We start from the raw sequence: 144,179 nt of genomic DNA, 5'->3' as shown, positions 1-144,179 counted from the left end.
CAGAAAAATAGAAAAAAATAATAATAACCAGGTGTGGTAGTGCATGCCTATAGTCTCAGCTACTCAGGAGTCTGAGGTGGGAGGATTGCTTGAGCCCAGGAAGACAAAGCTGTGTGAGCTGTTATCATGCCACTGCACTCCAGGCTGGATGATAGAGCAACAGCCTTAAGAAAGAAAAAAAGGAAAGAAGAAAGAAAAGGAAAGAAAAAAAGGGAGGGAGGGAGGGTAGGAAGGGAGGGAGGAAGAAAGGAAGGAAAGAAGGGAGGGAGGGAGGGAGGGAGAAGAAAACAAAAGTCAAATTAGAGAAAATAAAGAAAAAGGATAGTGCCTAGATATTTGATTGGGCAATTTAGGGAATGGATAGGCCAAGAGGAATCCATATTAAGAGAAGATTTGAGAAGAAAAAACTAATTTTGGTTTTAACATGTTATGCTTCTGAGATATGCAAATGAATGTATCTACTAGGCAGTTGGATATTTAAACCTAGAGCTTAGGGGAAATGATGGAGGGGGATGATCAGCAGCATGAAGATGCTATGTGAGGCCATGTGCCTGTATGAAATGGTCTAGGGAGTGAGTACAGGGAGTGAAGAAGGCAGGACCATGCAAGAACATCAAGCTGGAGCACTCTAATACTGAGAAAGGTAGAGTGTGCAGAGAAACCAGAACACAACAGCTGTGCGATGGAACAACAACTAGGAGAAAGTAATATCCAGAAGAGCTCAAGAAGAAAGTGCTTCAGGGTGGATGATGATTGTGCCAGATCTGCTGGCAGGCTGCATGACATGAAGATTGAAAATTGACTGCTGCTCTTAGCAACATGGAGATTGCTGGTGATTTTGACAGAGCAATTTCAGGAGTGTGATGAGGACTAAATCCCAACTGAGGTAGGCTAAGTGAGAAATTGAGAGTGAGTACAAAAAATTCTCAAGAAACTTGCTATGAAGAAGAGGTGAGGAATGCAACTGGAGCTAGGGTGCAACCAGAAGTCTAGGAAAGGCTCAGGTTTGTTTCATTGAGATGGAGGGGTCTATTTGTATGCTGATGGGAATGATCTACAGTAAGAGTGAAGAGTCATGTTCAGGAGAAGAAAAGATGATTAGAGGAGTAAAGCCCTGGCTCAGGTGGAAGAGGGTGAGGAGCCAGGCTGCAGGAGCTGTTTATTGTCCATGACCAAAGAGAAGATGGAGCACCTGGGTGTGGAGCAAGGGGGTTGGTAGATTTGGTAAAGGGAAAAGAAAATGGTTCTCTTCTTACTTCTATTTTCTTATGAAATAAAAATCCAGGTTATCTGCTAAGAGTGAAGACAAGAAGGGAATGTTGGAGGTTTAAAAGAGGAGGAGCTATCAAACAGTTATCTGGACAAAGAATTGACCAGATAATTCTATTATAAAAAATTTCCTGCAGTGCTGAGGACCCACCAGAGATTTGTGAACATAATGTAAAGTAAATGTGTGTTGTTCTCTCATCCTATTTAGCTGCCTGAATGCAGAAATAGATTAAGCAGAGTTAAATATAACCAAGGTTTGGGTTTTGCTAGGCAAGTATAATGGAGAGAGAGAAGGACAAAAGAGTTGAGGGTACATGCAGGAGAGTTATGGTGACAAACCATGAAATCTAAGATGAGTAGGGATAGAATTAAAGACAGGAGGAGACGATTAGGACAAAGGTTGGGAGTGAGTGCATGGATTACTGGAATAATGTACTTCAGTAAGGAGGCAGAAGGAGATGCTATGAATATCAGAAAGTGGAATGATGAAAAACTAGATTTTGGAGGCTACTGATAATGACAAACTCTAGGATATGACTAGAGTGAACATGATGGAGTCGGGGAAAGAAAGAGAGGTTGGAGTCGGAAGGTCAAAAAACTGAGAAGGCATACTGTGGAACTGATCTAAGTAAGTGGTGCTGAATCCTGCTGCATATTCAGATCATAGGAGGTTTTCTTTTTCTTTTTCTTTTTTTTACTTTTTTTGTTTGTTTGTTTTTTTGAGACCGAGTCTTATTCTGTTGCCAGGCTGGAGTGCAGTGGTGTGATCTCAGCTCACTGCAACCTCTACCTCCTGGTTCAAATGATTCCCCTGCCTTAGCCTCCCAAGTAGCTGGGACTACAGGCATGCGCCACCATGCCAGGCTTTTTGTAAAATGTTCGCCAGATGATCTCAGTCTCCTGACTTTGTGATCCGCCCGCCTCAGCCTCCCAAAGTGCTGGAATTACAGGCATGAACCACTATGCCTGGCCGTTTTTGTTGTTTTTCTGTTTTATTTTTTTAAGCAAAACAAAATCTAGTGTCTAAATCCTACCTTGACTAAATTAAATCAATACATCTTTGGCTTGGGGGAGGAACTGAACACAGGTAGGATTTTTTAAACATCATGAGGTAATACAAATGTGCAGCCAAATTTGAAAAACAATGACATACATAAACATTGAAGTCATTAAATATGATGACAGGAGTTGTGGTTAGAAGGAAATGCAATGAGCCAGCTGCTAAAATATTCCATCATGAAGTGTAATGGCTGGGAAAATAGGAGATGAGGGGTTTCTAAAAGAGGAAAAAATGTGAGAAGTAAGGAGTATTCCTATCCCCACCTTCAGGACCTGGAAGCATAGGCTGTGGGAGTAAAAACAACCAACCCCTGAAAAGGCTGAAGGTAAACAGGATATGGGTTGGGTTGGGTGTTGAGCCAGGGCTTAGACAAGAAGGTGAAGGTGTTGTTCAGAGAAGAACTGGAAAATAAAAGAGATTGTGCTTCCCAAGCCCTGAATTCCAGCAGCCGCATTGGAAGGGATTGCAGTTTTGGAAGGAATGGGAGATTGAGTCAGATCAAGGGATAGACAGAAATATGTGGAGGAGAGTTGTTGTGATGACCTGGAAGGCCTGGACTTCTGTGGTGACTGAGGCCAAAAGGAGTATGAAACAGATGATTAGTTCCATGCCTCTGAAGGAAAGGTGGAAAAGTAATTTTAAGTATATCTTCCTTCTTGGGATAGGATCCTTGGGTAGCATGTGGTGATGAAGCAGGTTGAGGAGCTAGGTGCTTGGGGTGGTGGGAAGGAAGTCTTGGAGGTTCTGAAGCCCTTTTAAGTCAAGCTGGGGGCAGTGTCAAAAGGGAGAGAGGATAATAGCCCTGCTACTGTTAACTGTAAACTGTGAGTCTCCTTTAAAATCTTTGACACAAACAGTTAAATGGTCTGGTTCTTAAGAGTAACCAAATTATGTTGCAATCAATTTTCTGTATCTGTCTGCACTAGGCTTTAAATTGCCCCAGCAGAAACCTTTTCTTATCTATCTTTTCATTTTCAGCACCTAGATAAGAAATGTTTGCTGTACTGAAATTAACTGCCTAAAGAGCCAAAGACAAGGCTTTTTTGTGCTAAAGTGAAGTAACCAAATAAGGCAAATTTTTTGTTAGCATTTCTGGATTGTAATTTTACCAGTCTGGAAGTGTTACTAAGTGCACTCTATTTCTAACCACAAACAGGACTTCCCTTTTTTGCTAGTTAAAAGAATTAAAATAGTTTCTGCTAGGAATTGATGCAATAATACATGTGTTTAAGTGTTACATTAAGAAATCAATATTTCTAGCTTGCACTAAGCACATTAAGCATCCCTTAATTTAAAAGTGTGAACAGTGTATTTGCTTGAGATTAATTTCCTGAAAAGAAAAGATAAATCAGATCAGCTAACCTAAGGAGACAATGAGATGTCAGCATTGTCTTTAGTTCTAAACTCTGCTCTATTTAGGGCATAGATATTTTCCCTTCCTTAGAGCTTGTTATTTGGATCAGGGAAATATAACTCAATGAGGAAAGTAAAGAGACTCTCTCCAAAAAAAACCTGCCTTCTGCTCTCAGCTTCTTCTTATACAGTAAGTAGAATCCTGTCATTTTCTCCTCCCTTACTTGTAATTATTTTCTCATAAAACCAAATACCAGATGTTCAAAGTGACAGTTTGCAATACTTTTTTTTCAATTATTCTTATATGGCATACCAAAATAAACCCCAAAGTTAAGAATTTATTTATAAGAAAAAATAGAAGAACAAGATAATTTTATCTGGATAAAACCAAATGTAATAAAAAGGATTCAAAGAAAAATTTTCAAATATGTAAAAATTTTAAAAAATCACAATTATGTAAATAACAAAACTACAATGGAAGGAAAAAATTATTTTCATCAGATGATAAAAGGTTCATATCTAAATTTGAGTGTATACAAAAATAATTCTGCCCAAGCAAGGTGGCTCACACCTTAATCTCCACACTTTGGGAAGCCACCCTGGGAGGATTGCCTGGGCCCACGAGTTCAAGACCAGCCTTGGCAATGTATGGACATCCTGTCTCTACAGAAAATTTTAAAATTAGCTAGGTGTGGGTGCACACGCCTGCAGTCTCAGGTGGGTGGATCACCTGAACCCAGGAGGTCAAGGCTTCAGTGATTCATTATTGCACCACTGCATTTCAGCCTGGACAACAGAGTGAGACTCTGTCTCAATAAAAAAAGAAAAGAAAATAATTTCATTAGTTTAGTGGTCAAATGATATGAATAAGACTTCATACAAGATGAGATATAAACATAAACATTTGTTTATATCAAATAATAATACAAATTCTAGTGAGGACATGTTGTAAAATAGTCACATAATACTTACAATATTGTAACTTAGAGCAACCATTTTAGAAAGTTTTATTGAAGTGTCATTCTTTTAAAAGTTCACATTTTATCTTTAGCAATTCTATTCCTTAAGCAAAGACTCAAGAGTTAATATAAAGTTTCCAACATGTTCATTGTGATATTACTTTACAGTTATAAAATATAATTATATTTTGCCTTCACTCAAAACAAGGGTAAATCTCAGCATATATAATAAAATAATAATAGGAACAACCTGTACATATTACAGCACAGGTATCATTATGAAAGGTATGTGGCATTCTTGCACAATTGCAGGAAATAATCATGCAACAAATTCATAGAGCTATTAAAAGTAACACTTGTAAAGTCTATATAGCCACATCAAAAAGATGTTTATGCAGATAAAAGAAAAAATAAGTTTAAAATTGTAGGCATATTGAGATTATACCCCATAAACACAAATAGAATTTGGATTAAGATTAAAAGGAGCTACATTCTTAATATATTCATTTCAAAATTGGTAATAGTAGTAGCTAATATTTACTAAGCACTTACCATGTGTCAAGCGCTGTTCTAAGTGTTTTGTATATTTAATCTAATGTAATCCTGAAACCTCATCCAGTAGCTACTATTAATATCTCCATTTTATAGGTGAGGAAATTAAAGTGCAAAGAAGCTTAATAAGTTTTTTTAAGTTCACTCTGCTACAAAAGAGAATAGGTGGAATTCACACCTATGCAATCTAACCTCATGATCATAGAACTATAATCATTTTTCTTTTTCATGCTGTCCTATTATGATTGAAATATTGCTCACATTATTTTAAAAAGAAGGAAATTCCTGTAATCCTTTCCACTCCAAAAAAGCTAAATGTGTAGAAAACAGCTCTGTAGTGCTTTACCAAAGTCTATGGTGATTTCTGTAACTCTTTGAAAATTACTAAGTTTAAAAAGCACCTGGGAAAACAAGGATCGGCACTCTACATTGTAGGATCATTTTTAATAAACCAGTTTCAGCTATAACTTGATTAAAGAGAGTTAATGCCTCCAGCTCCCAGGAATAATCAGCTCTACCGTGCCTGCTGGGACAAAGATTATTATCATATGTTCTCATTTACCTGGTGAACACACTGCACTCCACTGCAGGTGAACACTCCCATGCTAAAGAAACAACTACAATCAAATTACAGAAAATCATGCTTTCCTTGATTGCAGAGGCACAGCTTAGAAAAAAATGTGTAATAATTTTTTTTTACCTTTTCATAAATAAAATCCTGTAGGGAATTTTCTACCTTGAGCATTGTTAACAGATGACATACCAAAGTCTTTTGCTTTCACTCAAGAACAAAGGTAAATCCGGGTGTTATCATGTATATACACTCAGTTTAGATTCCTTTTAGAGAAATAATATACTGGTTTGTCTTGCATAGCTTGGGGCCACTGGATTGTGATGACATTTTCAGTAAACCCCAAATACTGATTCATCTCTCCAAATTAGTCCTCTTATCTAGCTCATTCCTAAGGATCAATATTCTTTTAAAAAAATTTTCCAATTTAAGGGCTTTTCATATAAGTCCTCAGCAATAATGAAAGAGACCTGAGACGGAAGAAGGAAACAACAAATACACAAAAGCTAATTTCCACCTATGACAACTCCGTTGATTTATCTTTGGAATAGAAACTGCTTTCATTCTCTTTGGAATGTGCTTTTTTTTTTTTTCCCTTAGATTGTATCTCAGTGACCTGGGTCGTGTACAAGATGTTCAGCAAGTGGTTCAGTAGGTAGAAGGCAGTCACTAATTTATCCCCTCTACCTATTGACAAGCAAATTCACTTATGGGTGACGCTCCAGAAATGCTTTCTTCATGACTGACCAGCAGTTAGATGATATGGCCTCTGGGATAGAATGATGGTGTTAGCAGCCAGAGTCAGGGCTAAACTTTGTTAGTGCTTCTCATCTTTGCAACGTCATTTCAGCCAACAGTCTTGCTTTCACTCACTGACCAGATAAAGAGACGGCAATGATTAAAACCTACCCTATGGCATAGTTGTAAAACATTTTGAATTTCTCCTAATGATATTTTTTTCTACTAAGTGCAAAATACTAGATTACATTAACCATCTCTAATGCTATGCTGAGGAAAATTATATTTTATAAAGGAATACATTTAATATATGTAAAGAGGCATCGTTGTGTTGAAGAAGAAAACTTACGTATTATATACATGACATGATATGTTATTTGATTGTATATAATATACATCTGGTAGTTGAGATTTCTCTCCTAAAAAAACAGAGTTACAAATTTATTTTTAAGAAAGTAGGTCTACTTGGAAATGACATAAAGAAAGATTTCATTGAGACACAGGATGAAAAGGTAAAAACAATTGTTGTTTTATTTATGAAAGGTAAAAATTGTTGTTACACACATTTTGTGAATGTATGATTCAGCGTAAAATTTATAACATTTAAACAAAAATTTAGGAAAGATTTCACAGACCGCAGTTTTAACAGCTGAAAGTGCTTTTTTTTTTTTTCCAGTCAGTGTTTTTGTTTTTCCTTAAAGTGATCATGATGTGAAATGACTAGGAAGTACCTGCTGCCTTGCATGGGAATAGAAATTTATTTCCTGAAACCTATAGAGAGTTTGCTAGGATTTAATTTCTATGTAAGGCAGAGGTTAGAGTATATTGATCTCTAATCATTCCTTTTCAGCTGTAAAATCCCTTTTCAGAAATAATTTTTAGGACACACACACAGAAAGTTGTTGGGGAAAACTACACTCTCATTTATTTCTTCCCAACTCTGGTTGTTTAAACCCCACTCACAAATCAGAATTAAGTGTTTCTTCTCTGGGCCATAAACTTCCCACTTTGCCTCTTAAGTACACTCTCATGTCACTCTGCTTTGAATTAAAATTATTTGTTTGCAGGTTGATTTCCTCCACTAGACTATAAGCTCTTTAGAGGCCAAAAATCTGTGTCTCATTCATTCAATTGTACCCTACAGCTAGGGTGTCACATAATTTACATCAAATCCTGGACAATAGCTACAAGTGTACCTCTGGCCTCACACAGACTTGATCCAGACTTGATTCTGATCTCATCTGTACAATGGGCACATCTCATATTACTTTGAGAATTAAATAAGAGAATTCATAAAATACACTTAGCTCTGTATCATGCCATTATATGTAGCAAGAATTTGGGGAGGAAAAGTTTGTTGAATCCTTCAATTGAATCAAACCTCTTGCTTTTTTTCCAATTTTTAAACTTTTCTTTCAACTCTTATTTCCCCTCCTATCTGATCTTTAGGTACCTTCTTTCTCTTTCTGTTTTTCTCTTGAATTGCTTTAAGGGCCTTGTGAGTTTTGTCTTTCTGTTTTCTTTTATTTTGGCAGGAGGAGAGGGATACCTTTCAATTCATTCATTCAATGAGCATTTTCAGAGGATTTCTTATATGCTCAAGGTGGTAATGAAAATGTGCCAAAAAGCCTCTTTTTTTAAACTTTATTTCTTATTGTACCTCTATCTTTATCTCTCCCTGGTTTTTCCAATTCCTTCTCTAAGTACCTTGTTTTAAAGTCTGTATTTCCCATGTATGATAGCCTGGCATTTATACAACTCTGATTCCCTTGAGTTGAATTCTTATGTTTGTGTTTGGAAATAGCCCCCAGATTGGCACAGCACCAGTAAGAGTAGGATGCCAGTTTGATCAGCTACACATTCATCTGTGATGCACCCACAGTTATGAACAGCTGAACCAACCAAATGTATATAATGTCATCCCTTCACAATTATAAAGAGGGGAAAAGTACACCAGGTCTCTAATCATGACCTGGTCCTCTCCAATCTCACCACCTTGGTGTCTCTAAGAATAAGTAAAGATCTACTTGGGGTTAGAATTTGGTTTGGCCCACTTGCCCAAGACTCTAACAAAGTTACAGAGATACCAGTATTAGCTTTCCCACTGTTATCTACCGCTAGTGATAGTATGTGCAGGTACTATTAACTAGCAACTGATGACCAAGTTAAAATAATAATGTCCACCTCAATGAAATCACTGAGTGAAGCAACAAATTCACCTTTCAAGGACTACAATAACATATGTGATTCCATTACCATCCCTTTTCCCATCTTATACAGACTAGAAAACCTGTTGTGCACGTATTTAATAAGGCATTGAAAACCATAAACTTTTCTTTTTCTTTTCACCGGACATCTGTGGACCTAATAAAGGTATTCTGTAGAACACACACATGCCAGAGAATGCAGTGAGAGAAAAGTAATATGATGTTAGTGCAACCCACGAATTGGTGTGGGAGCCTATGGAAAAAGTATAGCCTGTCACTTTCAACAAGCAAACTAAGAGACCATAGCAAACATTTGAGCAGCTTTGAGTTTTCTGGTTTTGAACAAGAAATTTCAGAGAGGTTGTGCAAAGTATATACTAAAATGTATGTATTTTAACTTGTCTAACATAATCTGGTGACTATTTTGGTACAAAACACACAGACTACTTGGGATTTTCTAAGAGTTGAACTTTGGAATTTTTAGAACGTGACTTAAAATTACTCAAAACTATAAATGGAGATTGTGGCATAAGGGATTGAAAAGAGTGAGAATAATTCTGAAATGTTCTAGTCATACCATCATGATTCTAGATTCCAGGAATAGCATCTCATTTTTACCAAATCATAGACAAATGTGGAGGCTCACCTGTACCACAAACCTGCCTCATATAGTCAGCTGGCCAGCTGATTATGGGGTACCCCTGACTAAAGTTTCAAATTTTCTGCCTCCAGGCTACCTTCATACTCAAGACTGCAATATCATGCCTGGTGCTTCTCATATCATAGTTTCTCACATTCCATTTTACTTAGCAATGTGATAGAGAAAGAAGGCAAAGAACAATTGTTGGTGACTTGTAATATATCAGAAATTGTTACCTGTTTTATCCCATTAAATCCTGGGGTGATGATGATGATGATGATGATGATGATGTTGGTTTTATAAATATAAGGCTTAGACAGTTTTCAGATCTTGATAAAATGGAATTACCAATGAGTGTTGAAGGGTAAAAACTTGCACAAAGTCACACAGCCAAAACCGGTACTCTTGTCTCTACAACCCAGCACCCTTTCCACCATGCTAAGTGGCTTCCCAGGGTGTCTGTCTGCATCTGTACTCTTCTTCCAATTTACAACAGCAAAAGACCCCCTAAAAGCAGAGAATAATTGCCCAAGAACTTTGCACATAGCAGGTGTTCCACGTTTGTTCCATGAATATCAGACATAACTTGCAAGATGACATGTGGTTTCTCAGAGATGGGCATAGCTCAGTAGCAGGGTCTTCCTCTCCTCTCCAGCCTACATCATGCAGACCAGACTAAGCTATGGAACCCAGTACTTTGGTCAAACACCAGTCTAGATGTTGTTGCAAAGGTACTTTTTAGATGTGATTAACATTTACATCTGTAGATTGAATAAAGCAGATTACCATCTATTATATGAGTGGGCCTCATCCAATCAATTGAAGGCTTAAGAAAAAAGACTAAGGTCTCCTAAGAAAGCAGGAATTCTGCCACCAGACTGTCTTCAGACTCAAGACTGCAGCATCAGCTCTTCCCAGAATCTCCAGATTGTCAACCTGCCCCACAGATTTCAGACTTAGCCCCTACAACTATATAGACATAGATATATACATGTATATGTATATATATGTATGTGACATATGTATGTGACATACACTTACACACATACATACGTGTGTATATGTGACACAAACATGCACACACACATCCTACTGGTTCTGTTTTTCTGGAGAATCCTGACTAATATATTGGCATAACTTTCCTGCTAAAAACCATCAAATGTTTTTACAGAAAACCAGAGAATGAGTATAGGGTTAGTTCATCCCCCTTCTCATAATTAACTTGCTGTCCCCCTACTCCATGGATGAAAGGAAGTGGATGTGAGATGCTTCCTGAGGATGGGCATCGTTCTGTACTCTGATGCAAGCACACCTGCTTCTGCCTCTGCTAACTTCACAAGGGGCCTGACCCACAAGCCAAAAAGGCCCTGGGTTTATTTTATCTGTCACTTCATTTTAAGTTACATGCCTTTCTTCCGGAAAGTCACAGAGTATCTGGAGATGATATGTTGTCTCCATTAGAAAAAGCAGGCTTTAGATAGCAAAGCCTACTCTGCCAGAAATTCTTTGTTGCCTCTTAGTAACTGTTGTTTTGTACCAGTTCCTCCCCTATTGAAATGTATGCATTCCCTTTAGCCCTTTTCCGGGTCTGTTAAGATTGGATTGTATTTCATTATCAGTTCCAAGAGGACTATCTGTTGATCCTTAAAGGAGCTGCCAAAGAAGGATGGGCTCTCATCTTAAAATTTTAGGCCTTTTGCTGACGCTTAAAAATAAAAATAATACAGGGTTGACTAGAAGATTGGTCACTCTTTCATAATAAGATAAAGATTCCAATTTTCAAAGAATAGACTCTATTTTCTGATGAAATTTTACTAGTAAAATCCAATGATACTCAATTATCCTCGTATGTGTGTAGTCATTGCTTATGATAGAAATTTTGTTAAAAGTTGAAAGCAATTTAGCATCTTGTCCTTCAATCCTTCCTCCACACAAAAATGTAAATCGGATTACAGTAGAACCTTCTGCTTAAAACATTTCAATGCTCTGCATGCCCTATAGAATAAAATCAGAAGTTTTTAGGGTGCTATGTAAAGATCAGAGACACCAATGCTCATGGAATTAGACACAAGGCTGGGACTGAATGTGAGAGGAAAAGGTCAGGGACAAACTGGGTAGTGCACATGTCATCTGCTGATACTGTGTTAGAATTTGAGAATGATATCGCGAGACACTCCAAATTTTCTAGAAAGCTTGGAAATCCCTTTTTTTTCATGTAAAAGTTTCTAAGTTGTAAATTTGACACCATATTTTAAAAAAATACTAGCCAGGCATGATGGCATAAGTCTGTAGTTTCAGCTTCCTGAGAGTTTGACGTAGGAAGATCCCCTGAGCTGAGGAGTTTGAGGTCAGCCTGGTTAATACTGTTAGACCTTGTCTCTAGTAAACAAATAAATACTGAATGAGACAAACAAAACTCATCTAATTTCCAAATTAACCCCTGGATCCCTGTTTCCAATGCTGGACTCTAACCTATATACACCCGAAGGGCTTCATCTCTCACTCTGCCCCCTTATAGACATATCCTATGCTCTAATCATATTCTAAGAAGGGCAGCTCTTTGAATATACCACACTGGTTCCTACTTTGCTGCCCTTCAACATGTATTGTCCAGCCCTGCCTTCAGCCACATGTCCAAAAACTCTTCCTTGTTCATTTTTCTTGCCTGCAAATACATATTGCACAATTCAGCTCAAGGGCCCTTCTTCAAGGCATCCCTCACCCCTACCCAGGCCAAACTCACAATACCATCCCTTGTCACCCCCATCCCAAAACTCTATATAACCTCCTTATTGTATCTATAACAATTTGCTCTTATTTATTTTCTTGACCCCTCCTAAAAGACTCTAAGTTCCCCAAAGGCTGAGACAGTATCTTTTCAATCTCTGTATTCTCAGCACCTCATGCAATAGCTAGTACACCATCATCATCATCATAATTAAGTACATTCAGTACTTACCATGTTCCAAGTGTTTTACAAGTATTAACTTGAACTCTCACACAAACCCTGGATAATCACCCTAATTTTACAGATGAAGAAACTGAAGCAGAGTGTCACAAGCTTCAACACCAAATAGTGTAGAGTCAGAGGGTACGGGTCTAGACCTTGCTTCTCTACCAGGTTTTCTCACATATGGCACAGTGTTATTTTTTGGAAATAAAGTTAAACCTAAGGATCATTTCCTAGTAGTCGATGACTTCAGTATTTTCAATCTCTTTCTTATGTATCATTTAGTTGCATCAAATAGAAGGGCTCAGAGATAGTTTTGCCAAGAAGGATTTTATTAAAATACTGGTGCTCAAAGACTGTAATCTCACCCAGCCCTCCTGAATTCATCTGGTCTTGATTCACCCTTGGTGAAAACAGAGTGCAGTCTGACCCAGTGATAACCCCATTAGGCAGGTTTTTTTGATGCAAACAGCAATTTAAGCAAATATGCCCTTTTGTTTTTTCTAGTGCTCTTTGTTATTGTAGTAATATCCAAGTTGGGCTTCATGTGGGACATCAAAGAGCCAAAGACGGGGACTTTTCATTATACACAGAAACCCAACTGAATGCTTTTTATTCCCATTCAAGCAGTTACTACTTACCTGCATGACTAAGGAATGGAAGATCTAGAAAGAAACTAAGTGCTAGTCTGGCCTCTGCTCCTTCACCCAGATGGAAGTTTCACAAGCATGTTTGAAGTTTCGGGTCAAGTGCTGTCACTCTGAAAAACCAGTGGGTCTGCATTTTCCTTTGCACTACAAGTACTCTAACTACAGACATTGTTGCAGTTTTTATCTGATTATAAGTATCCAACTTAAGTAGTTAAATGTTTAGTAAAGGTAAATAACTGATAAAACATAAGAGAACCTGAAGTACTCTGTTGAATCTTAAATTATATAGCCAAGGACAATGGAGGAAATCATTTAGTGCTATTAATCAGTAATCTGAAAGTATCATGTCTGTGTGCCACTGTCTTTCTTTTGGCTAATACCTGTGAATTAATTGGTCATTGAAAAATCTGACAAAGGGCTAATCTAAAAGTACACAGTGAAATCCAAATTATTTCTATCAATTGCAGTTCACTTTTTGTGAGGCTTAAACTTGACATTTAAAAACATTTTAGTTATTACTTTGTTTCATAATGAACAATATACCTGTGGTTAAAATTCTCCCTTTTTAAAAATTAAGATATTTGAGACCTAGAGGGTTTAATCCTCTGCTTAATATTTATTTTACTTTAGTAGTTTCTGTACAGAAAGTTTGTGAAAGATTTCATCCCCTACGTATAGTTTCTTTTTCCTCCAAAATCCGGTCCTAGATTGTATTCCTTGACCCACGAGAAGTGCTGCCATCTGCTGGTCATTGATATATAATTATATGAGAAAAACCACATGCACTGTTCTAGAAGCAACTTAAGTAAACTACAGTAGAGTACACTTACCACTTTAGAATTAACTTTTAAGTTACAACTTTTCTCTTCCTCTTCCCCCTTTCTCTCTCGTTCTTTCTCTTATGAAGCCAATATGACTCAAGCTTTAAACAATTTTAAACGGCAGGTTTGAGGAAAAAAAAGCAAACCTTTGATGCCCCCTGGTGTTCAGGTTCTGTAGTATTTCTGAACTTCCTCTTGCTAAAACTAAAACCATAATAACGTATTCATTCATTCATTCATTTAGCCATTCACTTATTCATTCATCTAATGAATATAACTATACCATGAAACTATGAATTACGCTCTGTTTGAGATAACGGGATACCAAATTATGACCAATGTGACAAGGAAAGAAAAATGAAGAATCCCAAGACAAAATTAAATTGAAATTTGTTTTGAAGTGTGTCCTTCAAGTGTTTCAGTTTAGTTGTACCAAATCTGTGATGACTGGCCTTAAAAGTAAGCGGATGCTGGAGAGGATGTGGAGAAATAGGAACACTTTTACACTGTTGGTGGGAGTGTAAATTAGTTCAACCACTGTGGAAAACAGTGTGGCAATTCCTCAAGGACCTAGAAATAGAAATTCCATTTGACCCAGCAATCCCATTACTGGGCATATATCCAAAGGATTATAAATCGTTCTACTATAAGGACACATGCACACGAATGTTCATTGCAGCACAGTTTACAATAGCAAAGACCTGGAACCAACCCAAATGCCCATCGATGATAGACTGGACAGGAAAAATGTGGCACATATACACCATGGAATATTATGCAGCCATTAAAAACGAGGAGTTCACATCCTTCGTAGGGACATGGATGAACCTGGAAAACATCATTCTCAGCAAACTGACACAAGAACACAAAATCAAACACCACATGTTCTCACTCATAGGCAGGTGTTGAACAAGGAGAACACATGGACACAGGGAGGGGAGCACTATACACGGGAGTCTGTTGGCGGGGAGGGGGGATAGCGGGGGGGTGGGGAGTTGGGGAGGGATAGCATGGGGAGAAATGCCAGATATAGGTGAAGGGGAGGGAGGCAGCAAATCATACTGCCACGTATGCACCTATGCAACAACCTTGCATGTTTTTCACATGTACCCCAAAACCTAAAATGCAATAAAAAAAAAAAAAGTAAGCGGAGAAAGAGAGGAAAAGAGAGCAGAAGGTGAAGGGGAGAGAGGGGAGGAAGGAGAGGGTGGGCTGGCTCAGTGAATAGGACATAATACAGTCAGGACACACAGAACAATTTGTTCCTTTCTTTGTAAGTACATTATAAACATAATACTTTTAAATAAAGAGATAAATGAGGTTAATGGAAATATATTACTTTAGGAGCAAGATTTGTGTCTAATGCTTTAACTTCATTGTGGCAATTATTGTCAGATGGTCTAGGATAAAATTTTGTATCTGGTACATGACCTTTGGGGAGCTCTGGGAAGCTCTCAGCAACATCATATTTCCCTTTTCACAGCTCTACTCCATTGGCCAGCAAGAGATATTTTCACAGTTGCACAAGAAGCTTCTTAGATGATCACCAATATTCCATGCCTACTCGTCAATCTAGCCACTTGAAACAATCACCAGTACCACAGGATTGCCATATCTCCAGGAAATGCTTTTCCTTGGCTTGAAATTTGGCACTTATTTCTCCCGGCTCTCCCCACAACTGTATAAGGAACTATTCTTCAGGATCCCCATCATGTATCACCTCTGGAAACTTTTCCCTGATTCTTACCAAGATATTGATGTCCTTAACACTCCTTGCTTCTGTTAATATGGGGAATCGCATTTATTGATTTACATGTGTTGAACCATTCTTGCATCCTAAGAATAAATCCCACTTGATTATGGTAAGTGATCCTTTCAATGGGCTGTTGAATTCAGTTTGCTAGCAGGTGGTTCACCACATTAACAGGATGAAGGACAAGACCATGTCGTCACCATAAAAAATGGAGAAAAAGCATCTAACAAAATATAACATCCTCTTATGATAAAAAAATTATCGACAAATTAGGTAAAGAAGAAATAGTCCTCAAAACAGTAAAGGCCACATACATATAGAAAGCCCATAGCTAACATCATACTCAATGTAGAAAAGTTGAAAGCTTTCCCTCTAAGATCAGGAACAAGACAAGGATGTCCACTCTTATCACTTGCATTCCACTGGAAGTCCTAGCCAGAGCAATTAGAAATGAAAAGTAATAAAATGCATCCAAATGGGAAATGAAAAAGTGAAATTGTTGATATTTGTTCATGACATGGTGTATATACAGAAAACCTAAAATTATACCCCCCCAAAAAAAAACTGTTAGAACTAATAAATTCAGTAAAGTTTCGGGATACAAAATCAACATACAACAATCAGTAGTATATTTATACTGACTAACACCAAACTATCTGAAAAAGCAATTAAGAAAATAATTCTATTTACAATTGCATAAAAAATACTTGAGTAAATTTAATCAAGGAGATAAAATATATGTATACTGAAAATTATCAAACAAATGAAGATGACACAAATAAATGGAAAGATAACCTGTGTTTATGGATTGAAAGACTAAATATTGTTAAAATGTCTGGCTGGACATGGTGGCTCACGCCTGTAATCCCAGCACTTTGGGAGGCCGAGGCAGGTGGATTGCCTGAGCTCAGGAGTTCGTGACCAGCCAGGGCAACACAGTGAAATCCCGTCTCTACTAAAATACAAAAAATTAGCCAGGCATGGTGGTCTGCACCTGTAGTCCCAGCTCCTTTGGAGGCTGAGGCAGGAGAATTGCTTGAACCTGGGAGGCAGAGGTTGCAGTGAGCTGAGATTGTGCCACTGCACTCTAGCCTGGGCCACAAAGTGAGACTGTCAAAAAAAAAAAAAAAAAAATTCCATACTATCCAAGGCAATGTACAAATTCAATCTAATCCCTACCAAAATTTCAATATCACTCTTCACAGAAATAGAAAAAACAATCTTAAGATTCATATAGAGCCACAAAAGACCCTAACTAGCCCTAACAATCTTAAGCGAGAAGAACAAAACCAGAGGCATTATGCTACCTGATTTCAAAAAACACTACAAAGCTATAGTAATTAGAACAGCATGAGAAATGTTTGAGGTGATAAATATGCTAATCACCATGATTTTATCTTAACACATTCTGCCAGAAAAAATTATACACCCTTGCAGATTGTAGCATTTCTAATTCATGATCCCTGATCTGACATGGTCAAATCTTTGTCATGTTTTCTCAAACTCATTATGCAACCCTTATCTCTTACTTTGTTGAGAAAAGCACACCATCAGGAGTGGTTTTTCTTAGCTTCACATCACCTACTCTTAAATTATCTAGAGGCCCCATTCTTACCTCCTCTCTTCCAGGCCCATGTCTCCATTCTAATAGAGGACTATGATTTCTGTCAGAGTTTCTGATCCCATTCCTCTGGGATCTTGCACCATTAGTCATAACTCTCTATTAGTGTCTTCCATTTTTTCCTTTTTGTGAACTTCTTTTCACCTGCTTACAAACATGCTCAAAACTCTCTCATTAGTAAAAGAAAAAAAATCCATTGACTACATAACCTCTGCTGTTCATCTCCCAATATCTCCTCCCTTTTCATCCAGACTTTCTGAAGGACATATTTGGCCTTTTTTGTTTCCTCACCCACAGTCTGTTCACATCCTCTCCAATTTGCCAGAGTTTCTGTTCTTGAGGAAATAGTCCATGTAAGTTTTGTATTGGGTATTAAAAAATATATATTCCAGGGTAAAATAAGAGTGAGAGTTCTGTGTGTGTGAAGTATTTAAAAGCTATTTGGGTTTTAAATTGTATTAAAAGTCACAAAATTTAAAAACAAGTCTTCCTTAAGCATTTCTGTTCAATTTACAAATCTTGTCATTCTGTTTAAAGTTGAGTATAATGAGAAGTATCACCTTCACTTTTTTATTGATTACTGTATTAGCTACTTTTGGATTAACATTTCTATATTGAACAGAATAATTTTCCTCAGCACTTTAATTATATTCCATTAAATATTTTAAACAGCTTTTCAAAATTTGATTCTAATTTTTAGCATTTCAAATACCTGACAGAACGTATTTACAATTCCTATAAACAAGATATTTCCAAGGACTCAGATAATGCTTGAAATAAAATTATTTATACTCAAGAAATATAACAAATCAAAATATCTTATATAATCTGATAATATACAGAAACTTGGTCAAATTATTTTGGTCTTTTAGCATAAAATCAAACTCAAAATCCATGTACAATTAAATTGGAATTATCAGGATAACCTCTGAAATTCTATCTATTTTATCTACTGTACAAAGTTTTAAATAAGAAACACAGTTTTTCTTTAAATTTAAGACAAAGATATTAACGCTATGTTTGCTTTATTTCAGCATTTCTATACTTAATTCAAAACCATCCCATGGGGGAAAGGCACTTACCTAGAGTGAGCATAAAATTTATTTTCTAACTGGGACACATTTGAGAGAGAAAGGGGGAACACTAAAAATAATTAAAATGTGTTAATTGATCTACAATAGGTATAAACCAGGACTATCCAAGCCAAACCAGCTGATGGTCACTCCTTCCTGATCCAAGTATAGAGAATCATTTACAATTTGGATAAGCAAAGCTTTGTGGGTCAAGTGTTTATGCTCACAATATGGCTTACATAGGTCAGAGATGTGAGTGAGACCACACATAGGTCCTGAGAGTGACCTGCTTCCTCAGTGATTCCATCTGTGTTGTAGGTGGACCTCTGAGGTTTTTTTATAACTGTTGCATCAACCAGGGACTTCAAGTTTCCATCTTCATAGTGATTTTGTGATTAATTCTTTCTCACTTTCTTTATTGCCTGATTTGGGTAGATAGAAGTCACCATCACCATCATCCTGGTTTTCTTTTAACGTTTCCAGGTCACAACTCTAAAATCATTTTAATGGCATCTCATTGGTTTTGGCATTTCCTTCATACTTTTTTCTAGCTCTGAAACAAATTTTTAGTTTTGCTCAAGATAAAGGTCACTAACAACTTCCTAATAATCAAATCTAATCAAATTATTTTTTCTTAATATTAATGAACCACATGATTAATTATCTAAATGACTGTCTCCTGCACTTCAATTTCCTTCATACCCATCTTCCCCACTAACAACACACACCCACCCCTCACCTCTCTAATCTCTTAGCTCATCCCTTAAGACTCACTTTCTCCAGGAAAACTTCAAAAGGTTCCTAGCTCTGTGTGTTCATGATATCTAACCTTACCCTAATCACATTGTTTTATAATATTTGACTTCTGTTTCTCACTCCTTTCACCAGGTCAGGTGATTCTTAAGGGCTCAGAGAGTATACACATCATACATCTTTCTCTCTTAGCACTAAGTTTAGGGACCAGCACATGGTGGTGTAGGGGAACTTTCCTGTTGGAGAAAAGGCATACAAATTTATTTCACATGAACACACGGGAGACTTGAGAATGAAGACCCAAAGATCCAGGGGAAATTTTCCATTTTTATTATTAGGTTTGTTAACCCAAAATATCTGAGACAGATCTCAGTCAATTTTGAAAGTTTATTTTGCCAAGGTTAAGGATGCACCAGTGACACAGCCTCAGGTCCCTGATCAGCCTTCCACTGCATACACAATTTAGTGTGGTTCAGTGAATCTGCATTTTTACATAAAAAATAGGGCAGAGGAAAAAATCAGAAATGCATTTGTCTCAGGTGAGCCTCAGAGGGACAACTTTGAGTTCTTTCTGTCCTTTGTGCACAAGAAATTTCCTTGGGCAAATTGTGAGGGAGGTATGTAGCTCCTTATCTTTACAGCGATCTTATTTAGAAATAAAATGGGAAGCAGTTTTGTTTAACATAGTTCCCGGCTTGACTTTTCCCTTGGCCTAGCAATTTTTTCCCTTGGCTTAGTGACTTGTTTTCCTTTCACAGGTTCAACAAAGTATGGACAGCCATGTAGAACTATGATTGGACAGCCATGGTGTGGTGGCTCATTCCTGTAATCCCAGCACTTTGGGAGGCCGAGGCAGGTGGATCACCTGAAGTCAGGAGTTCAAGACCAGCCTGATCAACATGGTGAAACCCTGTCTCTACTAAAAATACAAAAATTAGCTGGGCGTGGTAGTGGGTGCCTGTAATCCCACCTACTTGGGAGGCTAAGGCAGGAGAACAGCTTGAACCCAGGAGGTGGAGGTTACAGTGAGCTGAGATCATGCCATTGCACTCCAGCCTGGGCAACAAACAGCCAAACTCTGTCAAAGAGAGAAAGAGATAGGAAGGAAGGAAGGGAGGGAGGGAGGGAAGAAGGAAGGAAGGAAGGAAGGAAGGAAGGAAGGAAGGAAGGAAGGAAGGAAGGAAGGAAGGAAGGAAGGAAAAAAGAAAAAAGGAATATGATTGGACCAAAAGGGCATGACCTACTGCCAACAGACTGAGTGGGAAACCCCAGCAACTGTCTGTCTAGATTCTTCTTGGCCTCTCTGTGTAGCATTCCTTCCTTATGGGCATGGGGCAGGTCTCTCTCTGGAATGGGGGTCTTAAAACCTACAGTCCAACAAGATAGGTCAGATAATTTCTTCATGGCCACATTTGCATATCTTTTGCTTCTTATCTTTCACACAGAAAGGCAGAGGGAAGGTTAGAGAAATATGTTTAGGTTTTATGGCTGGCTTTAGGGAAAAGGTCTGCAGTTTCTATTATCCATCTTGGAGAAAAGGGATTCTAGTTTCCATGGTAGCATCAGAGGGAGAATGAGAGTGAAAGACAGGCAGGAGAAGGTCAGAGAAAAACTTTTGCTTTTGAGGCTGCTTCTGAGGCCTTCTTTTTGGGAGTATTGTTTTCTGAATCTCAACAGTGGGAAAAATAATAATCAAGAGTTCAGACTTTGCAATTAGGACAGATTTAGGATTGGATCTCAATTACCTTAGTTATATAAATTCAAGAAGACTTCTTAAATGCTCTGAGCCTCATGTTCCTCATGCAGTGACAGTGATAATAACACCTACACTTGTCATTTCTCAAACATCATATCCTACCTAGACTTTTAGTTTAAGGTTTAATCTCTGTAAAATTCTTAAACCCCTGGGTGAGGTAACATTTTAAGCTGATTTTGGGAACTTAACAGGTCTGTTAGGTTTGATTGACATTTTGATGGGGTAGAGAGAAGGAAGTCCTAAAGATCCCAAACAGACAAGGAAGATTTGGGGAAAGGCAAATAAGCAGAAAAGATGAAGTTACAGCAATTCAACTTCTTTCTGTCTCTTCCTCTGTAAAATGGGAATTATAATAGCAACCACAATAATAGCTGTGAGGATTAAATGAAGAACATGTGGCTCTTAATAAATATTAGCTGTTTTGTTGTTGCTCTTGAAGATGCTCAGAAGACAAACATGACTTCGTTCCCAATTTCATTTTAGGATTGTATGTACAGACAGCACATGGATTTGGCAGAGAAGAAAAGCAATAATCTTAGACTTATTTCCTACATTTTAATGTTTTTCACTGCATACAGGTGTGCCTTAAGTTTTTAAAGAATAAAGAGCAATGGGTCACACAAGAGCTCATTATCTGGGTCTCTCATCATAGCTTAGATCCTGACACGCTAAGGAGAGATTATGTTACATCCGTGATATTAAAATACATCTGGGTATCTATAACTTTTCTATACAAAGCACAGAAACTAAGAGTCATGTCTCTTTAGAGCAAGATTGAACACACCCTCTTACTGAGGGAGGAATAGGGTTTAGGGCTTTATCTTGTACTTTGCTTATCCTATAATAGAAATAATAATACCTACCTTATAGGATGTGAAGATCCTGAGATTCCAGGGTAGATGGCCATTCTGTTACCTGAATATGTTTTTAATGTGCAGCATTAATCTAAGGAAAGTGAAAAACTGATGATATTTTACTTCCAAAAATCCAAATTATATGAAACTTAAGTCATCTTCAGTAGAGTTTCAGAAATGATAGGGGAGATACAATTTGAAGTGAATTTTGAAGAATAGACAAGGCAATTTGCAATGAAGCCTATTTCTAGCTATTTCTAGGGTCAAATGGATTTCCAATAGAAGAAATGAATGAAGAAAACTAAGAAGTAAAACTTGATTCGATTGCAACAAGAAACATTTGAGAAATTCCAACTATCTAGAGCATACCAACTTTAAAGCAGACTGTAAGAACTGACCCTGCTTATTTCATTTTAAAGCTTGAGGTTCTTTCCTCAACCCAAAACACAGATGCAAACTTACGGTTTATAATTGGACTCTCCACTTTCATTAAAGGTCATTATAAGGAATTGCCACCTAAAATGTGATATATTTTTGAGAAAGCTGGTATATCTCTTGTAATTGCCTCTATAAAGTACCTGCAATAAATGCATTTTTAAAATTAGATTTCAGTAATATTTTCTTCACCTGTGACATACTACTTATTTTGTTTTGTCACTATGATAATGTGAGAATGGAACATTTTTCTTTGTTTTTTGTTCTTATTTCCTTAAAATTTTAGAATAATAGTCACTAATCAATAAATATAGAAATTTTGAAAGATTCAGTTAATTAGGCTTTCTATGACAGAAAAAAAACTAAGTCTCTAGTTACTAAAATGTTAATGTTTATGTGGTGTCATCATGGTCTATACTGTTTAGTCAGAGTAAAGAAACATAGCTGGTTTGTTTTTGTTTTAGTTTTAGACAGAGTCTCCCTCTGTCAAGTGCAGTGGTGCAATCACGGCTCACTGCAACCTCTGCCTCCTGGGTTTAAACAATTCTGCTGCCTCAGCCCCCTGAGAAGCTGGGATTACAGGCACGCGTCACCACACCTGGCTAATTTTTGTATTTTTAGTAGAGATGGGGTTTCACCATGTTGGTCAGGCTTGTCTCGAACTCCTGATCTCGTGATCCACCTGCCTCAGCCTCCCAAAGTGCTGAGATTACAGGCGTGAGCCACTGCATCTGGCCAGCTGTATTTTTTAGATCAATAATTTGTCCAGTTATTTACAATTAAGAGTGTTAAGAGCATATGTATTGCAGACAATTCTCTTATACACTTACCCAATTATATTCAATTTTTTTTCAGAATGTTACCTTAGAACTAGCCTGATACCTATTCGCATATCTTTTGCTTCTTATCGTAATAAATACTAGCCACTGTTTTCTTTTCATACCATTTTTTTTCCTTCTTGGGCAGGGTAAAGAGAAGTTCATTATTCTGACAATTCCCTGTGGAAAAGTTTCTCTGAACACAATTTTATTATGGGCATTGAGTCTCTTTGGGGTTAATTTTTTTCTTTCCAATGACCACACTCTGCACAATGATGATGTTGTGGAGTTTGAACCTGAAGTTATACCAGTTCAGACATCTTTGGGTTCCTCATGCTGGCATAGGCATGCCTGGCTGAGAAAGATGCAATAATTTTAAAAACATATTATTGTTATTATTAGAATTAGCTTACTTATTGTTCCTACAGATATTTTTTTAACCATGTTCTGCTAAATCTAGAGTGGCTGCTTGCTATTAAAAGTTTAGCTTTTTTCACTAAGCTTCCAATGTGGGACTCTAATCCATTGTCATAAGTAGTGGCCAAAATGTCCCCCCCAAAAAAAAAAAATGTCCCTACTCATTGTAGCTGTGATACAAGTGTATTGTAAAAAGATCTGATTCACATAGAATTGGGGATCTCTAAGTACACTTCCACATTATTTAGAATTTTTATTTTGGCCCAAATATCTACAAGGTAGTGGGGAGTTAGGTGAGTTTCTTAAGCCATGACAACTTGCCGGCTTTACTACCTCCAGGTGAAAATGGGTTACCAGCCAGCTTGGGCCCATTTTGCAGTACCCATCCAGCACAGACACACTGGTCAGGGGCAGAAATGAAACAATTCAGTGAGAAAACTGATATGGTTGGCTGAGGTAATACATTCCATGCATTTGTGTGAATACTTCCTCTTGAATATTTGATGATTCTAGAATGGTTTGGAGAAGACTTCAAAAATAACATGTTTAATAAGAGGGAACTGTAGGATACTGAAGAACCATTGCTCAAGGCCCAATATACTCAGCTATTGGTGAAACCATTTCAGTACTTTGTTAGCTAGGACCTAGAAGCTGGGAAGACATTTATGAGAGATTATCAAAAAGGAGGCATGCTGCTGAAATCTTTATATTGTTTCATAATCAGTGTTGTTGTCAGGTGACCTAGTTCTTTACAAATATCTTCAGAAAGGCAAGGGTACAGGTTAACAGAGGGGGATTTGTAGGATACGAACAGAAGGGCAGGGCAAAATCTATGTTCATAGATAGACCCTTGAGACTCTCCTTGTCTTGTTGACATAGTAATCAAAAAAGGAGACCACTGATTATTGAAAAAAATGATCTTCCTTTTTTTTTGGTGCTTGTTAAGAAAAAACATTACCCAAAACTTGGAAATAAGGCAAAAATAGTACTGCCTACCTTTTCAAAGATACCGCACTAAAGAAAGCACTGTCCTACAAGCCTGCGCAAGGGTCATCCAATGGCCTTTGGGTAGCAAGGGGTCATTTGATTCAGGCACTACCTTGAGTAGAAAACAATGGTCCAAGATTTCAGCCAAACCCAGCTCTCCACCTGTTTTTGAACAACTTTGAACTGAGAATGCTTTTTTAAAATATTAAGTAGTTGGAAAAATATCAAAAGTAGAATAATATTTTGTCACATGTGAAGTTTATATGAAATTCAAACTTTAGAAGAATTTCCTCTTCACAGACATCACATTTTCAAGAGCAAATGTTTGAGCCGTTATCTTTAAGTTATGGCAGAAAATTTTGTCCAAAAGTCCAGCCTGGTCCTCCCCCAAGTTTCCAACTCCTATGCCTAGGGATATTTTGTGCTTACGGGATCTAACTTAGTTACAGTGTCTAACTTTTAGCAGAGACGCAGTGCTGAGTAGAAACTGGACTTGCTAGTCATATCAAGGCACTTAAGTTGGCTAGGATCCCCTACTTAGGTAGCGGCCATAAAGCCCAGGGCATCCCTGTGCACTCAATGGTTCACTTCTGAGTGGTGGGCTTCCTGCTCCTCAACCGAGCAACAGAAAGGCCTCTAGAAAGCTACATTCTCTTCATCCAGGGGCTCCCAGTCTCCTATTCCTCAAAGGAGCACTCTGATTCTACTTTTATTCCTCTTTTGCCCTTTCATTTTATAACGTAAAAGAAATAGATGGTTGTAACAGAAGAAAGAAAATTTTACATTGTGAGAAAATTTAGACCTAAAGCATATAGTATTGAGAGGACAAGAGTCTATACTGTTTAAGTAAACATGTTCTATGAGCAATTTCCAGGCTAACATCACACTGGTATTTTGAATTAAACTGTACTTGTGTTTTGTTTCTGTGTTTTGTTGCTGTAAGGAAAGAGGAAAGCATCTCCTTTCTTGGCCCTCCTCCCACCTCCAAGCTAATTTGCAGTAGTTCTATATCTCAGAGTCCACCCTTAAGATCCTTGCCACCCATTATTTTGTCTCACAGCGCTTAATCCATCCAGGAAGGTTAAATTGGATTATCTCAGTAGGAAAGGGATGGGGGCTTTGAGAATGAGGGATTATCCCTCTAAAGGGCTGATGGTGTGTGTGTGTGTGTGTGTGTGTGAGAGAGAGAGAGAGAGAGAGAGAGAGAGAGATTATCCCTCAAGGGCTAGTGTGTGTGAGAGAGATTATCCTTCTAAAGGGCGTGTGTGTGTGTGTGTGTGTGTGTGTGTGTGTGTGTGTCCTACTAGTGTTGAATGATGGAGACCCGAATCTGGATCCTGAATCCAGGTGTATTGGATGCCGCTGCGGTGTAGAAAGGATTAAAGATGCCCCCTGCCGGGTAGAGCAGGAGTTGCGCAGGTTCTCAACCCCTTAAGAGACGGCCCTCAAACTGAAAATTAGTAAATCGTAGTTGGTAAATCAGAAAGATTATCCAGTAGCAAGTTGTTCTGTGTATTTCCTTTTCGTCATCCCTGCGCCTTGGGTCAAGTCCATCCCAGCTCTGTCCTCTAGGAATGAAGGAAATGCGCACACCCGCGGTGGGTTCGCAGCCGAAGGAAGGGCAAACCACGTCCCCGCCGCGGCCGCCGCCCCGCGTTAACTGCCCCAGAAAATCTCAGGGGCCCGCCGGTTCCCTCCTGATGAGGATTCTCCCTCCCGCGAGAACTTCTGGAACGCCGCGGGGCCTGATTTTGCAGCCAAGGCTTCAGACGCCGCTAATAATGGGCCAAGCAGGGAGTGCTGCTCTTCCTTATAGGGTTTTTGTAAAAGTTAAGTGGGCCAATTAAAGTGCAAAACACACAGTCTGGAACAATACAGAGCTCCATAAACGGTCTCCATTATGATCATTATCCGTTAGTTGTAACTGCGGATAAAAAAAAAACGACAAAAATCTGAGGAACCGGAAAGGTCTGCAAAAGGGGCGGAACGCGGGAACTTCGATTTGGGGAAGGGGTGGCGGCAGAGATCCCACACAAGCAGCCAATCCAGCTGTCCCGGGGAGGAAGAGGAGGAGCCAGGGCCCGCCCCCGGTCTCCGCACCGCTGACTCCCGCGCTGTGAGGTTGGCGTAGCTGCCGCTCTTTGGCTTGCTTGGTTCCCTTAGTCCTGAGTGCTCTCCCACTGCAGCTTCCTTTCCCGTGCAGACATGGCTTCAAGCACCACCACCACCGTCGTGAAGGTGAGATGAGCCCTCCCAGCTGCAGCGGTCCGCCCTGCCCGGTGCCTTCTCGCTTCCGCCCCGGGGGACCGCGCCTCGGGGGGCCGTGCGCCCTGCCCTTGCGCCCCTGCAGTGTCTGGGAGTGACTGGGACGCGGCACTCGGGACTCACTTGCCGCGCGAGGAGAGGGTATGCTTGCAAACGACCCCTTACACACACACACCTTTTGACTCATCTGCACCCGCACCCCACAGAGGGTCGCCACCCCTTTTGAGGGAGGGGTCGTGGGTGTGAGAAGCTGCGCCCATGCCGCCACCATACCCGAGCACCACTCTTCTTCCAAGAAAGGCACCCGGCTGGAGCCAGCAGGTGGCCCAGGTGTCTGGGCGCCTGCAGCTTCTGTGACCGTCTCTTAGTGCCTTGCGGGACTTCAGCTTCCGCTCTCTGACTCCGCTCGCTGCCTGAGGCCCACGTGGGAGAACTGCTTACTTGCTCTTTTGCTTGCTTCCGGCTTCTTTTTTCTCTAAACGTGGGCCTTCTCCGTGCTGAAGTTTTTCCCAGCAGCATAATGCTGTAGGGATTCCGAGACTTTTTTTAAAGCATCGAAAAGAAGTACAGGCGTCCCATTTTAGGGCTTCACCATTTGAAGGCCTCTGGGTTGAAACTGCTTTGTTTTGCAGCCTTACAAGTTAGAGTTCAATTTCCTTATGCCCTAGGCCCTCCGGGGCCTTGATACAAGGGATCATTGTGCGGTGGGAGGCTTTGTGCAGAGGAGGGCACGAGTTCTCAGAGTAGCAGCTGGCTTCCCTGGGGTTTTAAATACTTCTCTCCTGGTTAGTGTCCGGAGAGAGAATTACAGCACATAAAGAAAAATTGTAAAACTTAAGAACTCTTGCAGGCAGTTTATTACTGGCTAAGAAGGCAGTTAACTTATTTGATTTTTAGAAATTTTTGGCCTATGGGATAGGAAGGTTGCGATCTTCTCCAAAGCATCTCAGTTCCCTATGCTCGACTGCAGTTTTCCAGGGAGAAGGCGGATCTCTGCGGTCAATGTGTAATCAGCCAGATTAGTTTATTAAGCCCTTGAAGGTTTAAATGAGCCCCTTAAAATGAGAGGAATGGTAAAGGGTGTTGCAGCCAGACTTATGTATGAAAGTTATTTTGTCATTTTGAAAAGAATCTTACATCCAGCAAATATATATAGAAGGCCTCGCCCCTGCCTTCATGGCATGGCAGAAATGGTTTTCATGAAACTCGTGTGAAGTATGTTACTTCCCTTAGGTACCCACGGATAAACTGAGAACTTTACTGCAGAATTTGCCAGGAGGGCTAGAATTATATTGTCTGTATTGCACATGGTTGAAGCTTATTAAGTGGTAGTGCTTATAAGGGGGAACTGAGATTAATTTTGAATGATCTTTTCCCCAACAGTTACTAAGTTATTGTGTTAGATGTCATTAGGCCACAACTTTTCACCGTCTCCTTATAGGAATACACTTAAAATGCCACTAAAAACAGAGAGATGGTGATTAATCTGGTTAGCATTCCCCCTGCCACACCGTTTCCTTTCAAATTAATGCAGTGCATTTAAGTGCAGAATGGGCAATGTGATTCTCAGAGGCCTGATGTAAATATTGAATAATGTGTATTTTTGGTCTTGGCAAGCTTCTGGTTATAAAATTAAGAGGTACATATGGTGCTAGGACTGCCTGTTGATTTTTCTTTTAGTTTAGAACAGATGACAGCTTTGCTGTTGAGATTCCATGATGCCAACACCATATTCCCCAGACTTCTAAGGCAACATTCTATATAGAAAATGTGAGGTGCCAGTGTCCAGAGCAAAACAGGTTAATAAAAACCACGTCCTATTCCCAAATTATAGAATGATGGAGCTGGAGTGTTTCTTCAAGACCATCGTATAGCCACACAAACCCCTTCTGTGAGTGTAAAGTTAAGGCCCAGAAAGGTCAGCTAAGGGGTCCAGAATTACACAGCTGGACCTAGAGAATGACAGAATTGGGCCTAGAGCCTGGCACTCCACCAACTAGATGTGTGGCATTTCTGAAATCTGGTGTGTGGTCTCTGCCCTATTTTCTTGTGACTGAATGCACAGTAAAAGGTGAGCACTTTATAGAATGTCCATCTTGAAGAAGGAGGCAGAGTGCATGCATGAAGCAGGCCACCTCCTGGTACCCACTAGATCCCACCCAAGTATAGGTGTAGGAGGCACGTGTGTGTCTGAGCCCCACTGGTGTCACTGGCAGGTGGTGTGTGTGGTTTGATTGACTGCTATCATTTCATCTGGTCAAATATGAAACAACAGTTAAGAGGAGGGGCTGCAGCTCAGCTCAAGGTGGTGAGGGGAAGAAAAAGCTGTAAACAGACCCAGGTTCATATCCCAGTGCCATCACTTCCTCGCCAAAACAAATAAACCCCTCAGCCTTAGGGTCCTCAGCTGTGAGGCTAGAGTTAGTAATAACTACTTTGAGAGGTTGCTGGATTTAAATACAGTAACATGTAACACACTCAGTCCAGTTCTAGGTACTCCTTTAATGTCAGCCCAAGTACTTCTCTTTCTAGAATAGAGATATGAACAGGGGATGGATCTTAAATTTATTCTCAATTTAAGAGGTGCAGTTAGCTCACGCAAGTGAAAGATTCCACTGAGTTTTGGATTGGCAGTATAATATTTGGCATATCGTTCAAATGTAGCCGTCTACTGGTGGAATCCAATTCAAAAATATTTATTGAATACCTGCCAGATGCTGAGGATGCATCTTTGAATAAGCGAGGCCTCTATTTTCTTCAAGTTTATATTGTAGTCAGGGTGCAAAACCAACTGACATGAAAGCAAAACAGCAGTAAGAGTCAGTTGGGTAAGGGGTGTCAGAAAAGACTCCTAGGGAGGTAGATTTTAAGCTCTGCAGTGGTCTGCCTCCAAAATCTGTATGTTGAAACCTAATCGCCAATGTGATTCTATTAGGAGATGGGGCCTTTGGGGGTGATTAGGTTACAAAGGTAGAGCCCTCATGAATGGAATAAGTACCCTTACAAAAGAGGCCCTAGAGAGCTGTTTTGTTCCTCCCATTAAGTGAGAGGACGCCATCTATGAGCCAAACATGGGCCTTCACCAGACACAATCTGCTATGACCTTGGACTTGCCAAGCCTCCAGACTGTGAGAAATTTCTGCTGTTTATAAGCCACCCAGTCCTAAGATATTTTGTTATAGCAGCTTGAATGAACTTAAACAGGCTGATAGTGTAAATAAGGATAAAGATCCAAGTGAAGACCTGAGGATAGAGATGGGAGTCAGGACAGCGAAAACCAAGGTTTCATAAAAGTGAGCTCAATATGGTAGGAATGGAAATTACAGATGCACAGTGAGGATTGGGTGGATGCAGCTCATAAGGCCATTCTTATAGACCACGATCAAGAAATTTCATTTTATTTTAAATGTTTTGGAAGCTGTTGAAGGGTTAAAAGCAGGAAGCAGCATTTGATTTACATTTTAAAATGATTACCCTGGCTGCCAGTACAGAATAGCCTGTGGGTGGCAGGGGGAGGGAGAGCTAAGAGGTCAGGCCAGAAGTCTTGGTGCTGGTGCTGAAGTCCAGAGTGGGAGCCATGGAGTTGTTGAGGAATAATCAGACTGGGGATAGAATTTGCAGGTAGAGCAGAGAGATGGGTAAGATGTGGGGAGTGCAGGAAGAAGAACAGGATGATTCTGGTTTTGACCTGGAAAACCAAAAAGATGGTGGTACTGGTGGATCATTTCAGAGTAGTAGGTAAAGGGCCACAAGTGACTCCTTGGAGCCAAGGAGGGTGAGTGTATGATTCCTTCCTCCCAGATACTGCTGGTTAGGGGGCCAGAGGCTGAGATGCTGAGGAGCATCTTTGCCATAGGAGCAGAGTGGATGGCAGGTGGAGGGAGGGAGGGAGGGAGCCACCTGGAGTTAGAGTAATTGAAACAGTCTTTTTTTGTGGCTCACTCCAGTGAGAGGTGGTCCAGGCAGAAAGTGAGGATACTACCTGGTGGGTAGCCATGGAGAGAGGCAGCAGGAGCCAGAGGCCATGGGATTAACACAGCCCCTGTCTGAGAGGACCTCAGGGAGACATTGTCCTCTAGCATTAGCCAATATTCCTATTAGGAATACCAATATGGTATTCCTGACTATACAGAGGGCCAAACCAGTCTTTGGCACCCAGATAGAGGACATTCTGGAGGGCTCCTGCAATGGCTCCCCTGAGCAGCTTCCCAGCTTTCATTCCAGGAGATTAATAATAAAACTTGGCCGGACGCGGTGCCTCATGGCTGTAATCCTAGCACTTTAGGGAGCTGAGCTTGGTAGATCACTTGAACTCAGAAGTTCGAGACCAGCCTGGGCAACATGGTGAAACCCCATCTCTGCAAAAAAATCCACAAAAAATTAGCCAGGTATGGTGATGTGCACTTGTAGTCCCAGCTCCTTGGGGGCTGAGGCAGGAGATCACTTGATCCCAGGAGGTTGAGGCTACAGTGAGTGGAGATTTCACCATTGCACTCCAGCCTAGGTGACAAAGTGAGACCCTGTTTCAAAAAAAAAAAACCACATACAATGTATTCTTTTACAGTTCTGGAGTCCACAAATCCAAAATGAGTTTTACAAGGCTAAAATTAGCACGTCTATAGGGCTGGTTCCTCTTGGAAAATCCATTTCCTTGCCTTTTTCAGTTTTCTCAACCTATAGAACCATGAGCTAAATAAACCTCTTTTCTTTATAAATTACCCTGTCCCAGTATTCTGTTATAGCAGCAGAAAAACAGACTACGAAAACTGTTACGCTTTAAGAGATTGGGACACAGACACATACATGGAGAACGCTGCCATCTACAAGCGAAGTAGAATGACCTTAGAAGAAATCAATCCCAAGATGTTGGACTTCTAGCCTCCAGAACTGTGAGGAGATAAGTTTCTGCTGCTTATGGGCAAAATCCATTTCCTTGCCTTTTTCAGCTTCTGGAGGCGCCAGCACTTTTTGGCCCATGGCCCCACATCATGTCCCCTTTTCTCTCCCTCTGTTTCTATTGTTATATCACTTTCTTCCTCATTTGACCTTCTTGCCTCCTTGTGAGTTCATTTAGGTCTCACACAGATAATCTGGGATAATCTCCCCATATCAAGATCCTGGATTTAATCATATTTGAGGTAATATTCCCTGGTTCTGGGAATTAGGATGTAGCTAGCACGTCTTTGGCGCAGGGGCATTATTCAGCTTACCACACTCAGCCCACATTTTAGAAATTTGTGGTCTAGGCCCTAGAGCAGGTTGCTCAGTTCTAAGTGCACTTTAGAATCAACTGAGGAGCTTCGAAAACAAACTACTCCTTGCCTAACTAATCAGAATCCCTGGGACCTGGGCTTTGGTATTGAAAGCTGAAGAGGGGGAATGTCCTAGTATCCAGCAGCTGGCTCAGGAGGGTGGGTGGGGCCTGCTGCTCTTCTACAAGCATAGGAGAGCTCTAAGAAACACAGTACGCGTGGGCTGGGTGCGGTGGCTCACGCCTGTAATCCCAGCACTTTGGAAGGCCGAGGTGGGTGGATCACGAGTTCAAGAGATTGAGACCATCCTGGTCAACGCGGTGAAACCCTGTCTCTACTAAAAATGCAAAAAAGTAACTGGGCATGGTGGCGCGTGCCTGTAATCCCAGCTACTCAGGAGGCTGAGGCAGGAGAATTGCCTGAACCCAGGAGGCGGAGGTTGCAGTGAGCCAAGATCGCGCCATTGCACTCCAGCCTGGGTAACAAGAGTGAAACTCCGTCTCAAAAAAAAAAAAAGAAAAGAAAAGAAAAGAAACACAGTACGCGTTAGGGAAAATGCTCCTCTAAAAATACCTGGGCATTTCAGCAGGTGAAGTGTGTCTTCAGGTGTGTCTGACCTTTAGACTATCTCTTTACTGTGCAAGGGGAGTTTGGTTAAATAAAAACCATAAATGTTCTGAGCCCGTGGGTCACCCAAGCTTCTCTAACTAAAATGTAGAGTCACTGTATTAGTTCGCTAGGACTGCTATAACAAAGCAATACAGGCTAGGGTCTTAGACGACAGAAATGTTATCTCCTCACCGTTCTGGAGGTTAGAAGTCCAAGATCCAGGTGAGATTGAGGTGGATTTCTTGTAAGGTCGGTCTCCTTGGCTTGTAGATGGCAACATTCTCCATTTCTCTTCATGTGGTCCTCCCTCTGTATGTGTTTGTATCCCAGTCTCTTATAAGGACAACAGTTTTCTTAGTCTGTTTTCTGTTGCTATGACAAAATACCTGAGACAGGGTAATTTATTAAGAAAAGAGGTTTATTTAAAAGAAATGAAAGGGGAACCAGGGTGATAAGAAAAGGAAACAAAAAAGAGAGAGACAAACCTTGCTTTATAACAACTCACTCTTGCTGGAATTAATCCAACCCATTGACAGCAAGAACACCCTCCCCTGGGACTGCATTAATCCCTTAATGTGGGAGTAGATCATTACCACAGCTCATGGCTCAAACTCCTCTTAAAGGTACTACCTCCCAGCATCACTACATTTGGGGTCCAAGCCTCAACATGAGTTTCGAAGTTGACCACATTCAAACCATAGCATGAGCTATACTGTATTAGGACCCATCCCAGTGACCTCATTTGATCTTAATTACCTCTTTAAAAACTGTCTGCAAATGCAGTCACGTTCGGAGGTACTGAGAGTTGGAACTTCAACACATGAACTTAGGGGAGACACAGTTTCACCCATAACCATTACCTACAAGGGTGGCTTACAGAGGCGGGTATCTTGTCAGACATGGAGCCCCCAGCTATCCCTGTGGACCCTATTGCAGGTTTTTAATAGTCCTCCCAGTCTGAGACAGTTGACTGCTGTCTCCCATACAGCTAGGCTTCTGGGATTTTGCAAGGCCCTTACAGGCCTCAAAGCCACGTCAGCCCAACAATGAGGGCTTCTGTCTGCTGTGCTTGCCAAAATTGTTATGGCAACCGGAGCTAAAAGACTGCAATGCTCAGATCGGGCAGTGCCAGCTCCAGCTCTGGCTCACATACCTCATCATGAACTTGCAGCATTCAGAGGCAGCCTGTCTCCCTGGCATGAGCTGGTCTCCACTGCTTGGGGTCATGGTGTTTTCATAATGCCATTATAGAGTGCTGGATTCCTTACAGCAGTGTGCCCAGACCTCAAAGTGATGATGAATGGTTTCTGAGACTAAGAAGGGTTAGTAAAATCTCTTGCAGCCAGGTATTAGCGGAAATAGACAGAGTAGGGGCTAGTATGCACCCTTTCTGCATTGCTAGAAGTAACCATTCTGACCAGATGAGCTGGTATTTGGATAAATGCTTTCACAGTCTCAGAGAAGTCAGACCCTTGGGTTGATTTGCTCTTAAACAAAATTTTTTTTTCACTATGAAAATGCTTTCATTGGGGTGTCTTTAGAACATATGATGTCTAGACACAAAGAACAGCAAGTGCACATACAGTAAGACATGGCTGTCATAGAACAGATTGTTCCTGAATAGAGAGCTCACACCACTTCCACCCTTTACACAGTAACAGAAGGCTCTAGGCCACCTCCTCCTTGGCTCACTCCTCAAACTCTTTCTTCTCCTCAGCCATGGCCTCCTGGTACTGCTGGTACACAGATACCAGGTTATTCATGTTGCTCTCAGCCTCAGTGAATGCCACCTCATCCATGCCCTCGCCCGTGTACCAGTACAGGAAAGCCTTGCACCAGAACACACCTGTGAACTGCTCCGAGATGCACGTGATCAATCCTACATAGCTGTGTAATTGCCAGTGAAGGTGGCAGACATCTTTAGCCCTCAGTGTGGGAATTCACAGACAGCTGTTTTTACATTGTGGGGGATCCAACCAACAACGAAAAACAGCTGTCTGTGACCTTCCACACTGAAGCAATAGCTGCTGTTCATATTTTGGGCATTAAGCATTTGCCTGTCCACCTCCTTCATGGACAAGTGGCCCCTGAACATGGCAGCCGCTGTTAGGTAGCAGGCAGCCATCATGTTCTTGGTGTCAACCATCTGCCAGGTAGGCTTAGGTACCATCAGGGTCCAGTGCTGCTGGCTGTCCTGGCTGGTCAGCAGGGCAAAGCCAGACATGAAGTGCAGGTGGGGGAATGGGACCATGTTCACAGCCAGCTTCTGCAAGTAGGCATTGAATTGGCCAGGGAAGCACAGGCAGATGGTGACCCCCCTCATGGTTGCAGACACCAGGTAGTTCAGGTCACTGTAAGTAGGTGTGGGCAGCTTTAGGTTTCTGAAGCAGATGTCATAGCTTTATTATTACTGCAGAAGTTCTAGTTTTGAGAAGTTTGGTTTGGTGGTTAGCCAGTGGAAAAGTGTGGCATGAGCCACTAGCTTTTAAAGTCTGTCAAGGACCTTGATTGACTCTCTATTTCAGAACTTGTCTTGTGTAATAAAGAAGTCCTGAGTGGGCAGAAATTCTATCTCAGATCTTGAACACATTTCCTACACAGTCTAGAGTTAACTGGACTGAGAACTGATGCTTCTGGGCTAGGAGAGCTGGCAAGGTCTTGTCATTGTTTCCTAAGGATGGATGAGATCATTGAGAGTCTTCCTCCCTTCTGAGATGATTCACTTATATACCCGGAGTCACTGTTTCTGTGCTTGTTCTGTGACCTTGGTCATGAACTTGACCTCTCTGACCATGTTTTCTCATAACATGGAGACAAAAAACTTTTCCAATAGGGTGTGATGTTATGAAGGACTCCAGGGTATATTGGGAGATGGCACATCATAGTGGTTAGGTCGAAAGACCTAGATTTCTATCCCAGGTTTTGCTCCTTATGATTTGCCTTTGGGCAAGATTTTTCATTTTTGTGTTTCTCTTTCCTCATTCGTAAAACGGGTAACATTCTATAGGGCTCATTTTATGGTCGTGATGATGAAATAAGGTAAGGCTGCTGAAGTACTTAGCACAGTGCCTGTAACGTGTCAGTGCTCAGACACAGTTACTTTGTTACTAAGGCAGGTACTGACTTGACTCAAACTTAGAGACTTTAGGGAGTATGACAGAATTGGGCCATCAGTGCTTGGATACTTCATCCCAGTTGTATTTTGCTGTGGGACCAGCAGGTGGCGACATTGGCCACATCTTGGCCCTGCTGGCCTCCATCTTAGAGGTCCAGTTCCATGGGATGGCGGGACTCCGTTGCTACACTTGTCCCTGTATCCCTTGCACAATGTGGGTTTCCGTAAACAGCTGGAGCTAGTTAAGTGACTGGATAGACTTGCCTGCAGATTATTTCAGAACAGTAGCCACTCTTGCTTTCATGTCCAAGGCTACTACATGTTCCTTGTGGAGGGCTGAGTTGCCAGCTACCTAGTGCAGTCATCATGCAGCCAGGTGGTGCAGACTGAAACTTGTGGCTGCTGAGAGTGAGCTCAGGGGCTCTGAATTTCAGCGGGAAACCTGATTAGCATTTCTCAACAACTGATACAATGCTGGGAAAGTTCACCTAAACTGAGAGGGTGGCTCCAAACAAAGCCCAGCTTGATTTGTGTATTTGAGCCTGAGCATCCAGTGTTGAATCCAGAATCTGAGATGCCATGGCTCAGGGAACACCCAGAAAGAGCCAAGTCAAAGTGGTGATAATTTAAAAAGCTAGTAGCTGAATCCCCAGAGAGTCGACTGAGAGTAATTTCAGAGTCAGCAGTTCATATCTGTGTCACAGGTGAGAACATAGGCTTGATGGTTTCTTAGCCTTCTCATGACCTGTGGTGCTTCAGAGGTCCATGGAATGAAGGATAAGGTGGAGAAGCCAGGCTCAGGAAGGATTGGAATTTCCTAAAACTGTATGAGTTTTTGTTGTTTTCTATTGAACTGGAATTATTTAAATGTATTGAGTTAAGTGAACACTTACGTGATTTGAAAACTGTAATACTGGTTACCCTTTAACAATAATGTTAGTTCGGTGACATAAAATATGTTAACCTGCTGTGGTTTTAATAATTACCTCCACAAGATGGCGCCAACATCAAAACCTGGCTTTGCCACTTAAGAAATTCGTGGCGGACAGTCCCAAATTACGTAATCATGTCATGCGTAACAGGCACAGTTCTTCAGTAAAAACCTCACTAAATTGTCCTTATTTTCTTGTTTGTTTGTTTTCGGGAAACTGAGCCAGAAAGGTAACCATTTTTTGTGTGTTGATAGGACTCAACTTGTGTAACCTGACCTGAAAATTATTTAATTCAGATGTTCACTGAATTCTTAAATCTGGAATTTTTTCTTGAAGCCTACTTTATTTTATTTAGTTACTCAAGTGACAATAGATTTAAAGCTTTTCATTGAAGAATAACAATGCTTGGGTGACTTTGCATTAATTAGGTTTCTAGAAGAGTGTCATGTCTTTAGCTTTGCAGTATTTACTTTCTCCTTTAGGAAGTACCAGCCCAAGGAAATTACCCTAATGATTTGTTACTTAATTTTTAGTTTTAACAGTTTAGTTAATATTTATTTTTGTAATTGTTGTTTCTATTTTTTAATCATCAAATTAAATCAACTTTTAGAGGGTAATGCTAGGTTTCTTTAACTCAGACAAAGATTTTCAAGATAATCTCTGAAAAATGCAACACAATGCATGAACTTAAAAAAAACTTATAACTACCTTTTGAACTACTTATTTTTATTTACATAAATATATTTACTGAGTAATATATGGGTATGCTATATATGTAGTTACAGTATATAAATATGAATTTGCATACATATATGAATGATTGATTTCATGAATATATATGAGGATAACTTTTCATGCTATTTCAGTCTCCTCTATCTACATTTTTTCCTAGTTTTGTGATTCTAATGGCGTAGGAAAGATAACCTCTCATTTCTTTATCAAATAGAATAGTGAGGAGAAATCGTTACCAAATGTTCAGCAGTCTTCTGAACATTCTTTACTCCATAGTCCATTTGGCAGAGAAATAAAATTGATCAAAAAGTACTTTCTACTACCGTATTTGACTACTTTTAGGTTTGATTTTCTAACCCGAGTTGGTTAAAGTACCTCTCTATGCTGACTTGTAATTCAATCAGAAGTAAATGTGATGCAGTCCAAAAAGGTGGCCTTTTGGCTCTTTTTAGGATATAGAAGGACTTCAAATATTTTTTGATTTTTATAGAAGACTTTCAAATATTTGTTGATTGTTCAGTAATTTTCAGATTTTAAAAATGTAACTAGGGCTTGGCAGGAATGGAGAAGAACATATGAATAAATGAGTTTGCTTAACATTTTTTTTCTAATAAAAAATTACCAAATACAATAATCTTCTCTTTTTCTCTCTTAGATTGGAATAATTGGTGGAACAGGCCTGGATGATCCAGAAATTTTAGAAGGAAGAACTGAAAAATATGTGGATACTCCATTTGGCAAGGTTAATATCCAACTAGAGGAGACATGTTAGCTTTTTCCTTTCTCCTTGCTGGCTTGATTTTTAAATTAAAGAAAAAAATATTGCTTCTGTTTTGGCGGCCCAGGGTTGTCTGCTCCCAGCAGAGAGGGCCAGAAGTTCTGCCGTTAGGTTCCTTTAGCTGAGAAGGTGTGTGACGGATGCCCCAGACTTTGATGTTTTGAGAAGATGGGTACTGAATATGTAAATCACTTCTCAAAATCTGTTGCTAGAAGTCCGATGCTCATTTCAGACACAGCAACTGCACTTTTCCTGCATTCAAATCACCGCCTAATTTGGGGCCAATAGGTCACACCACACTAATTTAGGGGGCAGGTTGATGACTAATAGGGTGAATTATTATAACCAAGTGGTATTTTCTGAGTGGGGAGAATTGTCCTGGGGAATGAGAACATACCTGATGTTAGTTGAATGCATAACTGATCTAAAAATAAAGCACTCTTCCTTTTGTAGGAGAGGTTGCTTCTTCTCCAAGCCCATGTCACTCAGCCTAGGCCAGGGTGAGGGTGTCTGCATTCTCCTAATTCCATATTGCTGTGTCCTCTGGTCCTTCTGTAAGATCTCTGTATCTGGCTGTCCCAATCAAACCCTCCTTTTCAGCAAAATTCTTACATTGACCTTGTGTCCTCGCAGTCCTGCTGTCATCTTGGTTCATTGTCTTAAACCCCTTGGTTGCAAAGGTCTTTCTAGCCTTCCTTACCTCAAGTCATTCCATACTATCTTAGACCTGGTTAACACAAGCAGACATTTCCAGTGCTAAGTTCTTAATGTCATGACAGTGGCTTCTTACCCTTTCTGCCTTTGACCCTCACACCTGTTCTTGAACCTGCCCAATAACTTTGACATATCTAAATTTGACCAGTCTACCGTCAGATCCCCTGGGGTAGTCATTACAAATAGATCTGACTAAATGGTACCCACACAGACACCCATGGTAACCTTCTGTGAATCTGTACGTGCAGAGGGGTCAGTAAGTAATTGATTAAATGATTATATTGATAATCAGATCTTGCCTCTTCTCTAAGTTGTATCCTCAGACTCTTCAGATTCCATGAGTCCTATTATGGTTGAACAATTTTAATTTACATACCTGTTTTTAAATCACTGAGTTAATTATCATTTTCCATTGCATGCAGCCATCTGATGCCTTAATTTTGGGGAAGATAAAAAATGTTGATTGCGTCCTCCTTGCAAGGTATGGTTATTTTAAGCTTTTTGGATGTTACTTCTAAAAGATAATTTAAATTTAACTTAAATTCTGGAAAGAGTAAAGATGCAAGTGTGAGTTTTTATATGTTGGCAGAATCAGAACATCTTAGCAACCTTTATTTACAGTATATTATTTTGGGTTAAGTTATACTGACTTAGGAGATCAAAGATCTCATGCCCTTGCCCCTTAGATTGGGAAAGTAGATGAGACAACTAAGATCAAAGCTCTGGTTTTAGTTCTAACTGCAAGAAGAAATGTTTTTTTCATTTTCCCCCCTTCTTATAAGATAAAGAAAAACAATGCATCATTAATGACCTCTTGATAGTAGAAGCTATATGTCTGTGGGGAGTGGGCTTAGGGCTCCTGAAGTGGGTTACTTTTGTCTACGTTGTTGTTTCCTTAAGGAGGCTGGTGCTGCTCTTTATCAGAGGAGGCAAAGTCATTTTTATCCCATAGTTAGAAATTATTCAGGATATATGTGCACGTTCTCTACTGTTATATCACAAATTACCACAAATTTAGCAGCTTAAAAGAGCACACGTCGTCTCCCAGTTCCTGTTGGTCAAGAGTCTGGCACAGCTTAGCAGGTTGTCTGCTTGGGGTTGCACAAGGCCCTGCAAGGCGTATTCAAGGACTGGGTCCCCATCTGCAGCTTGAGGTCCTTGTTTAAGCTCATGTGGTTATAGGAGAATTCAGTTCCTAGAAGTTGCAGGGCGGAGGCCTTTGGCTTCTCCAGGTGGTTCACATTCCCTGCTGTGTGGCCTGCTCCACAGGATGTTCACTTGACAGCAGCTTGCTTCTTGCCATTAGAATATGGTGGAGGTGCTAGAAGTCACCTCCATGGTTAGGCTGTACCTTGAAAGCATGCAGGAGGCTGGCAGGAGAATCTCTTGTGCATGCTTGCAAGGTAGAGCCTAATCATGGAAGCGGCTTACAGCATGTTCGCCATTTTCTAATGGCTAGATGCAAGTCTCAGGTTCACCAACACTTTATACAGCGCATGACAGTGGGGACCACACTACGGTCTATCTGCCACTCTACATTTTTGAGACAGAAGTGGCTTTTCAGAATCCAGTGAACCTAAATGTTAGTTTTAGTTGGTCACTGGAGTGGGTTCTAGGAGACCCCCTGTGTTAGTCTATGGTCATTGCTAGAGAATCACTTTTTTTCTAGACTCTAGGAGAAAACAGGTGGTGGTGTGCTCATCACAGGTTGATGATTTTTTTCTCTCCTTCCTTAGGCATGGGAGGCAGCACACCATCATGCCTTCAAAGGTCAACTACCAAGCAAACATCTGGGCCTTGAAGGAAGAGGGCTGTACACATGTCATAGTGACCACAGCTTGTGGCTCCTTGAGGGAGGAGATTCAGCCCGGCGATATTGTCATTATTGATCAGTTCATTGACAGGTAAGCAGTCATACAAAATGCTTTAGGCTGTTGTAGCTGGTCATTTCCGGCTCAAATGGATACTGTGTGGGAACCGGCAGGGAGACTGGGAGGGCAGGGCCACAGACTTGCTCACTGTTTTTGTTTGTTTGTTTGTTTGTTTGAGATGGTGTCACACTCTATTGCCCAGGCTGGAAAGCAGTGGCACGATCTTGGCTACTGCAACCTCTACCTCCTGGGTTCAAGCAATTCTTCTGTTTCAACCTTCTGTAGCTGGGACTACAGGTGCACGCCACCAAGCCCAGTGAATTTTTGTATTTTTAGTAGAGACAAGGGTTTTACCATATTGATCAGGCTGGTCTCGAACTCCTGACCTCAGGAGATCCACCCGTTTCGGCCTCCCAGAGTGCAAAGTGCTGGGATTACAGGTGTGAGCCACCACGCCCCGCCTGCTTTAAGCTTTTCATCGTGTTTTTTTGTTTTTTAATTTTAATTGTTGAATGATAAATGTATATATGAGGTACGTCATTATATTTTGATATATGTATACATTGTACAATGATTAGCAAAGCTAATTAACTTAACCCCACATATTATCTTTGGAGAACCTTTGATTTTTACTTTAACAATTTTGAAATACATAATACATGGCATTAGCTATAATCACCATGCAGTATAATCTCAAAAACTTATTACTCCTGTCTAACTGAAATTTTGTCCTTTGATCAACATCTTCCTGAACCCCAGCCCCTGGTAACCTTTCTACTCTTTACTTCTATGCATTGGACTTACTTAGATTCCACATATGGGTGAGATCATGCAGTATTTGTCTTTCTGTGGCTGGCTTATTTCACTTAACATAATATCCTCCAGGTTCACCCATGTTGTGGCAATTGACAGAATTGCCTTCTCTTTTAAGGCTAAATGGTATTCTGTTGTGTATATATACCACATTTTCTTTATCAATTCTTCTGTTTATGGACATTTATGTTGCTTCCATATCTCGGCTATTGTGAATAATGCTGCAGGGAGCATAGAAGTGCTGGTATCTTTCTTGACATAAAATTTCATTTCCTGGCCAGGCGCGGTGGCTAACGCCTGTAATCCCAGCACTTTGGGAGGCCAAGGCGGGGCGGATCATGAGGTCAAGAGATTGAGACCATCCTGGCCAACACAGTGAAACCCCGTCTCTACTAAGGCTAAATACAAAAAAATTAGCTGGGTGTGGTGGCACGTGCCTGCGATCCCAGCTACTCGGGAGGCTGAGGCGGAAGAATCGCTTGAACCCAGGAGGCGGAGGTTGCAGTGAGCTGAGATTGCGCCACTGCACTCCAGCCTGGTGACAGAGCAAGACTCCGTCTCAAAAAAAAAAAAAAGTTTTCATTTCCTTATACACTCTGAGATGGATCTGTGGTAGCTGATATTTCTAGTTTTTTGAGGAATTTTAGTAATGGCTATATTAATTTATATTCCTACCAACAGTATACAAAGTTCCTGTTTTTTTCACATCCTCATCAACACTTGCTATGTTTTGTCATTGTGGCCTGCCACAGTGGTCCATGCCTGTAATCCTAGCATTTCAAGAGGTTGAAGCAGGAAGATTGCTTGAGCCCAGGAGTTTGAGACCAGCTTGGGCAACATAGTGGGACCTATAAAAAAAGATTGCTTGAGCCCAGGAGTTTGAGACCAGCTTGGGCAACATGGTGGGACCTATTAAAAAAAAAAAAAAAAAAAAAATTAGCCGGGTATGTTGGTATATACCTGTAGTCCCAGCTACTTAGGAGACTGAGGTTGGAGGATCACTTGAGCATGGGAGGTCAAGGCTGGAGTGATTCATGAATGCACCACTGCACCCCAGCCTGGGTGACAGAGCAAAAAGCCCATTCAAACAGGTGTGAGGTGATATCTTATTTTGGTTTTCATTTGCATTTTCCTGATGATTAGTGATGTTGAACATTTTTCATACAGCTGTTGTCCATTTGTATGTCTTCTTTTAAGAAATGTCTATTCAAGTCCTTTGCCTGTTTTTTAATCGGGTTGTGTTTTTGGAACTTTCTTTTGGTTAAGTTCCTTATGTATTTTGGATATTAACCCCTTGTTGGAGGTATGGTTTGTAAACATTTTTTCCAGTCTGTAGACTGTCTCTATATTATGGGAGTTTTTAAACATATACACAAAAGTATAATAATAATCATGGATTCTTTAAGTTCCTAATTCTAGCTTCAAAGGGACATTTTTTTAAAGAGCCTAAATTAATATTTTCTTACCATTAGATATCTAGGAAGTTCTCTCCACTCTATTGTCTCATGAACTTTTTTTAAATAGTTGATTTATTCAAATGAGGGTCCATTTATTACACATGTGGGTTTAATAAGCCTTCTAGTCTGGAGGATTCCACCTTCTTTTTCCCTATTCCTTTTTGTCTTTTAGTGCTCATCCACATTCTGGATTTTACTAATAGTATCCTTAAGTGTCATTTAGTGACTTTTCGTGTCCCCTGTGTTTGCTGTAAACTAGATTTAGCTCTGGTGGCCTGATCATAACCAGGTTTGAATTCTTGGCAAGGATCTTTCTTTCTGCATCCTGTCAGGAGGCATGTGATGTGTCCAGTTGTCTCTTCATAATACTATCAATCAGGTGCCAGAAGTGCTAGGGTTTTTTTTTTTTTAATTGCACAAAGTAATATATATAGTTCCTTTACGCCGCCACCCCCACAAAAAGAAAAAACAACAACAATAATAGACCACCAAGTTCTTGGACCTTTTCTGGGTTTAGAAGTAGTTGAATTCGCAGGGGAAAGTGGTGGTCTCTAGGTTAGGGGTCTCCAACCCCTGTGGCTTGTTGAGAACCGGCCTGCATGGCAGAAGGTGAGCCGCAGAGCAAGGGTGAGCATGACTGCCTGAGCTCCCTGTCCTGTCAGATCAGCAGCAGCCTTAGATTCTCATAGGAGCAGGAACCCTACTGTGAACTTTATATGCAAGGGATCTAGGTTTTGCACTCCTTATGAAAATCTAATGCCTGATGCCCTGAGGTGGAAGAGTTTTATCCTGAAACCATCCCCCTATCCCTCTCTGTGGAAAAATTGTCTTCTGTAAAATTGGTCCCTGGTGCCAAAAAGGTTGCGGGCTACTATACTAGGGCCACCCCTTCCCCCATTCCCGGTAGAAATATTTGCCTCTCAGAATGCTCTGGATGAAGACAGAGCCCCCAGGGCTGGATGGAGATGGGAGTGTAGCGCAGAGTTAAATTATCTGGGGCTCCTTCCAGGATCCCCCATCCAATCACCCTGCCTACCACCTCAGTCCATGCTCCTCCTCCTGTCAGTTCTCTCTGAGCTTTCTGCATTCACAGCCTTTTCCTAGAGCTTCTGCTATGGGAGAGAGAGTTGTCCAGTCCAGGCCACTGTGTCTTCTTGCCTTTCAGGGATTCATTATAATTTCTGGTCCATCAGAAGCATTCTTAGTTGTTTCCTGACGGAATGAAAATTACAAAATTGCCCATTCTGTAGGTCAGAAATGGTTGAATATCAGCAGTTTCATGTGGTTCAACTTAATAAATAATAGGGTTAGACTAAAATGATTACATGTCTCTCACCCTGCGTTATGTTCTTTTCATTTATTTGTACCTGATACTATATATTTATGATCTGTTTCCCTCTAGAATATAAGCCATGTGAGGTCAAGGCCCTATCTGTCCTGTTTGCACCATATCACCGACACCCACAACAGTTCCTGGCCTGTCTTTGCTCTGTCAGTATTTTTTGAGGGATTGAACATAGTCATTTGAATAGGGGGCAGGATGGTGTCTGTTTTGGAGACATCTTGATCAAAATCTCAGTAGCTGTCAACATCCATGTGTTTGGAGGTAATAGCTTCAGAAAATGATTATAATATGATTGCTAAAGAGAGCAGAATACAAAACTCCATATTCAGGGTGATCCAGATTTATAAAGTATGATACTGTAAAGTCTGAATTGGGCACTGAGTCTTGGGTTAGTTTGTAACTTAAATGGTATGACTATACACTTGCATTTCCCAGATCTTGTACTCACATGTCTTAAATGTAGATGTTTCACATACTAGCTCTTTCAAGAAAGGAGTTAGGTCAGAAGATGGAGACTAGAAAGAGAACAGGTATTTCCATCAGATCTGGTTTCATTCTATCGTAGCACATCTTAGCCAGGTAACCTTAAGATCTTCTAGTATTTGTCTGTTTATGAGCCATATGGATAACCTGCCATCTTAATGTTTCCTTAGAAGTTCAAAGTCTCTAACAAGTGCCTTTTGTGGGATCTTGCATGTGTTAGTTAGTTAACCTGCTCAATAACTGAGTGCCATTATTGAGAGTGTGGGCATACTGGCTGGAGGGTGCACTAGTTGACGCTTCTTTACAACAACAGGAGAAAAGAACCTGTTAAAAGGAGGATGCCCAGCCAAGGATCCTTCTTTTAACATGTTCTTTTCTCCTGTAATCCCAACACTTTTGGGGGCTGAGGCAGGCAGATCACCTGAGATCTGGAGTTTGAGACCAGCCTGGCCAACATGGTGAAACTCCGTCTCTACTAAAAACACAAAAACATTAGCTGAGCATGGTGGCAGGCGCCTGTAATCCCAGCTACTCGGGAGACTGAGGCCAGAGAATCACTTGAACCCAGGAGGCAAAGGTTACAGTGAGCTAAGATCGCTCCATTGCACTCCAGCCTGGGCAAAAAGAGTGAAACTCCATCTCAAAAAAAAAAAAAAAAGAAAGAAAGAATGATCCTAAAAGAATATAATTTAGCATGAAATCTCAGTTTTTACATTGATTGCATATTTGCAGTGATAACATTTTGAATATATTAGGTTAGACAAGATTTTAAAGTTAATTTTACCTGTTTTACTTTTACCTTTTTGGTGACCACTAGAAATTTTAAAATTACATAGGTAAGTGGCTCACATCATATTACTTTATCTTTTGATTGAGCTGAATGCCTTCCAATTAACCAGGCTTGGGCACGTATATGATTCATTATAGGTTTGAACATCTCATAGTAGAAGAAAATCAAAACTTTTTGCCTTGTGGGTAATGCCCTGTATATGTTTTCCTGATAGCACATTTCTTAGCAAAGTGAATCTTGGTGTGTTGAAACAGGCACCTCCTACCTTCACTTGTTGATGACATCAGACAAAAATAGTGAGTTACAGGCTGTGCCATTTTTAGCTTGGGGTTTCCCAGAGTCATACCTACAGCCTCAACTTGTTTAACAGAATTGTAACGTTCTATAAAGCCACCCTCCAGGGCAGTTGGGGCAGGGGCATTGAATCAGTTGGAGGTTTCATCTTGACTCTTGGCCCTGGGCAATCCCTTTACCCACAGCATGTTGGTTCCTTCTTCCAGATGGAGGGCTGAATTGCACCATCCCCCCGGCCTTTATTTTTTTTCTGAGACAGTCTCGCTCTGTTGTCCGGGCTAGAGTGCAGTGGTGCAGTCTCTGCTCAGTGCAACCTCACCTCCCGGGTTTTAGCAATTCTTGTGCCTCAGCCTCCTGAGTAGCTGGGATTACAGGCATGCACCACTATGCCTGGCTAATTTTTGTATTTTTAGTAGAGACTGGGTTTCACCATGTTGGCGAGGCTGGTCTCGCACTCTGGGACTCAAATGATCCACTCACCTTGGCTTCCCAAAGTGCTGGGATTACAGGTGTGAGCCACTGTGCCTGGCCCAGGTTCCTTTTCCCTACACTGCCCGTATATTCTCTCCAGAGACTTATCTAGAACCATGCACATTGGCCTATTGCCATAACTTTGTCAGCACATTGTCTCAGAAAAAAGAAAAAATCCTCATCCCAAAGTGTTTTTCAAAGGGTAGTGAAATTGTTTCATAATACGGCTATTCTTATTTTATTGATGGCCAAGCTAAAGCACATCACTTTCTTTTCCTTCATGCCAGCATGAGCAGGGCAGGGGACCAACATCAGATTTAAGAAAGACATGTGGCTCTCATTTTTAGGGTTGTTTTTAGAAACATTAGATTTCTCTTGAAGGACTTTGACTATGCTGGAAGCTTTTTTACAAAAAAAGTTCTTTTCTGAAAATCTTTTTTGTCTCCTTTATCTCATGCTGCATTACAGCTGATGAAGTTTAAAAGCCTGGGCATGAGAAAAGGGGAGTCCCAGATGTGACTGTCCTGGAAAAAGAGGTAGAGAGTACAGTGGGCCCAAGTATGTTTGGGTATGTGCAGTTAGTCTTTATGTCTTTCTCAAACATTCAAGGAAATTCCATAGCAATTGAAGTGAAAATAATCATCTTTCATTTGTGAGTAGAGCATCCATAGAAAGCAACATATATCTTGGTCTAGAACTTAAGTCCCAAAAGAATGTGTTATATTTTTCATTTTCTCCTGTTTGTTGCACAGAGATGGAATTCCTGTTTCTTCTTTGCCATAGGCCGTGGGCTCTGTGTGCAGTGTTCTTCACAAACCAGAAATTAAAAATAGGAAAATAGAAATCTATACCAAGAACTTTTAGGAGGCTTGACTGCAGTAGGTTTCTTCAATGTCTGTGCCTCCTGCTGGATTCTGCTTGATTAATCCACTTCTTTTAACTTGTATGAAGTCCCCATTATTAGAGCCACAAGTCATTTGTCCACTGAGGATAAAAGATGGTTAGGAGTGGGATTTGTTCCACCTCTGCAGTGATTACACAGTCCATTTGAACTGGGGAAAGTATTTGACCCTTGGTCTGTCCTAAAAGAAAGTCATCAGGCTATTTATACATTAAAAAGCTCTCATAAGATGTGTACTCCAAGATTCATAATTTTGGAACTTCTCTCCTGTGGTACACACTCTTGTATGTAAGCACACCTGGCTCTCACTGAGTCACTTATGGGAAACTGAAGCAAGATGTTCTGTTAATGGGGTAAAAATAACCTCATAAAAGAGCCAAAGTAAATGAGACTTAGAGAAGTTTAGAGGCGTGACTACGCATCGCTGAGGCTTTATTTAGTTTTTACTCATCAGCCTTGCAGAAGAAAGGCATGACCCTTTCCTGCCTCCCACATCCAATCTACTTTTAAAACTCGACTTCAATGATGCATTATAAAGTGGTGCACAGGATTGGTTTCTAATAAGATTTTTGCCATTGGAGCAAAGCAAGACTGTTTCCCCACCAGCTGCTTTATTCAAAGTGTGAGATATTTTGTTGTCTCCTCCTGTACTTGGGGTGCATGGGCCCTCCATTTTCCTGCCAAGTTCTTTTTAGATACCTCTATACATTGATTTGTAAGTATGGGAGAACTGATGATATGGCCTTTCTTTCACCCCCAGCTACTAACTGTCCATGCCGTTAAAGGTACATGGACAGGGGATTCTAGCAATTACTACACTTGCTCTTCTTCCCCTTTACCATCAATCCTGATGATTGTAGGAAATCAGTACACCATTTTATTATGAAATCTAAGAAAAACAACTAGGTGTATAAACTGTTTGAAAAGATGCCCACATAGTATTTTTTTTTCATGTTTGACCCAGAATATTTGTTTAATGTACTTGTTGAATAAATCAACGCATTTGTAAGAATGGTATAATTAAACCAAATTCTTCCCAGATAAGCTAAAAACTTTTATATACAAATGAATCTCATCTTTCTTTGAATGTATATTACATACAATGTTCATTCAAAAATATAAATATTATAAGTACATTGACATTTACATACATATATATTACAAATACATATCTATAAGTTGAATATAGATACAATTTCCCTTTGCACCTGAAGAAACAATTGCAACAAAGGTGTTATTCAGGAATTCAGTTGGTATTTGTGCTCTACAATTCTGTTTCACGTTATTTTTTTTTTTTAACTGAACTTTCAGTTCTGGGGTACATATGCAGATCATGCAGGATTGTTGCATAGGTACACACATGGCAATGTAGTTTGCTGCCTCCATCCCCTCGTCACCTACATCTGGCATTTCTCCCCGTGTTATTCCTCCCTGACCTCCCCACCCCACCGCTATCCCTCCCTCGCCCCCCCACAAAAGACCTGAGTGTGTGATGATTCCCTCCCTGTGTCCACGTGTTCTCATTTTCAACACCCACCTATGAGTGAGAACATGCACTGTTTGATTCTCTGTTCTTGTGTCATTTTGCTGAGAATTATGGTTTCCAGATTCATCCATGTCCCTACAAGGACAAAACTCATCCTTTTTTATGGCTGCATAGTATTCCATGGTGTTTATGTGCCACGTTTTCTTTATACAGTCTATCATTGATGGGCATTTGGGTTGGTTCCAGGTCTTTGGGATTGTAAACAGTGCCGCTATGAACATACATGTGCATGTGTCTTTATAATAGAATGATTTATAATCCTTTGGGTATATACCCAGTAATGGGATTGCTGGGTCAAATGGAATTTCTATTTCTAGGTCCTTGAGGAAGCTCCACACTGTATTCCACAATGGTTGAACTAGTTTACATTCCCACCAACTGTGTAAAAGTGTTCCTATTTCTCCACATCCTCTCTAGCATCTGTTGTCTCCACATTTTTTAATGATCACCATTCTAACTGGCGTGAGGGGGTATCTCAATGAGGTTTTGATTTGCATTTCTCTAATAATCAGTGATGATGAGCATTTTTTTATATTTGTTGGCCTCTTATATGTCTTATTTGAAAAATGTCTCTTCATATCCTTCTCCCACATTGGATGTGTTTTTTTCTTGTAAATTTGTTTTAGTTCTTTGTGTATTCTGGATATTAGCCCTTTGTCAGATGGGTAGATTGCAAAAATTTTTTCCTGTTCTGTTGGTTACCGGTTCACTCTAATCATTATTTCCTTTGCCGTACAGAAGCTCTGGAATTTAATTAGGTCCCATTTGTCTATTTTAGCTTTTGTTGCCAATGCTTTTGATGTTTTGGTCATGAAGTCCTTGCCTATGCCTATGTCCTGAATGGTTTTGCCTAGGTTTTCTTCTAGGGTTTTTATGGTGTTAGGTCTTATGTTTAAGTCTTTAATCCATCTGGAGTTAATTTTAGTGTAAGGTGTCAGGAAGATGTCCAGTTTCCACTTTCTGCACACTGCTAGCCAGTTTTCCCAACACCGTTTATTAAACAGGGAATCCTTTCCCCATTGCTTGTTTTTGTTAGGTTTATCAAAGATCAGATGGTTGTAGATGTGTGGCGTTGTCTCCTGGGCCTCTGTTCTGTTCCATTGGTCTGTATTTCTGTTTTGGTACCAGTAACATGCTGTTTTGATGATTGTAGACTTGTAGTATAGTTTGAAATCAGGTAGCGTGATGCCCCCAGCTTTGTTCTTTTTGCTTAGGATTGTCTTGGGTATGTGGGCTCACTTTTGGTTCTATATGAAGTTTAGGGTATTTTTTTCCAGTGGTGTGAAGAAGGTCATTGGTAGCTTGATGGGGATTGCATTGAATCCATAAATTACTTTGGGCAGTATGGCCATTTTGATGATCTTGATTCTTCCTAACCATGAGCATGGAATGTTTATCCTCCTGTTTGTGTCCTCTTGTTTCCTTGAGCTGTGGTTTGTAGTTCTCCTTGAAGAGGTCCTTTACATTCTTTGTTTGTTGTATTCCTAGGTATTTTATTCTCTTTGTAGCAGTTGTGAATGGATTTTGCTTGTGATTTGACTTTCTGTCTGTTATTGGTGTATAGAAATACTTGTGGTTTCTGCACATTGATTTTGTATCCTGAGACTTTGTTGAAGTTGCTTATCAGTTTCAGGAGATTTTGGGCCGAGATGATAGGGTCTCCTACATATACAATCAGGTCATCTGCAAATAGAGACAATTTGACTTCCTCCTTTCCTAATTGAATACCCTTTATTTTTTTTTTTCTTGCCTAATTGGTCTGGCTAGAACTCCCAATACTATATTGAATAGGTGTGGTGAGGGAGGGCATCCTTGTCTAGTGCCGAATTTCAAAGGGAATGCTTCCAGTTTTTGCCCATTCAGTATGATATTGGCTATAGGTTTGTCGAAAGTAGCTTTTATTGTTTTGAGATATGTTCCTTTGATACCTAGTTTATTGAGGGTGTTTAGTATAAAGGGCTGTCGAATTTTTAAAGGCCTTCTCTGCATCTCTTGAGATAATCATGTGGTTTTTGTCTTTGGTTTTGTTTATGTGGTGGATTACGTTTAGACTTGCGTATGTTGAACCATCCTTGCATCCCTGGCATGAAGCCTACTTGATCGTGATGGATAAGCTTTTTGATGTGTAGTTGCAATCGGTTTGCCAGTATTTTATTGAAGATTTTTGCATCTATGTTCATCATGGATATTGGCCTGAAGTTTTCTTTTTTTGTTGATTCTCTGCCAGGTTTTGGTATCAGGATGATGCTGGTCTCATAAAATGATTTGGGAAGGATTCCCACTTTTTGGATTGTTTGGAATAGTTTCAGAAGGAATGGTACCAACAACTCTTTGTACATGTGGTAGAATTTATCTGTGAACTCGTCTGGACCTGGACTTTTTTTGGTTGGTAGGCTATTAATTACTGCTTCAACTTCAGCCCTTGTTATTGGTCTATTTGAGGTTTCAACTTCTTCCTGGTTTAGGCTTGGGAGGGTGCAAGTGTCCAGGAATTTATCCATTTCTTCCAGGTTTTCTGGTTTATATGCATAGAGTTGTTTGTCTCTGAATGTAGTTTGTATTTCTCTGGAATCAGTGGTGATATCCCCTTTATCGTTTTTTATTGCATCTATTTGATTCTTCTCTCTTTTCTTTTTTATTAATCTGGCTAGTGGTCTGTCTGTTTTGTTAATCTTTTTAAAAAACCAGCTCCTGGATTTATTGATTTTTTTGAAGGGTTTTTTGTGTCTTTGTCTCCTTCAGTTCTGCTCTGTTCTTAGTTATTTCTTGTCTTCTGCTAGGTTTTGAGTTTTTTTGATCTTGCTCCTCTAGCTCTTTCAATTTTGATGATAGGGTGTCAATTTTAGATCTTTCCTCGCTTCTCATGTGGGCATTTTTTGCTATAAATTTCTCTCTAGACACTGCTTCAAATGTGTCCCAGAGATTCTGGTATGTTGTGTCTTCGTTCTCTTTGGTTTCAAAGAACATCATCATTTCTGCCTTCATTTCGTTGTTTATCCAGTCGACATTCAGGAGGCAGTTGTTCAGTTTCCATGAAGTTGTGTGGTTCTGAGTTAGTTTCTTAATTCTGAGTTCTAATTTGATTGCCCTGTAGTCTGAGAGACTGTTTGTTATGATTTCCGTTCTTTTGCATTTGTAGAGGAGTGATTTACTTCCAATTATGTGGTCAATTTTATAGTAGGTGCAATGCGATGCTGAGAAGAATGTATATTCTGGGGATTTGGGGTGGAGATTTCTGTAGATGTCTATTAGGTCCACTGGGTCCAGATCTGAGTTCAAGTCCTGGATATCCTTGTTAATTTTCTGTCTCATTGATCTGTCTAATATGGACAGTGGAGTGTTAAAGTCTCCCACTATGATTGTGTGGGACTCTAAGTCCCTTTGTAGGTCGTTAAGAACTTGCTTTATGTATCTGGGTGCTCCTGTATTGGGTGCGTATATATTTAGGATTGTTAGCTCTTCTTGATGCAATGATCCTTTTACCAATATGTAATGCCCTTCTTGGTCTCTTGTGATCTTTGTTGGTTTAAAGTCCATTTTATCAGAGACTAGGACTGCAGCTCCTGCCTTTTTTTTTGCTCTTTATTTGCTTGATGAATCTTCCTCCATCCCTTTATTTTGAGCCTATGTGTGTCCTTGCATGGGAGATGGGTTTACTGAATACAGCACACCGATGAGTCTTGACTTTTTATCCAATTTGCCAGTTTGTGTCTTTCGAATTGGGGCATTTAGCCCATTTACTTTTAAGGTAAATATTGTTATGTGTGAATTTGATCCTACCATTTTGATGCTAGCTGGATGTTTTGCCCGTTAGTTGACGCATTTTTTTCATTGTTTCGATGGTCTTTACCATTTGGTACATTTTTGGAGTGAGTGGTACTGGTTGTTCCTTTCCTTATTTAGTGCTTCTTTCAGGAGCTCTTGTAAGGCAGGACTGGTGGTGACGAAATCTCTCAGCAATTGCTTGTCCATAAAGGATTTTCTTTCTCTTTCGTGTATGAAGCTTAGTTTGGCTGGATATAAAATTCTAGGTTGAAAGTTCTTTTCTTTAAGGATGTTGAATATTGGCCCCCACTCTCTCCTGGCTTGTAGCATTTCTGTTGAGAGATCCACTGTGAGTCTGATGGGCTTCCCTTTGTGGGTAACCAACCTTTCTGGCTGCCCTTAGCATTTTTTCCTTCATTTCAACCCTGGTGAATCTGACGATTATGTGCCTTGGGGTTGCTCTTGTTGAGGAATATCTTTGTGGTGTTCCCTGTATTTCCCGGACTTGAATGGTGGCCTGGCTTGCTACGTTGGGGGAGTTCTCCTGGATAATATCCTGAAGAGTGTTTTCCAGCTTGGATTCTTTCTCTCTGTCACATTCAGGTACGCCTATCAAACGTAGATTAGGTCTTTTCACATAATCCTATATTTTTTGGAGGCTTTGTTCATTTCTTTTCACTCTTTTTTCTCTATTCTTGCCTTCTTGTTTTATTTCATTGAGTTGATCTTCAATCTCTGATATCCTTTCTTCTGCTTGGTCGATTCGGCTATTGAAACTTGTGTATGCTTCGCGAAGTTCTCGTGCTGTGTTTTCCAGCTCCATCAAGTCATTTATATTCTTTTCTAAACTGTTTATTCTAGTTGGCATCTCATCTAACCTTTTGTCTGAGTTCTTAGTTTCTTTGCATTGGGTTAGCTTATGTTCTTTTAGCTCTGAGAAGTTTGTTATTACCCACCTTCTGAAGCCTGTTTCTGTCAATTCATCAGACTCATTCTCCATCCAGCTTTGTTCCTTTGCTGGTGAGGAGTTGTGATCCTTTGGAGGAAGAGAGGCTTTCTGGTTTTTGGTGTTTTCATCCTTTTTGCGCTGGTTTCTTTCCATCTTAGTGGCTTTATCTACCTATGGTTTTTGTAGTTGGTGACTTTCGGATGGGGCCTCTGAGTTGACGTCCTTTTTGTTAATGATGAAGTTATTTCTTTCTGTTTCTTAGTTTTCCTTCTAATAGGCCCCTCTGCTGCAGTACTTCTGGAGGTCCACTGCAGACCCTGCTTGCCTAGAGATCATCCACGGGGGCTGCAGAACAGTAAGGGTTGCTGCCGGTTTCTTCTGTTATCTTCGTCCCAGAAGGGTACCTGTCAGATGTCGGCCTGAGCTCTCTTTTATGATGTGTCTCTTTGGGTATACAGGGGTCGGGGAGCTACTTGAGAAGATAGTCTGTCCCTTATCGGAGCTCAAGTGCTGTCCTGGGAGCTCTGTTGTTTCATGCAGAGCTTCTGGGCAGGTATTTTTAAGTCTGCTGCAGTGGAACTCATAACCACCTCTTTTCCCAGGTGCTCTGTCCTAGGAAGGTTGGCTTTATTTATAAGTTCCTGTCATGCTGCTGCCTTTATTCATAGATGCCCTGCTCCACACAGAGTAGCCTAGTCACAGTCTGCCAGCAGAGGTGTTGCTGAGCTGCCACAGGCTCTGCCTAGTTGCTGTGTGAACTGTCTCAGTAGTGGCAGACGGCCTCGGTAGTGGTGGTCACCCTTCCTCCCACTGAGCTGGACTGTCCTGGGTCCAGCTGCGCTTGCTGCAAAATTCTCAATCCAGAGTGTTTCAGATTACTTGTTTTGTGGGGGTGGTTCCCGTTGAGCCAGATCGCCTGGCTCCCTGTCTCTGCCTCCTCCCTTTCAGTTGAATGAGGGGCACTGTCTCCCAGGCATTCCAGGTGCCAGTTGAAACTGCTGCCCAGATTTGTGTGAGTTTCTGTGCGCCAACCCTGCACCGGCTGAAACTGCCATGCTGAACACTCCTGGTGCTTTTCGGCCCGGGGATCTCCTGGTCTGTGTGCAGTGAAAATTTGTTTGGAAATGCGGTCGGCACTCACCTCTGTGTTGTTCTTGCTGGGAACTGCACTCTGGAGCTATTCCTTTTTGACCATCTTGGATCCTCCTTCCTGTTGTTGTTTTTTTTTTCAGTTGCTTTGTTGCCTAGGGTAGAGTGCAGTGGCCTGATCACAGCTCACTGCAAACTCAGCCTCCTGGGCTTAAGCAGTCCTCACACCTCAGCCCCTCTAGTAGCTGGGATTACAGGAATATGCCACTATGCTTGGCTACTTTTTTTTTCTTTTTTTTTTTAGAGATAGGGGTCTCACTGTGTTGCCCAGGCTGGTCTCATACTCCTGTCCTCAAACAGTCTTCCTGCTTTGGCCTCCCCAAAGTGCTGGGATTATAGGCATGAGCCACTGCACCCAGCTGCATTAAAAAAAAAAAAAGGATCAGTTGAGTAGGACTTGCTCAACTGCTATCACTGTCAAAAATAGCTCAAGGTGAAACTTGCAAGCATACTAGTAAGGAGGATGAGATATCTTTTTTAATAGCGTTGTTTATCAGGAATGTTTTGCAGATAGTAATTTTGTTTTCAATGAGAAAAATATGACCAAAAACTGAATATTAAAGTAAACATAGTGTGATTCCTGGGGCTAAGTAGTTTCTATAAAATGTGGTTAACATGTTGGCCTGTAGTTTCTAAGGCCCATGTTTGGGTTCTCTCCTTCTCGAAGAATGCAGTGAAAGAATCCCAGCTTAGAAGTGAGAACATCCAAAATTCTTTCCTGGCTGTGCTGTGAAATTCCTTTGTCACATACTGTCCTCACCTGCTAAATGAGTGTGTTGAATTGATTCCTGAAAGCTGTGGTATCCTCCCTTCCCCAGATTATTTCTTCAACTTATTTTCTTATTAGAAGTGGGAGAGGTTCAACTGTGCTTTTGTCATGCATTCTTACTCATCAGGAAAGTCCCACTGTAAACACAGTGCTGAGGGATCAGTTATGTCAGTCTGTTTCCTTCTCCCAGAGACAGCCCTGCCTTGGGCTTCCCCTAGCACTTTATTTCATAGCATAAAGCTCTGGGCCCAGAGGTTGGGAGTTTCTATCTCTTGATGACTAGAAAGTATTTTAAGACCAATAGTTACACAAGGAGCCTTTGTTTAGCTCTTTCTCTGATTCTTGTCAGCAGCTATTTTTAACCCTTGCTGTTCTTACCTCTTCTTGCTCATTTCCCTCACTCTTGAGCTGAGAATGTCACCTCCACCTTTATAGAGAAGACAGAAACTTGGGCATAAACTCACCACCTTCCTTCACCTTCCCTTTCACCAATTACGTGAGTCCCCATTTTTTGTCATCCTCTTGTCTGTATCTGTCCTTGAAGTGGTGTCCACTGCTCCCCTGGATGAGGTTCATTCTTAGGTTCTGTTTCATAACCTTGTTGTGTATTAACTTCTCATCATACATCCTGTTATTAAAAATCCTATACTACCAGTTTTTGAGTTTTTATTAGGTGTTACAATCAGTTAATCCCACTATTTGCATACAGCAGTCATATTTACAGTTTATAGTTGAGGAAACTGAGGCCCTTACTATGTTTCTGACACTGCTCATTATTACGGTTCTAGCAGACATCTTCTATCAACCTTATCCTTCCCTTTTACAAAAGGTGAGAAAACTGAAGCCCAAAGAGAGTATTGTCACCACCTATGTAGAGCTAGAATTTTTATTCTTGTGCAGTGTTTAGCATGATCTCATTAAATATAATAGAAAATAAGAGAAAACAATGGTACCTGTTTATTAAGCAGCATTACGTGGCTGGGACGTAAACATTCACTGGTTTTTCTCCTTTTTTATGCCACCATGAGCACTTAGGAGCACTCTTGATATCAGAGCAGTAGGAGGATCTTAATGATGTTGATCCAAATTCATAACTTTTCACTTTCTTCTTTTTTTTTTTTTTGAGACGAGATCTCACTATGTTACCCAAACTGGAATACAGTGGCACTACAGCTCACTGCAGCCTCGACCTCCCAGGCTCCGGTGATCTTGACACCTAAGCCTCCCAAGTAGCTGGGACTACAAACGTGTGACACTACACTCAACTAATTTTTCATATGTTTTTGTAGAGACAGGATTTCGCTATGTTACCCAGGCTGGTCTTGAATGTCTAAACTCAAAGGATCCACCCACGTTGGCCTCCTAAAGTGCTGGAATTACCTGTGTGAGCCTGACTTCCTTTTGGTTATTAAGACAGACTTGTTCTACTTCTTAGTCTGATGTTGTTTCTGTCAGAATTTTTTCTGACAGAACTGCCCATTCACGCTGCTGTTTGATTCTTGGGATATATTCTAAATGATGGGTAGATTCACGTCTCCTAACCATCTTCCTTATGAGTAGCCATTATTCTGCTCTGCCAGTAAATTAATTGACTCACCATTCTGCATGTTGGGTCTTGTTGTGGATACAGACCATATTCTGAAAGCTCCTCAGAAGTCGATGATTATGTTTGCTTCTGCTGGGGGACGGGTGTTTGTCCTCAGCTGTTTGCAACACCACATTTCCTCAAAGGAAATATATTAACTAATGGCTGTCTTTAAGCCAATGTAAGAATCTTGATTTAAGAAACAACCTATTAGTCAATCTATTTCTAGGCTTTTCTCCCTTTCTTTGTCTGAAGGTGCCACTGTTCTCTCTTTGACTGTCTTGAATTCATTTCTCTTGCCAACACACATTATTTTGTCTACTTTACTCTTCTATAGGCATTTTTTTTTTGGTCTACTAACTTTTCTTATCACATATCCCTGCTTGACAGCCTCAAGCAATTTGTTGGATACCCTTGACTTGAGGCCCATCAAAATGTCATTCTTTTGGGTTGGCAGAAGAAATATCCAGAAGCATATTTTCCATAAATGATAGTGACTAGTGCAGAGTACTTGCTTCATGTTGTCTTACTCAGTTCTCAACGGGGACTTTATAAGGTAAGTGGGATTACTCCCATTTAAGGAAACTGATATAACTGAGGTGCAGAGAGATGAGAGTGACTTTCCCAGAGGCACACAGCTAATGAGTGGTAAAACCAGTAAATCAGTCAGTTCCTGAAATCTGTGTTTTCCAGTAGGATCCCAAGCTAATGAGGAGATAAAAATTAGTCCCCTTGCCTTTACTGGTTAAAGCAAGAGTAAGAGGCAGACCTTATCTTTTATTTCTTAGGTTAAGAGTGCATTGTGGGTCTCACTGAATTTTAAAAAGTTGTCAGCAAGGCTGCATTCCTTTCTGGAGACTTAGGGGAGAATCAATTTCCCTGCCGTTTGCCACTCACATTCCTTGGCTTATCGCTCTCATTAATCTACAAAGCCAGCAGTGGCAATGGAGTCCTCACCTCTCATCATGATGACATTGACTCTTCTGCCTCCCTCTTGCACATGTGAGGACCCATGTGAAGACATGCCACCTACCTAGTTAATCCAGAATAACCTTTTCATTTTAAGATCAGCTTGTTAGCAACCTGAATTCCATTTGCTATGTTAGTTCCCCTTTGCTATCTAAAGTAATATTCATAGGTTCTAAGGGTTAGCATATGGACATCTTTGGAGGGGGCATATTTGAAATCTAAAATGGACATGTTATTGTATCATAGTCTATTGGGAGGCAGCCACTGGAGGTTTTTGCAGCCTTGTTTTTATATTTAAGCAAGGGTGTACATGTGTGTCTTAGTCTGTTCTGGTTGATATAATGGAATACCATAGACTGAGTAGCTTCTAAGCAACAGAAATTTCTCAGTTCTGGAAGCTGTTCAAAAAAAGTTGCCAGCAGATTTGGTGTCTGGTGAGGACCCACTTTCTCACAGATGGCACCTTCACATGGTGATAGAAGGGTGACCTAGCTCTCTTGGGTCTCTTTTATAAGGGTTCTGATCCCAATCATGAAGAATCTGCTTAATCACCTCCAAAAGGCTCCATCTCCTAATACCATCACCCCTTGGGAGTTTGGATTTCAACATAGGAATTTTGGGAGGACACAAACCTTCAGACCATAGCAGTAGGGATGTTGCTAATAACCTCATGAAGAAAGAACTTGAAGAAGCTGAGTAATTTGCCCAAGACCACCCAAAAAGTCATTCAAATCCAGGGGCAAAACTACATTTCCTGTGTTTTCTCCTTGTCACTCAGAAAACTGAGCATGAGGGAGAAATATGATTTTGAATATAGAAGAGCTGTTTTGGCTGGAACTTGGAAGGCAACAGGCAGGCTCAGTTGGGCAACAGTCCCCACTTTGTGGGGTGTGATCAGCAGGCTTAGTGCAGGCTTCTTGCTAAGTTGTAAAACTTCTGATTTCTCTAATAGATACCTTCAGAAAGAGGACTGGTGGGGTGCTATTAAAATTATACACATTTCATTCTAGAGTTTCTTTTGAGAGCATAATCCACTGTCCTCAACTGTGATTATAAACCCCATTGCTCTTGGTCAGAATTTCATTCAGCATTAACAGTGCCTCATCATGTTATGCTGTGCAGGTATGTTGCTATTTGTAGGAATTTAAGTTTAGATCATTAAACATTTCAATACTGAATATATTGACACTTAAGTTGACGCAGAAGACCACAAACAGGTGGGCAAACTGTAAGAGGTATTTCTCATCTGTACCTTCCCTTCTAGTACCTTGATAGTATAGCCCAAAAACGATTTTAAGGCCTTGCTTCTTCCCCAGGGCTACCCTCTTTGCTTGCCTCTTACAAGGTTGAGTGTTGTGAGGCCCCATCTGGTGCTGACTCCAATTCTGTCTCTATCCCGGACTCACAATTGTGAGCTGCAATGGGATATCTGTACGTCTTGGTTGATATAATCTTCCTAACACCCTTGTAAAATAGACAGGTGAATACTATGTTTAATGATTGGAAAGTGAAGAGTCAAAAAGGGCAACCTGGTATAAGTCACATAGCTAGTAGTTGGGGAGCTTTGTTGAGAAAGAAAAATGCAAAATGTTCCACCCGTGAGAGGAAATTAAGACTGTAGTTAATAAGTATCATGTGCATGTTAACATTGCATGAAGCTTAACGTAAGTACATGTTATTCTTAAGGTTAAAAAGTTCAAAGCAAAGGTGCCGGGGTGGGGGGGTTCCAAGGCAAATGGGTGGGGATAGACAGGAGATAGACAGAGGTAGATGAGATGCAGGCATTATGGTGTGGAAGTTAGTTGGAGTATAGCCACTGGAGGCTTTTGTGGCCCTGTTTTGATTTTTATATCACAGTTATAAGTAGGGTTGTTGCTAATGCTTGACTCATCAAAGGCTGAAACAAAGCCAGAGCTGAAGTTGAGTACGTGGCATTGTTTTATTGGTTAATCTTTCAAAAAGAGAAAAGCCTCTGTTTATACAGGCTCAAACAGTCATTTGACCTGTTCTTCAACTCCATCTGGAATTGCTTTGGGGTTAACTTAGCATTTCCCCTAAAGCACATATGACAAGGTTGGGAGAAGCTTGGATGGGCTTTTCATTCCTCTAGAACGCTGAAGCCTTATCTCAGAGTGAGGTGACTTCAGTGCCACTGTTTAGTGTGGGGTGAACTGGAAGTAAAAGGTTAATTTTGGCGAGTGGACATGCCAGCTGTGTAAACGGAGCCAGTGAAACTATTTCTTGGTGCTGTCTCCCACCCCTGGGAGAGGACATCATGTTATCTACCTGCCCCTGTTGGCTTGACCCTTATCTCCCATGCTGTCCCCTCTTCCCTGTGTTACTCATCAGTTCAAATTTGGAATAATTGAATGCATAGAGAAAGTGGCTTGTTCTGAAAACTTCTAGCAAGAAATTTCTAGGTGACTTGGTGCTAGATTAATTTTAGCCTCTCTTATGGATTCAAAACTGTTTTGTCATAAAACTTGAACTAAGATACTTTAGACTTAATTACAGCTAGGAGAGAAAAAATCTAAGACAGCAAACAGAAAGATTCCTAAATATGGAGCAGGACAAGTGGCTATTTCAGTGGGTCACTGGCATTAAGAAATATAGTTGGGGATACAGGCAAGAATTACTCTTAGAAACATGATAATTAAATGCAAGGTAAGTACCTTGTTTGGACTGTGAAACTAACAAAACAACTGTTTTAAAAAATAGTTTTAAGACATTGGGGAAATTTGCATCTGCTCTGAGTCAAAGCCTGGGGTTTGTGTCTGTGAAAAAGCTAACAGAGGAAGCAAGTTCAACAAAATTTCAGAAACTGTTGAAATCTGGGTGAATATGGAGATATATATATGTTCACTATATGGTTTTCCACATCCGTGATGATGAAACATTTTCGTTTTGACTTATTAAGTGTTTTACCTGCCTTTCTGAGCCCAGAGTTGAGTTGTACCTGCAGTCCAACGTGGTTACTGCATCACGGCTGCCAGACCACAGACACTAATTATTGTTGTGTGGTGTGTTGCTGCCAGCTCAGGGCCAAAAAAGCTGAATATCACCCTGAAGCTTTTAAAACAAATTGTCTTCAGCTTATCCAGAGCAATTGAGTCTGGAGTAAAGACCAAAAGATTGACTTGGATAAAGTTGACTCACCAGCCCTTGGAAGATTGGAAAGATGGCCTTAAAATAAAACAAACAAAAACCTTTTTTGCTTAATTTTCTAGGACCACTATGAGACCACAATCCTTCTATGATGGAAGTCATTCTTGTGCCAGAGGAGTGTGCCATATTCCAATGGCCGAGCCGTTTTGCCCCAAAACAAGAGAGGTATGTAGTCTTTCTAGAAAGTGTACCAGAATAAATCATGGACTTGGGGTTGCATCTGGCATTTGGTTAACTGGCAGAGCAGGTTGCCCCATACCCTCACTCAAGTTTGCTTCATATTATACAAACTCTTATGAAGAGTTATTTCCTCTTGCTGATAATGCTCTGTTACTCTCATTCATTTTAAGCTGAACCACTCAAAGTTACAACCTTCCTTTTTAATAAGCTTTGATTTTGCTGTCTGGATACCTTTTAAATGATTTAACATAGACTAACACATTACTCAAGAGTATACAGTCTGGAGACAGATTACTTGGGATCAAATCTCTGGTCTTCAACAAAGTAGCTGTGTCCAAGAGGACAAATTATTTGACATCCGTGCATTTCAATTATCTTATTGTAAAATGAAGATAATGATAGCATGTACCTTATAAGACTGTGTGAGGGATGAGAAAGTTAATACTTAATGAAGTCTCTGAACCATGCCTTTCAGTTATGGAACATCCAATGGCTGGTAACTGCTTTGATGAATTAAATTACTATTACTGATCATCTAAAAATGGTCAGATTGGCAACTGTTGCCTTCGTGCTTAGTTTGGCCATTACTACCCAGCCTTCTGTCTACTGTTATAGCCAAATCACAGAACTGTGGGGATAGCCCCACAAAGGCCAGTGGTGGTATAAAGTGTGGAACCACAGCGTTAGTTCCCAAGGGACAAAAATGGCTACCATGACTAAGAAGTCTGTGGCTTGGTCCACATGTGCTAATTCTCTTACAATCCCAGGTTTGAAAGTCATATGCAACTCGAAAGATCAGAAGTATTGTTAGAGATGAACTGCCTCATAAAATCTGCCTTATAAGTTGACTTAGAGAATATAAATACCTAAACATGTTAATCATTCAGATAATGTTAACACCTGCATATAGAGAGTAGATGATTTCTTTTAGCATTTATGTTTCACCCTACATAATCACAGAAAACCCATTTCCTTATAGTTAACAGCAAGGACACCTAAATTGAGAACACAGGGATGGGATAAATATTTCTAGTCTCAAACGATAATTTGGAATCTAAAACTGAGTACTGGGGGAAGCTTCACATTTACCACTGCACATTGATTCTCTCTGACTTTGGGAAAGTACATTTTTTACTTTTTTTTTTTCAGTGCCAGGTGAAGTTTGTATATGTATGTATAGCATGTTTCTGGATAGTTATCCACAGAATGTATCAGAAAGCTACTAGTCTTACCTCTGAAACACAGATCTGCCCACATAATTTGCTATCCTGGGGAAATAAAGTATGGATAAAATTCTTGTCCACTTCAAAATGGGGACACCTTGGGAAGAAATAGTCTAAGGAGAGAATATGCATGCTGGTATGAATCTGAGGTCAGTTATCAGGCAAAATACAGTGACTTAGGGAACTAGTATTAGAAGTAGGTGGGGGAAGCACAAAGCAGCTATATAGAGTACATGCAAATGTGGGTCTGGGGTGATAATTTTCAGTAATACAAGTGAGCCTTCCTTGAAGCCAAATTAATTCAGCTAAAGGACCCTACATAAAGACTGAGAGAATGCTGGGGAAGGCAATTTAAGAAAAAGGCAAAAATAAGCCTTCAGAAAGAGATTTTTAAATATTATCTGAAATCCTAAAGAGTAAATGGTGCTGCCACTTGTTAATTTTCACTTTTAACATCCACATGATCTTTCATGTACTGATGGAATAGGACCATCATGATGAATTGTCAAGTGGCAAGCAAGGTACTCAGTGGTTGTACCATATTCTACCATTTATGTTAAAAATGTATATATACAAAGAAGTAAATATGTAAATATATGCAAATAAAATATCTTTGGAAAGTTGAAAAGCATATAGAGACACTGTGATCTTTTGCTCCAAGAACCACTGTAGGAACTTACCAGGAAAACCAAAAGAATTCAAAGATCCTTTGAAAGAAGTGGCACACCACTGCAAATTCAGCAAAATAGGCAAAAAACTGAGTTCCCAAAGTGTGAGTTGGGGAGAACCTACCTCCAAACATACATCCCCACTGAGGAAATCTGAAAATCCAGATCATGGGAGAAGGATTTAACCTTACCTAGAGATGAAACGGATTTAGGGAGTTATGTGAAATATGAAAGTAGAAGTAGCAGCAGGAAGTGCCTTGGATATACTCCCAGTCTCCACCTTGAGTCCAGGAAAGCCAGTCCTGACTATATCTCACAGTGGCTCTCAGGAAAGGCAGCCATTGGAATTGGAGAGGGATCGCAGAGGGAAGAAATGAAATTTTAGTGGTTTCAGCTGGACACAAATTTTCTTGGGTGGACTAGCGGGAGCTTCTGCCAGTGGAGTGGGCAAACGGGAAAGGGTGAGGTCCAAAAGCCATGCTTGCTTTCTCAGTGGGGTAGCTCACAGCCTGGGGCAAGGTCTGAACAGTGCACTCTGGGAGTGAGACTAGCCTCACCAACTGCATGGTAGCTGGGTGAGGCCTCTTGCTGCTGGATATCCCCCACTACCCTGGAGAAATATATGATAAAGCAGAAGCAGCCAAGATCCCCTCTGGAACATAAACCCATTGGCCTGACAAACCACCCCCACCCCCCAGTTCCCACAGTGGATGCAGCAAGACCTGCCCAAGAAGAGTCTGAGCCCAGACCCACCTAACCCTGCCACCATCTGATGGTAACTCCCTACCCGCCCTGGTAGCTGAACTCAAAACGCAGAAACTTTAGAGCTTTATGGCCCTGCCTATTGCCCAAGAAACCAAAATAGTTACCTTGGGCATCTTAGGTCAAGCTTAGAGCCCCTTGCTACTGCTGCAGCTGGTGCTCTTGTGAAAGTACGACCTCCTGGCTGGAGGCCAGTCAACTCAGGCCATTACAGCAACTCATGAAAGAATAACCCTGATCCCAGGAAGGAGAAGACAAGACCTAATTGCACTGCCTGCAACATCCTGGGTAACCAGAGGTCCTGAGTGTGTCCACATGACAGCTTCACTGCTAGCATAAGCAGCATTCAAGAGAACCAGCACACTAAACATATCTATAACCAATGACTCTTACAGAGTTTACTTCACTTCCCTGCCATCTCTACCAGAGCAGGTGCTGGTAGCTACAGCTTGGAGACCCGAAGATGGATCACGTTGCAGGACTCATTGCAGATATCCCTTAGCACCAGCCCAGAGCCTGGTACCCCCAATGGGTGGCTAGACCCAGAACAGCAATAACAATCACTGCAGTCCGGCTCTCAGGAAGCCCCATCCCTAGGGGAAAGGGGAGAGCACCACAAGGGATCACCCTATGGGACAAAAGAATCTGAACAGCAGACCTTGAGTTTCAGACGTCTCCAGTGAAATAGTCTACCAAAATGACAACCAGAGAATCATTTCTGGTAATACGACAAAATAGGGTTCTATAAAACCCCCAAAAGATCATACTAGCTCCTTAGTAATGTATCCAAACCAAGAAGAAATCTCTGAATTGCCAGATAAATAATTCAGAAGCCTGATTATTAAGCTATTCGAGGTGAAAACCAACATAAAGAAATTTTAAAAAACGATACAGGATATGGATGAAAACTTCTCCAGAGAAATACATATAAAGAAAAAACAATCACAGCTTCTGGAAATGAAAGACACACTTAGAGACATACAAAATGCAATGGAAAACATCAGCAGTAGACTAGAACAAGTAGAAGAAAGAACTTCAGACTTTGAAGACAAGGCTCTTGAATTAACTGAATCAGACAAAAATAATTTTTAAAAAATGAATTAAGCCTTGAAGAAATTTGGGATTATGTTAAAGGGCCAAACCTAAGAATAATTGCTGTTCCTATGAAAGAAGAGAAATCTAAAAGTTTGGAAAACTTACTTGAGGGCATAATTGAGAAAAACTTCGCTGGCTTTGCTAAAGATCTAGACATCCAAATACAAGAAGCTCAAAGAACACCTGGGAAATTTATTGCAAAAAGATCATCACCTAGGCACATATTTGTCAGGCTATCTAAAGTCAAGATGAAATAAAGAATCTTGTGAGACAAAAACATCAGATAACCTATAAAAGGAAAACCTATCAGATTAACAGCAGACTTCTCAGCAAGCCAGAAGCCAGAAGGGATTGGATTCCCATTTTTAGCCTCTTGACACAAAATGATTCTCAGCCAATAATTTTGTATCCAGTAAAACTGAGATTCATAAATGAAAGAGAGAGAATCTTATTTTGACAAATGTTGAATTTGCCACTACTGAGCCAGCACTACAAGAAATGCTTAAAAGAGTCCTAAATCTTGAAACAAAACCTCAAAATACGCCAAAATAGAACCTCGTTAAAGCATAAATTGCACCAGACCTATAAAACAATAATACAATGGCAAAATAACAAGGTCTTTAGGCAAAAACTAGCATGATGAATAGAACAGAACCTCACATTTCAATACTGATGTTGGATGTAAATGACCTAAATGCTCCACTTAAAAAAAAATGCACAATGGCAGAATGGATAAAAAGGTACCAACCAAGTATCTGTGGTCTTCAAGAGAGTCACCTAGCACACATGGACTCACATAAACTTAAGGTAAGGGAGTGGAAAATGCTATTCCATGTAAATGGAAACCAAAAGCAAGTAGGAGTAGGTATTTTTATATCAGAAAAAAACAGACTTTAAAGCAACAACAGTTAAAGCAAAGACAGACATTACGTAATGATAAAAGGAGTAGTCCCAACAGGAAAGTATCACAGTTCTAAATATATATGCATTTAACACTTGAGCTCCCAAATATATAAAATAATTACTAATAGACCTAAGAAATGAGATAGATAGCAACACAATAATAGTGGGGGATTCGGTACTCCTCTGATGGCACTAGACAGGTCATCAAGATAGAAAGTCAACAAAGAAACAATGGATTTAAACTATAACCTAGAATAAATTGACTTAACAGATATTTACAGAACAATCTACCCAACAACTGCAGAATGTATATATTTTTTTTATCAGCACATGGAACATTCTCCACAATAGAACATATGATATGCCACAAAACAAGTCTCCACAAATTTAAGAAAATCAAAATTATATCGAGTACTATCTCAGATCACAATGGAATAAAATTGGAAATTAACTCCAAAAGGAGCCCTCAAAACTACAAATACGTAGAAATTAAATCTCCTGAATGATCTTTGGGTCAACAATAAAATCAGATGGAAATTAAAATATTCTTTGAGCTAATGATTATAGTGACAACTTATCAAAACTTCTGGGATACAGAAAAAGTGGTTCTAATGGGAGAGTTCATAGCATTAAATGCCTACATCAAAACATCTAGGAGAGGATAAATGGACAATCTAAGGTCACACCTCAAGGAACTAGAAAAACAAGAATAAACCAAACCCAAACCTAGCAGAAGAAAAGAAACAACGGAGATCAGAGCAGAACTAAATGAAATTGAAACCAGAAAATACAAAAAATAAATGAAACAAAAAGCTGATTATTTGAAAAGATAAAATTGATAAACCATCAGTGAAATTAACCAAGAAAATAAGAGACAAGATCCAAATAAGCTCAATGAGAAATGAAATGAGATATTACAACCAATACCACAGAATACAAAAGACTATTCAAGGATACTATGAACGCCTTTATGCACACAAACTAGAAAATCTAGAGGAGATGGGTAAATTCTTGGAAATACATGACTGTCCCTGATTAAATCAGGAAGAAATGGAAACCCCAAACAGACCACTAACAAGTAGCAAGATTAAAACAGTAATTTTTAAAAATTGCCAACAACAACAACAAAATCCAAGACCAGATGGATTCACAGCTGAATTCTATCAGACATTCAAAGAAGAACTGGTACCAATCTTACTGAAACTTCCAAAAGAGAGAGAAAGCAGGAATTCTTCCTAAATCTTTCTATGAAGCCAGTATCCCCCTAATTCCAAAACCAGAAAGGAACATAACAAAAAAAGAAAACCACAGGCCAATATCCCTGATATACGTAGCTGCAGAAACACTCAACAAATTACTAGTTAACCAAATTCAACAGCCTATCAAGCTAATACACCATGATCAAGTGGGTTTTATACCAAAGATGAAGGGATGGTTTAACGTAGGCAAGTCAATAAATGTGATACATCATATAAACAGAATTTGAAACAAAAATTATATGGTCATCTCAGTAGATAGAGAAAAAGCTTTTGAATTTGACACAATCCTGCATCTAGTTACAATTAAAACCCTCAGCAAAATTGGCATAGAACAGACATACCTCAAGGTTATAAAAGTCATCTATGACAAACCCACAGCCAAAGCAGTGGGGAAAGGACACCCTATTTAACAAATGACGCATGATAATTGGCAAGCCAGATGTAGATGAAAAATGAAACGAGATCTTCATCTCTTACATTATACAAAAATAAGCAAGATACCACCTTAGTCCTGCAGAATGGCCGTAAGCAAAAAATAAAAATAGATGTTAGTGTAGATGTGGTGAAAAGGGAACACTTTTACACTACTGGTGTGTGAATGTAAAGTAGTACAATGGAAAACTGTATAGTGATTCTTTACAGAACTGTCATGTGATCCAGCAATCCCACTCCTGGGGGTCTACCCAGAGGAAAAGAAGTCATATGGAAGTCATGAAAAAGACACTTACACATGCATGTTTGTAGCAGGACAACTTAAAATTGTAAAAACTATGGAACCAACCTAAATGCCCATCGACCAATGAGTGGATTAAAAAAATGTGGTGTATATATACATCATGGTGCGATGGTTAATACTGAGTGTCAGCTTGATTTGATTGAAGGATGCAAAGTATCAATTCTGGGTGTGTCTGTGAGGATGTCGTCAAAGGAGATTAACATTTGAGTGAGTGGGCTGGGAAAGGCAGACCCATCTTAATCTGGGTGGGCACAGTCTAATCAATTGCCAGCATGGCTGGAATATAAGCAGGCAGAAAAATGTGAAAAGAGAGACTGGTCTAGGCTCCCAGCCTACATATTTCTCCCATGCTGGATGCTTTCTGCCCTCGAACACTGGACTCCACATTCTTCACTTTTGGAACTCAGACTGGTTCTTTTTGCTCCTCAGCCTGCAGATGGTGTATTGTGGGACCTTGTGATCATGTGAGTTAATATTTAATAAATTCCCCTTTATATATCTATTCCACTAGTTCTGTCCCTCTACAGAACTCTAATACAGATTTTGGTACCAGGAGTGGTTCTAAAGGAACAGAATATTAAGGATGGAGTTCTTTTGTTGGTTTGTGGGGATTCTGGTGTTGGCTGCTTAATCTGATTAGACCCAAAGATGCTAAGGCCTCTACTTCTAATAGTATGGAGAACACTGATAGTGCTTGGCATGAACTGTTTAGAGAGTTATGCAAAATAAATGCATTTGATACTCCTGATTCATCATTCGTGAGAGGCAAGGACTCTACATAATACCTTTGACCATATGTGGAGAACCAAGGAACACAATGAAGCTGGTTGGTTGCTCCTAAGTTCAGTGGACAAAGTGATGAAAGAAAATAATGAACTCAGGGATTCTGTCTCCCAGTTTCAGAAGCAGATACTGAACCTCAAATATGCTAAGATTGCACTGAATGGGAGTCTTATCTCCTCTAGAAAAAGAGCTGAAATTGTGGAAAAACAGACGCAAGCTCTTATCAAGTGAGTGGCTGACCTGCAATGAAAGGTACATGCACAGCCTCGCCACGTGTATACTGTTAAACTGAGAGTTGATTGAAAACAAATGAGACCCTGCAACTTGGAACTGGGATGTGTGGGAGGACCCTGATGAAGCTGGGGTCACTGAGTTTGTAAACTCTGATGAACCTTTTTTGCCAGAAGAAACAGCTTTCTCATCCCCAGAAGTGGCAACATCCTCTCACTGACCTATGCTGCTATCAGCCTTTTCACCTTTGTCTGAGGAGATACACCCTGCACTGCTTGAGGCAACAGTGATGGCCTCCCTTGAGGCAGTTGCCAGGCAAGATAATGTTGATTCTTCCCAGGAGCTACCCCCAAGACCCCCATTTGCTTCTAGACCTATAACTAAAGTCCCCATAGGCCCCTAGAGGTGAAGTTGAGATTGTGACCCAAAAGGAGGTGTGCTACACTCAGAACCACTTGGGTTTTCCAATTTATATAAACAGAAATCTGGAGAACAGGCATGGGAATGGATACTACAGGTGTGGGATAATGGTGGAAGGAACATGAAGTTGGATCAGGCTGAATTTATTGATTTGAGCCCACTAAGTACAGACTCTGCATTTAATGTTGCAGCTCTGGGAGTTGGAAAAAATAGTTTACTTGCTTGGTTAGCTGAAATATGGATTAAAAGATGGCCCACTGTGAACAAACTGGAAATGTCTGTTCTACCTTGGCTTAATTTAGAGGAAGGTATCCAAAGGCTTATAGAAATTCGGATGGTGGAATGGATTTGTCACTTTAGACCTACTCACCCCTGCTGGGAGGGTCCAGAAGATATACCCTTGACCAATGCCTTGTGAAATAGATTTGTGAGGATAGCATCTGCATCTTTGAAGAGCCTTGTAATTGCTGTTCTCTGCATGTCAGATCTAACTTTGGTAACCACAGTCACTCAACTACAAAATTGAAATGCAGTGGGAATAAGTGGATTCCAAGGTGGCAGGGGCCATGTGGCAGCACTCAACCATCAAAGGTAAGGTGGGCATAGCTACTGTAATGGGCAGCAGAGGGAGAATGGCAATCAGAATAGTCTGACTCATGTAAAGCTCTGACATTGGCTAATTAATCACAGCATTCCTAGAAGTAAAATTGATAGGAAGCCTACTACATTCCCACTTAATTTATACAAGCAGAAAACTTCTAGGTCATATGGACAAAAGACTAATTTGAATTATAAAAACAGAGAATCACAGCCCCTCAACCAATTTCTAGACTTGAGCCAGTTTACAGATCCAGAACCCCTTGAATGAAGTGGGGGTTGGGTTCCCTTGAGGAAGGACCCCACTATATTACTGACAGTTTATGCTGTATTTCTCCCATCCTTCCCCAAGGAGACCTCCAGCGTTTTACCAGAGTAACTGTGCATTGGGGAAAGGGAAATAATCAGACATTTCAGGGACTACTGGACACTGGCTCTGAGCTGACGTTGATTCCAAGGAACACAAAACATGATTATGGTCCTCCAATTAAAGTAGGGGCTTATAGAGATCAGGTAATTAATTAATGGAGTTGTAACTCAGGTCTGACTTACAGTAGGTCCTGTGGGTACCCGGACTCATCCTGTGGTCATTTCCCCAATGTCAGAATGCATAACTGGCATAGACATACTTAGCAGCTGGCAGAACCCCCACATTGGCTCCCTGACTGGTAGAGTGAGCACTGTTATGGTGGGAAAGGCCAAATAGAAGTCAATAGAGCTGCCTCTACCTAGAAAAGTAGTAAATCAAAAACAATATTGCATCTCTGGAGGGATTGCAGTGATTAGTGCTACTATCAAGGACTTGAAATACACAAGGATGGTGATTCCCACCACATCCCCATTTAGCTCTCCCATTTGGGTCATACAGAAGACAGATGGATCATGGAAAATGACCATGGATTATCATAAGCCTAACCAGGTGGTGACTCCAGTTGCACTGTTTTACCAGATGTGGGTTCATTGCTTGAGCAAATTAACACATCTCCTGATACCTGGTATGCAGCCATTGACTTGGCAAATCTTTTTTTCTCCATTTGTGTCCATAAGGCTCACCAGAAGCAATTTGCTTTCAGCTGGCAGGGCCAGCAATATACCTTTACTGTCCTACCTCAAGGGTATATCAACTCTCCAGCTTTGTGTCATAATCTTACTCAGAGAGACCTTGATCCCTTTTTGCTTCTGCAAGATATTATACTGGTCCATTACATTGATGACAGTGTGCTGATTGGATCCAGTGAGCAAGAAGTAGCAAACACAATGGACTTATTGGCGAGAAATTTGTGTGCCAGAGGATGGGAAATAAATCTGACTAAAATTCAGGGACCTTCTACATTTTTAGGGGATCCAGTGGTATGGGGCCTGTCGAGATATTCCTTCTAAGGTGAAGAATAAATTGCTGCATTTGGCCCCTCCTGCAACCAAGAAAGAGGCACAATGCCTGTTGGTCCAGTTTGGATTTCAGAGGCAACACATTTCTCATTTGGGTGTGTTACTTTAGCCCATCTATCAAGTGACCCAATAGGCTGCCAGTTTTCAATGGAGTCCAGAACAGGAGAAGGCTCTGCAGTATTTCCAGGCTGCTGTGCAAACTGCTGTGCCATTTGGGCCATATGACCCAGCAGATCCAATGGTGCTTGACTAATATAATGGAATACTCAGCCATAAAAAGGGAAAAAAATAATGGCATTACAGACATCTAGATGGAGTTGGAGACCATTATTCTCAGTGAAGTAGCTCAGGAATGAAAAACCAAATGTTCCCATTTGTATGTGGGAGCTAAGCCATGGAGATGCAAAGGCATAAGAATGGACAATATACAAAGGCAATATAATGGACTTTGGGGCCTCAGGGGGAAGTAAGAGAGGAGGGTCAGGGATAAAAGACTACACATTGGGTGCAATGTATACTTCCTGGGTGACAACTGCATCAAAATATCAGAAATCACACCAAAGAGCTTACACATATCACAGTAAACACCTGCTCCCCAAAAACTATTGAAATGAAAAAAAGCTATTGAAATGAAACCACTAGTAATAGTGGTTTCTCTTGGGAAGGGACAGTGGTTTTATTACTTAAGTTTTGTACCATGTACAAACATGTGTTCCAAAAGCAGTGTTACTTCTATTCATTTTAGGAGTTAATCTGAAACTCATGAAAGTCCTGACATTAAATCTATTTAGTCTGGTGATCTAATATTGCTAGTTCCTTGGTGAGGGTTGTGGTAGTTTTAATATCACATCTGTCTGGTAGTTCACAGTACTTATATGAAATAAGAAAATGAAATCATTTTAACCCCAGACCTGGACCTTGACCCTGTATTTGATATTTTTTGCTACCTTAAGAGAATGTTAGCTGTTCTTGAGGGAATGCAACATGCTAGTTCAAGTGGCCAACACATATTCATAGCCTCCATTGCTTCCTCCTCCTCACAGGCATGGTTCCTATCTCCCAAAGTGCCAGAGTGATGGTGAGGATTTAATTGTCAAGGGCCATTCATCTCTAGAAGCACTCTGAACTTTAGCCAAGGCATGCAGCTCAGTTATTCAAGATCTTTAAAGACATTATTGAACCAGCAGGAGTGGGCTTGGTATGTCTTAACTTTGGGGAAAAAAGAGGAGGTAGAGATTTAGGCTTTTGCCTTTATAACATACATTTTTCAGGAAAAAGTGTTAGTTAAGCATAATTGTAGCATCAACTGTTCATTGTCCATAGCTTGCTAAATTTTGAGTTGCAAGGGTCTTGTTAAAATTCTGTTTCCCATTGCAGTGGCACAGTGTAAGTTATTTTTTAAGGAAATAGGTTAATTCGTTTATGTGATGAACACATGTGCAGGTAAGACTTTGCCTAGATTGGAGACTTTTACTTTGAGTCACTCCACTTTATTTATATAGTGTCCCTGTAACCTTAGCCAACTATGTGTAGAAGCTGCCAGTATTAATAATTGTTAGAAGACCAGCTTAGCATTTGTGCATACAGTGTTTACGGCATACTTGGCATGCTTCTATGCTGATATATACCTTAGTTCATTTGCTGTTCCTCATAAGTTTCAGTTATGCATTACCACTATTCTCAGTTTACACTTGAGAAAACTAAGGCATACAAAGATTAGATTATTTTTTAACAGTGCTTCAGTAAGTTAACAGTTAAGTTGAAAAGACTGTTTTTTAAATTAAAAGGATACATCGAAGCATAAGCTAAGAAAAAGTGAAGTCAACTTGAAGATTAGATGTACAATATTAAATAAAACACTGGAGAAAATGATCAAACTTTTTAATGATGTTTCTTAAAAATCCATGCCTAGCCTTGTCACTAAAGGAATTCCAAGATGTTTATCCCTGAACAGAAAAATATTAGAACAAATCTGTGGAAAGGCAATAGGCAAAAGAGAAATCACTTTCTAACCAGAAAAAGCTTTTTCAAAAGTCTTCAGATTCTGTAGTTTTAAAAGTAATGAAAATTAACTTATCAGAAGCCTGGAAATACAACTCAACACACCTGCTTGAGAAGATGAGTGACAACAGACACCTTAGCTTAGCCTGCAAGGCTAAGGCTAAGACTCAAGTCTGTATTCTTAAACCAGCTTAGTCTCTTAAAGTTGTTAAGAAGCAAATGAGATTAAAGCTTATAGACAAATGCCTGGTGAGTAGAAAGAGCTCAGTGCTTGCTTGTGTAGCTATTAGTTTCTATGTACAAAGGGCTGGGGGAACAGAGGATTATGTAAATGAGAAAGAGTCCAGAAAACACCCTTCTGTGGTCTTCTAGGTTTTTTTCTGAGAAGCTGTCAGATACTAGGCATTTATTATAGTGATAGATCATCTTTAAGAAATAAACTTGTTAAACATTGAAGGAAAATGCAGGCTTAAGTTGTACATGTACTTGTATGTTTTGAAGTTTCTGGTTTTTCTTTTCTAGGTTCTTATAGAGACTGCTAAGAAGCTAGGACTCCGGTGCCACTCAAAGGGGACAATGGTCACAATTGAGGGACCTCGTTTTAGCTCCCGGGCAGAAAGCTACATGCTCCGCACCTGGGGGGCAGATGTTATCAACATGACTACAGTTCCAGAGGTGGTTCTTGCTAAGGAGGCTGGAATTTGTTATGCAAGTATCGCCATGGCAACAGATTATGACTGCTGGAAGGAGCATGAGGAAGCAGTAAGTAGAATTCTCTTCTGAGCACATATGGTGTGGTTTTCTGGGTGCCAATAAGAGGGTGTCTTAACTATTTATTTCTTTTACACTAGTTTCTGAAAGTGCCTTTCTACAAGGTTTGGAAGTTGTCAATATTTTCTGTAGGTCCCATTGGAAGGTAAGAACAAAGATCATAGGAAAGAAAGAGATGCTTTTACCTAAGGATCAACAGTGAGTAGTACATTGTAGGCATGTAGATGTGTTGGGAATCATACTGAGACTTGGGCCTTATCTTAAGGATAAAGGTATATTTTGATTGCCAATTTCTTCTGCTATGCCACTGGTTTTTGTTTTCAAGAACCCTTTCCTGGTGAGACAGCTGTATGTTCACACCCATCTATTTAACCTACCATGGCTGGATACTATGTTCAGCATAGAAATGTAACAGCAAACAGACAAGTCCTTAAGGAGCCAACGTTCTGTTATGGGAGACAGAAGTCAAGTAAACCAATATAAGAAAGCTAATGGTTATAAAGAAATAGAATGGTGAGGTACAAGGGTACCTATTGAGTTGACCAGACCAAATATTTGAAGTATGAGAAGGCTTCCTGTTTTAAGTGTGATGGGCAAAAAGGGCATATTGAGTAGAGTGGAAAGGAAGGAGATGGGAGAAGGGAGAGAGAGGAGGGATGCAATATGGCAGAGCCAGGCCATATAGACTGTGTTAAGGGTTTCAAATGGAAGGTCAGTTACGGGTTCAGGCAGCGAAGGCAGCAGGATCCAGATGGAATTTGAGGACACTGGAAAAATGAGGTCAGCTTCCAAAACAAATGCTTTCCTTGTGGAAATGTTTAAACATCTACATAAGTACAGGGTGGAGTATAATGAATTCCAGGTACCCATCACCCAGGTTCCACAATTAGCCATGGCCAGTCTTGTGTCATATGTATGTCCCTACCTATTTCTGTCTCCCCGGCCCTCATCTTGAAGTTAATATTTTCCTAAAGGGTCTTTTTAAAAATTAAATTATAACCATACCATCATTATACAAAAATAGTGATACTAATCTCTTAATATAATCAAATATTTAGACTATCGATTTTTCCTTCAGTCTCATAATTTTTAACAATTGGATCAAATCAGAATCCCTTACAATCCATACATTGTATTTTAATGATATGCCTTTTATCACAATCTAATTTTCACCTCCTTCTCTTTTTATTCCTTGTGTTACTTGAAGAAACTAGATCGTTTGTCCTGTCATTTATCTCATTTTAAGATAAAAAAAGGACAAAACTGCAGTCACTTTTGAAGTAAGGAAAAATATTAGGGGTGACCTTTCTAAGCACATTTAGGGAAGTGACATCTCCAAAGAGGCCTTTACCACCATTTTAGAGAGTTGTTTTACATCTAATTTTACATAAAACTGGGTTAGATCTTCCTGCCACCTGTCCATCCATGTGCACAGTGTTTTGGGTCGTAGATGAACGAACACATGTTCTTTGTTTTTCATGAGTTCCTCATGATGACTCCTCAGTGTAATAAACTGTTTGCTTAGTACTAGGATGCCTTTTCTGTAAGAGATTTGCCAGTTCTTATATTAAGTCACAACATAATATCTTATTTGGCAGCTTTTGTAACCTAAGGAACAACTCAGCCTTATGATGTCAAGAAGCTGCTTCCAATTAGTAGGAAATTCCAGCACCTGCCACACCCTGAGAGCGGTTTGCTTCCTGCCTGTGACTTTCTGCCCAGTCTAATAACATATGTCCCCTCCTTTGTAGAACCAGCAGTGATTTCCTTTAGTAGCCAAATGTGGTTGGGGAAATAGTCAGATGGAGATACTTTGTTGAAAAGCAGAGAAACTAAGCTCTGTAAATGGTAAGGCTTGAAGATAGTGTTAAATACCACAAGGAAGGCACAGATAAAGATGGCATTATTTCAGCCAATCGTGTGTGTCATTGTGCTTTGTGTGGATGTGCAGCCTGGCATGGCAAGAAGGATTTGGGTTCTATAAAGCCGTCTTCAGATTCCAGTTGCTCCATTTACTTGTCACACTGGGCGAGTTATTTCAGTTGTTTACTCTTCTGTAGAATGAAGCCAGGGTTCTGGGTGAGAAGTGAAAGTTGTTTAGTCATTATTCTGACCTTGAAGGATTACTGGAAGACTTAAACCAAATGATATATGTGAAACAACAAGTATAGTGCTGGCTCATAGGAGGGTGATTAACAGATGGTGGCTCTGATGGAGTGGGGGCCTGAGAGGTAGCATTTGAGCTGCACCTTGAAAAGAGGGTTTATTATGGGAAGGTCAGTAGGAAGGACATTTTGGGTGGAGCCCAACAGCTGGAACAAAGAGAAGGGACGTCAGTGTCTATACAGAAATAATCAGTCACAGGAAAAACATATAAGGAAATGAGAAAATACAAGGCAAATTTCTTGGATGCTTCATGTCTCTGCATTCAAACACTCAGCTTAAAACATATCATTTACATGTACCTGGCAGATACCCAGCCTGTCACTGCTTTGTGTTCCCATAGTAGTGTGAACTCCCCTCTGCTACAGTGTTCATCATTTTTTCCTAAACACATCTTGGTGTTTATGGGCGGGATCTGGACTATATTAAGGAAACAGAAAGGTGTAATCATTATGGCCCTGAATGTTGGATTTCTTGAAAGCATAGTAAGGCATGTCAAGTACTCTATCTCTGATGGTAATTTTATATTCACTTTCTTCAACTTTTTCTTATGAAGCTATTTTAGTCATATAAAAAAGTAGCCAATAGTACATGAATTCAGCATCTAACTTCAACCATTGTATTAACTTACAACCAATATAATTATTACTTCCATCAGTCATTTTATCCATAAACACTTCAGGAGGTATCTAACATGACCACATTATCATTTTCATTCTCCAGTAATAATTCTTTAATATACCCAGCCAAAATTTAAATTTCTAGTTAAATGCCTTAAAGTATTTTATTGGTTGCAAGGCTTTTGTGAAGGAGCCATGTCCTGTTGAGTTTCCCACAGTCTGAATTGCTGAAATCATCTCCTTAGAGTAGTTTAATAGGTTCTCTGTCCTCTGTATTGTCTATAAATTGGTAGCTAGATTTAGAGATTCAATCAGATTTAGGTGTCTTAAAGTAGCATTTTATTTTTCCATCAGGAAGCACATAATGAGTGGTTTATTTGTTTGAGATTTTGTTTGTTTAGTTTGGTTTGTGATGTTAGCAGCCAATCCATTAACTCACTGGGAGCCATAAAAATGGTGGTATTTTAATTCTATGTTTTTCTTTTGCTGGAATAATTTTCTAAGGAGAGACAGTTCTGTTTGGTTATCCAGTGTAGCAATAGTTTTAACACTATAATCCATTTGACTGTGGACATGAAGAGAACAGCCACATCTTTCTAGACCATACTAACCTATTATACATCTGAGATATTTTCTCAGATAACCATATTGAAATCTGTATTAGTCTGTTATCACATTGCTATGGAGAAATACCTGAAACTCGGTAATTTATAACGAAAAGAGGTTTAATTGGCTTATGGTTCTACGTGCTGCATAAGAAGTGTGATGCTGACATCTGCTCAGCTTCAGGGGAGGCCTCAGGAAACTTCCAATCATGGTGGAAGGCAAAAGGAGAGTGAGGCGTCTCACATGGTGGGAGCAGGAGTAAGAGAATGTGAGGAGAGGTGCTATACACTTTTAAACAATCAGATCTCACAAGAACTCACTATCAGTACAACAGCACCTGAGGATGCTGTTAAACTATTCTATGAGAAATCCAACCTGGTGATCCAGCCACCTCCCACCAGTCCCCACCTCCAACAGTTCAACCTGAGATTTGGTGAGGACACAGATCCAAACCATATACAAATTAATCAGTGCTTTTCAGACATGTCACTGAGTTTCTCTAGGACCTCCCTGCTAGGACTAAGACCATCTTGATAAATGCAGAGCTTGAACTCAGAGGATTAAACGTAGAATAAACAGACTTCACAAGTCAGGTTTTTCTTAGTCTGTCTGGACTGTTGTAACAAAACACCATAACATTGGTGGCTTCTGAATAACAGAAGTTTATTTTTCACATTTCTGGATGTTGGAAAGTCCAAGATAAAGGGACAGGCACATTTGGTGTCCAGTGAGAGCCCACTTGCTCACAGACAACCGTCTTCTCACTGGAACCTCACAAGATGGAAGGGCCCCTGGAAGAATGGCACTGGGGCCTCTTTTGTAAGGTCACTAATCCTATTCACAAGGACTCTGCCTTCATAACCTAATTGCCTCCCAAGTACCCAACTTCCAAATATTCTACATTGAGGATTAGATTTCCACAGATGAATTTGAGGGGGACACAAACATTTAGACCATAGCCAGGCTGGAACTCAGGAATATGTTTTATGACAAGCAGTGGAATTTTAAGTTCAAGTAACCTCCAGTGCTGTTATTTCTCTAGGTTTCGGTGGACCGGGTCTTAAAGACCCTGAAGGAAAATGCTAATAAAGCCAAAAGTTTACTGCTCACTACCATACCTCAGATAGGGTCCATGGAATGGTCAGAAACCCTCCATAGCCTGAAGGTAAGTATCAGCCATGTGCAAGCGGGCGTGTCCATAGACCCTCCATTGCCTTCTTTTCTTATTTGCATTTCACCTTTGGTCCTCATGTATTTTCTGCCAGCTTAGATGTTTTCAAAAAGTTTTTGCGACATTTGCTACCATACCAACCTCTTGTGATATTGAGTACTCATATTTTCTGGCTAGTAATGCAAGACTATTGAAAGCTGGGGTTGAGAGAGTTTTATTATCTAGTGTACCAGGTTCTTCACATTGTCCTGCTCTGTAATATATCCCAAAGTCTTCAGAAGATTGATAGTGCTTTTTCTGCATATCACTTATATTGTTGACAAAGCTATTTTCTCTTTGGCAGATCCATTCAAATTTGTGGCAATCCTTTAGAGCCAAAACTCTGACAGTAGTACCAAAATGGTGCCAGAAAATATCTGCTTAAGGTTAAACTTGCATCACACTAAAACAGTACTTAATGATAAGCATGGGATGGTTGCAGATGGATAGCTTTCCAACATCTAGTATTAATTCCCAGAATATAATTTAAACTGACTGAAAAACAGTCAGTTTAAATTATATTCTGGGAATTAATACTAGATGTTGGAAACTATTATAGAAAGAATTAATACAAATCCCTCGGTGTTGCAGGATTTGTCTTTGGGCACTTTGTGACTCTTAACCACATAGGTAAAGACTTGCCTCATACTGATCAGATACTGCATTCTCCTGCTATCCAAAGAGACTTCATACCTTGAAGTCTCCTAGAATACACCTGTACCTTTGGGTCTTCTGGCAGTGGTGGAGAGAGGATTTGAAAGGTTGATCTAAGCCCTCCCTACCTGAATTACCGCCTAGGAGCTCTGGAATGAGAGAGCCACAATTTTAGCATAATGAGGACATTGTATGGTGGTAAGTGACTGACAATCACTGGGCATGGCAGAGTGTTGATTTGTAGTGTTTGCTGATTTACGTGGTACAAGTGCTCCAGTATGGCCAATTTCACACTACTAATGTGAAGCCACTGATGTGTTGAGAATTGATACACACAGTCAGCTCTTGTAAGCTGATGTGAACAGGATCCAGCACACCACTGTAAATAAGGTGTCTCTCAGCAGTTAGGACTAATAGGAATGTTGGAATTTGTATCTTCTCTACTAAGAAACAAATCTATTGGTTTCAACACTGTATACTTAGGAGCTAAATGTTATTTAATGAATAAATGATATCCCATTTTCCCCATGAAGTGTTTTATCATAATAGGATACAGGAAACCCTTATTATTAGAATGAAAAGGGAAAAAATAAAGTCTGAGTGCAGTCAGATGGCACAACTGGAGCTTGCATAAAAAGCGCATGTTGGTTTGCTAGAAATGTGACTTACATTTGTACTGTTACTAGCAAAATGATACAGAAGTTTATTTTTTTTAAGTCTCCCAACTGACCCCACTTTGACCATGGTCTTTCAAGCTTGAAGTTAATTTCTCAAGTAATAAATTTACTGTTTAAGCTTCATTTTTAAATAAAAATGCTTAAAGGTTAGAAATCAGTGTTCTCCTTTCTTGGAACTTCTGAAATTGTGTGTAAAATTGTGTGGTTTTATTTGTATGCATTTTTAAAGAGGGTTAGTTTATGTAGTTTTCATCAGATTCTCAAAGGGGGATATGATACATATATATGACATAAAGAGAGAAAACGAAGAATTCCTGCTCTAGTGAAAACTGAGAATGTTGGCCTTCATTCTGTAGCATTAAGGAACACCATACTAATAATCCCTTATTTGGGGGTAGTATTTTTAGTCCTCTGAGCACTGAAATGTTTATCGTTCATTCACTCACTAACTCATTTCAGAAACACTTAGCACTCACTATATGTCAAGGTCTGGTTTGCAAAGATACTTGAAGACTTGTGATGATGCTCCTATGATGTTTGGAGATACAAACACATAAAAATTTCAATGATTTCTTGCAGTGGGATAAGGATAAGGGATGGAGGTTGCATAAACAATAATCCAGGCTAGGGGCTGATATGGGAATAAGTGATTATCAGAACAATGCTCTGAGATAAGCATTATTGACCCCACTTTACAGGAAAGGGAGGTGAGAAACCAAGAGTTTAGAGTACCTAACATCTCACATCTGGTTAGTGAACTTGAAAATTATCTGGAGAGTTTATTTAAAGTGTATTTTTCCTGAGTCCTCACTTTGATCTATAAAATCAAAATCCATTTTTTTAACAAACATCTCAGTAATTACACCCACATGTGAATATCACTGCCTCCTTTCTTCCTTTCAGAATATGGCCCAGTTTTCTGTTTTATTACCAAGACATTAAAGTAACATGACTGCCCAGGAGAAAAGAAGACATTCTAACTCCAGTCATTTTGGGAATTCCTGCTTAACTTGAAAAAAATATGGGAAAGACAAGACATTATGTGTATTAGAGACTCCTAAATGACTTGGACAACTTCAAAATACAGAAGAAAACCAAATGACCAGTAAACATGGGAAAAAAATTTTACATTTTAGGAAAAACAAAACAAAAAAACGCACCATTTTCTTCTCCCCCTATTAAATTCGCAACAATAAAGGGTAGAGGGTAATCTCTACTTTCCTATGCTGCCAAAGAATATGAGGAAGAAATGGGACTCTTTGGTTATATAGTGATGCAGCTGTAAATTCGTACATTATTTCTAGAAGGCAATTTGGTAAAATGCATCAAAAGGCTTAAAAATACTGGCATACTTTGTGCTGGGAACTCCACATCTAGGAATTTCTCTTTAAAACCGTATCAGAGATACATACAAACAATTATGTATAAAGAAGGGTGTTTAATAATGATAGTGATAATAGCAAATAATTAAAACAATCTGAATACCCAGCAATTGGAGATAAATTATGTCTTAGTTATAATTACATTGTGAATCAGCCAACTGAAAATCCTTTTTGAATATTTTAATATCCTAAAAAGACATGGTTGCTCTATATATGAAATGAAAAAATGGATATGGTAGCATTTTATAGTACTAGTTTTGCTTTAAAATGCTATATATATATATATATATATATATACATATATATATATATATATATATACAAAAAAACTCAAAAGAAATATATATATATAACCTTGTTATTGTATTTGGGGGAGGGATACTGGGATAGTTTTTATTTTCTTTGAATCTTTCTGTGTCTTCACATTTTTCTACAATGAATATAGTCAAATAGTAAAGTTGTTGTAAAAATAAAAATGGATTTAGAAAAATCCAGTTCTTGAAAACACTGTTTTTGGTAATGAAGCAGAATTTAAGATGGTAATATTAAGATGAATGTCATTTAAGGAAGTTACATCTTTATTCTGTTCAAGAAAAGAATCATTGATTTCTATAGTCAGAACAGTACTTGGGTTTGCAGCAGCTTTCTGAGAAAAACTAAGTGTTTAATAGTAAAGTAGTCTAAAAGTTAAACTATTTAAAAGACTTAATGCACATATTATGGTTCTGATATTTTTTAAAGTAATGTTTTATTATACTTTTTATGAGTTAAAGTATTTTACATGAGTTGATTTTTGCTTTTTAATAAAAAAGAGTGGAAGCTTGCTTTTTAAACTCTTTTTTATTGTTACTTTTATAGAAATGCTTTTTGTTTTCTTCAGTTTATCATGGGGAGATCTTTTTCCTCAGAATTATTTTCTTTTCACTGTAGACTATTACAGCATACTTTAGGATCAGGATACAGAACCTTTTATTTAAAGAGTTTGTAAAGTCAATGTGTTTGTGTTTGTAAGACTGACTTCAAGATAATAAGCTGCTAATTGTAAACAAAACAGTTACCCTCCAGTATTAATCTGAGTCATTAGTGTGAGCCATTTGGGTCAAGTATAATTATTACCCTTGGATTCCCTGATGTAGTATTAAATTTCAATTCTGATTGTCCATTAGTGATCCATAGAGAACTTAATGAACCTGAACCCAGGCTTCAATAGTGCTGTAACCTGTGATTGTTTTCACTACAGTATGATATATATGTAGACGGTACCTTACTTTCCCTCATTCTTAGTGGGTGTCTAAGAATGTCACGGCAAAAATATGGGCATTTTTCTTGTGTTCAGAAAGTATAGTTTTCTCCAACTTGCAGAGGTACTTTTATTGATTAAATAGCCTTCCCTAGCAACATTATTTTCAGACTAATATGAATGCAGTATGTTCTTTTCTTTGTTCCCAATCATGCATTCCTTATACAAAGCCAATATAATTTTCCTCATACCTATGCTTGAGGATATTGTTGAAGAACACTTCCTAGAACACTTCTCACTTGTGATGCTGTGCTACTTTTTTTTTTAAGCTAGTAAATTGAGTGAACACCATGGTTGTGAGCATTTTGGTTTCCCCAAAGGATGGATGGTGAGCATCATGGGAAAGCTGTAGTTTAGTGACTTAGCCACTTATTGATTAATAGGTTTGCATGTACATAGAAGTGTTTGTGGGCATTATAATTTGCTGTTGTGTTTGCCATTGAATTTCATGGTTTTGAGAATGACAGCCTGGCCCTGTGGTCCCCAAGGGTCACAATCCTTGTGACCTGGCCCCTGTTCACTGCCCCCTTTGCTGGCACAAGTCACTGTGCAGCGCTGGAAGTAGCTACCATGGCTTGTATCAAGGAGGAAAGCTCCGGGACAGCGGCGCCCTCATGAGCAGAAGATGGTGAACTTCCCTGAAGAGGGAGTGACTGGGGTGACCTCCAAACTGCCCCCAGCCAGCCACCCTGCAGGTGTCATGTGAGCCTGCTCTGGCATCTTCAGGATGCTCCTGGAGCCTCTCCTCTGGCTGTTCCCTCAGAGGCATGGTTGTGGCCACACCAACACCTGTTTTCCACATAAATCATTGTTCATTCTTGTGACAGTAGCCTGAACATGTTTTGAATTTTCTCAACAAGCATTTAGCCAGCACTTATCCAGTGAAACAACCTGATAAGGTTTCGAGGAGCATCTGCTAGGTTAGGGAGTCATAGACTGAGGAGTTTGTTCCACATTTGCAGAGTCCCTCTTTGATATGGTTTGGCTGAGCCCCCACTCAAATATCATCTTGAATTGTAGTTCCTATAATCCCCATGTGTTATGAGAGGGACCCAATGGGAGTTAATTAAATCATAGGAGTGGTTACCTCCATGCTGCTCTTCTTGTGATAGTTCTCACAAGACTTGATGGTTTCATAAGGGACTTTTCCCTCTTTTGGCACTTCTTCCTGCCATCATATGAAGAAGGACGTGTTTGTTTCCCCTTCGGCCATGATTGTAAGTTTCCTGAGGTATTCCCAGCCATGTGGAACTGTGAGTCAATTAAACCTCTTTCCTTTAGAAATTACCCAGTCTTGGGCAGTCCTTTAGAGCAGCATGAGAATGGAGTAATACACTCCTCAAATGTTTTGAAGATTGTTGCACCTTAGAACTACCAGTGTGCACAGAATCCTGCTCAGGGAATGTGTTGGCCTAGCCAGGCAAAGAACTGAAGTTTCAAGATGGAAGAACCTATGTTGTCCTCATAATAATATAAAATAATTGAAGACAGGCAAGAAGAACAGCAATGAATGAAGACCATGGAAGAAAAGAAGGAATGCCAAAGATTGAGGAAATCTACCAAGACTAGGAGGGTAGTTCAGAGGAAGCTGTTTCAGGGTCCGTTTGCCAGCTATGCCTTTGAGAACCTGGGGGTCTCAAAGAATTAGGGGAATTTCTTCAGAAAGGCAATCTCAGCATGCATTATTTCTTTGTTTTGGAGATTCACTCATGTTGTTTCATGCATCTGTAGCTTGTGCCTTTTTATTGCCTAGTAGTATTCTGTCGTATGCCTATCTTACAGTTTGATTATTCACCTGTTGATGAATGTTTGAATTGTTTCCATTTGAGGAATTTTATGAATAAAGCTGCTATAAGCATGAAATTACAAGTCTTTTTGTGAACCTATTTCTACTTGTGCAAATGCCTACACTACTACCAGTAATTTATACGAATTCCAGTTGTACAGTATTCTTGCCAAAGCTTGGTATTGTCAGTGTTTTTAATTTTAGCCATTCTATTGGGTGTATTTTGATATCTCATTGTGGTTTTGATTTGCATTTTTCTTATCAAAGACGTTGAACTTCTTTTAATACGCTTATTGGCCATTCACATATTTTGTGAACTATCTGTACAAATATTTTTGTTCATTAAAAAAATTAGGTTTTATTATTGAATTGTAAGAACTGTTTATATATTCTGGATGCAGACTCTTTCAGATATATGTATTACGACTATGCTTAGTTTTTAGCTTGCCTTGTTATTTTCTTAATGGTGTCTTTCAAATAACAAGTTTTTCATTTTCATGAAGCCTAGTTTATCAATTTTTTTTATGGCTGGTGCTTTTTGTGTGTTCCAAGCAATCTTTGCCTACTCATTGAAATACCTTTGTGCCTTTGTCAAAATCAATTTACCAGGTATCTGTGGATCTGGATGATCTATTTATATCGTTGATCTACATGTCTCTTATGCCAATACCCCACTGTCTTTATTATTGTGGCTTTATAGTGTCTTGAAATTAAGTATTGTTAAGCTCTGTGGTCTTTTTCAAGATTGTTTTGGCTATCAGGTCCTTTCCTTATAAAGTTTATATTAAGCTTGTCAATTTTTCTTTAAGAAAATTTCTGGAATTGCTGTTGGGATTGCACTGAATTTTTCGGTCAATTTGGAAAGAATTGACAATATTGAATCTTTCAATCCATGGACGTGGTATGTTTCTTCATTTATTTGGGTCTTTTAAAATTTATCTCAGCAGTGTTTTATAGTTTTAGAGAATAAGTCTTGTATATCTTTTGTTAAATGCATTCCTAAATATTTTGTGGTAATGTTATTGTAAATGGTATTTTAATTTCATTTTTAAGTGTATTGCTGGTATACAGAAATACATTTTATTTTTGTATATTGACTTTGTATTCTGTAATCTTATTAAATTCACTTAGTTCAGTAGTTGTTCTTACTTATATTTTATTGCTAGTGCCTTAGGGATACCTTGTGTACACAATCATGTCATATATGAATAAGAACAGTTTACTTCTTCTTTCCAGTCTTTACGTTTTGTTTCTTCTTGCCTTGTTATATCGGCTAGGACCTTCAACCTAATGTTGAATAGAAGTGGTATGATGAGCCTTTATTCTTGTCTTATTCTCAACACCAGGAGACAGCATCTAGTTTTTCACTATTAAATTATGTTATCTATAGTTTTTTTCCATTTCATGTTTTTATCAGATTGAAGATCCCTTTTATTCCTATTTTGCCAAGAGTGTCATGAATGATGTTGAATTTTACCAAATACTTTTTCCTGGATCTATTGAGAGAATCTTGATTTTTCTCTTTTATTTTGTTAATGTAGATTCTTTACTGATCTTGCATTTCTGGTATAAACCCTACTTAGTAATGATATGTTATCCTTTTTATATGATGCTGGATTTGGTTTGCAAATATTTTGTTTGATTTTTACATCTATGCTCATGAGAAAGATTGGTCTGTGATTTTCCTTGTAAATCTTGTCAGGTCTCGGGGCTTGTTTAATTTCGACACATTTATAAATATATACATTTTTAAAATAAAAATAAACATCTTATTTTTTTTAAGACAATGACGGCCTGAATTGTTTATATACAGAATGTTAACCAAAAAAGATTGAAAAAGGCTGAAACAGCAGGTTACATTTGATACCTAAAAATATTTTGCAGATATAAGCGCATCTTGGAACTGTTTGTTACTTGGGAATGGCTAAAATTCTTAGTCTCGTAGGATGTTCTAAATAAACCAAGGTACATCAATTCAAGTAAGTAATGTGCAGTTGTCAAAAATAATATCGTTTATACACCAGTATGGAACAATGTTCATGATAAAAGTAGAAATCAAAAATACATACAGTAAAATGAGTATAAATTTGTGTTGATGTATAGATAATCGGATGTTTATGTTTCCAGAAAGTTTCTGGAAAGAAACTTATTGATAGCTTCTGAGGGATGCATCAAGAGACTTAAACTGTCTACTTCATACCTGTCTATAGTTGAACTTTTCACCATAGGCAACTGTTTCTTTAATTAATGTAGCTTAAGGAGTGGATACTAGATAAGACCTAACTTCATAGCAGTTCATGTAACATGATATAAAATATCTGATTCTTGGCATTAACTTTTGATAGGTTATGCTTAGGGCACTGTATCCAGTTCTGGGCACAATGCTTTCAGGAGGATGACTATCTAAAAAGCACCAAGAAAAGGATGAGGGGACTGGGAAAACCGTGCCACATATGTAATAGTTAAGTTGATTGAGTATATCTAACTATTTAAGAGAAAACTTAGAATAAGAACTTTATTTAAGGGTTGTCATTCTCTTACAGACATGTGCCTCCCTCACTATTCTGTAAGCTTTTGTAAAGACAGGAAGTTGTGGGTTTTTTTAACTCATCTGTTTAGGAGCCTCTTTTCCTTGTATTTAGCACAAACTCAACAAATATTTATATAAATAAAAATCTGATTACATTTCTTTCCTACTTAAAACCCTTCATCAGCTCTCTCAAACATCTCCCCATTTTCACTTTGAGCAGGTGACTTTAATTCCCTCTTCGTGGACAGAACTGAAGCACTTTTAAGACCTCCCTCTGTTGCTCTCTCCCAGACTGTTTTCCCTCCTGTTACTATCTGTGACAGTGCTTCTCAAACGTGAGCATGCATCATCACCTGGAGGGCTTATTAAAACAGATTGCATGGTGCCACCCCCAAAGTTTCTGATTCAGGACATCTGGGGTGGGGCCTCATAATATGCATTTCTAACAAGTTCCAGATGATGCTGATCTAATTTGAGAATGACTGTCCCAGGTGTTTCCCCTAATCATTATCTTATGCAGCAGACTCCATACCTCTCACCTAGTAAGGACATCACTCTAATAACTACCCCTTTCATTTTTCTTCTCATTGTTGAATCACTTATTTCAGCGTACAAATATGCTTTATTTCTCCCATTAAAATTTTTGACCCCAGTTCTATGTGCTGTCTCATTTTTAAGCTTTTCCTTGGCATAAAATCCCTTGAAGAGTTACTGATTCTCACGCCTCTAATTCCTCTTCTCCAGTCTTTCCTTAGTCCTCTTCATTTCAGATTTTGCCAATGCCCCACCTTCAGCACCACTAAGATTATTTTCAAGATCACCAATTTACTAAATCTGTCAGTTTTCAGACTTCCCATTTCGTTTTCTAGCAGCCACATTTGATACACTTGACCCCTTCCTCCTCTTTGAGAACCTTTCTTTACTTGGCTTCCAAGGACACCACACTCTTGATTTTCTTCCTTCATCAATGGTTGCTGCTTCTTAGTCTCCTTTGCTGGTTTCTTGTCTTCTCCCTGATCTTTTAATGTTGCCTGTCCCAGGGCTCAATCTTTGGACTTCACTATCTTCACTTGTTCCTTGGCAGTCACTCCTCAGTTTCCCCTATATCTGCTTTTCCATCTCAGTCTTTGGCAGTTCCATCCTTCTAGTTCCTGAGACTAAAAACTTGAAGTCCTCCTTGACCCTTCTCTTCAAAACCCATGTTCAAACCAAGAAAAATATATTTACCATCCAAATATGTCAAGAAACTGACTATTCCTCACTACAGCTACTGCTTCCAACCTAGTCTGAGCCACTCTCATCTCATCTGGATACTGCAATAACCTCCTAACAGGTCCTGCTACTTTTGCTCCCTAAAGCAAGCAACCCAGGAAGCAGAATGAGTTGCTCAAAATGCTACTTCACTCATATTAAAATCCCACATCTTTATGATAGCCTATGAATCCCCATGTGTTTTGCACTTGCCCTCCGATCTCTCTGACATCCTCTTGCTACTGTCCTCTTGCTCACTCTGCTCCAGCCCTTTCCCCAGAACATACCAGGCCCCTCCTGCCTTTAACATTAGAGTATTTGGTTTGTGTTCCTTCTACTTGGAAAACTCTCCCCCCAGATGCTGGTCTCATGACAGCATCTCCTTTAAATCTTTGCTCCAAAATCACCTTAGTGGGTCAACCCCAAACATCCTGTTTTAACAGATGATAATTCCCCTCACTCCATGCCCAAAGTACTCCTAAGTACTCTTAGCAACACAACTTTTTTTCCCTTCCATAGCTCTTCTCCCTACATACTCTAGTATTTGTATATATTTGTTTATTGTTTTGTGACCTCCCAACACACACAGTTCCTCCAAAACGTAGAACCTCTGTGAGAGCAGGAAACTTGTCATTCACTGAGATCCCAAATGACCAGACTAGCACTTGGCATTTAGTAGGCTTCCAGCCAATACTATCTTGAATCTACAACTTTCCAATACACATGGCTTGCAAAGCCCTGCATGTTCTGGCTTGCTCCAGCCTCTTTCTCACTTCCCACACCTCATGGCACTCTAGATCAGCACTGTCTGATAGAAATATGTGAGCCAATATGTAATTTTAAATTTTCCAGCAGCCACATTTACAAAGTAAAAAACTGTTGAAATTAATTGTAATATATTTTACTTAATGTAATATATCCAAAATATGGAGTTATGTAATATTTAAAAATTATGAAATTTTATATTCTACTTTAAATACTAAACCTTTAGAATTGGATATTTTATACTAACAGTACATCTCAATTCAGAGGTTAATTTTTTCTTTCTTTCTTTTTTGGGATAGAATCTCACTCTGTCTCCCAAGCTGGAGTACAGTGGTATGATCTCAGCTCACTGCAACCGCCACTCCCCAGGTTCAAGCAATTCTCCTGCCTCAGCCTCCCAAGTAGCTGGGATTACAGGTGCCTCCCACCATACCCAGCTAATTTTTGTATTTTTAGTAGGATGGGGTTTCACCATGTTGGCCAGGCTGGTCTCAAACTTCTGACCTCAAGTGATCCACCAGTCTCAGCTTCCAAAGTGCTAGGATTACAGGCATCACCCACCGCAACTCGCTGTGAGGCTAAGTTTTTATAAGAAATGTTCTGTGTTTAAACTGCATAAAATTTACTTTAAAAAAGTAGACTAACATACCTGAGTTGTTCTAGTTATATTCAAGTGGCTATCAACTTTTAAATTTAACTTCATTAAAACTAAATAAAATTAATTTCATTTGCTCAGTTGCAGTAGCTACATTTTAAGTGTTCAACAGCCACACTTGGCTAGTGATGTATTAGCACAACTCTTTGACTCCAGCTCCAAGCAGGCCAGGCTCCTCCTTGCCTCTGGTCTTTTGTAACTGTTGCCCCTCCACTTGGAAGACTGTCTTCTTTGCTCTACCATCATCCCTTTTTATCTGACTCATTGTCTGAATTAGCCCTTTCTCTGTACTTTCCAAACACACTGTTACATTAATAGTCACACTGTATTAAACAGTCTGATTCATTGTCTGATGGTTCAGGGATTATATAATATATCTACCTTGTTTACTTTGTGTCCCCAGACTCTTTGGACAGTAGCTGTCATTTAAGAGATACTATGTGTATCTATATATACACATATGTAGTTGTTAAATTTATAAATCTATGAAACTTCTGCCTATAGAAGTTTTAGCCATCCTTCTGTTTCCAACTCAAATTGCTTCTTCCCAGGATTCTTGTCAGAGCAGTCCACAGCAAATATTTTCTCTTTTTTATTTCTATACCACCTGGAGCTCATATTACTCATAGGTCATTTGTAATACATGATTTTACTATAAAATTCTACCTTCCCAGATAGTAAAAACTGGAAGAGTAGGAATTCTGGAAAAGAAAATGACTTGCATATTAGATGTTCAATAAAACCTTGATGACTTACTAATTATATTGTCTGAGTTCAGCCTTAACCTCTGGTGATTGTTTTTCCTGAGGTAATTCAGTGAAGCCAGCAAGAATTTTTTGTGTATTTTAACCATGATGTTAAAAACTGTCTGCTCTCTGCCGGACGCATTGGCTTACACCTGTAATCCCAGCACTTTGGGATGCCAAAGCCAGATCACTTGAGGTTAGGAGTTGAAGACCAGCCTGGCCAACATGGTGAAACCTCATCACTACTAAAAATAGAAAAATTAACCAGGCATGATGGTAGGCACCCCATAAGCCCAGCTACTCAGGAGGGTGAGCTCAGCAGGAGAATAGCTTGAACCCAAGAGATGGGAGGGGAGATTGTAGTGAGCCGAGATTGTGGCACTGTACTCCAGCCTGGGCAACAGAGCAAAACTTCGTCTCAAAAAAATAACAACCAAAAATTATCTGCTGTCAATCTTTTGATTGAATTGTAAAACCAATATTTTTATTTTTTTTTATTGCATTTTAGGTTTTGGGGTACATGTGAAAAACATGCAAGATTGTTGTATAGGTGCATACGTGGCAGTGTGATTTGCTGCCTTCCTCCCCTTCACCTATATATGGCATTTCTCCCTATGCTATCTCTCCCCAACTCCCCACCCCCAACTGTCCCCCCTGACTCCCCCGCAACAGACCCCAGTGTATAGTGCTCCCCTCCCTGTGTACATGTGTTCCGATTGTTCAACACCCATCTATGAGTGAGAACATGCGGTGTTTGATTTTCTGTTCTTGTGTCAGTTTGCTGAGAATGATGGTTTCGAGGTTCATCCATGTCCCTACAAAGAATGCGAACTCATCGTTTTTGATGGCTGCATAATATTCCATGGTGTATATGTGCCACATTTTCCCTGTCCAGTCTATCATCGATGGGCATTTGGGTTGGTTCCGGGTCTTTGCTATTGTAAACTGTGCTGCAGTGAACATTCGTGTGCATGTGTCCTTATAGTAGAACGATTTATAATCCTTTGGATATATACCCAGTAATGGGATTGCTGGGTCAAATGGAATTTCTATTTCTAGGTCCTTGAGGAGTCGCCACACTGTCTTCCACAATGGTTGAACTAATTTACACTCCCACCAACAGTGTAAAAGTGTTCCTATTTCTCCACATCCTCTCCAGCATCTGTTGTCTCCATATTTTTTAATGATCGCCCTTCTAACTGGCGTGAGATGGTATCTCAATGTAGTTTTGATTTGCATTTCTCTAATGACCAGTGATGATGAACATTTTTTCATATGCTTGTTGGCCTCATGTATGTCTTCTTTTGTAAAGTATCTGTTCATATCCTTTGCCCACTTTTGAATGGGCTTGTTTGTTTTTTTCTTGTAAATCTGTTTTAATTTGTTGTAAATTCTGGATATCAGCCCTTTGTCAGATGGGTAGGCTGCAAAAATTTTTTCCCATTCTGTTGGTTGCCGATTCACTCTAATGACTGTGTCTTTTGCCGTGCAGAAGCTGTGGAGTTTGATTAGGTCCCATTTGTCTATTTTGGCTTTTGTTGCCAATGCTTTTGGTGTTTTGGTCATGAAGTCCTTGCCTACGCCTATGTCCTGAATGGTTTTGCCTAGGTTTTCTTCTAGGGTTTTTATGGTGTTAGGTCTTATGTTTAAGTCTTTAATCCATCTGGAGTTGATATTAGTGTAAGGTGTCAGGAAGGGGTCCAGTTTCTGCTTTCTGCATATGGCTAGCCAGTTTTCCCAACGCCACTTATTAAACAGGGAATCCTTTCCCCATTGCTTGTTTTTATCAGGTTTGTCAAAAATCAGATGGTTGTAGATATGTTGTGTTGCCTCCAAGGCCTCTGTTCTGTTCCATTGGTCTATATCTCTGTTTTGGTACCAGTACCATGCTGTTTTGATTACTGTAGCCTTGTAGTAGAGTTTGATGTCCGGTAGTGTGATGCCTCCCGCTTTGTTCTTTTTGCTTAGAATTGACTTGGCTATGTGAGCTCTCTTTTGTTTCCATATGAAATTTAAGGTGTTTTTTTCCAGTTCTGTGAAGAAGGTCATTGGTAGCTTGATGGGGATAGTGTTGAATCTGTAAATTACTTTGGGCGGTACGGCCATTTTCACGATATTGATTCTTCCTAACCATGAACATGGAATGTTTCTCCATCTGTTTGTGTCCGCTCTTATTTCGTTGAGCAGTGGTTTGTAGTTCTCCTTGAAGAGGTCCTTTACGTTCCTTGTTAGTTGTATTCCTAGGTATTTTATTCTCTTTGTAGCAATTGTGAATGGCAGTTCGTTCTTGATTTGGCTCTCTTTAAGTCTGTTATTGGTGTATAGGAATGCTTGTGATTTTTGCACATTGATTTTGTATCCTGAGACTTTGCTGAAGTTTCTTATCAGTTTCAGGAGCTTTTGGGCTGAGATGATGGGGTCTTGTAGATATACAATCATGTCATCTGCAAATAGAGACAATTTGACTTCCTCCTTTCCTAATTGAATACCCTTTATTTCTTTTTCTTGCCTGATTGCTCTGGCTAGAACTTCCAGTACTATATTGAATAGGAGTGGTGAGAGAGGGCATCCTTGTCTAGTGCCAGATTTCAAAGGGAATGCTTCCAGTTTTTGCCCATTCAGTATGATATTGGCTGTTGGTTTGTCATAAATAGGTTTTATTATTTTGAGATACGTTCCGTCGATACCTAGTTTATTGAGGGTTTTTAGCATAAAGGGCTGTTGAATTTTGTCAAAGGCCTTCTCTGCATCAGTTGAGATAATCATGTGGTTTTTGTCTTTGGTTCTGTTTATGTGGTGAATTATATTTATAGACTTGCATATGTTGAACCAGCCTTGCATCCCCGGGATGAATCCTACTTCAGTCTCTAGAGGAAAATATATAGCAATAAGTGCCCACGTGAGAAGAAAGGAGAGATCTAAAATTGACACTCTGTCGTCAAAATTGAAAGAGCTAGAGGAGCAAGATCAAAAAAACTCAAAACCTAGCAGAAGACAAGAAATAACTAAGATCAAAGCAGAATTGAAGGAGATAGAGACACGAAAAACCCTTCAAAAAATCAATAAATCCAGGAGCTGGTGTTTTGAAAAGATCAACAAAATAGACCACTAGCCAGATTAATAAAAAAGAAAAGAGAGAATAACCAGATAGATGCAATAAAAAATGATAAAGGGGATATCACCACAGATGCCACAGAAATTCAAACCATCATCAGAGATTATTACAAACAACTCTATGCACATAAACTAGAAAACCTGGAAGAAATGGATAAATTCCTGGACAGTTGCCTCCTCCCAAGCCTAAACTAGGAAGAAGTCAAAACCCTGAATAGACCAATAACAAGGTCTGAAGTCGAGGCAGCAATTAAGAGCCTACCACCCAAAAAAAGCCCAGGTCCAGATGGGTTCACAGCCGAATTCTACCAGACATACAAAGAGGAACTGGTACCATTCCTTCTGAAACTATTCCAAATAATCCAAAAAGAGGGAATCCTTCCCAAATCATTTTATGAGACCAACATCATCCTGATACCAAAACCTGGCAGAGACTCAACAAGAAAAGAAAACTACAGGCCAATATCCATGATGAACATAGATGCAAAAATCTTCAATAAAATACTGGCAAGCCGATTGCAACAGCACATCAAAAAGCTTATCCACCATGATCAAGTAGGATATTTTTTTTTTTTAAAGGAAAGCTACCTCCTGAACGACCTTATCTACCTATGTGTCTGTGTAGTTGGCATTCATCAGATGTCGTTTATATCCCAAGCGTCTTTGTCATTCATTGTCTATTTGGTTGGTACCCATGTGCATCTGTCTACACATATACACTCTCACTTATCAGAGTTATATACAAACCTTACTCATTTTATTAACACTAATGGGCTCAATCCTAAGTAAAAACAAAGCTTATTTTTTCCTTTTGCATAGTATCTTCCAATAGTCAAGCTAAAAAAGAAAAAAGCAAACTGCATTATGAAAATGTGACACTATATAATCTGTTCTGTGTAGTGTAGAGCAAGCATTAATTACCCTTTTTTTCTGTGACAGATTGAAAGAGAAAAGAGGGATAAGTGTAAACAATTACTATAGACAAATCGGATCTTCTTAACCTTTAATGCTTTATGACTAGTCCTAGTGATAAACTCCCTTGGTGGTGAATGCGAGTCTGGTGTCTGGCCCTCTCTAACAGTTCATGCGTAGTAAGGATCATGGTGTCCTGGCATGAGACAACAAAAGGACATATTTTCCAAGGGAATGAATGTTTACAGATAAATTGGTTTCTTAGTGTTACTAGAGCCCTCTTCCTATTCTCTCCTCTGTTCCTAATTCATGCCCCCTTATTACCTTAACAGATGTGGGCATTAATCTCGATGTAATATAGTTGAAAAAGTACCTAGGATGGAAGGAATTTGGAATTCTGAATATTGTGTTTTAAGTTGGAAAAAAATTACATAAAGTGTATTCTGTTGAATACATTGCTGGTATGAAACCCACTTGATCATGGTGTATTATCTTTTTGATAGGCTGTTGGATTTGTTTTGGATTTTTGCATCTATGTACATCAGTGATGTTGGTCTGTTGTTACTTTGTTATATTCTTTTCTGGGTTTTGGAATTCTGTTGTCTTGACAGTTATTTACTTTGTTTCTTTTCTTATTGTATGTCTTCTTGAGACTGTAGGCCTCTATAAATTGTGGACTAATTTAGATGCCACTTTTGAGGACCTGGCACATGATTTGCACTTAATGAGCAGCTGCTATGGTCTAAATTTCTGTGTCCTCTTAAATCCATATATTGAAATCTAATCTCCAGTTCAGTAATTTCAAGAGGTGGAGACTTTGGAAGTGATTAGGTCATGATAGATTTTCCTTCATGAATGAGATTAGTTTCTCTATAAATAAGGCCTTTTTCCCCCTCTGCCATGTGAGAACTTGCCTAGAAGGTGCCATGTATGAAGTAGAGTGGGCCCTCTTTAGATACTGAATCCTCTGGTGCCTTGACCTTGGACTTCCACCCTCCAGAACTGTGAGAAACAACTTTCTAGTATTTATTTTATAAGTTACTCAGTCTAAGATATTTTGTTATTGCCACCCAAATTGACTAAGACATCAGCCACTAAAAAGTGTTCATTTTTACCTCAATCAGCAATTTAAAAGGAACAGCCATGGAAGTTTAACACCAGTCATACTAACTGGATCCTAAGGAAGTTATTTTTGAAAAAGTACAAATATCAACATGAAAATATTTCAGAATTCAGCATATAACTGAAAAAGAGACCTGTTCTCGGTTTAATAAGCATTTTGCTGCAGAGCATTTTTTTTCAGAATAAAAAATAACATTTGATGATTTCATTTAGGGAAGATTAACAGGAAATAGTGTTGTCAACTATGCCCTCAGTTTTATAGATGATTCAGTCTTAAAAACTTGACACATCGGAATGTGATGATGTGTTCATTAGCTGCTCTCTTTGACCTTCACTTTAGTTTACAAATTCCCACCCTTTAGGAATCAAGATTACAAGGCTAAGGCAGTAAATAATAGGAAAGTCAACTTCAAATATATACAGAAATACAAAGAGCAATATAACGAGCCCCTGTCTGCCACTGGACTTCAAGAATTACCTCATAGACAATCTGTTTATTCTATAATCCCACCGACTATTCACCTCTGATGTTACTTTGAAGCATTTCTTGTGTATGATTTCATCTATGAATATTTCTATGATACTTCTAAAGGATAAATTTTTTTTTTTTTTTTTTTTGAGACGGAGTTTCGCTCTTGTTACCCAGGCTGGAGTGCAATGGCACGATCTCGGCTCACCGCAACCTCCGCCTCCTGGGTTCAGGCAATTCTCCTGTCTCAGCCTTCTGAGGAGCTGGGATTACAGGCACGCACCACCATGCCCAGCTAATTTTTTGTATTTTTAGTAGAGACAGAGTTTCACCATGTTGACCAGGATGGTCTCGATCTCTTGACCTCGTGATCCACCCGCCTCGGCCTCCCAAAGTGCTGGGATTCCAGGCGTGAGCCACCGCGCCTGGCCGGGATAAATATTTTTAAGATAACCACAATACCACTAGCACACATAAAAATATGAATAAAAATTCCTTAATGTCAGAAAATATTTAGTGAATATTCAAAATTAAAATATAAATGCTATTTTTAGATGTTGTTTATTTAATTTAGGATCCAAGTAAAGTCCATACAATGCAGTAGGTTAATGCATATTTTGTGTTTCTTTTATTCTAGGCCATCTCTTTTCTCACACCCTCTAACTCCCCTCCCCCTCCCAGCCACTCTAGTTCACTTATTGAAGAAACCCGGTTTTTTTGTCCTGGAGAGCATCCTAAAGTCCAGATTCTCTTAACAGCATCCCAAAGTACAAGTGTAATTCAAAATCTCCTGTATTTCCTCTAAGTTTATACATTGAATCTAGTCAAATTATTTTTCTTCTTCTTCAAGGCTGCTTTAGAGGATGTAATGTGTTTTCCATCAGTAGGCAAATAATGTCTCCTCTCTTTGATGTTAGCAGCCATTAACTTTCAATGCCTCTGTCCATTTTAATGTAAGTTGCAAAAAAATAGTATTCTAAGTCAAAGTTAACTCCATTTAAACACATTTTATGTAAGATGACAGCCTTCATGTTTTAAGATTTAAAACATCTAAATATACACAGATCGTAAAATTTAACACATTCAGTGAAAAGTTTAGTAAACAAAAAATCAAAATTCATGAGTATTTAAGAACAGATCACATATATGTCATATCATAGACATATCACAGCCATGAAATATGCAGGTCATAATTAGGAACAAAGCCATAGGAAGGGAAAACATAAGACTATCTTAAATACTAGACAAATTTTTAAAAACTAAATAGCACTGAAAAATGTAAAATATCAATAAAATGAGAAAGAAGTTTAATCTGAACATTGAAGTTGAAAAAATTGGAGAGCTCGATAACAAACTAAAGAAATAACCTGGGATGGACAGAGGAAAAGATGGTAAATATAAGGAGCTGAACACATAAAAAGTGTAGCAGAAGTTCTGACATAAATCTTATTAAAGATAATACATGTCCCAAAAAGAGGAAATGAAACATATGTGTTTCTGAATTTCAGCGTGATAATGTGAGGAACGCTGGATTCAGTTCCCAGCAAGACTAGTGAAAATTATTTTAAAACAACCATTCAAAGTCTCTGGAAATGGTCCATGGACATAAGCAAGTTAAGAAACATTCAAGAACATTTACTAAAATTTGGTAAGAACAATGAGAATCTGCACTATTTTGAACTATCTGCATCCTCCTTTCTCACTCCCAACTCAGCAAGATGGAATCTTTCAGACTGATGCAGCCAAGAACACAAGCTCCACCTCCCTCAGCTCCAGTTGAGGGGCCATCCCTCCTCCACCTGTCGCTGAGACTACATTGCAGGCAAGTGCAAGTGAAATCACGGCTCTTTTCTTAATGCCCAGGTACCATTTATGTGGAGAGAGGGATCTACTTTGGATATGCTGCCACTGAAAGCACTGGGCCCCAGTCACCTTTGGTTTCAGCTTGTAAGGCATTAATTCCATGCTAGGATAAGCGAGCCAAAAACAACAACAACAACAACAAAAATTCTGAACTTACTCTTCCCTCCCCCGACACCCCACTGAGCACTCAGTTCCAAGACAAGACTGGGAGTGTCACTTAGAGTGAAGCATGTCATTGTTCCCGCTCCCAGTTTCAAAACCACAGCAGAGATCTCGCCTGGAAGGAGATGAAGGCCACAAATCAGAGAGCTCTTCATCTTTTCCAAATTGAACTGACTCCATTTGCAACACAGTATGTACTCTCAATGAGGTAGTTTTATTGTTGGAAGTGACAAAGCAATCATCTAGCAATTAGAGGAGCTTAACAACTAGATATGGATAGGGGAAAAGATAGCCAAAAAGAACCCTGCCAAAACCACTGTTAAAAGCTGACTTCTCAGCAGAAACACTGTGGCCCAGGAAGCAGTGTGAATCTATTCGAAATGCTAAAAGGAAGAAACTTAACCAATCCAATATTTAGCAAACGTATGTTTCAAAAGTAAAAGAAAATTGGAAGTATTCCCAGATAAACAGATAATTTGTTACTAACAGACAGACCCTCCTTACAAGAAATTCTAAAAGAAGTTCTTTAGATTGAAAGTAAGTCACCCAGATGGCAATTCAATTCCACACACAAAAAAACAAAGTGCACTGGTAATAGTAGTTACGTTAAAAGACAGTTTAAATGAATATTTTTTCTCCTTAGCCAAGTTAGAAGGCACCTATATAAAAGAAGATGTATATAATGTATTGCTGGGCCTTTAACATACATAAGTGAAATACATTTTGCTGATAACAGCACAAAGGAGGTAGATGGGAGCAAGGTTGTATTGAGCTAAGAAAATTACTCTAGGCTAACACATATTGACAAGAACAATTGAAGAGAAACAGAAATAGTAAATGAATTTAATATAACAAAATCTATAAATACACACTTGTTCTCTCAGCAACCTTAATGATATTAAATTATATAAAGTAATAATTATAGCAGTGTATTTTGGGTTTGTAACATTTAAAATTGAATATGTATAACAACACAAAACAAGAGAAAAGAAATAGAGCTACACAAGAGTAGTGTTTCTAAATCTCACAAGAATTAATATAAATCTGAAGCTGATTCTGGTAAGTTATAATGTATATAGTAAGCCCTAGAGCAACCATTAAGGAAACTTACACACACACAGATATATATTTAAAGAAATTGAAATGCTACTTAGATAATATCGATTACTGCAAAACAAAGCAGTAAAGGAGGAAAAAAAGAGCAAAAACACAAGATACATAGAAAACAAAGTAAAAATTAAATATAAGTAATAACATTAAATATGACCAGATTAAACAATCAAAAGGCATTGTGTGTCAGACTGGATTTTAAAAAAAAGATCCAACTATATGTGGTATACAGGAGGCATACCTTATTTAGATTCTAAATATTAAAAAGATTTAGAGTAAAGGAATCAAGTGCAGTGGCTCACACCTGTAATCTCAGCACTTTGGTAGGCTGAGGTGGGAGGATCATTTGAAACCAAGAGTTTGAGGCCAATCTGATCAACACAGCGGGACCCCCATCTCTACAAAACGATTTTAAAAATTAGCCAGGTGTGGTGGCACACGCCTGTAGTCCTAGCTACTTGGTAGAGTGAGATAGGAGAATTGCTTGAGTTCATGAGTTTGAACTTTCAGTGGGCTAGGATCACACTAATGCATTTCAGCCTGGGTGACAGAATGAGACCCTGTATCTTTTTTAAAAAAACAGAGAAGAAAAAAAGGAAAGATATCATGCAACCAGTAACCACAAGAAAGAGAGTGATGATACTAGTGTCAGGAAAAATGAAAAATCTTAAAATGTTGCTGGATACAAAGAGGGACACTGTATAATGATCAAAGGGTCAATCCATGAGGAAGATATAACAGTTATAAACATATATACACATAATTGCAAGCCATTACAATACATGAAGCAAAACTGGGATAAATGAAAGGAGAAATATGTAAGTCAACAATAATAGTTACAGATTTTTTTTTAACTTTTAGGTTCTGGGTACACAGGTTTGTTATATAGGTAAACCCATGTCACACAGTTTCATCACCCAGGTACTAAGCCTAGTACCCAATGGTTATTTTCTCTGCTCCTCACCCACTCCCACCCTCCACCCTCAAGTAAGCCCCAGTGTCTGTTGTGTCTTCTTTGTGTCTGTTCTTATCATCTAGCTCCCACTTATAAGTGAGAACATGTGGTATTTGGCTGTTTCTGTGTTACTTTACTAAGGATAATGGCATCTAGCTCCATCTATGTTCCCACAAAAGACATGGTCTCATTCTTTTTAATGGCTGCATAGTATTCCGTGGTACATATGTACCACATTTTCTTTGGCCATTCTATCATTAGTGGACATTTCGGTTGATTCCATGTCTTTGCTGTTGTGAATAGCGCTGCATGTGTCTTTATGGTAGATTGATGTATGTTCCACTGAGTATATACCTAGTAATGAGATTGCTCAGTCAAATGGTAATTCAGATTTTAGCTCTTTAAGGAATCACCACACTGCTTCCCACAATGGTTAAATTAATGTATACTCCCACCAGTGTATCAATGTTACCTTTTCTCCATACCTCGCTAGCATCTGTTTTTTTTTTTTTAACTTTTTAGTAATAGCTATTCTGACTGCTGTGAGATGGTATCTCATTGTGGTTTTGATTTGCATTTCTCTAATGATCAGTGATATCAAGCTTTTTAAAAATATGATTGTTGACTACATGTATGTCTTCTTTAGAAAAGTATCTGTTCATGTCTTTGCCCACTTTTAAATGGGGTTTTGTTTTTTTATTGTAAATTTGTTTAAGTTCCTTACAGACGCTGGTTAGTAGACATTTATCAAATGCATAGTTTGCAAATATTTTCTCCCATTCTATAGGTTGTCTGTTTACTCTGTTGATAGTTTGTTTTGCTGTGCAGAAGCTCTTAAGTTTAATTAGATCACACTTGTCAATTTTTGCTTTTGTTGCAATAGCTTTTGCTTATCTTTGTCATGAAATATTTGCTCATTCCTGTGTCCAGGATGGTATTGCCTAGGTTGTCTTCCAGGGTTTTTATAGTTTGGAATTGTACATTTAAGTCTGTAATCGATCTTGAGTTGATTTTTGTGTATGATATAAGGAAGGGGTCCAGCTTCAATCCTATGCATATGACTACCAGTTATCCCAACACCATTTATTGTATAGGGAATCTTTTCCCCATTGCTTGTTTTTGTCATCTTTGTCAAAGATCAGATGGTCATAGATATGCAGCCTTATTTCTGGGCTCTCTATTCTGTTCCATTGGTCTATGTGTCCGTTTTTATACCAGTACTATGCTGTTTTGATTACTGTAGTTTGGAGTATAGTTTGAAGTTGGGTAACATGATGCCTCCAGCTTTTTTCTCTTTGCATAGGATTGCCTTGGCCATTTGGGCTCTTTTTTGATTTCATGTGAATTTTATTTTTGTTGTTGTTGTTGTTCTGTGAAGAATGGCATTGGTAGTTTGATAGGAATAGCGTTCGATCTATAAATTGCTTTGGCCAGTGTGGTCATTTTAATGATACTCATACTTCCTATTCATGAGCATGGAATGCTTTTCCATTTGTTTGTATCATCTCTGATTTCCTTGAGCAGTGTTTTGTAATTCTTGTGGAGATCTGTCACTTTCCGGTTACCTGTATTTCTAGGTATTTTATTCTTCTTGTTGCAGTTGTGAATGGGATTGCATTCCTGATTTGGCTCTCTGCTTGACTGTTGTTGGTGTATAGAAATGCTAGTAATTTTTGTACATTGATTTTGTATCCTGAAATTTTGCTGAAGTTGTTTATTTGGTGAAGGAGCTTTTGGACGGAGACTTTGGGTATAGAGAGTCATGTCATGTGCAAACAGGGATAGTTTTACTTCCTCTCTTCCTATTTAGATGCCCTATATTTCCTGCTTTTGCTTGATTGCTGCAGCCAGGACATCCAGTACTATGTTGAATAGGAGTGGTAAGATAGGGCATCTTTGTCTTGTGCCACTTTTCAAGGGGAGTGTTTCCAGCTTATCCCCATCCAGTATGATATTAGCTGTGGGTCTGTCAGAGATGGCTCTTATTATTTTGAGGTATGTTCCTTCAATACCTAGTTTATTGGGAGTTTTTAAAATGAAGGGATGTTGAATTTTATCCAAAGCCTTTTTCTGCATCTCTTGAAGTAATCATGTGGGTTTTCTCTTTACTTCTGTTAATGTGCTGAATCACATTTATTGATTTACATGTGTTGAACCAACCTTTCATCCCAATAATAAAACCAACTTGATTATGGTGGCTACGCTTTTTGATGTGCTGCTGGATTCAGTTTGCTACTATTTTGTTGAGGATTTTTGCATCAATGTCCATCAATATTTGCCTGAAGTTTTCTTATTTTGTTGTGTCTCTGCCAGGCTTTGGTATTAGGATGATACTGGCCTCATAGAATGAGTTGGGGAGGAGTTCCTCCTCCTCAGCTTTTAGAATAGTTTCATTAGAACTGGTGCCAGCTTTACTTACCCATCAGGTATGATTTGGCTGTGAATCTATCTGGTCCTGGGTTTTTTTATGGTTGGAAGGCCTTTTAATACTGATTCAATTTCAGAACTCTTTATTGTTCTGTTCAGGGATTTAATTTATTCCTGGTTCAGTCTTGGGAAGGTGTATGTTTCCAGGAAATTATCGATTTCTTCTAGATTTCCTAGTTGTGCCACAGGGGCATTTGTAGAATCTTTGAAGTTTTCTTTTTCTATTTCTGTGGGGTCATTGGTAATGTTCCCTTTGTCATTTCTGATTGTATTTATGTGGATATTCTGTTTTTCTTTATTGGTTTAACTAGTAGATTATTAATCTTAGTTATTCTTTCAAAGAACAAATATCTGGATTTGCTGATGGTTTGTATGTTTGTTCATGTCTCAAATTTGTTCAGTTTAGCTCTGATTTTCGTAATTTCTGTTTTCTTCTAGCTTTGGGGTTGGTTGGCTTTTGTTTTTCTAGTTTCTCTAGTTGTAATTTTAGGTTGTTAATTTGAGATTTTTCTTTTAAAATTTTTATTCTATGTATTTATTTATTTAGAGTTCAAGTTGTGAGACTGGCTAATTTTTGTATTTTTGGTAGAGTTGAGGATTCACCATGTTGCCTAGGCTCGTCTCCAACTCCTGGGCTCAAGCAGTCCACCTGCCTTGGCCTCCCAAAGTGCTGGGATTACAGGCATGAGCCACTGCACCTGGCTAAGATCTTTTTAATTTTTTAATGTGGGTGTTTAATGCTATAAACTGTTCTCTTAATGCTGTTTTATGTGTTCCAGAAATTTTAGCAAGTTGTATCTTTATTCTCATTAGTTTCAAAGAACTTCTTGATTTCTCCCTTAATTTCATTATTTACCCAAAAGTCATTCAGGAGCAGGTTGTTTAATTTATTTAATTGCATGGGTTTTGAGCAATTTGAAAAATCCTGACTTCTATTTTTATTGTGCTATAGTCCTAGAGTATGTTTTATATGATTTTGGTTCTTTTGCATTTGCTGAGGATTGTTTTATGTCCAATTATGTGGTCAACTTTAGAGTACTTGTCATGTGGCAATGAGAAGAACGCACATTCTGTTGGGTTTGGGTGGAGAGTTGTGTAGAGGTCTATCAGATCCATTTAGTTTAATGTTGAGTTTAGGTCCTGAATATGTTGGTTAATTTTCTGCCTTAATCTTTCTAATACTGTTAGTACAGTGTTGAAGTCTCTCATTAGTATTATGTGGGAGCCTAAGTCTCTTTGTAGGTCTCTTAAGAACTTGCTTTATGAATCTGGGTGCTCCTGTGTTGGGTGCATATATATTTAGGATATTTAGGCTTCTTGTTGAGTTGAACGCTCTACCATTATATAATGCCCTTCTTTATCTTTTTCTATCTTTGTTGGTTTAAAGTCTCTTTTGTCTGAAATTACGATTGTAATCCCTGCTTTTTTCTGATTTCCGTTTGCTTGGTAGATTTTCTTCCATCCCTTTATTTTGAGCTTATGACATTACATGTGAGATGGATCTCTTGAAGACAGCATACCACTGGGTCTTGTTTTTTTTTTTTATCCAGCTTGCCACTCTGTGCATTTTAAGTGGGGCATTTAGCCTGTTTACATTCAAGATTCGTATTGATATGTGTGGATTCGATCCTGTCATTGTGTTGTTAACTGGTTACTATGCCGGCTTGTGTGACTGCTTTAGTGTCATTGGTCTGTGTACTGAAGTGTGTTTTTGTATGGGCTGGTAATGGTCTTTCTTTTCTATATTTAGTGCTTCTTTCAAGATCTCTTGTAAGGCAGGTCTGTTGGTAACAAACTTCCTCAACGTTTGCTTATCTGTAACATATCTTATTTCTCCTTTGTTTAGGAAGCTTAGTTTCATTGGATATGAAATTCTTAGTTGAAGATTTTTTCTTTGAATGTTGAATATAGGCCCCCAATCTCTTCTGGCTTCTAGGGTTTCAGCTGCGATGTCTGCTCTTAACCTGATGAGGCTCCATTTGTAGTTACCTTCCTTTTCTCTCTAGCTTCCTTTAACATTCTTTCTTTTGTTTCAGTCATGGAAAATCTGAGGATTATGTGTCTTCAAGATGATATTCTCGTGTAAAATCTTGCAGGGGTTCTATGTATTTCCTGAATTTGACTATTGTCCTGTCTAGCAAAGTTGGGGAAGTTTTCATGGATGATATCCTGAAATATGTTTTCCAAGTTGTTTGCTTTCTCCTAATCTCTTTCAGGGATGCCAGTGATTCATAGATTTGGCCTCTTTATATAATCCCACTTTTCTCAGAAGTTTTCTTCATTCCTTTTCATTATTTTTCTTTATTTTTGTCTGTCTTATTTCAGAGAGCCAGTCTTCAATTTCGTGATTCTTTCCTCAATTTGTTCTGTTCCACTGTTAATACTTGCAGTTGCATTGTGAAATTCTTATAGTGTGTTTTTCAGCTCTGTCAGATCTGGTAGGTTCTTTTTTTTACTGGCATTTTTCCTTTCAGCTCCTGTATCATTTTATTATAATTCTAGTTTCCTTGGATTGTGTTTTACCATTTTCCTGAATCTTGATGATCTTTTTTCCTATCCATATTCTTAATTCTATTTCTGTCATTTCAGCCAGCTCAGCCTGGTTAGGAATCCTTGCTGGAGAATTGATGCCATCACTTGGAGGACATAACATTCTGGCCATTTGAGTTACTGGAGTTCTCGCATTGGTTCTGTCTCATCTCTGCATGGGGGTGTTCCTGTAACTGCAATATAGATTGAATGCTGTCGATAGACTTTTCTGGATGTTTTCACAGGGCCAATGCTTTGTGTGGGGTCATTGTTTGTAGTTGACTTCTTGTCTTTGGTTTCACAAGGAGATGTATTAGTGAGGTGTTTTTGGTGTTGAGGTCCTGGGGTCTGATCCAGTAGGTGGTGCATTGGTGTCCTGGTGAGTTGGTAGAATCTTGCTCATTTGTGTGGCTCCCCTATATTTCCTCAAAGCTGCAGTCATGATCCCTCTCAAGGATCTGAAAGTGTGGGCTCCTTTCCCTCTTGAGTACTGGCTGTAGATAGTGGCTTGGCGCTCCTGAGCTTCATAACACAGCTCTGGGGTGATCTCAAGGTTTACATTCCCTCCCCAACTTGAAGGCAGCAGAGGAAGGGACCTCAGTAGTGGCTGTGGCCAAGGGTCTTTTGCTTGTCTCCTGGTGGGGGCTCCACCCCAGAGATGCAGGTCAGCAATCACTCAGTACAATCAGCCCAGGATAGATGGTCTATGATGTGGGCCCAAGCTGGGGGTATCCTGTCTGGCAATGAACAGGAGGATGGATGAGACCCACAGGAGATAGACTGGCCTTCTCTCCTTGTGTCAACTCCACCATGTTGGAGGTGTGGATAGGGCACTTAGGATCTTTGTTCCTTTGTTAGTCTGAGGGTATCAAGGGCTGTTCCACTGCAGAGGCAGTGGCAGAGAGCCTTTTGGTTGCCCTGGAGGCTCCATGAAACACAGAGCCATCATTACTGGAAGTGTTCAGGCAGTGGGGTGAGTGGCTGCACTGCTGGCCTGAGCCTGGGGTTCCACTTGTTGGAGAGCAGGGGTTCAAAGGCTTACAGGGAGGATAGATTGGTTTCTTCTCTGTATGGTGGGTATGGCATGCTGTAAACTTGGGTGTAGCCTTCGGGTTCTTTGTATCTTCCCCAGACCAAGGTCAGCAGGGATAGAACTGTTACTGTGGCAGTGGCAGAGGGGCTCTCATATGCCTCTGAGAGCCTTCCTCAGGGAAACTCTGGGCCACAACCAGAGATATGTTCACCTGTGGGTGGGGCAACTGTTATGCATTCATAAGTGGGGGGCCCTGTCTGGTGAAGAGTAAGGCTGGGGGTTCCCCAAGAAAAGGAGCTGGACTCCTCTTCATTTGGTGGCTCTGGTGTGCCAGAGGTGCCAGTATAATGACTAGGCCCTTTGTTCCTTCCCAAGTCTGAGGGCTGTTAGGACTACCACTGCAACTGTAGTGGTGGAAGGGTTGTGTGTTGGCTCTAGGATTTCCTTTTTGGAGAAATATTGGGCTGCCTCTCATTGAGGTGATCACACAAGGGCAGGGTGGTTGTGCTAGAGTTCCAGGTCAGGCAACTCTGCCATTGAGAGAAGTGAGGACAAGATCTGCATGGAGAATAGTTGGACCAATTTTCTGTGAGGTGGTTGCTCTGTGTCGAGGGCCCAGACCAGCTTCTGGTCCCTGCAGACTCTCCCAAGCCTGGAAATAGCAATGTTGCAAAGGCTGCAAGACAATATGGCAACCCACCCCTCCCACCGGTAACTTTGTCCAGGGACTTACAGAACTGCCACTGGCTCAACAGCCCCAGTGGGGTGGTGGCTGGAGGGCTGGGCCTGGAAGACCCACCAAGTGAGGAGACATGGGAAGGAACAGGTGCTCACGTAATAGTCTGGCCACTTTTCCATAGGGCTGCTGTGGCATGCTGGGGGTCCACTCCAGTTTCTAGTCACCTTGGATTTTCCAGTACCTGAAAGTATCAATGGTGAAGACTGCAAAACAGCAAAGTTGGCAGCCTGTCCCTCACTGTGGGAGCTTCATCTCAGGGAAGTACAGACCTGTTGCCAGCCCAAATGCACCTATAGGATGTTACTGGAGACCCCAATCAGGAGGTTTTGCCCAATAAGGAGGAAGAGGATTGGGGCCCTGCTTTAAAAAGCAGTCTGACCATGTTTTTATAGAACAGCCGTGCTTTGCTGAGGATCCATTCCAGCCCCTGGTCACCTTCCGCCAAAGCCCAAAGACAAGAATGGTTAAGTTGACAAAACAACAAAGATGATGGCCCACCCCTCCTTCTGGGAACTCCATCCCAGGGAGATTTGAAACCACCGTCAGCTAGAAAACAACCAGGGTTAGGAGGTTTTGCCCAGTGAAGAGAAACAGGATTTGGTATTCATGTGAATAAGCAGTCTGCCAACTTCTCCATAGAGTTGCTGGGCTATGCTGGGGGACTGCTCTAGTCCCTAGTTGCTTCAGACTCCCTAGATCTCTAAAGGCAACAATGGCTGAATTTATGAAACAACAAAGATAGTAGCCCACCTTTCCCCCTGGGAGCTCTGTCTCAGGGAGGTATAAAACTAATACTGGTGACTGGCTGGAGTTCCAAGCCAGTGGGTCTTATCCTGCAAGGTGCTGTAGAAGTGGGGCCTGCAGCCTGTCACTGCTCAGCCCTCTGGATTAAGCCCCTTTCCTAGGGGTACCAATGGGGGGTTAACCTCCTGTTTTGATGGATTTGCAGCCGCTTTTACCAGGAAGCCCAGGTATCTAAGGCTCCCAAGGGTCCATGTGTGCTTGAATGGCTGCTCTGCCAAGACTTCATATAGTTCTGCATATCAGACTGAAGGCTCTGGTAGAATGGATTCATGAGGCAATCTCCCATGAATTCTCATTAATTACAAAGATCTGTAGGAGAAGCATGGGTTTCCAGGGTCACTCATCCACTCACACTTCCCTGGGCAGGGGAGATTCCCCTGACTCCATGTCACTCCCGGGTGGGTCATTGTCTTGCCTTGCTTTTCCTCATTCTCTGTGGGTCAAGTTGTTTCCTTAATTAATCTTAGTACAGGAACCTGGATATTTCCATTGAAGTTACTGTATTTACTCGCCCCTTCTGTTCCTCTCTGTGAGAGCAGCACACCTCAGCTGCTTCTAGTCATCCATCTTGGCCACCGCCAAATAGTTGGTGATTTCAGTGACTCACTTTCAGTAATGAATAGGATAGAACAATTAATCTGAATATCAACAAGAAAATTGAATACTTGAACAAAATTATACACCCATTAGACCTAAGAAATATTTATAGAACACTCCAAGGAATAAAGCAGAATACACATTTTTAAGTATACATAGATTATTCTCTAGAATGAACCATAGACCATCAAACAAACTTCAATAAATTTAAAGTATGGAAGATAGAAATAATTAAAAGATTAACATAATAAAAGTAGTATAAAATGTTTTCCAGTCACATGGAAAAAATCACAAATCAATAACAGAAGGAAAATTGAAAAATTCACAAGTACATATAAATTAAACAACATACTTCTTAATAACAAATGGGTCAAAGAATAAATCAAAAGAGAAATTAGAAAGTATTTTATGATGAAGACACATACTAAAACCTATGTGATGCAGCAAAAGCAGTGTTGTGAGAGAAATTTATAGCTACAAATGCCTATGTTAAGAAAGAAGAATGACCTCACATCAATAACTGAACCTTCCACTTTAAGATACTGTGACAAAAGGAGCAAAATAAATGAAAGCAAGAAGAAGAAAGTAAATCGTTGATTAGAGAAGAAGTTAATGAAATAGAGAATATAAAAACAAAACAGAAAATAGATGATAACATCTGTTTTTTAAAAAGGTAGCAACAAAATTGACAAAATTTTAGCTAAATCTATTAAGAAAAGAGAGATAGGATTCAAATTGCTAGAATTAGAAATGAAATGAGGACATCACTACTAATCTTACAGGAATAAAAAGGATTGTAAGAGAGTACTACAAACAATTGTATACCAACAACTTAGACAGCCTAAATGAAATGTACTAATTTTTTAAAAACACACAAACTACTAGAGCTGATTCAAGAAGGAAGAGACAATCTGAGTAAATCTATAACAAGTGGTAAGATTAAATTAGTGATAAAAACACTACCCATAATAAAAACCCAAGCCTAGATGGCCTCACCACTGAATTCTAAATATATATAGAATATTTAATACCAATTTTATTTACACTTTTTCAAAAATTAGAAAAGGAGGGAACACTTCCCACTTCATGTTAGAAGGCCAGTAGTATCCTGATGACAGAATCAGACAAAGACATCACAAGGAAAATAAATTACTAACCTAATATCTCATAAATACAGATGCAAAATGCCTAAACAAAATACTTGCAAACTGAATCCAGCACATATAAAAATAATTTTATACATGACCCAGTAGGTTTATCCCAGGAATGCAAGATTGGCTTAGGATCCAAAAGTGAATTAATTTAATAAAGTCAACAGAATAAAAAAAACTGAAACCAAAACCCAATCTATGCAATCATGTCAATAGCTATAGAAAAGGCACTTGCCAAAAACCAACACTGTTTTGTGATGAAAACACTGAATAAACTAGAAATAGATGGGAAATGTCTTAATCTGATAAAGAATAATTGTTAAAAACCCACAGTTAGCATCATGTTTTATAATCAAAGACTGGATATTTTCCCTCTAAGATCAGAAAAAAAGGCAAAGATGTTAACTGTCATCACTTTTATTTACCATAACACTGAAGGTTCTGTTAATAGCCAGGGAAGTAGGTATGGTTTGAATGTGTCCCCCAAATTCAGTTCATTGGAAACTTAATTTCTAAATTTACATATTGATGGTATTTCGAGGTAGAATTTTTAGGATGTAATTAGGATTAGATGAAGTCATCAAGGTGGAGCCCCCATAAAGGAATTGTTGACTTTATAAGAAGAGGAAGAGAGACCTAAGTTAGCACACTTGTTTTGTCTCACCATGTGATGCCTTTGTTCTCTCTCACCATGTGATGCCTTTTGCCATATCATGATATGGCAAGAAGGTCCTTACCAGATACCAGTGCCATGCTCTTGGACTTCCCAGCCTCCAGACCCATAAGCTAAATAAACCTCTATTTATTGTAGATAATCCAGTTTGTGGTATTTAGTTACAACAAGAGAAAATGGACTAAGGTGGCAATTAGGCAGGAAAAAGAAATAAAAGCCATCTAGGTTGGAAAAGAAGTAAAACTATTTCTATATTCCTAGACAACATAATCTTATACAGTATTTACAAAATCCTGTAGAATCCACTCAACAACAACTAGAATAAACAAGTTCAGCAAGGTTGTAAGATACCATATTAATATACAAAACTCAATTGTATTCTCATACATTTCCAATGAACAATCCAAAATGAAATTATAAATATAATCCTATTTAGTATAACTATTATAAAAAGTAATAAAATACTTAGGAATAAACTTAACAAAAGAAGTGAAAAACATACACTGTGCTTGTCCACTGAAAACTACAAAACATTGCTGAAAGAAATTAAAGAAGATGCAAATAAATGGAAAGACATTTTGTGTTCATACACTGGAAGACTTAGTACTGTTTAATAAAATGTCAGTACTACCCAAAGTGATCTAACAGACTCAACACAATCCCTATAAAAATCCCATGGCATTCTTTTTTTGCAGAAACATAAAAGTCCATTCTAAAATTTCAGTTAAATCTCAAAGGACCTTCAGAAGCCAAAGCAATTTTGAAAAAGAAAGACCTTGGAAGTCTGAAAATTCCTGATCTCAAAATGTATTTCAAAACTATAGTAATCAAAACACTATGGTACTGGCATAAAGACAAATGTATTGACAAATGGAAAGGAATGGAGAGCCCAAAATTAAATTCTTGTATATATGGTCACGTGATCTTCAACAAGGGTGCCAAAATCACTCAACAGGCAAAAGACAGTTTCTTTAACAAATGCTGTTGTGAAAACTGGATATGCAAATGCAAAAGAATGAAGTTGGACTGTTACCACCACATATAAACATTAACTCAGAATGGATTAAACACAAAACCAACAACTATAAAAGCACTAGAAGGAAGAAAACATATAGGGGAAAGCTTTATGACATTAAATTTAGCATTATTTTTGTGGATATGACATTAAAAGCACAGGGAACAAAAGCCAAAATAGACAAATGGAACTGGGTCAAACTTTAAAACTTGTGTACATCAAAGGACACAATCAACAGAGTAAAAGAGCAGCCTGTGGAATGAGAAAAAGCACTTGCAACCTATATATCTGATAAGGGATTAAAAGAACTCTTGTAATGCTACAACAAATAATCCAATTTAAAAGAATATAAAAAGAACTCTTGTAATGCCACAACAAATAATCCAATTAAAAAGTGGGCAGAAAACTTGAATAGTTTTTTTTTCAAGGATAATATGCAAGTAACCAACAAACATGCATTGCTGCTTGACATCAATAATTATTAGAGAAATAGAAATCAAAACCACATTGAGATATCACTTCACACCCATTACAATGGCTGCTATCAAAAACAAAACAGAAAATAAATGTTGCTTTAGATGTGGAAAATTTGGAACCCTTCTACACTTTTATTGGAAATATAATCTGATGTAGCCACTATGAAAAACAGTATGGAGTTTTCTCATAAATTAAAAATAGAAATACCATATGATTCAGCAACCACACCTTTGGGCATGTTTCTAAAATAATTGAAAGCAGAATCTTAAAGAAATATTTTCACACCTATATTTACAGGAGCATTATTAACAAGAGCCAACAGATGGATGTACATCAAGAGATGGACTACTAAAGAAAATGCAATTTACATGCAAATGTAGTATAAAACAAAATATCATTGAATCTTAAACAGTATTTCCTTCCTTTAGCAACAGGTGTAGCATACAAATGTGGTACAAAATATTATTCAACCTTAAAAAGGATTTTCTTCCTTTTTAATGCAAATGCAGAAGAATGAAGTTGGACTCTTACCACCATATACAAAAATTAACTTAAAATGGATTGAAAACTTAAACACAAGACCAACAACTATAAAGGAAGGATATCCTTTTTAAGGTTAGATAATATTGTATTTTATACTATGTTTGCATGCTTACCCCTGTTGCTAAACTGTGTGCTTAAAAATTGTTAGGATGATAAATTTTACATTATGTGAGTTTTGCTATAATCTTAAAGTTTTACTCTCAAAACTATAAAACGTTGTTGAAATTAAAGAATAAATAAGTAGAGAAACATCGTATGTTTATTGATCAGAAGAGTTAATATTAAATTGTTAGGTTGGCAGTATTCTTGTAACTGATCTACATATTCAACACAGAATTCCATGGAGAAATTTACAAAAACCATAATCTACATGAGATTTCTATTTTTCTCTCTTAGAAATTGATGTGTCAGAGAGCTTAAGTTTGGATATAGAAGATTTGAACAACATAATTTCAAACTTGATTAAGTAAACATATTTTATATGCAACAATCAAAATATCTGTATACATTCTCTCAAGGACACATGGTACATTTACAAGAACTGATGTTTTGGAACACATTGTCTCAAGAAATTTTAAAGTAACACTGAGTTTTTATCCTCTAATCATAATACAAAATTAATATTTAATAGTAAAAAAAATTTTAATAATCTTATTTGGAAGTTATGAAATACACTTTTAAATAATTCATATATCAAAGAATAAAGTGTCACTGGAAATTTTGATTTTCTATCAAACTAGGAGATGCAGCCAATTATGTTCAGAGGGAAATTTATACTTTTTGATGCTTATGTTTAAAAAGAAAAACAAAAAATTAAGATGTGAGTCCCCAAACTCAAGAAATGATTTAGAAAGAAAAACAATTAAATTAATGAAGTAGAAAACAAGGAGGATACATTTAAAAATAAGTTACAGGGCAGGAGAAGATATATGTACTACTTATAACTGGAAAAAAAAAAAACTGGTATCCAGAATATCCAAAAACACCCTTACAAATCACTGACAAAAAGGCAGACAATCAATTAGAAAAGGGAGTAAAACACTTAAATAGTCAGTTTGACAAATGAGAAACTCTGCATGGCCAATCACTATATCAATAAATGTTCAACTTTTTTAGTGATAAGAGAAATGAAAATTTAAAACACCACAGTGAGATACCTCTACACCTCATCAGTTGAACAAAAAAATCTGACAACTCCAAGTTTGGGCAAAGACGTGGAGCATCAAGAATTCTCAAACAGTGCTAGTGAGAGCATAAATTGATATAACCACTTGGAGAAAATAATGTGACATCCAACTATATTGAAAATAAACTTACTGTGACAGTCTAAATCCAGTTAGGAGATAGAAACCCCACAGTAGGCTAAATATCAGACTTAGTACCTGTGATTAAATATTAACTATAAAATATGAGGAAAGAGTACCCAAGGAAAGAATACCAAAGGAAAGACAAACTTGAAAGAGTTTCAGACCTCATTGGAGAACATCTGTTTGGCCACTAAATGGCAAAAAAAAAAATCTTCTTATGTAGCCAGATCACAGCTGGTCCGAGCAAACAATATGCAACCCTCTAGTATACAGGTAGGGAAACAGGCTATCAGCAATACCTAGTGGCCTGCAATAGGAAGCTGGGGATGAAAGTAGGAGACCAGAGCATACCCATACACGAGAGCCCACACAGGAAGTGGCAGCTCTGTTGTGAGCCTCTATGCCACAGGGGGCTGTTGTGAAGGTCATGTGGGAGCTTTGGTTTTTATGTCCAGAGGGCTGTGGAAAGGTTATCATCAAGCTAAGGCTGCAGTATTGCAGACTAATCTCAGGACTTAGTGGATTCAGAAGTAGATGTCCTCACATCCACACCTCTGAAAAAAATTGCCAGAAGCTTCTTTATCCTGCAGTGTCTCTTCAATATCCTTACTGAAAAAAATTAACATAATGCTCACTTTAAAAGAAAAGTACTTGAGAGAATTCCATTATTAATTGTAGGCCATATATTGAAGGTACATTTAGAGCTGAGGAGTGATCAATTGCTAATGGAAATACCCTGTAATTTGAAATGCATGAATTTGTGTTGGATACGCCAACACATATATTAAAATGGTCATAGACACTTTGTTTTAATTGAGCCAAAATGGACTCAACACAGTGCTCAGAATAGATAAATGATTGTGATATACTTACATAATGGAATAATAACATCAATTAAAATCAGAGTAGAGCTTGTGCAGCAATATGGCTGAAACATTCAAACATAATGTTAAGTGAAATAAAGTAAGACACTTTGTAATACAAATTACATATCTTAGTCAATTCAAGCTACTTATAGTAAAAATACTATAGGCTGGTTGACTTAAACAACAAACATTTATTTCTCACAGTTCTAAAGGCTGGAAAGTCCAAGATAAAGTGTTGGCAGATCTGGTCTGTAGTGGAGCCCCACTTTTTGGCTTGTAGACTTTTTGCTGTAGCCTCACATAGCCACTAGTGAACTCTAGTTTCCCTCTCTTCTTACAAGAATAATCCCATCATGGGGGTTCCACCTTCATGACCTCTCTAAACCTAGTTACCTCCCAAAGTTCCTACTTTTGAATACCATCTCATTGGAGCTTAAGGTTTCAACATATTAACTTTGGGGAAACAAACCACCTAGTCCATTAAATTGCATGATTCCCTTTATATCAAGTCCCCAAATAGGCAAAACTGTATTATTCAAGGTTGCATATACAGTTAGTAAAACTGTGGAAAAGTAAGGAAACAACTATCATAAAATTCAGGATTATACTAACCCTAAAAAGGGAGGGAAAGGGTTATGATAGAGAAAGAATATATGGTGAGTGTGGCTTTCAGGGTACGAGAACTGTTCTCTCAATCTGATGGTAGTTAAGCTGATATTTGCTTTATAAATGCTTATTTATGATTCATAGTATACATATATATAAATTTTACGTGCTTTTCTGTCTATATATGTTACATCTTTTAAAAAGAAAAACAGTTCATACCAGGAAACAACAAAATCCAGCCAGGCCCACCAAGAGATTTTATAGGGAAAGTATATTGTACATTTTTGGAAGGGATAATTCGAATTTTATGCAATTATTTCCAAAGAATACTGTGGGAGAAAGCTTTTCTTTGAATCATTTATACTCCAATATAGTGATTCTTAAGAGGTTGAGCACATCCCCCAAAATTCTGATTTAGTAGGGCTGGGGTGGAGCCCAATAATTTGCATTTCTTTCAACACCATTAAAATAGCCATACTGTCCAAAGCAATTTACAGATTAAATGCCATTCCTATCCAACTGCCAATGACATTTTTCACAGAATTAGAAAAAAAATTCTAAAATTCATACAGAACATTAAAAAAAAAAGAATATCCAAAGCAAACCTAAGCAAAATGAACAAAGCTGAAGGTATCACACTACCTGATTTCAAACTATACTACAAGGCAACAGTAATCAAAATCGCATGATACTTGTATTAGTCTATTTTCATACTGCTATAAAGAACTTTCCAAGATTGGGTAATTTATAAAGGAAAGAGGTTCAGTTGACTCACAGTTCAGCATGACTGGGGAGGCCTCAGGAAACTTAAAATCATGGTTGAAGGTGAGGTGGAAGCAAGACACTTTCATCATAGGGCGGCAGGACAGTGAGTGCAAGTAGGGGGCATGCCAGATGCTTATAAAACCATCAGATCTTGTGAGACTCACTCATTATCTCGAGAACAGCATGGGGATACCACCCTCATCCAATTATCTCTACCTGGTCCTGCCTTGACACTTGGGGATTATGGGGATTACAATTCAAGATGAGATTTGGGTGGGAACACAGAGCCAAACCATGTTGGTACTGGTACAAAAACAGAAATGCAAATCAATGGAACAGCTTAGAGAACCCAGAAATAAAGCTGCACGCCTACAATCACCTGATCTTTGACAAAATTGACAAAAACAAGCAATAGGGAAAGGACTCTCTATTCAATAAATGGTTCTGGGATAACTGGCTAGCCATATGCAGAAGATTGAAACTGGACCCCTTATACCATATACAAAAATCAACTCGAGATGCATTGAAGACTTAAATGTAAAACCTAGAACTATAAAAACCCTAGAAGAAAACCTAGGAAATACCATTCTGGACATAGGCCCTGGCAAATGTATCATCAGGAAGACTCCAAAAGCAATTGCAACAAAAACAAAATATGTACAAGTGGGACCTAATTAAACAAAAGAGCTTTTGCACAGCAAAAGAAACTATCAACAGATTAAATAGACAACCTACAGAATGGGAGAAAATATTTGTAAGTTATGTATCTGACAAGGGTCTAATATCCAGAATCTGTAAGGAACTTAAACAAATTAACAAGGAAAAAAAATGTTTTAAATGGGCAGAGGAGATGAACGACACTTTTTTAAAGAAGATATACCTGTAGCCCACAAGCATATGACAGAAATGCTCAATATCACTAATCATTAAACAAATGCAAATCAAAACCGCAATGAAATACCACATCATACCACTCAGAATGGCTGTTAAAAAGTCAAAAAATAACAGAAGCCGGTGGGATTGCAGGGAAAATGGAACACTAATACACTGCTGGTGGGAATGTAAGTTAGTTCAGCCACTGTGGAAAGCAGTTTGGAGATTTCTCAAAGAATTTAAAAACAGAACTACCATTCAACCCAGCAATCCCATTACTGGGTCTATACCTAAAATAATATAAACTGTTCAGACCGGGCACGGTGGCTCACGCCTGTAAACCTAGCACTTTGGGAGGCCGAGGTGGGTGGATCACCTGAGGTCAGGAGTTCAAGACCAGCCTGGCCATCATGGTGAAACCCCATCTTATTTAAAAAAAAAAAAAAAAAAAAAAAAAAAAAAAAAAAAATATATATATATATATATATATATATATATATATAAACTGTTCAACCGTAAAGACTCATGTATGCATATGTTCATCACAGCACTATTCACAATAGCAAAGACATGGAATCAACATTGATGCCCATCAACAGTGAAATGGATTAAAAAAAAAAGAGATAAATATACACCATGGAATACTACACAGCCATAAAAAAGAACAAAATAATGTCTTTTGCAGCAGCACGGCTGTAGCTGGAGACTATTATCGTAAGTAACGCAAGAACAGAAAACCAATTTCTCACTTATAAGCAGGAGCTAAACATTGATTACACATGGATACAAAGAAGGGAACAACTGATGCCAAGGCCCACTTGAGGATGCAGAGTGAGAGAAGGGTGAGGATTGAAAAACGACCTCTTAGGTACTATGCTCATTACCTGAGTGATGTTATAATCTGTACACCAAACCCCATGACACACAGTTTACCAGTGTAACACACTTGCACATGTACCCCCAAACCTAAAACAAAAGTTGGAAAGAAGATACCAAAGCACACATTCACAAAAGAAAAAGAAGATACTAAAGATAACGTAAATAAACAGAGGTCTTCATAGATGGAAAGGCTCAAAGTTAAAAAAATCTTAGTTATCCTTAATATAAACTGTCCAATACAATTCCAATTAAAAAGTTTGAAGAGATAAGCCTTTTAATTTTTTTTTCAGTATTTCATAACTAAACCAATTTTAATAGCACTGGAGGAAGATTAATGAAACTTTAAAAGGGATACAGAATCCTAATGACACTTAGACTATCTTATAAAGAATCAGACATCAGGCACACAAAACTGCCACATTTTAGATTCTTGGCTACTTGTATTTTGCTAGTTTTTCCTATGATTATTAACTATAAAACCCATAAATGAGCTTTTATTAGGAATCAAAGAAAGGACTACGGAGGCTACCTCAACGTCCTTTGCCAGGTGTATGAGTTGAAAAAAAAAAAAAAGGATAATAGGATAGAAGTTTAAAAATAGGAGTTTCTTTGTTTTTTGTTGTTTTTTTGTTTGTTTGTTTTTGATAATAGCAGCTATAAGGGCAAAGGAAAACAACTGAGTCTCAAGGGTTTGCCACAAAGAAGAAATGAGAATATGAGGAACCCACATGGGCCTGGAGAAGCTTGTGACATTTTCTCAAAGGCTGTTTATAGCCAATGCCATCACAATACAAATAATTTTTAAACAGTGAAGAAAAACAAAGGTAAGTAAGCTAGTATGACTGATTGTAGAAATTACTCTCTATGTTATGATCAAGTTCTAAATTTGTTTCTGAATTTTCTAGCTGCTAGAAAAAACAAAAAGGAAAATATGACAAATGTTATAGTGTTCAAAAGTGGAAATGAGGCAACATGTTAAGTTCACATGAAATCCTTAAGTAAAATGTATAAGAAATAGCTCTCAGTCCGGGTTCTTACAGGCAAGGAACAGGTGCCATCTCCAGCTGAGTTAAGCAAAAAAGTAATTCACTAAACAGATATTGCAATAGCTCACAAAATCAACTAGGAGGAACAGAAGTATAGGCTCAAGGCTAAGCCACTAGGAAAGACACACTGAAGCATGTTTTAGAATTGATCTGGAGATAAAACAGCTTCCTCCAGTGCCACAGATACTGCCATTCCCACCTGCAAAGCTAGTGTCCCCTGAAACCCTTGTTTCCTGTAGCTCATGAGCCAAATCCCATCTGGTAGCTTTCAGTTCGAGAGTCTTAAGTCACATGCCTATGCCTTACCTGCAAAAGAGGAAGGAAAGATAAGTATTGAGTATTTTTAGTCCTATAATGGATCATCCACCCCTGTCATCCAAATCACATATTTGCAATATTAGAAATTCCCCAAACATAAAAAGTAGTTACACTGGTAGGCAACCAAAACAACATAACAAATGTTGTGACAATAACTATACGTCATCCACTTTCAAGTTTTCTGTATAACCAATCCTTAGAGGTACTTAAGATTACAAATTGTTACTTGTGCCCTTTTGAGCTTTCTGACTCAACTATTCTCAATCCAATAATGTAGTTATAGTTCTACCTTTATTTACTGTTTTCATTCAGGGTTTTTAATACATCCATAAATGTAACTTTCTTGGATCAATTTAACTCGGTCAAGGTTGTTCTGGGATCTACCAGAATAGAACCCAGAATGCCTGGAAATGTGGATAGAATAGAAAATCCTTTTTATTACCTTTAAGGGCTGTTAAGAAAAACTGAATTCACCAGTTACAAGAGCAAATAATAAGGGTAAGAACATACATATCAACACATTATGCTTGTTTACTTTAAAATGAAACTATCTTCTATGTAAATAAAAACTGAAATTTCCACCAAAATATAAAGAATTTAAAAGGTAAATTGTAAACATTATAAAAACGCACTGTAGAAATGATTAATTCAACTAAATGTACAACTATCTGAAAATGAGGCCGTGTTGTCTTCTCCTTAAGTATCGTGATCACAAATGAGGAAGGAGGATTGGAGGATTTCCTGCTGCTTTCTGTAGCACTGAATAAGGCCTGCTTTATTAGATGACTTCAATTGCAGGATATTTCAGAAGGTGGATACATGGACTATACTATATTTAGAGTCCAGCTGCCAGTGAGTCTGGGGGAGGCATGCTTAGGCTTGCTGCAAAATGATGATCCTTGGCTTTTGTGAACAAGTTATCCTGAAATATATAACACAAGATAAAAAAAAAAATCTTCAAGTCCAACTCGGAAACGTCTTTTACTGATAATACGTGGAATTAGAAGAAAATGCTTCTGGATAGAGGAGATGGAAAATGTTGAACAATCATTGGGAGAAGAAAGTCCTTTTCAGCTTCTCACATTGCTGCCACCTGTCCCGGAGACATTCTGAGCTACCGCCTGTTAATACTAAAACAACTTCTCTGCTGGTCTTGTTCTGTTAAACACAGGCACTGTATGAGTCACTTCCTGAAAATATTGAACAGAGTCATTGGGAGAAGAGTTTTTTTCAGCTTCTCACATTGCTGCTCCTGTTCCAGAGACACTCTGAGCTACCTGCTATAATGAAATGGGGAAAGTTCCCTTGTCTCCCTGGGTGTGAGATGAGGGAGTGGCTCACTTCTTCAGTGCCCTGCTGCTTCAGACCTCTAGGGGAGCATACAGATGGGCAGTTTGTGGAACTCCGACCCCACTGCAGTGTCTAATGGTGAATATTTACAGCTCCTGAAGACCCAGTGGGCATGCGTTACAGGGTGCTCTTTTAGTTTAGCTATCTGTAGGCAGCTTATGTTAGCTCAGTTAGACCGCCTTTCTTACCACAAGGACAGAGAGATTTCTGTATCCCAGGTCTTGTCTTGATGTACTGGAAGAATCACACGTGGACTTGGAGAAATAGTGCAAGGTTTTATTAAGTAAAAGTAACTCTCAGCAGATGGGGGAGCCAGAAGGGACATGGTTTTCCCCTGGAATCAGGCCACTCTGTGGCCTGGGTGTCCAGGGTTCTCCTCAGACTGCCCGGCCAAATTCCATATTGTTCTGCTGGTGGGTGGCTTTCTGGTGTGCCCGTGCCTGCTCTTCTCCACGTCAAGCCGCCTGTGTGTCTGCCTTGCTAGGGTGTGTGGGGGCGGGGGGGGGGAGTAGGCACAGGATGGGGGTGTGGTGCGGCAAGCCAGGGTGATCTTGGGAAATGCAACGTTTGGGCAGGAAAACAAACATGCCGGTCCTCACCCAGGTCCAAGGGGGTGGTGCCCTAGTCAGGGACTACGCCCTCCTCTACCCAGCACTTCCTTTCCTTGCTTCCGTGTCATTTAAAGGGACCAGGCTTTTCCCTTCTCAGCACTCCCGTATCAATAACATCATCAAAACCACTTCTCTGCTGGTCTTCTCTGAACCCATACACTGTATAAGTCACTTTCTACCACTAATGCAGACAGGCCTCAGTAATAGAACAGCATGAACAAATTATCATGACTCACTAAAAAGAAAAATATATCAGCCAGTATGAGACAGAAAATAGGGCAAAAAGAGATTTATCTGATTCATGAGATTGTTTTAGTCGTTGTTGCTGATTAGTAAGGTTTTTTTTAACACCAGATTTTTCAGCATCTAATTTTCTCAGTCTATTTAGAACATCATTAAGGTCAACATAATTTGTTCAGGGATTATAATTTTATGGTGGAAAATGTCCAAAATTGCTTATAGCTATTATCGTTAAGTTTTTACCTACTCATTATTCCTTAGGGAATATGAAATGGGAGAAGTGTTCTCTTACCCTTCTTGCAGGGTGTGTGGCGGGGGGGGGGGGCTCACTTCTTTAGTGTCCCACTGCTCAGACCCCTAGGGGGAACCTTGCAGCCAGGCAGGCCATGGGGAGCATTTTTTTGGCCTCTGTCTCCATGGCAGTGTCCAGAGTTGAGTGTTTACAGCTCCTAATGCCCCAGTGGGCATGTATTACAGTGTGCTCTTTCAGTTTTACCATCGGCAGGCAGCTTGTGTTAATCAGTTTAATTGGACCCTCCACCTTTTGCAGGAACAGGGGGTTTTCTGTATCCCGGGTTCCTGCCCTAGTGTATTAGAAAAAACAGATCACACGTGGGCTTGGAGAATGAGTGCATAAGTGCAAGGTTTTATTGAGTGGTGGAAGTAGCTCTCAGCAGATGGATGGTGAGCCAGAAGGAGAATGGAGTGGAAAGGTGGTCTTGCCCTGGACTTGGGCTGCTCTGCAGCCAGACTGCCCTCTAACCAGCTCCAGCCAAATTCTGCATCTCTTGCCATAGATGGCCTGCTGGTGTCTATGTGCTCTAAACTCCTCTGCTCCTCTGAGCATCCATTTGCCTGTGTGTGTGCCTGCTAGGGTTTCAGGGTTTTTATAGGCACAGGATGGGGGGTGGGGGTGGTGCGTGGCAGGCTGGAGGGGTCTTGGACAATGCAGCAGTTGGGTGTGAAAACAGGAGTACCTGTCTTCACTTGTTTGTGGGCACAAGACCAAGGGTGGAGCCCTCGCCAGGGACCCCACCTTTCTCTACCCAGCACTTCTCTGTCCCCTTTGTGTATCAAATAGACTGCATTTTAAACATAAGGCAATAAATTAAAAGCAGCATACATTGAAAATAAGTTTAAGTTAGTTATGTTTCTCTCCTCCAAATTTAAAAAACACATAAACACACATAATATCACTGCCTTTTCCAGGAATATAGAAGACTAGAAAATATAAACATTTTTTACTACAAGAGGTTAGAAACGCTGAACAAAAAATGTCGCAGACATTCTGTTAAGTGCATAGGTGAGAGTTCAGTAAAGTGAAATAATTCCCAAGTGACCCAAAACAAGTGGAAAACAGCACTAAGAGAGTAAGAAGGAGAAGTTTCTGATATTAGGAATCAAGATTTGGGTTATACCAGCTGCTCCCTGATGGAGACAAGACTTCAAGACTAAGAAAACAAGGCCTCAGAATTGAAACCCCCACACAGAATCAGATCATTTGAAGAGCTATACACTGATGGCTAGGAGGTCCTAGAAGATATTGCAAAGGGAGATGGCAACACTTATGTTACCACAGTGGCTTTGGGTGGGGAGAAATATTTTGTATAAAAGTCTGCTCTCAAATGTGTTTGGTATTTATTTCAGTTACATGGTACCTTGAAGCTAAGAAATTAACTGAATAACTGGTTACAAATTGGTAGTATTTTTGTGAGGACAGAAACAAACAGAAGCAAAACTTTCTGAAAGAATTCACCTAAAACCCAGACTACACAAGATTTCTGCAGGGAAGGCACTACTTAAAATGAACTGTCTTCCAAAATATGAAACAAAAGGGAACAATCTTTGATGCACAAATGTTAGCAGAGAAAGAGATAGAATTATCAGCTCAAATTTCCAAATAAGGATAAGATGTCAAAGCAGGAAATGAAAACGAGATAAAAAGAAAAGCCAGGTGCGTGGCTCACGCCTGTAATCCCAGCACTTTGTGGGGCTGAGGCGGGTGGATCGCCTGAGGTCAGAAGTTCAAGACCAGGCTGGCCAACGTGGTGAAACCCCATCTCTACTAAAAATACAAAAAAATTAGCCAGGCATGGTGGCACATGCCTGTAACCCCAGCTACTTGGGAGGCTGAGGCAGGAGAATTGCTTGAACCTGGGAGGTGGAGGTTGCAGTGAGCAGAGATCATACCACTGCACTCCAGCCTGGGCATCAGAGCGAGACTCCATCTCAAAAAAAAAAAAAAAAAGAAAATATGTATAAGTGTTTTCAAAATATACTTTAGAAAAAAAGTAGAATTGTAGAACTGAAAAAATATAATTAAAAATAAAAATCATTGAAAGGGTTAAACATCAAGTTGAACACAACTGAAGAGAGAATTTGTTAACTGGAAAATGGATTTGAAGAAGTTACCGAGAATGCAGGAGAGGAGCAAAGAGGAGAGCAGAGAGGAAAGAGACGATGCAAGAGGACTGATGGACTGACATAAAATCTCTTAAGAGTGCTAAACAGAAAGAACAGAGAAAATGGAGGATTGATGGGCAATATTTGAAGGAAAGTAAGTAAATGAAAATCTTTACCAAAATATAGAAACACTTAAATACTTAGATTCAGAAAAGAAAATAAGTTCCAAATTGGAGGAATCAAATTAATTTAGCTTAAATTAAAAGCAACTGAAGATAAAAGGTTAAAGATTATCTATAAAAGAACATTCATTAGTATAACACCAATTATTTATGTCAGTAGCAGTAATACAGATATAAATTAATGGAAAGAATTGCCATAATATAGAGTCAATCATGCCCTTTGATTTTAAAAATGAACACTTTTTGTGAATAAAAAAGATTGAATCATCTCCTGTCAAAGAATCCTTGGCAGTAATTCAATAAATTAGCAGAAGAGCCTGGAAACTGAAAGCAGAACCCAGTAATTTAAACTAATGTTATATCATAGTTATTTTCCACCAACTGAGGGTGTGTGATTGTATGAAGGAATGTGGTTGGGTTAAGATGGGTGATTGGGTATGCTTATTGAAGAAATAGCATGTGAAGACTAAGCACAGTGCCAGATGTCAAAGTCAATTCATTGAGAGTTTGGATATTTAGACAATGGAAACCCAGTGGTAGTCAGTAGTGTTTAACTTACATTAGGTTCTAATGCATTAACCTGTAAAGGCTGTCACATAATGTTCTTTGTTCTTAAATAGTTTTTATATAAGACTAGGCACAATGGCTCACGCCTGTAATCCCAGGACTTTGGGAGGCCAAGGCTGGAAGATTGCTTGAGCTCAGGAGTTCAAGACCAGCTTGGCCAACATGGCAAAAACCCATCTCTATAAAAACATACAAAAATTAGCTGGGCATGATGGCAGGCGCCTGTGCTCCCAGCTACTCAGGAGGCTGAAGTGGGAGGATGGTTTGAGTCTGGGAGGCTGAGGTTGCAGTGAGCTGAGATAGCACCACTGCACTGCAGCCTGGGTGGCAGAGCCAGAGCCTATTAAAAAAAAAATTTTTTGTATGTAATAAACCAGAGCTAGCAATGTGTTTCACATACTTTGCTTAGATTTCAGGGTTATCCTTTCTCATAAATAATGTTTTTATGTTTTTTTTTTTTTTTTTTTTTACTATCAAAGTAATTCCTGATGGTCATAGAAAATTTGAAAGATATATATAAGTCACAAGAAAAGTTTTTAAATTTCCTTTAATCCTACCACCCAGAAAAAATACTAATCAGCCTTTTAGGACATTTTAAGTTGATTTCAACTTTTTTTAATTCAACTTTTTATTTCAAGTTAATTACAGATTTACATGCAAGTCTAAGAAATAATAGACTGAGCTTGGGTACCCTTTACCCAGTTTCTCCCAGTGATAATATCTTTAGTACATTTAGTATAGAAAAACTATAGTACATTCTATGGTAGGCTGTCATAGAAAAAAAGAAAAGAAAAGCTATAGTACAATATCCCACTCAGGATATTAACATTGATATAGTCAAGATACAGAACATTCCATTCACCACAAGGATATATGAAGTTGTTCTTTGATAATCACACTCACTTTGCTTCTGCCTCCACTCCTTCCTTAATCCTGGTAACCACTGATTTGTTCTCCATTTCTGTACTTTCATCATTTCAATCATGTTATATAAAATGGAAGCATATAGTATATAACATTTTGGGATTGACTTTTTTGTTCAGTATAACTCTGTGGATATTCACGTAGATTGTTACCTGTGTCAATACTTTTATTCCTTTCTATTGTTAAATAGTATTGTATAGTATGGATATACCACAGTTTGTGTAACCACCATTCACTTATTGGAGGACATTTGTTTCCAGTTGTTGATTATTGTAAGTAAAGTTACTATAAATAATCATGTACAGGTTTTTTGTGTGTCATATCTTAATTCCTATGAGATAAATGCCCAGAAGTGAAATTGCGGGGTCATATGGTAGTTGCATGTTTAGTTTTTTTAACAAACTCCAACTTCATATCATTACATTTGAAATAAGTTTCTTATATAGTAGGTCATGTTTTTAAATCCACTCTGACAGTCTCTGTCTTTGAATTCGTGTAGTTAGAATAATATTATGACTTAACCTTGACGTTTTTGTTGTTTTCCTCTGTTTGTTTTCTCTAGTTGTTGTTTCTATTTTCCTTTTCTTGCTTCCCTATGGGTTACTTGAACATTTTAAAACTCTATTTTAATTTAGGTACAGTGTTTTTGAGCATATCTCTTTGTATAGCTTTTATTAGTGATATTAAATTATACTGATATTACATTATATGTATGTAATTTATCACAATCTATTGTGTCATTATTTTGAATGAAATATAGAAATCTCATCTCTTTATATTCTTTTACCATTCCCCATTAATAATATAATTATTATAACTATTTCTTGCACATATATTTAGAACCACATCAATGAGTGGTAGAACTTTTGCTTAATCTGGTAAACATAACATACAAAACTTAGAAAAGGAAAACTAATTATATTTATGCATATTTTTGCTTATTGTCTTCTTTCTTCCTTCTTGCTGTTTTAAGACTCCTTTTTGTATCATTTCCTTTCTGTTTAGAAAAATTCCTTTAGCCTAAAAGGAGTAGGTCTCCTAGTGACAGATCTTGTGAGTTTCCTTTAAATGAGAATGTCTTAATTTTCCCTTCAGTTCTGAAGTATGTTTCTAGGATTCTTGGCTGATGATTCTTTTCTTTTAGCACTTAAAAAATATTGTGCCATTTCCTTCCTGCCATGATTTTTTAAATATATATCTCTAGTATTTTTATAACTCCTCAGTTTATTTTGAAATATTCATATGATTTTGACATTATCTCAAAATACACAGAAATTACCTATATCTGCCTATACACTTATTAAATGCTGATGAAGAATACTTAACAATCAATATTTAAGCATGCCAAATAATAAAACTTTCCCCAACTTTTTAAATTATTTTTTAAAATAAGCCAATTTATACTGGACATTTGGGTTACATGTGCATATAAAAACAGTCATATTCCTCAACTGACCATGGTTAGATTACCATACAAGTGTTTTTCTTTCTGGATGTAATTTTCAGAGGCAAAGTGGTTTAGATGGGAGCAAATGAGCTGACCTCCTGATGAAGTAAACTCGACAAAAATCAAGAAGTATTAAAGGTGCTCATGATTAATTCAATAAATCTTTCTCTTTTCCCTATCTTTTCAATATAAAAGTGTGCACTATGGATGTGTTTAAATTAAAACACTTCTAATCTAGACTGTGAGCTCCTATGGAAGGGGCTACTGCCAATCCATAAAAGGCCCTGGAGAAGAGAGCAGTAGTGCAGGGGAGCAGAGGACACTTGCCCTCCATCAGGCCATCCACACAAACCTATTGAAGAGATAGACTCGATTATCTAAGTCTCAGTGGGCTTACATGTTGGCCTAGGCCTTCACGTGAAGTTTTCCTTCATTATGTTTTGTTTGTTCGACTGTTTTTTGTAATTGGGGCAAAGTGAGATGTTCATCTAGTTTAAGAATGCTTAATATACCCTATAAACTGTCTGAATAAAATATTTTTATTTATTCTTCTGCTAAACACACTGATTTCCATCTACAATTTTTTTTTTTTTTTTTTTTTGAGATGGAGTTTCGCTCTTGTTACCTAGGCTGGAGTGCAAAGGCGTGGTCTCGGCTCACTGCAACCTCCGCCTCCTAGGTTCAAGCAATTCTCCTGCCTCAGCCTCCTGAGTAGCTGGGATTACAGGCGCGCGCCACCATGCCCAGCTAATTTTTTGTATTTTTAGTAGAGACGGGGTTTCACCATGTTGACTAGGATGGTCTCGATCTCTTGACCTCGTGATCCACCCACCTCGGCCTCCCAAAGTGTTTTAATTACAGGCGTGAGCCACCGCACCCGGCCTACAATTATTTTTTAAGGTAAGAAACATTAAGTCAGCTGAACAAAGACCTGGGGCTTTGGGTTTTGGAACATTATTACACACTGACTGAGAAATGCAGGGCCTCAGGGTGGAGTCTAGTCAGGCTGGCCACAGCAGGGCACGAACCTGCCTCAGTGGGCCTTCTCCAAGAACACTCTGAAGCACCTGACACACTGCTGGTACACCGTCTCAAAGTCAGAGTCATTCCCATAGTAGAGATCGTCAATAATAAATTGTTTTTGTGAATCATAGCTCCCAAGTAATTCAATTTTAGCTTTGCAGGTTTTAACTTGAATACTTTTTCTGTTCACATCTCTCAGATTGCTTTCATCCATACATAGTATATAATCAAACATGGCAAAATCTTCGGTAATCTGCTGGGCAACGTGGCTCATGGGAATGCCGTACCTCCTCATGCAGCTCTGCCCTCCGTAGTCAAGGGGGTTCCCCATCTCATAGCCGGAAATCGCTGCGCTGTCTATCCTCCCAATTCTCTGAGATGTTTTGATCAGTTACAGGTTTCCTGAAAACTGCTTCTGCAATGGGTGATCGACGAATGCTATCCAGACGCACAAACAGCATGGACTTAGTAACCTGATCTGCCATCTTCCCGCACGCAGAGGCGCCAAGAGCCCTGCCATGATTTTTGATGAGAAATGTTTGGTCATTCTAATTCTTCCTCCTATAGGTAAGGCATCATTTTTCAATAGCTGTTTTTGAGATTATCTTCTTTGTCTTTAGTTTCTAGATGTTTAGTTATAATATGTCTTGGCATGGATTTTGGGGGGTTTATTCTATTTGGGATTGGATCAGCTTCTTGTATCTGTAAATTCATATCTCTTGTCAAATTTAGGAAGTTTTGGGCTATTATTTAAAGTACTTTTTCAGTCCTGCCGTATGTCTCCTCTCCTCAGGGACTTTGATGACAAGAATGTTTGATCTTTTGTTATATGTCCACAGGTCCCTGAAGTTCTGTTCTTTTTTTTTTTTTTTTTTTTTTTGGTCTATTTCACTATATTATTCAAATTGGGCACTTCCTACTGTTCTGTATTCCAGCTCACTAATTATTTCCTCAGTCTCCTCCATTCTATTGGTGAGCCCATCCACTGAACTTTTAATTTTGATTATTGTGTTTTTCAATTCTAAGATTTTCATTTGGTTCTTCTTTATATCTTTTATTTCTTTGCTTAGACTTTCTAATTTTTTACTGAGGCTTTCTTCTTTTTCTCTATTTTTTTTCAAATCCATTTGTCATAACCCATTGAGTCATTTTTATCATGGCTGTTTTAAAATCTTCATCAACTGTTTCCAACTCTCTTACATCTTGGTTTGGCATCTGTTTATTGTCTTTTTTATTCAGTTTGATATTCTGGTTTTGGAATAAATGACTTCTAATTAAAACCTGGACGTTTTTGTCTTATGTGATGAGACTCTGGATCTTACTTAACCCTTCTATTTTAGCTAGCTTTCTTGACATGGCTCTAATAGAGTAAGGGTTGGGAAATACAAGTACAGGTGGAGGTAGAAGTACAGACAGAGATAGAAGTAACAAGTTCCCCCACTTGGCCTTTGATGACAGCAAAGGATGGGAGCACTATATAACTGCTGGTTGGCACTGGAAGTTCTGTGTTCATTGACAAAAAGGAGGGAGGCTTATTAATAGCAGGTGGGATGATTGTGCTGTCTACCTATGCAGTCTCATTACAGCCTAGCAAAAGTGAAAATATAGGCTCCTCACTAAGCCTTTGCTAGTGAAGATGAGAGTGAGAATGACATTTTTTCATTTTCTTTTGACTCCTGTATCCCAGACCTGGAATTGAAAAACCCAGTGAGCTGAATTGACATTATTTTTCTTTGTTGTTTGGCTGGATTAGAGCAAGTATTATCTAAAACATCTGTCTTATTAGACTGCCCCTTAGTTGGTCCTTTGACTAGAGAAAGCAAGCTTTTCTGGGAGCCTTTTTATTTTAAATCTGTGCCCATTGGTATTTCCAGCTTGCTGGGTTTTCATCTCCAGACCTGGGATATAGGAGTCAAAAAGAAAGCTTAGGGAACACAACACTGTGTTTTTCCTTGGGTCCTGAGTTTCTGTGTTGAGCTGCTTTCTTCTTTCCACATTTCAAAATCTTCTTATGTTTGTTTTATGTATAACATCCAAGGTCTTTAGTTGTTCTTAACAAGAGGACTAGGGAAAAATACATCTTACTTCATCTTCCTGAAAGCAGAAGTCCTATTTTATTTTATTTTAGTTTAGTTTATTGCTTTTTTCTAAAGTTGAATATTATTAAATTTTCTAACTTAAAAGTATATTATATCAAATATTTGAATTTGTCTTTTAAGAAGAATACAGTTTTATCATTTTAGAGCTCTGCTTTCTGAGGTGGTTTTACCATTTTATATTTATAAGTTTTAGAATTTCATTTAACTCTTTCTCTACTTTTACTACCACCACTGGCAGTTTTTCATATAGGAATTACTTTTTTAAAAAATTAAGATTAGTCAAATTAAGCAGAGGGAGTAGAGAAGGAACAAAGAAATGAATTCCTTTTAAATATTACTTTTACTATTACTTCATGAGAGTTTTATGAAGACAAGGCCACATAGATTCTACACTGAATGGGCATCTTGGCTTGTTTATTAGCTTAGTATGCCTCCTACACAACAAATTCACGACAACACAAGGTAAATGTATGCCTTGGAAATATAACACATTACTACATATCAAGCATGTTTGTAGTTGGTTTTGAATAGCTTAATTCATGAAGATTAAATTTGAGAATGCCCAAGCTCTATACTGAATAGAAAACCATTATAGAGTACCCCACCATGACACAACTTTAATCGTTCTATGGATTATATACATTCTGTTGCACTCCTTCTCAACATTGGACATTTCTCTTATTCCTCAGCATCAGCAATATAAATGGCTGATTCAGTATTTGTAAATAAATGATTAACTCTACCATCACCTGACAAGGGAGAGAAAGATTAACGGTAAGTATAAAAATAACTGTCCTAAGCATAAAAATAGCTAACATTCATTTAACACTTTCCATGTGCCAGATAGTATGGTATTTATTTAACAGGTGTTAACAATTTTTATTCTCACAATACATTGTTTGAGGTAAATACTACTAATTTCCCCATTTAATAGATGAGAAAACTAAAGCTCAAGATGTTATGTAACTTGCCCTAGCCACACACAGTAACAGTGGTATAACCAGAATTTAAATCCATATGGTCTGTCTCTGATTCTATACTCTCTATGCTGTTTAAACTTTACATGGAAGTGATATGTTTTACAGCATTAAATTGCACCAAGGAACTCTAACCCTTCTTGCCTGGGTCAGAAAAGTGACAAAATGTCAACTTTTAAGGATTCAAAAATGGTATTTGTTTCTTTCCTTTATTCATTTGCTATGTAGCAATCACCATTGTATAACATCTCCATAAGAAGATATTATTTGAAAGGAAATCCATAATTTGCTTATTAAAATATGTATAAAATATTTACTATGGGCCAGGCATTGTTCTAAGTATATAAGATACATAAATTACAAAAACAGAAAGACTTACACCATTAAAGGGTTTGTGTCTTAGCATGAGGGAGAAAAAAATAAACAATAGCTAAAAAAAAAATAAGTAAATAAATTATATAGTATATTTGAAAGTGAAGATGAAAAAAATAAAACTAGCATAGGTAAGAGGGTGATCATCAGGGAAGCAAGCAACATTAAATGGGGTGGTCAGCATCAGATGACATACGACAATGAGAGGATTTGTCTTTGAAGAAGAAGATTCCTGTTAGAGAAGACAATTCTAGATCCCTAAGTTGGGAACGCACTTGTCTACCTAAAGACTGGCAAGGAGGCTAGTGTGATGGAAGCAAATGATCCAGTGAAAGAGGGTAGGAAATAAAGTAAAAGAGACATGTATAATCATGAAAGGTTTGGAGATATTTTGAGGGGAGTCCTTGTTTGTTTGTTTTTTAAAAGCAGTGATATAATTCACATATCATAAAGTTCATATTTATAAAGTATACAATCCAGTAGTTTACGATATATTCACAAAGGTATGCTACTGTCATCAAAATCCAACTCCAGAGGATTTTCATCACTCTCAAAATCACTATATCTATTAGCAACTACTCCTCAAGTCCCATCCCCCAGCCTTTGGAAACCACAGATTTCCTTACTGTCTTTATGAAATTGCCTATTTTGCACATTTTATATAGAAAGAGTAATATAATATATGGCCTTCTGTGTCTGGCTTCTTCTATCTGACATAGTGTTCTCAAGGTTCATCCGTGATGTAGCATGTATCGGTACTTTGTTCCTTTTCAGGTCTGAATGATATTTCATTTTATGGCTATACCACATTTTGTTTATTCATTTGTCATCTGGATTGTTTCTACTCTTTGGCTATTACAAATAATTCCGTTACAACATTCTTGTACAAGTTTTTGCATGGGTATATTTTTCATTTCTCTTGGGTGAGTACCTATGAGTGGAATTATTGGACCATATAGTAACTCCACATAAGTTTTAGAACTTTACCCTGAGTTGAAATAAGTATAAAGAGGAGCAATATAATCTAATTTGCATTTTAAAAGATCACTCAGACTATGGTGTTGAGAATATACTGTAAGATAACAATTTTTAAAAATCAGAGAACCATCAGGCCCAGCGTGGCGGCTCACACCTGTAATCCCAACACTTTGGGAGGCCAACACAGGAGGATCACTTGAGCCCAGGAGTTTGAGACCAGCCTGGGCAACATAGGGAAACCCTCTATGTTTCTACAAAAAAATACAAAAATTAGCCACGTATGATGACACATGCCTGTAGTCCCAGCTATTTGAGAGGCTGAGATGGCAGGATCACCTGAGCCCAGGAGGTTGAGGTTGAACTATGGTAACACTACAGCACTCCAGCCTGAGTGACAGAGCAAGACCCTGTTTCAAAAAGAAAAGAAAAGCAGAGAACCTAGTTAAAAGTGGTACTGGGTTAAATAGCTACCCTCCAAAATTTATGTGTATCTGGAACCTGTGAATGTGACCTCATTTGGAAATAGGTTCTTTGCAGATGTAATCAAGTTAAGATGAGGTCATACTGGGTTAAGGTGGACCCTACTCTAATGATTGGTTTCCTTATAACAAATGAGGTATTTTAGCTGGGTGTGGTGGCTCATGCCTGTAATCCCAGCACTTTGGGAGGCCAAGGCGGGTGGATCACTTGATGTCAGGAGTTTGAGACCAGCCTGGCCAACATGGTAAAATCCCATCTCTACTGAAAATACAAAAATTAGCTGGGCATGGTGATGGGAACCTGTAATTCTAGCTACTTGAGAGACTGAGGCAGGAGAATCACTTAAACCCAGGAGGTGGAGTTTGCAGCCTGGATGATAGTGAGACTCCATCTCAAAAAAAAAAAAAAGAAATGAGATATCTGGATACAGACACAAGGAAAAAAAAAAAGCCATCTGAAGGTGGACACATAGATTGAAATGTTGCATCTACAAGCCAAAAAATCCCTGATGTCACTGACACTAGATGTACCAGATCTAGAAAAGAAGAACCTATATCACTCCTGGATCCTCGAAAGAGAACATGGCACTGCTAATACTTGTATTTTGGACTTCGATCCTCCAGAACTGTGAAAGAAAAAAAATCTGTTGTTAAAAGTCCCCCAAGTTGCGGTACTTTGTTATGGCAGCCCCAAATGAATACAGAGGATATTGTTGTTATTTTGATGAGAAATAGAGTTGGTCCAGACTAGTATGATAGAAGTCAGGGTGAAGAAAAAAGGTTAGAATCTAGGATTGAATGTAGGTTTTGAGGGAATAATAAGGGAACCAAGAAAAATTGAAGACTTTTAATCTAAACAATTGGAAAGATGTTCCCATAAACTGAATGAGGAAGGCTTTGGGTGGAGCAGGACTCAGGGAAAATACAGTAAGTCCAGTTGTTAAGTTTTAGAAGCCTATTTAATAGCTAAGTGGAGATGTCAAGTAGGCAGTTGTACATAAAAGTCTTGAATTCTGAGGAGAGGTCTAAGCTAAAGATATAAATTTGTGAATGGTCCACATAACAGAGGCATTTTCAGCCATAAGATGGCACAAGGTTGAAATAGATAATTAAGGAATGCAGTGCAGAGAAGAGAGCCAGGCCTGCCCTGTGTACTGCAATGTTAATAGGTCAAGGAAAAGAGAACATATCAGCAAAGGAGACCAGAAGGGAGCAATTGGTGAGGAAGAAGGAAGACTAAGAAATTGTGATTCTTGTCACTAATCATCAGGGAAATGCAAATTAAACTACAAAGAGATACTACCTTACCCCTACAAGAATGGCCATAATTAAAAAGGCAAAAAACAATAGATGTTGGCATGGATGTTGTACAAAGGGAACATTTTTACATTGCTAGTGGAATGTAAATTAGTACCACCATTTTAGAAAATAGTATGGAGATTCCTTAAAGAACTAAAAGTAGAACTGCTATTCAATCCAGTAATCCCACTGCTGAGTATCTACCCAAAGGAAAAGAAGTCATATAAAAAAGATACAAGTACATGCATGTTTATAGCAGCACAATTTGCAATTGGAAGAATATGGAACCATCCTAAGTGCCTATTGACCAATGAGTTGATAATGAAAATATTGTGTGTGTGTATATATATATATGTATGTGTGTACATATATGCATGCCATGGAATACTACACAGCCATAAAAAGGAACAAAATAATGTCTTTTGCAACAACTTAGATTGAGCTGGAGGTTATTATTCTAAGTGAAGTAACTTGGGAATGAAAAACCAAATACTGTGTTTTCACTTATAAGTGGGGGCTTAGCTATGAGGATGCAAAGGCATGAAAGTGATTAATGGACTATGGGGACTTGATGGGGAGGTTTGCAGTGGGTAAGGGATAAGAGAATATTGGGTACAGTGTACATTGCTTGGGTGACAGGCACACTAAAATTTCAGAAATTAGCATTGAAGAGCTTACCCATTTAACCAAAAGCCATCTGTACCCCCCCAAAACTATTGAAACTTAAAAAAAGAAATTGTGATTCATATGGTTTGGCTGTGTCCTCACCCAAATCTCATTTTGAATTTTAGCTTCAATAATCCCCATGTGTTGTGGAAGGGACCTGGTAGCAGGTGATTGAATCATGGCAGTGAGTCTTTCTCATGCTGTTCTCATGATAGTGAATAAATCTCATGAGATCTGATGGTTTTATAAAAGGGGAGTTCCGCTGAACATGCCCTGTTTGCCTGCTGCCGGGTAGGATGTGGCTTTGCTCCTCCTTTCCTTCTTCCATGACTGTGAGGCCTCTTCAGCCAGATGGAACTGTGAGTCAATTAACTTCTTTCCTTTATTAATTACTCAGTCTTGAGTATGTCTTTATTAGCAGCATGAGAACAGACTACTACAATGATGCTTGTACTAGAATCCACCTGAAGAAAGGGAAACACGAAGTGATCATCAAGGTGTGACATAGGAAAGCATAGTTTCATGGTCTTTCAAACACTGTTGATAGGAAAAAGTGGGGACTAAGAATTGATCATTGAATTTTGCAATATAAGGATCATTGTGACTATGATGAACAATAGTTTCAGCAGAGTGTTGAAAGTAAAAGCTTGATCAGAGTGGGTTTGTAGCTGAAAGTGAGGAGAGAAATTGGAGACAGCAATTATAGACACTTGAAATGTTTATCATGGAAGATTTCAAGCATATAAAACTAAGAATTAACAAAAAATGAAACTCATCACCCACATTCATTTGTTTTTAACTGATAGCCAATGTTGTTTATTTATTTCCCCACTCCCTCTGTCCCTACCTTACCAGATTATTTTGAAGATACTCTGAAAAATCGTTAAACTTCATAAAAATTTAGACTTCTGCTTTGAGGCTCTTGCGTTTTTTTCTTTTTCTGTAAAAGAAGCAAAAAAAACAGATGATAATTTGCAGATGAAGTGAGGTTAAGAGAAGATATTTGTAGGCTGGGTGTGGTGATTCCAGCACTTTGGGAGGCCAAGGTGGGGAGATCATGAGGTCAGGAGATCAAGACCATCCTGGCTAACATGGTGAAACCCCATCTCTACTAAAAATTAGCTGGGCATGGTGGCACGCACCTGTAGTCCCAGCTACTTGAGAGGCTGAGGTGGGCAAATCACTTGAACCTGGGAGGCAGAGGTTGCAGTGAGCTGAGATTGCACCACTGGACTCCAGCCTGAACAACAGAGCAAGAGTCTATCTCAAAAAAAAAAAGGAAGAGAGAAGGAGAGAGAGAGAGAGAAAGGAAAGAAAGAAAAAGGAAAGAAAGAAAGGAAGAGGGGAGGGATGGAGGGAGGGAGGGAAGACAAAAAGAGAAAAAGAAGAAAGAAAGAAAGAAATGAAAGAGAGAGAGAAGATACTTGTAAACAACATTTGGATCCCTGGACTAGCAAGAGATTTGGATTTAACCAGGGTTTTGGTTTTCCCATGCATAAAACAGTGTGAGGTTTGAGGGCATATGCAAAGGAGTGATAACTATCATTCAATAATTGACTGTGTGACCATAAGCATTTTAGCTGGGTAAGGAGAGGAGTGATGACATAAAGTGGGTGAAATACACGAAAAGGTGGTAGAATCATAGATTAGAGATCTAGGTAAAGTAATAAAGAGGTGGTGGTCAAAGAGTACAAGTTAATCAAAAAAGAGGGCTTACAGGAAGTGAGAAGCCAGAGAATGTTCATCCACGTGTTTATTAACTCATTAACCCATTTCCTGTTCAGAAAAAAAAAAAAAAAACAAAAAAAAACCAGTGGCTTGCTGCCAGCACTCATTGAATTTTACATAAACACACTCTTTAACACTGAAGCAAATCTGACTGATTCTCAATGTGAAAATAAAATATAGAAACTGTTGATGGAGTTATTTCTAAATAGAACTTGTCTCTAATCCTAATGTAACAGAAATGTATTGGGTTAGTCTAATTATCTACAAATCTACTCTAGTCTAACTCCTTAACCCATTTCCTGTTTGCCTAGAGTATAATTAGACTAGAGTATAGTTATAAATCTACTGTTAGACTACAGTATAATTATAAATCTAGAGTATTCTTGAGGCAAACAGGAAATGGGTTAAGGAATTAGACTAGAGTAGATTTGTAGATAATGAGACTAAGCTCAAGAGTGAAAATCATAGAGAAATGAGATGAATTACAGAATGGGAGTGGCTGGTGGATTTTAGAAAGGAGGGAATATATTCTGAACGTAGCAATAAGCATCGAGAAAAAACTAGTCCATGACTAGAGAAAGCTGTGGGAGTATAAATAAACAGTGCCTACCTGAGAATACTGTAAGAGAAGCAGGAGGGAGAGATGAAATTCCATTAGTGCAAAAAAAGAGATTTTCCTTGACCCACTGCGTGATGCATTTTTAACATTTTTTTTTCCCTTCCACAATAAACAATTGCAGGCACAGTTGTGAGCGTGGGCAAATTCAGGTTTTATGTGACCTGAAACTTACTTAGTTTGGAGGACTTTCTTTAAGAAAAGAATATAAAGTTTTTATTTCCCAAATTTTACCAACAAAAATGTACAATTATGCAAACGTATTATCCACCTATCTTCCAGTAGACCACTTGAAAGGGGTTACTGGGAAACAATTCCCTATGTGTATTTTCACCTTTCTGCATAATCCAGGCTTTCTGAGCAAAGAATATTGTCAAACTTGACTAAAGAATTATTAAGTAGTAAACATGTCTTGGAAGCTAGAGACTGTGTATTACCCTGGAAATATTTACAGACTCATCTCCCCTGGAACCATTTACTTACATTCAGGGTCGTGAAACTAAAGACGTTTCTGTCTCTTCTCCACTCATGATTTGTTTATATTCCAGAATAAAGATATTTCATCAGTTGTATATAAGCTATGATTCTCATGATTTCAATGTTCCTTTCCTGTGATGCAACCATTTGCAAACACAAGTAACCATCTGGCTCTCATTGCATCATGCCATGAGGATCCGGGGGAGGGAACCCAGCACTACAGTGTTCAGTAAGCAAAAATAGCCTCTTGTTGATCCAGAGATCTTGTATTCTCTGTAAGAATATATATATAATGTATAGCAGAAGCCTGAGCATGAGGGATCTAAAGCTTCAAATTCATGAGCCTCGTCAGGAATCCATCTATGTTTGTTAAAATTACCACTGAGTCCATTTTATGACAGGTTTTCTCCAAACCAAATCTGTTATGACATTCTCAATTATGACACATTTGAGATCTTAAATGTAGTTTATTGCACTTTGAAACATGATGATGTCTTCCAGAAACCGATGTTGATACTTATTACTCATTCAGTTTGCACTGCTTTTAAAAATTTGCCTCTTCAGGAGAATTGCTTGAACCCAGGAGGTGGAGGTTGCAGTGAACCGAGATCGTGCCACTGCACTCCCGCCTGGTGACAGAGCGAGACTCCGTCTAAAAAAAAAAAAAAAAAAAAAATTGCCTGTTTTTAGAACTTTCACTTTCCCAGAAGGTAGCAAGTAGACAGATACTACAATTCAATCTCTCTGTGATCAATTCTAAACAAAATTACCAAGGGAAATTTTTATCTCATATTTTTCCACTTCAATCTCTGTATTCCTCTTCCACCTTCTCTTTCTCTCTTACTTTCTCTGACTTTGAACTTAATTATTTGGTCAATTTTTTTTTTTTTGCCTCTACAAATAATTAGTCACATTATGCCAAATTCTTCCAGTGCCCTGTTTATACCAAGATCCTCTAGCAAATCTCACAGAGGCAGGAAGTCAGAAAAGGAAAAGTTAGGTAAAGAATGAACTTCCTTAGAATGTTCCATGAGATAGTATGTCTTCCTTCTAGAAGGCCAAAACCTTGCTCTATTTAAGCTACCATGGTATAGGAATAATAACTAAAACTAAAAACTGGTATGCACCAAAAGAAAGGAAACACTTTATCTGAATGTAAAAACTCAACACATTTACAAAGTTGATAATATTCATTCTTGGAGAGTTAATGGGAGTATAAATGAGTAATTTTTAAAGGATAATTGACAGCACTTATCAAAATTTTAATGCATGTTCTCTTTGACCCAGCAGTTTCACAGCCCAACTGACACCTTCATCACAGTCTAATAGAATGAGCAGAAGACCCAGCAAAGCTGAGCCAAGACTTCTAATCCATAGAAACTGTGAGATAATAAATATGAGTTGTTGTTTTAAACTATGAAATTTGTGGTAATTGTTGTACAGCATAGTGGTGATGGCTGGGTTGTATTCAGAATTAGAGCAAACTAAATTGATAAATGATGTCTTTCATGATAAGTCATAATCTGAAATGTTATAAGAAATGATTCCAGTTATCATTAATGTTAGCACAGATTACATTTGGTCTTAAGCTCTTAGCTAAAAACTGACAAGGAGCAACATTATCTTGATTATTTTTGTACCATATTTGGTCCTAGATATGTTATTATTTCAAATTATTCTGAGAGAGAGGCCCAAAGTTGTCCTAGGTAAGTGGTGAGCAAAAATCATCCAGTGTAATTTCACCCTAAACTAGAGCTATATGTTTCTGTGTGTACAGACATATATATTAATATATATTTACAGTTAAGAAATTGTCCTGTAGAATAAATGAATTTATGTTTATTTATTTAATAAAATAAGTGAAACTAAGAGTGGAAGACAATATTCAGGTTAAAACAGAATGAAAAATGAAAGTGTCTCAAGAAAAAGGCAAGGATGTGCATTCTCACAACTGTTTTTCAACATCCAACTGGAAGTCCTAGCTAACGCAATAAAATAAGAAAACAAAAGGTGTACACATTAGAAAGGAAAAAATAAAACTGTCTTTGTTTGCAAATGACATGATCACCTGTGTAGAACATCCAAAAGGATAAACAAAAAATAAAATTCTTGGAACTAATAAGTGATACAGCAAGATTGCAGGATAAAGGTTAATATGCAAAAATTGATTACTTTCCTATATACCAGCAGTTAAAAAGTGGAATTTTAAATTTAAAGTACATTACCATTCACATTAGCACCCATGAATAATAAAAATATTTAAGTATAAATTGAACAAAACATATATAAATCTATGTGAGGAGAGCTACATAACCGATGAAGTATTTCCAAAGAGAACTGATTAAACGGGGGAAATATTCCATGTTTATGGAAAGAAAGCTTTCATATGATCAAGATATCAGTTTTCCCAACTTGATTTGTAGATTCAAATGCAATCCCAATCAAAATCCCAGTGAGTTGTTTTGTAATATTGGCAAACTGATTCTAAAGTTTATATGGAGAGGCAAAAGACCCAGAATAGCCAACTTAATATTGAAAGAGAACACTAAAACCTAATTCAGATTTATTTTCTGTAAGCAGCTAATTTAAAAAACAAAAAATGTAAGCTCAGTTAATCACAGGCAGCCAGCTGGGTGTGAGTTATATTGTCTTGAACTTCCCATGAGGATAGTATAAATAAGGCAATTGCTTAAGCAATCAAATAATTCTTTTGATCTGCTTCTGCCTTCACCTTATAAAAACTTTCCCTTGGGGACGGGTGTGTGGCTCACACCTGTAATCCCAGCACTTTGGGAGGCCGAGTCAGGCAGATCACAAGGTTGGGAATTCAAGACCAGTCGCCAACATAGTGAAACTCCGTCTCAACTAAAAATACAAAAAATTAGCCGTGTGTGGTGGTGTGCACCTGTAATCCCGGCCACTCAGAAGCCGAGGCAGGAGAATCGCGTGAACCCGGGAGGTGGAGGTTGCAGTGAGCTGAGATCGTGCCGTTGCACTCCAGCCCGGGCGACAGTTCGAGACTCTTGTCTAAAAATAAAAAAATAAAAAAAATTAAAAGGCTTTACCTCAGTCACCTCCAGCAGAGCAACAAACCACTTCCAGTTTGGAGCTATTTAGTTTATAAATTGTTGTCTGTTTAAATAACCTCTTTAAAATTTTAGTATACCAAAGTTTGCCTTTTAATAGTTCTGGTGTTGGAAGAAGTAACAGAAAGAGACCCCAGACAACCCTTGAGAACAGAAGTCACCAGGCTTAGGTACCCAGGCCTACTGCATTTGATGCTTTCTCACTGCGTCTGGAGGTAATCACAGTAAGTCCCTCTCAGATTTGAGCTCTAAAAATGGAAATACAAGCTCTTGACATTATTTGAGCATGTTTTGATCTAAACTGGGTCCTGAGTCAGATTGAACTCAACAGCAACCGGACTTGTCCAGTAGGAGGCCTCAGGTAAGTAAAGTTTTGGAAAGACAGGGAAGCATGGGTTCATCTGAATTCAAGGAGTCTGGGATTCCTCTATCTGGGACTCTAGCTAATTTTATTTATAAAAACTATAGACTCAGAAAATGTGCTTTCTAGAAAAACAAGTGGACCATACCAAATATAATTCATTTTATTTATTTTTATTGATACAAAATAGATGTACATGTTTTCACCGTACATGTGATATTATCATTTCCCCAATGTATGCTCTTGGTGCCATCGTTAAAAATGAATTACCTATAAATACTTGGATTTATTTCTGGGTTCTCTATTCTGTTCCATTGGTCTATGCATCTGTTTTTATGCCAGTACCATGCTATTTTGGTTACTGTATTACTATAGCTTTGTAGTATATTTTGAAGTCAGGTAAAGTGTGGTGCCTTCAGCTGTGTTCATTTTACTCAAGATTGCTTTGGGTATCTGGGGTCTTTCATGGTTCCATATAGGATTGTTCCATATAGGATTGTAGGATTGTTTTCCCTATTTCTATGAAGAATATCATTGGTATTTTGATAGAGATTGCATTGAATCTGTAGATTGCTTTGGGTAATTTTGATGTTTTAAAAATATTAATTCTTTCAATCCATGAGCATAAAATATTTTTTCATTTTTTTGTTATTTCTCATTTTTTTAAATCAGAGTTTTATAGATTTTCTCATAGAGATGCTTTGCTTCTTTGGTTAAATGTATTTCTATATACCTTACATTTTGTAGCTATTATAAATGGGATTATTTTCTTGATTTCTTTTACACACTTTTTGTTGTTGGCATATATAAATGCTACCAATGTTTCCATGTTGATTTTGTAGCCTGCAACTTTACTGAATTTGTTGATCAGTTCTAAGAGTTTTTTGGAGTCTTTGAGATTTTCTAAATATAAGATCATATTGTCCTTGAACAAGGATAATTTGACTTCTTCCTTTCTAATTTGGCTGCTCTTTATTGATTGCTTTGGCTAAGACTTCCAGTATTATGTTGAATAAATATAATGATGCTATATTTGCAGATGCTAGAGAAAGGCTTTCCATTTTTTCCCGTTCAGTATAATGTTAGCTGTGGGTTTGCCATATTTGGCCCTTATTGGTTTGAGGTATGTTTATTCTATACTGTTTTCTTGAGCATTTTCATCAAAAAGGAATGTTGAATTTTGCTGAATGCTTCTTCAGCATTTATTGAAATGATCATATGATTTCTGTTCTTGGTTCTGTTCACATGATCATCACATTGATTAATTTGTGTATGTTGAACCCTGTTTGCATCCCTTGGATAAATACCACTTGATCATGCTAAAATGTTGAATTTGGTTTGCTAACATTTTGTTGAGGATTTTTACAACTATGTTCATCAGAAATATTGGCCTAACACTTTCTTTTTTTCTCATGTCTTTGTCTGGTTTTAGTAGCAGGGTAATGCTGACCTTGTAGAAAGAGTTTGGAAATGTGACCTCCTCTCCTATTTTTATTGATGAGTTTGAGTAGAATTCATATTTGTTTTTCTTTAAAAGTTTGGCAGAACTCAGCACTGAAACAATCAAGTCCTAGGCTTTTCTTTGTTGGGAGACTTTTTAATTACAGCTTTCTTTTTTTTTTTTTTTTTTTTTTTTTTTAAGACGGAGTTTTGCTGTTGTTACCCAGACTGGAGTGCAATGGCGTGATCTCGGCTCACCGCAACCTCCGCCTCCTGGGTTCAAGCAATTCTCCTGCCTCAGCCTCCCGAGTAGCTGGGACTACAGGCACGTGCCACTATGCCCAGCTAATTTTTGTATTTTTAGTAGAGACAGGGTTTCACCATGTTGACCAGGATGGTCTCGATCTCTTGACCTCGTGATCCACCCGCCTCGGCCTCCCAAAGTGCTGGGACTACAGGCGTGAGCCACTGCGCCCGGCCCTAATTACAGCTTTCATCTCATTACTTGTATGTTCAAGTTATTTTTTTCTTTATGATTCAATCTTAATACATTGTACGTGTTCAGGAATTTATCTGTTTCTTTTAGGTTTCCAATGGTTGGTTTATAGTTGTCCATAATTATTTTTAATGATTCTTTGTATTTCTGTGGTCTCATTTGTTAACTCTCCCTTTTTGTTCCTGATTTTATTTACTTGGGTCTTTTCTCTTTTGTTCTTAGTTTAGCTAAAAGTTTGCTAATGTATTTATTTTTTCAAAAAAACTTTAATTGATATTTTTTATTTTTTAGTCTCAGCTTTATTTACTTCTGCTCTGATCTTTATTATTTCTTTCTTTCTACTAAATTTGGTTTTGTTTTGTTTTGTTCTTTCTTTTCTAGTTCCTTGAGGTGCATCATTAGGTTATTAATTTGAAGTTCAAAGATAATGTTGAATTATAGTGGTCGTTGTAAGGAAGTTTTAATCTAGACAAAACTATTCATTTTTGAAGTGGATAGGGAAAGAAGAAATTCTGAATTCCTAAGAATAATGGAATGCAGATTTTGATTATCATGCAGAGCCTTCCAAAAGACACAATGCATCAAAATTTGCCTCTCTTAAAGTCTTATGGCCAGATGCAGTGGCCCACACCTGTAATCCCAGCATTTTGCGAGGCTGAAGAGGACAGATCGCTTGAGCTCAGGAGTTTGAGACCAGCCTAGACAACCTCATCTCTACTAAAAATAAAAACAATAATAATAACAATTAGCCAGGCATGGTGGCACAAGCCTGCAGTCCCAACTACTCAAGAGGCTGAGGTGGGAGTGTTAGAGTGGGTAGTTAGGCAGACGTGAACATCAGAGGAAGAGCCCACTCCCCACCAGTAATGTCAGGTGACCATTAGGTGATGGTTAGGTAGTTGTTAAGCAGTCTCTCTAAAATAATGATTGTTTGTAACCAGTGCCAGAGGAAAGGCAGTCTCCCAATACATAGAAAACCCTTGAAGCTGGTGACCAGCAGCTTCCTGATAAGGAGTTGGGCAAGCAGGCTCAAGCATACACTAAGAGGCAAAATGGCAGAGTTTAACTGGTATCTGACCTTCCTCTAGGAACACTTGACTTGTAAGGGAAAAATGCCACTAGCGAGCATGCACACAACTTCAGTAAATACATTGTGCATGTGGCCGCTCACAAGTCCTGGCAGGCCACTGTGCCTATGGACAACCCACCCCAAGGAAAAGTCAAAAGAGAAGAGATACAAAACTCCAGAAGCCATGCCAACATATAAATCCCCAAGTCAAGGTCAAACAGGGCATTTGTATTTCTAAGGTTGCCCACTTGGCCATCTTCCAAGTTGCTTTACTTTCTTTCATTCCTGCTCTAAGTCTTTTTAATAAACTCTTGCTTCTTCTCAAAAACTTGCCTCAGTCTCTCACTCTGGCTTCTGCCCCTCAGACAAATTCTTTCCTTTGAAGAGGCAAGAATTGAGTTGTTGCAGACCCATACAGATTCACTGGTGCTAACATACTTTGAGGCCACATGACTTGGATATGTTCCCCAGTGATAAGAAATCTCTATGCCTCTCTCCTTCTTTGGCAGGAGAAGAAGGAGACCTGCACACAGTTTTCTTCTCCTACTTTTACTCTCCTACTTACTAAGCAGTCCCCAGAACCATTACTCTCAGCCACAGTGGCTCTGCGCCCCC

The 144,179-nt window shown here is 38.8% G+C and overlaps 1 protein-coding gene and 2 pseudogenes across 7 annotated transcripts; 2 read left to right on the top strand and 1 right to left on the bottom strand.

The window, feature by feature from the left end:
- The first annotated feature begins 26,327 nt into the window (after positions 1-26,327).
- MTAP (methylthioadenosine phosphorylase) lies at positions 26,328-142,452 on the top strand. Of its 7 annotated transcripts, none has more exons than XR_010344243.1 (11): positions 26,328-26,475; positions 37,798-37,884; positions 39,057-39,115; positions 40,371-40,538; positions 61,019-61,121; positions 73,726-73,965; positions 78,406-78,528; positions 127,813-127,988; positions 130,210-130,294; positions 138,403-138,494; positions 142,202-142,452. XR_010344243.1 is itself a non-coding variant. In XM_012450009.2 (8 exons), the coding sequence occupies exons 1-8, from the start codon at positions 26,443-26,445 to the stop codon at positions 117,968-117,970; spliced, it is 822 nt and encodes a 273-aa protein (XP_012305432.1). In that variant the 5' UTR covers positions 26,329-26,442; the 3' UTR covers positions 117,971-120,494. The 7 variants fall into 7 exon arrangements, 2 of the variants coding, with proteins under 2 accessions (XP_012305432.1, XP_012305430.1); XR_010344242.1 differs by lacking the exon at positions 142,202-142,452 and adding an exon at positions 140,299-140,422; XR_001107074.2 differs by lacking the exon at positions 142,202-142,452 and adding an exon at positions 117,962-118,134 and having other exon boundaries at positions 26,329-26,475; positions 138,403-140,422.
- On the bottom strand, positions 127,432-127,921 carry LOC105715590 (low molecular weight phosphotyrosine protein phosphatase-like; annotated as a pseudogene).
- Positions 142,453-143,622: 1,170 nt separating the features above from the next.
- The window catches only part of LOC135275287 (uncharacterized), a 12,275-nt pseudogene continuing 11,718 nt past the window's right edge, over positions 143,623-144,179 (top strand).

The sequence above is a fragment of the Aotus nancymaae genome, unplaced genomic scaffold, assembly GCF_030222135.1.
Source record: "Aotus nancymaae isolate 86718 unplaced genomic scaffold, 86718_ANA_hifiasm-v0.15.2.pri h1tg000003l, whole genome shotgun sequence".
Lineage (NCBI taxonomy): Eukaryota > Metazoa > Chordata > Mammalia > Primates > Aotidae > Aotus > Aotus nancymaae.
This window is presented reverse-complemented; position numbering and strand designations above follow the sequence as displayed.

Bases quoted from the DNA above. Each gene is read 5' to 3' on its own strand.
- MTAP (XM_012450007.3), top strand. From the start codon at position 26,443: ATGGCTTCAAGCACCACCACCACCGTCGTGAAG. The intron at 26,476-37,797 runs GTGAGATGAGCC...TTTCTCTCTTAG, and splicing joins CCACCACCACCGTCGTGAAG to ATTGGAATAATTGGTGGAAC. The intron at 61,122-73,725 runs GTATGTAGTCTT...TTTCTTTTCTAG, and splicing joins TTTGCCCCAAAACAAGAGAG to GTTCTTATAGAGACTGCTAA.